The 132,081-nt window shown below is 40.3% G+C and overlaps 8 protein-coding genes and 1 long non-coding RNA gene across 10 annotated transcripts; 6 read left to right on the top strand and 3 right to left on the bottom strand.

Moving 5' to 3' along the window:
- Positions 1-14,069: 14,069 nt before the first annotated feature.
- LOC124265809 (ionotropic receptor 25a-like) lies at positions 14,070-15,086 on the top strand. The gene is made up of 3 exons (XM_046700641.1): positions 14,070-14,144; positions 14,771-14,985; positions 15,068-15,086. The coding sequence occupies exons 1-3, from the start codon at positions 14,094-14,096 to the stop codon at positions 15,084-15,086; spliced, it is 285 nt and encodes a 94-aa protein (XP_046556597.1). The 5' UTR covers positions 14,070-14,093.
- On the top strand, positions 15,040-20,644 carry LOC124265817 (ionotropic receptor 25a-like). Its single transcript, XM_046700651.1, has 3 exons — positions 15,040-15,107; positions 15,917-16,205; positions 19,653-20,644. The coding sequence occupies exons 1-3, from the start codon at positions 15,086-15,088 to the stop codon at positions 19,918-19,920; spliced, it is 579 nt and encodes a 192-aa protein (XP_046556607.1). The 5' UTR covers positions 15,040-15,085; the 3' UTR covers positions 19,921-20,644.
- Positions 20,645-21,187: 543 nt separating this feature from the next.
- LOC124265819 lies at positions 21,188-22,743 on the top strand. The gene is made up of 2 exons (XR_006895555.1): positions 21,188-21,284; positions 21,430-22,743. It is a non-coding gene; the product is annotated as an uncharacterized LOC124265819 (long non-coding RNA).
- Positions 22,744-25,072: 2,329 nt separating this feature from the next.
- On the bottom strand, positions 25,073-44,853 carry LOC124265816 (phosphoribosyl pyrophosphate synthase-associated protein 1-like). Its single transcript, XM_046700650.1, has 9 exons — positions 44,754-44,853; positions 43,901-43,953; positions 39,570-39,636; positions 38,639-38,811; positions 35,275-35,390; positions 33,589-33,805; positions 33,344-33,414; positions 32,720-32,866; positions 25,073-25,609 (listed from the first exon to the last, which is right to left on the bottom strand). The coding sequence occupies exons 1-9, from the start codon at positions 44,837-44,839 to the stop codon at positions 25,451-25,453; spliced, it is 1,089 nt and encodes a 362-aa protein (XP_046556606.1). The 5' UTR covers positions 44,840-44,853; the 3' UTR covers positions 25,073-25,450.
- A 286-nt stretch (positions 44,854-45,139) lies between these two features.
- On the top strand, positions 45,140-50,430 carry LOC124265815 (endonuclease III-like protein 1). Its single transcript, XM_046700649.1, has 4 exons — positions 45,140-45,665; positions 46,114-46,284; positions 48,973-49,238; positions 50,074-50,430. Exons 1-4 carry the CDS (start codon positions 45,231-45,233, stop codon positions 50,411-50,413), a joined length of 1,212 nt encoding a protein of 403 aa, XP_046556605.1. The 5' UTR covers positions 45,140-45,230; the 3' UTR covers positions 50,414-50,430.
- Positions 50,431-58,547: 8,117 nt separating this feature from the next.
- Positions 58,548-72,298, top strand: LOC124265808 (cadherin-related family member 5-like). Its single transcript, XM_046700640.1, has 10 exons — positions 58,548-58,602; positions 64,816-64,872; positions 66,756-66,916; positions 69,141-69,224; positions 69,354-69,461; positions 69,863-69,988; positions 70,289-70,450; positions 70,768-70,852; positions 71,178-71,290; positions 71,633-72,298. Exons 1-10 carry the CDS (start codon positions 58,548-58,550, stop codon positions 72,296-72,298), a joined length of 1,617 nt encoding a protein of 538 aa, XP_046556596.1.
- A 4,921-nt stretch (positions 72,299-77,219) lies between these two features.
- LOC124265806 (cadherin-99C-like) lies at positions 77,220-94,175 on the bottom strand. 2 transcript variants are annotated; one of them, XM_046700637.1, is made up of 12 exons: positions 94,016-94,175; positions 89,598-89,768; positions 87,520-87,585; positions 87,068-87,243; positions 85,130-85,192; positions 84,931-85,020; positions 84,734-84,850; positions 83,195-83,314; positions 82,412-82,555; positions 80,992-81,079; positions 80,793-80,911; positions 77,220-78,002 (listed from the first exon to the last, which is right to left on the bottom strand). In XM_046700637.1, exons 2-12 carry the CDS (start codon positions 89,659-89,661, stop codon positions 77,406-77,408), a joined length of 1,644 nt encoding a protein of 547 aa, XP_046556593.1. In that variant the 5' UTR covers positions 89,662-89,768; positions 94,016-94,175; the 3' UTR covers positions 77,220-77,405. The 2 variants fall into 2 exon arrangements, with proteins under 2 accessions (XP_046556593.1, XP_046556594.1); XM_046700638.1 differs by having other exon boundaries at positions 94,021-94,175.
- A 10,223-nt stretch (positions 94,176-104,398) lies between these two features.
- LOC124265812 lies at positions 104,399-112,535 on the top strand. Its single transcript, XM_046700645.1, has 3 exons — positions 104,399-104,756; positions 108,530-108,667; positions 110,800-112,535. The coding sequence occupies exons 1-3, from the start codon at positions 104,555-104,557 to the stop codon at positions 111,300-111,302; spliced, it is 843 nt and encodes a 280-aa protein (XP_046556601.1). The 5' UTR covers positions 104,399-104,554; the 3' UTR covers positions 111,303-112,535.
- Positions 112,536-117,703: 5,168 nt separating this feature from the next.
- Positions 117,704-122,481, bottom strand: LOC124265814 (cytochrome P450 3A11-like). The gene is made up of 7 exons (XM_046700648.1): positions 122,231-122,481; positions 121,593-121,953; positions 121,178-121,415; positions 120,883-121,010; positions 120,469-120,711; positions 120,049-120,137; positions 117,704-118,596 (listed from the first exon to the last, which is right to left on the bottom strand). The coding sequence occupies exons 1-7, from the start codon at positions 122,281-122,283 to the stop codon at positions 118,188-118,190; spliced, it is 1,521 nt and encodes a 506-aa protein (XP_046556604.1). The 5' UTR covers positions 122,284-122,481; the 3' UTR covers positions 117,704-118,187.
- Between the last annotated feature and the right edge of the window lie 9,600 nt (positions 122,482-132,081).

Here is a 132,081-nt window from a genome sequence, read left to right as displayed (position 1 = left end):
GAAAATAGTTTCATCTCTCTTGGCACTCTCTGCAATATGTCTTGAGACCTAAGATAGACCCCTTGTGTCATTTGCCAAAGTATCAGACGTGATGTGAATAAATGCAAATTTTGGAATAGAAAAATTAAGAGCTTTCTGAAACGTTGTATCTCCGGCAATTGTTGAGTGGTGCAGATGAATCAAAATGTTGAAGTAAGGCTAGATTGAGCCAGGAAAAGTTTAGAGATGTCCCCTAAGAGATTTTAAGATGAAAAGGCTGCTGGGTAGAGATGTTTCAGTTGTGGCAGGCAGTAACAAGGAATTTCTAGAACACCAGAAAGGAACAACCAGTAAACCCATTCTATGGCTGCCCTTACAAGCAAGCTTCAGAAGGGGATCCTGTAGACGAGGAACATGAGAGTCATCTATCATTGCTAGTATCATTGGAAGGCTGGTTTGGTAATGTAACGAAAATCTGAAACCTTCTAGAAGATTTGAGTGTTTGAAACAAGGCAAGAAATTACACGAAGGCATAGTTGTAGAATGGACTGCAATACAGAAAGGGACACTGGTAATGCATCGTCGAGGATACCGACTGATGTAGAACTAGAGAGTTCAGTGTTGATTGTTGAGTGGTCTTGTAGAAATGGCAATAAATATCTCGAATATCTACAAAGATTCCATTGTGTAGCATGAGAATGAAGTGTCGTTGATGGGTAAGGGGCAGGAGATGGTTATTTTTGTATGGATTAGGTATGGTCTTGGTCATAGATTGACAACAGGAATTTACTGAGAATGTAAACATTGGATTTTGCAGGGTAAAGATGAATTTAGCGATAGCATAATAATAGTTTGGAGTCGTTTGCAGAATCTTAAAGGTCCTAGTACTTTTGGGCAAGAAGATTTTGCAATGTGATTGTACAGTCTGTTGTAAGATCTCAGGAGGGATTAGGAGTATAGTGACAATTTATGCTTGGCTAGATCATGGAATACCTAACTTTAGTTCCTCAAGTTGATGTTCTACAACAATAAACATTTAATCTAGTCAATTCGAAATGGTAGTGTCCAATGTTACAAAGGGAGGATTGAATGGACTTAATATTTTCTCTCTAGAGCAAGGAAGTAAATTAGATAAGCGTCATGGTTAGCCTTTACACCTTTCACAGCATTTTTTCAAGCAGTATCAACGACTTTCATGAATGATGACTATATGGGCAGAGTGTTGTTTGAGAATTATTTGAAAGACTAATGTCATGTTTGGTGAGAGGCATTTATGTGTTGCAGGCAAGTATAATAAACGACATGGCTGTAGTTACAGATTTCCAAAATATTATCTTAAGACAAAAGAACCTACAAAACTTAAAATTGCTCTTTTAGAGGCTGAGAGGAGGAAATAAGAGCGACTGAACATCAGGAATGAGCTTCATGATTTGTTGTTGTGTTGCATTAAGTTGAGTAACACTGCTGGTTTTGACAACATTTAAGTACATTTGAAAGTGATTGAGGAGTGGACAGGTCTTCATCACCTAGTGACAGCAGCTCATGAGTAGAGAATCTGATGGAACTAGTGGGAGCTTGACTGGTAGAGTGTGGACCCAGGCTGGCAAAGTGAACTTTAGGAGTTGGCTATTAGATGATTCCATAAATTAAGTCACGTTCAAGATTGGACTTGAACACATGACAGGATGAGCTGAAACAATCCAATGGCAAAAGCAACACCAGACTCTCAGCCACAGACCCTTAGAGAAACAGAAACAATAAAATATCAAGAAAGCAATGATGACCTGGAAGTGCAAAATGTCCTGCAGTAGTATATGCAAATCCTAAGCACTTAGCAAACCTACAGAAACTATGTAACTATACAGAGGGTTAGTCCAAACATTATCTGAGGGAACCAAATGAAATATCTTCAAGAGACTGAGAGGAGAATTGGGGTATGCCTGGAACCCCGTGAGAGATGCAGGGTTCAATTTCCCTTGAGTGCATGCCCAGAATTTGTCTTGCTTGTGCTTATGGAAATGTTTGAGAAAGATAGGCGCTGAGAGTTTGATGAAGGTTCCCAAAGTGGTTTTGGAATATCCAGTCCATTTGACCTGATAGTGTTTCCTACCTCTAATAAGATTTGCAGCGAAGGATCCCATCAATAGGGAATGTTTGAAGCTGATGGATGTCAATATCATGTGTCTAGAGAAGGAGGAGAAGGTGGGTGAAGAAACTGGGGATGTCATGATCAGGCATGTTTGATTGTGAAAGGTACTGGGATTGTGTCATCATCAGGTCCCATCTATTCCGCTGAGGGAGCTGGGGATGGACATGTAGTCTCTGTCTCTCGCTATCAGGAACTTGGGTATTGGGCTGATTTTTCAGTTCTCTCTCAGTGTAAGCTTTCAATCTGTTGGCATGAACGAGGGACTTGTGGACTTTGGCTGTGTGAGAATGCTGTAGTTTGAATGTGTAATTTGGACTAAATCAATGATAGAGAAAGGACCTGCCCATTTTGCTTGACAATTTGCAGAAGAGAGAGCACTGGGGGAACCCCACCGTGAGGTCAGTTAGAGGACCTTGTCCTGCTTGGCTGAGAAGGAAGGGACCTTAGCCTTCAAATCTGTATGCTCTTGTTGATTTTTCCAACTTATCTTCATGTTCTCTTTTGGCTAGGGATTTGGCAAATTTGAGATTTTCAAGACCGTGTTGAGATGTTCTCAGCAGTTTTCCCTGCTGTGGGCTTGGGAGATGGGCTCATGTCTGTGGAAGATGCATTTCCCTACCAAACATGAAGGATAGTGAGGTGTATAATGAGTGGAATGACATGGAGTTGGACACATAGCCATCATGATACAGGGGATGAGATCTGCCCAGTTGGATTGATCACGCTCAACGCACTCGCTCTGAGGGGCTTGCTCCAATGGTGCTGTTCCGTAGGCTCACACATGCCATTAGTCTGGGTGCAATGGCTTGAAGAGGTATAGTGGTGCTTGATTTCAAGGAGGGCTCACAGAAGGCATTGGCGAAACTTTGGCGTGAATTGCGTCCTCTGTCAGAGAGAAGAGTCTGCGAGGTGCTTTTCATCAGGAGTAGTCACTTCAGGTAGAAGAAGTGTAGCAACCTCACTGAAAGCTTCTTGTGCTAGGAAAACCTTCTGTGTCAACCCGTGAGAGGATCAGCAACCAGGAGAACATGCTTGTGGCTGCGCTTGGTTTCAGGGAGGGACCTAAAATGTCAGTGTGAGGAGGGCGGGAGAAAGTGTCTTCTAATTGGCATTGGGACCATTGGGCTGTGGCCAGCATTGACCTTCTACGTTTGGATAAGCTGACAGATATCACGAGATTTGATGTAGTTTTCAATATCTTGATACATGTAGCCAGTAATATTTGCTTCAAGAGGAGTGTGCAGAGTTGAGTCTGCATGAAATAACAGCCACCTACTTTTGAATGCATAGTAAGCATGCAGAAGATCTTCTGCGCATGAGAAGAAGCACAGTGATTGAGTGGCCAGAGAGTTGGGTTTGGGGCCGCATAAGGCTGATTGATAAAGTGGTAGTGGACACCATCACAGATATCAGAATTCTTGAGGCACGACCTCTAAGACCCTTGACCACAAGAGATTCACTGTAGGATTCACAGAATTTCACCTTTCTGAAAAGAAAATCAATAATAAGCCACTGAATCTAGGAACTGTATTGTTTGACATCTATTTGGTCAGCATCTAACTCAGATAGCACTGCAGAGACAGATGGACAAGAAATTTTGTGGTTCATTGACATACACAAAATCAGCAGCTAAGGAGACAGAGAATCGTCAACTTTGGGCATATGCAGAAGCAGCGTGAGCTGTGATGTTTTGTGACAGAGGTAGATGAAGTGCAGAAAGAGCTGAAAGCCTATATTGGCACTCATCGGTAGAGTGTTGTTTGGCATTTTGTGAGTGGGTGGTCTAGTGCACTTTAGGCTTATCAATACAAGAAAGAGAGTCTGCCAGTGAAATAACCATTTGCATGATAACATGAGAGAGGGCAGGGGAGGTGGTATGTCATCAGTGACTGGAAAGGGTGGGGTTCAGGATACTGAGTACGAGAAATAGCATCAGCATTCGCATTAGACTTCCCTGGCCGATTGTATAACTTCAAAATCTTAGCCTTGTAGCACCAGTGACCATCTGCCTAGTCGTCCTGAATCTTCTTTGAATTTATGGAGCCATGTCAAAGCTTTGTGATCTGTGTACACCTCAAATTTCTTTGAGTGCCAAATATATACTCTAAAGTGTCTAATTCCTTCTACCACTGCCAGGCATTCTAAATATGTGACACCCCATTTTCTTTCTGCTGGATGTAAAGATCTGCTCCATAGCATATCACATGTTCACGTCCCTCAGTGTCCTTTTGACCTAAGATGTACCCAATGGAAGTATTTGATGCATCCAGTGGTGAGAATGAATGGATGAGGAGGAATTTGGATAAAGAAAAAGCAAAAGAACTGGAGATGATGTAAGTTTTGCTTGCAAATGTAGTGAAAGAGCCAGTTCAGCTTTGTCCAAACCAAATGAAGGGAGTGTCTTTTTGAGAAGATCATAAAGTGGTGAAGCAATTCCAGAAAAGTTTGGGACAAATTTTCTGTAGTAACTACAGCTAAACCTAAAAAGTGTCTAACATGCATGCATTCTTTGGTTGGGAGAATTTTGTTGACTGCTTCAGTTTTTGGATTGATCTGCTTTAATTCCCTCTTTGTCAAAAGGTGTGCCCTAAATACTGAACTTTGGCAGCAAACTTACACTTACTGGCTTTTGAGTGTAAGTCCAGCTTATTTTGATCTTTTTGGACACACATTTCAAATGGGTCAAATGTTCAGAGAGGGTTTTGGAAAATACAATCACATCATCCACATAAATCAAAGAATGTATTTCCAATTCATTTCTCTTTTAATGCTTCTGATGTTATTGCTTTGGAAGGCCATTGGGGCATTTTAAGCCCAGCGAGAGGGAGGCGATTCCACTCCAATGATACACACCATCAGGATTTGATGAATGCTGATTTGTGTTTCATGTATTCAGAATGGAGGGAATCTTGCTTAGAGAGCCACTGGCTGTTGATCCCGGGACGCTAAGAACAGTTGCTTGACTTTTCTAGCTTGCAGTGTCTGTGACGTCTTCAAACGGAGATGAGAGAGGGAGAGAAAATAGGCTTCGTGACAGCATTCAGAGCGTCTGTAGTCGACAGCAAAACGATAGCCCAGTGTTGTCACGTTTCCACCATAACCACACGGGGAATGCCATTCAGAGAGAAGGAGACTTGGGGAGATGTGTTTGCATCACTTGAACAAATGTCTATTTGTTTGGAACATTCTTTCCTGAATTTCAACACTTTGACGGTGATAGAAGGAAGTCTTACTGCAGTCTAGCATCACCTGTTTCTATTTTGTGTCGATGCAAATGGAGTTGTACCTATTTCAGACCAGTTTTGGGCAGAAAGGCAGATCTTTGAGAATATAAAAGGATAAAGAGAGTTTGTTTTGATCTGAAGAAAGATCAGATTCACTTAGATCAAAAGATATATCAACTGAGAGATTGCGAACTTTAGTTTTGTGATGAATGAGCAGAGAGCCTGAGGTGGCTCCAAGTTGTTTTTGAGGAACATGAGGGGTGGGGTTGAGAAGATATGCGACTGGATGATGATCTAACAGTAGGGTAAGTGATGAGGATGACTTTTGGGGTGATATGATGAAAGAAGCACTGAACTGATGTGACATATTGGATACACACTACTTGATTTGTGATTGAATGAGCGACCTGAGTGTGTGAGAGTTGAATACTTATGATCTGAGGGTATGTGGGATGAATGACTAGAGTACTATACATTGACCTGTGGCGACATGTTGGATGTACAACCTGAGTCTTGGTGTGACTAAGTGACCTTGGCGGGAGTTGGATAAATAGCCCAAGTGTGTGTTGGATGAATGACTGGAGCATGCATTGAATTGTTTTGACATGGTGGATGTAGAGGACCTGAGTGTCTGTGTCAGAAGTGTGTCACAGAACTGACCGGAAGAGGAACTGTCCAATTTCTGAAGTGGTGGTTGCAAGGATTCTTTTTAGTGTTTAAGTGGACATCTTTATCTGTTGGATTCAGCAGTCTCATGTACACACACCCTTTTGGAGTTCCTTACAAGACACCTAGCACCTTGAAGTTTTGTTTTGGACAGTTCAAGGGACAGGTTCAAATAAAAGGATAGCATCTCTTTTGTTTCTAGAGATAAAGAACAGGAACACATCTACCTGGTGTTGGGCAGGAACAACCACTTGATGCTTACACCTAGCAAAACCTGCATGATTCAACCAAAGCAGCAGCAGTTAGTAGACCTTCATGAATGTAAAGACATTTAGTAGAGACAGACTACTGCTTTATTTAGCCTCTAAAAGTCCATGCCGAGGATCAGAGAGAGTGATGAAGAGGAGGAGAGAACATGAAGCGTTTGAGACAGAAGAACATTGCCAACGTTAATTTCAGGAAATGGAGCCTAATACTGAGTGAAGTTCACCTCCTACTCCTGTTATTTGACTAAGATGGGACTTAGATAACTGTTCCCTTGTGTATCCTGCAGCACAATATGAGAGGCATGCTAACCCACGGCTGATAAGATGCTGGTGTCCTCCAAACTAGAGTCTTCACTGGCTATACTATCAGAACCCAAGTGTTCTTGACCAAAAGGGAGCCACTGAAGTGAGACCACTGATTTCTCATGCTTACCTGACCTCAGAAATCTGAGAATCAGGCGCGAGTCCTATTGTGTAGGGTCTTTATTGCGAATAACTGGCACTGAGACAAACTAAAATGGTGTCCTAACTTATTGCAGTATGTACTGACTTTTATTGAGGTATTGGAGCATGCCATGAATTTGAGCAATACATACCACTAGGGAATGACATTTCTGTTGGAGATTTGAGGTGGCACCGGTAGTCGTGGTCGCTTACAAGTGGGATACTGTGTCTGAGATGTGGTACTGTGTTGGCTCTGGAATGCAGATGAGAGGCAGCTACCTAGAGCATGTTCGATGGATGAGCAGTCATGGTGGAGAGGCTGGTTGGGAGGCAGCAGTTGCCTTGCTAGTGACTGTTGTTGGAAGGCTGTGTTCGTCTCTGCTGCTGGAGGTCTGTGGCTGTGGACATCTTGCTGTCCAGCTGCTGCGGCAACACCAGGCTACTGAATCATGTGCGGCAGAGGCCTTGTGGTTATCAGGGTGGCAACCAAATTCGCGAGCTGGTCACACCTTAAGCTGCAATAGTGGCATCACCTGAATTAGCTGTAAAAGGATTTTCAGCCAGATGTTGCCCTGATGCCTTACTTCCTGTAAGGTGGTAGGTTCTTTGTTATGAACAATAATCTGTCATATTCCGAACAGAGACCCATTTGCCATTATCTAACATGGAGTATTAGGAGAGCTGAGGTGTGTCGTGGCAGCAGACTTTGATGCGCATTAGCTACTGACAGTCGTTAGTAAGCAGAGCCATCTGCAGCACACTCACATCAAACAGAAGTTTGGGAGAAAGCGTTAGTCAAATGGCGCCTTTATTAGAGGAGATTATTTCCGATCTCCGTCAGGTAGCGATACCAGAGTTTAGCTTCTGCTCCTTCAAGATAAAAGAAATGGTAACAGTTGGCATTTCCGTTCAGTATTGAAGAATAATAGTTTGAAGAAAGTTTAGAAAGTCCTGCCACCAAATTCTGGTGTTTGCGGTTCGGAGAAACCCCTCCCGAGTTTCACATGTAGCATACTTGCCATGTTGTGGTGGAGTTATTGTTGCTCTTGTTGATGAGTGCCTGTGCGTAGCAGCAGGTGTAGTCCCGAAGTTACTCTTGAGTCGTTAGGATGACGGAGATGGAACACGAGATATGGGTGATGATTGGGAAACCCGAAACGGGACTGACGAGGCTGGTCAGCTTAAAGGACCTTGGCTCTTGGCCTCTCAGCTTCTGTCTGTAGATTACTGGGTGTTGCCCGTTCATCTACAGTTACTTGGATTCTCCACATTTATAATAGCTTTGACCTTATAGTAGCAACTTTTAGGGTTTATATTTGGTCTAGGATAATTATAATACCTAGAATTTGTTGTCAGAGGAATTAAGCTTGGAGACCGCAACTTGCCTTCCAAATAACAAAGAGAAGCATCGATTGGTGGCCAGTCTGTTAGGAGCATTTCATGAGTCAATTATATAAAACATCAGCATTTCAGAAGCTTGGGCCAATTAATACCTAATGAGAAATCATGTGTGAATTAATGATTTGCATAAACCTTACTGACAATATACCTTACAATAGAAGCAATGACCAAGATTAAACGGCGAGTGAGGGGACACTTCATATTATATTGGAAGCATAATACACGTGCTGTGGCGCAGCTGAAAGGTAATAAATGTGGAGGAATGATGGGGTAACTGTTCGGTAAGACACTTAAGTGCATGTGATATCCAATTGCTAAAATAATCTTCATGGAGTCATAGAATATTGGGCGTTATATAGTTTGCTGCATCCAGGCAGAATACAATAGGCTAAGGCAGAATAAATAAAAGCCACACAAATAATATAAATGTTCAGCCTGCTAGCTAGATCATGTAATACATCTGAATATCCAGACTGTTGTGGATTACACTAAAAGATCATATGCCGGACGTGCATGTTGTGAATAAATTATACATATACATACTTGAGCTTTACAGTACTTTGAGGAGCAACGTATGTGAGCAGCAGGATCAGAAACAAAAACAATGTTTATGTGCGCTCAGTAGTTTTGCATGTATACCATATTTTGTAACTTCACTGTATGTACATTGTTTAAACATTGTTGAGTTGAAAGGTAACATGAACATTTGGGGGTTAAAGACATATGATAATCATTTTAGAAATACATTCACTGGTATTCACACTCATTGCAAACACACCAATCAAATATACGGCACGTGCACTAAGAATTGCTTTGCTTCCACAGCCCGATCATATGTAATTGTGATATACTGAACCTATAATAATATATCTTAACGTTACTCCCTTGTACTATAAACTATTTTGATGTAAGATTGTTAGATTTGTTCTACATGGTCATGACACAACTATGATACAGATATTCCTTGTTGTACTTTCAATACTGCCTAGATAAATGATGATATTGGCCTAAACTAACAGTATGGAACGTAATAGAAAACAGAAAATATAGACATATAATTTAGAACACAATGAATAGACTGAACATATTGGCTTACCTTCAAATAACCAAGAAGAAACACATCGATTAGTGGCCCAGTCTTTATTCGGAGCATTTCATATGAGTGAAATACAGAATAAGGCCGTTCTCTCTACCACCAATGCTCTCAGAGTTCGTGATATGGTCCTTGCACGTTCAATGGTCACTTCTTTAAACAATACTTACAAATGCTTGCTAATCTTCACTGCTGACTATCTAAAATCTTAAGATTACCTCGTAGCTTTGAAGACATTGAGAGTGCAGAAATGACCAGAGGTTATCTAACAGTTTTCTCGGAAGCGTGTTATCATAGAGTGATGTGTTTGCTTCTCTCTCCGGACATGTCGTCTTAACAGTTAGCACATAAAGGCTTATCAAGAAAACTTGGGAATGAGACGACGAGCGTATATCGATACTGACAGATTATAGACTTGGGCCGGACCATGCATGTAGTCTTAAAGCAACACATAATGCTAATTATCTTACAACTTGGAAAATGAAGATCAACAATAACTGAGACAGCGTTTAGTATTCTCGTTATTGAATAAAATATACAAAATGTGCTGTTTAGTCCTATTTTATAAAGTCACAATTATTTATATAAGTAAGAGGAAAATATGACGTATTTTAGAACTATGATACTAGCAACGAAAGGGTAAAAGTACAAAAAAAGCATGTCTTTGGCCAACTGTTGTGTAGCCAATAATATATTTAACCATCCTCCAAGGGAGTTAACTGACTACTATATGGAATTGCAGTCTCCATCCCTGCCAAGCTAGTGTATGGTTCGATGGAGCGCCACCACCACGCGGTGGGCTATGCTGGATGCTGTCCTTCTGCGTGCTTCCCAACTGACCAGTCAGAGCCCGTTTAATATCACATGCACTTAGACAATGCCATGGCGGAGGCCAATCAAGACGATCTCATAGATAATCAAGAACGTTATCACAATAAAACAGGCCTTATCTTATCCAAGTGCGTCCAGGATCATTTTGGGCACCATGAATAAAAGCCTGAAAAGATTTGGAAAAATATCTGCCCTGCCAGCTGACAGTACACAAGCTCTGCAAAGTCTGCAATCGACCGAAATCTCCATGAGGGCCGCCATGTATTATTGACGAACCGGATGTCGATGTCATTGCGCGATTTGATTACATTATGCATCTCCACGTTAGTCTAGCCAAAGTGAGACTTCCATTATTCCAGCCTGGTTCGATAATGGTGAAAACCTATCGCCCCTTGCTTCAGGAGAGAAGACAATAAATAGAACACTTGGGTTGGACCGTTTGGCAAACAAATCTAGCTGAGCTGGGAATACTTCAGTTGTATTGATCATGAATTAAACTGAGAACTTTGGTTCAGTTTCATACACCAGCTATTAACTGCAGTATACGGATCTGATAATGAGATCACGTCACGCACCACAGCTTCCCAGTGAATACTTCTGTTGCGTTTGTCTGGAATTTGTTGCGTTCAGTTCGACTGGACGCGTCGCATGTTTATCTGCGTGGTGCCAGGCTCTGCATTTACAGGCAACCATGGACGGCGAAGAGGCGGCTCATTGGTTTCATACGGCTGACGTCATTCAGGAGATGCATGACGTCATAGCTGCTGACGTCGGACCCAGTGTGCCTGCTCCTCATCATGTAATTCCTGCAAATCTCTCTTCGACAGGTCGCTGAACAAGGTAGAAAACCTCAAGTCATAACAAATATCATCCCATAATTAGATATACAAGTTAACACCGTTAATTCTTATCAGACATTTCATGACCATCAATAAACACATATAAATAAACAAATGGCTGAAATAGAACTTACTTTGCATGTTTTCTAGGTTATCGAGAATGACACTCGGGTATTTGGACAAGAAGATGCTCCACTAATGGTGAAGTGAAGTTTACACTGTGTAAATGCACCGGCAACGACACAAAAGCCTCTCTCAGGTCAATAAAACCGATTTTCTTTAATTATTTACATTCTAAAACACGAGACATGTCCACAAGGATGAGACAAAACAATCCCAATGACCCTTTGGTCAATATAGCGGTACCATGAAAGAGTATACTATGTCAGAAAGTAGATAATATATTGTAGGTATACCTGAGCGACTGACATGTAGATATCATAGGACCGTAAGCATTCTGTCATCTTTGTATACAGTTACACTGGAATATACAAGTGGGAACCTGAACCTTATGAATCCGGCATATATAGGTTTTGGAAAACTATCGTGTTAAACATGTTATCATTAATATATGTTTGTGAGTCGATTTTGAAAGGACGTGCTTCAATCAAAAGAATATTTCATGAATAACCCACACGTGAAAGGTTTGTGCGCCCAGCAGGTTCCTAAAAGTGCTATTGTATGACATGAAGGCTTGGCGGATCACCGCCCCTAATGTCGCGATGACCAGGTATAACAAGAACGCTAAGGATTTATGTTTCAGGTTATTATTGATTAGGTCTGGATCCATAATTACGACAGAGAAGGTTTCTCAGTAACCAGATCCTGAAGAAAGAATGACCACTCCGTTTAAAACAACAAAGTCATAATGTATATTGTTGATTCTTTACCGAGTCTATCAACGTGAAACGTCAAGGTACACTTGCTGCTGCCATCCATCAGGACTATGTTTCAGTTTCAGCAGTTTTGAGGGAATGAAAGATGCAAGCACCCGTTGACTAAACTTGTGTTCACGTTTCATTAAACATCAACACTTTCGTGGTCAGAGATCTACCGAGGGGCCAACAATAAGCTGATGCAGGCCTTGTTGACAGACATAATTTGACGAAGGATAGTTCACCTGAAGACTGACTGAGTTTGTTTTCACGCCGCTTTTGGCAATATTCCTTGGCATCAGGGCGGGGGCCATTACCAGGGAAATGGGCTTTTCTGAAGAACGGATGGAATAGAGTCTCTAATATTTTAAGTTTGATGTACGTTGGTTTCACCATGTTTTGATATCGTATGATCTGATATACTTGTATATGGTCACGTTGGCGTGTCTCCTCTGCTACTGCAGGTGGCCACGCGTGGAGTCAAAGCAGTGGGGTGGAGTCGACAGAACAGCTGTTTGTCAATGATGGTGTCAGGGCGTGGTCCTCAGGGTGGCGGCTGTTTGTGGTACGGTTGCAAACGTCTCGAAAATGTTCTGCACTACTACCCTACTCTCACCTGTCGCACATGACCTCATGCACCCAATGATATAGGGTAGTGTATCAGTTTTAGGAGTTCCCGTGACTAACACACCGACGTTCCTGGATAAAGAATACTGAGGAAGATCATCCTCGGTAACCCCTCCACCACAGGCCCTCGTGTCTTTGAAGATTCAAGATTATTATTTTTTTTGTGTTTTGAGATGACCCCCGACTCGAAATGCTGCACAGTACAACACCTTATCACAAGGCCGGACACTTCGGTATACCCCACCCGCTTGCTTTGCCGATCGCTACGCTACCATCGCATGTAATCGATTAAAAGGCTTGTGAACATAATCATGGATGATTGGCCTATCGATCACCTATGATGAAACCTACCAATCGATTGAAACCCGATTTTGACAATTCTTTATTGTTATTTCTGCAAGTCGATTGAAACCCGATTTTGACTCTCAACTAAACGATCTTGACACAAATGGATGACGATATGTCCGCACAAAACGGGATGTGGTCGAAGCAAGCCCTCTGATTGGTCAAACCTTGCAAATCTGCAATTCTTTATAAATTCGCGGGATTTCTTTCTTTCATCGACTGCTTAATGTAAGAATATATTTCGAGCAATGGCTTCTCAAAAGAATGCATAAGTTGTAAATGTCTCCTGAACAAGAATCAACCAACCAGAGGGCTTGCTTTGAGACCACACCCCGTTTGTGCGGACACATCATCATCCATTTGTGTCAAGATCATTTCGTTGAAGTCAAAATCGAGTTTCAATCGACTTGCAGAAATAACAATAAAGAATTGATAGTAGTAATCATGAGTGGGGCTCGATAGGCCAATCATCCATGAATATGTTTACATTACGTTTAAACGATTGCATGATGGTACATAGCGATCAGCAAAGCAGGCGATCAAGGGTGCACCGAAGTGTCCGTATATCATTATGTATTGTACTGTGAGTAGTGGTGGTCCGATTAATTGAAATAATCGAAGATTGGTCGCAGTGACTAAACGACCAAGCAATCGATCATGTTTTCTCATAATCGAACACAAACAATTCTGGAACACTTGTTTTCATTAACAGTATTTTCACTAGGTTGGTTTTGTGTTACATTTCACCAGCACTGAAGCTCGTTCCAAGTCATGATTGAATTTATCTTGAAGAATTTATGTTCCTCCCTACTAGTCACCCTTTAAAGATGTGAAATTTTGCCCAAAAACCCCAAAGAACTACATGTTTTTTTCCTTATTTTTGTGTGCATTAACACATTTCATAAATGACGCTAACCAATTATTTTCGATGATTGATCGGTTGTAATGAACCAATCATCAATTATGAGATTTTAACCAATTCCCACCACTACTATTTAATCCTAGCAAAAACACGAGGGCCTGTGCTCCACCACCCACATATTATGGTCATAGCGTGACCTGCCACACAATAAGTTAATATAAGTGAAAATCTAAACTTCATATATACCCGTCTCTACTTCAAAATGAGTGAAAACAATATAGTGAATGTTGTACGCTACGGTCTTATGAAAGAAAGTATCTAAATACATTTATTTTAATATATGATAATTCATATTTTAAGGAACCTCCGTTTGTAATCCGCAACTCAACGGGAGACTATTCTGGCTACAGCATTGATGTGCTTGATGCCATTTCAAAATAATCGGCTTTACCTACACCGTGAAAGGAATGCTATGACGGTCACTATGGTAACATGGACTCAAACAGCATATGGACCGGCTGCATCAGGAACATCGTTGAAGGGGTATGGTTGTAGTCCTCCGTCAACATTACAATCGTCGGTGAGAAACAGATTGAGAAGAACATGAAGAACTATAACATTGAAGCAATGGTTATGAAATGTTACTACTGATATATTACCGACATTGATAAAAATAATATGACATCATGTGAAGCAAAGGTGTTCCACCTCCACCAAAACCAGATCTGAGATGATTAAAGTTATCAGCAACACATTTCCTAAATGTTACTACATTAAATGTTATAATACGGGGCTAGGCTGTTTGATCATTTACATTTAATACGTAATAACGACAAAAACACTGTCTACCAAAAAGATACTTCCCACCATCTTTTTCAATTTAATTTTTAAATGATCTCACTTACTTTGCTTCCATATTGTTCTATGTCCAGCTTTCGTAATGAAATGAAGAAAAGCAGACATATGCAATTCTTTGATAATTTCGAAATGAAATAGATGTACTGATTAATTCTTCATAGCCTATTGGATACCCTCATGACATTATCGTTACTGCAATCATTCCCTCTGTTCAGTGATTTTAAATTGACGCTGGTAGTTTACAGAGAGTATTGCGACGTGAAAGAATAAAACAAACAAGCATACATTCCACTGGTAAAATATCTCCCTAGGACTCTGACATCATAGCAGGCGCTCTGACAGTGACGGCAGACAGAGAAGACGTGGTGGACTTCACCCTCCCCTACTACGACTTCGCAGGTATACAGATCGTCATGAAGAAACAAAATCGGCAAATCAGTTTGTTCTACTTCGCCGACGTCTTCACTCCTCTGGCCTGGCTGTGTCTGGGCGTGGTCATCGCAGTGACCAGCATCATTCTACTGTTGTTTGACCGCTACACGCCCACTAGGGCGAAGGACTCGACACTGAAGGAAGAGGTGGTCGACAAAAAGGCTTTCGATTTGAAGGAGAGCATCTGGTTCGTGATGGGATCCCTCACCATGTCCGGTTAGTTAGCTGTGGGATACTTGAAGGTCCTGTCCCATTTGTTTCTGCGAATGTATCCCTGTGGATTTGTCTTAACGCCGATGTGAACATAGGGCAGCTTGATTTGAGGGGAAGTCTAAGGTAGTCTTACCACGTTGGTGAAGCCACTCAGAAACCATTCAGTACAAACCGGTTTTATAGTGCACGAACGTCTCAACCAAAGGGATGCAACTCTGTAAAGCCAGTTGATTCTGTCGAGGTATGATAACACATAATCAGTCAGTTCACACACTGTGACCCTCACTTCCTGCTAGTTATCTCTGATGGGGCTGAAGGGGTCGTGGCCATCAGGTATTACGGATGTACAGCGGGTACCTGTTTTTGCATTGAAATCGACCCTGAACAGGATCTCAGTACAAAACTGTTGATCCTGGGCGAGTCCCTTATACATAATAACGAAACGTCTTTCTTTCGGCTTTGCCTGTGTTGTGCGAATCATTCTTTGATCAAATATGATGCACTTGTATTCTAAGAATTTAGTGAGGGTACATTTCAATACACGGAAATGTACCTGGAACACATCTCTAATACCGATACCACAACGGTCCCTGGAACCGGAAGTTACGTACCTGAAGCACCACTTACAGCGAACCCTTCAGAAATACTTGGACTTTTCTATCCAGGTTTATGTCTAGGCTGGGTGGCTGGTTTCAAGATACGAGCAACGTTATAAACACTAGGGCTGGTGGGAGAACAAGGTTTTTGATATTAAAAGGAATGTTAATTGGGTGTCCTGAAGTATATCTGATTGTTTTTCCCTTCCGCTCCAGGGGCAGGTGTTCCTCCTAAAAGCTTTTCCGCACGCCTCCTGGTCGCTGGATTCTGGTTCTTCTCTATCATCATGATGTCCACGTTCACCGCCAACCTGGCCGCTTTCCTCACCGTGTCCCGCATGGGCGTCGCCATCAGCTCCATGACGGAGCTAGCCTCGCAGTCCGACATCAGGTACTCCGTGGTCGCCGATTCCTCAGTGATGACCTACTTTAAGAGAATGGCTGCCATTGAGGAGAGCTTCTACACCATCTGGAAGGACATGAGCATGGGCGGTGGGAACAACAGGTGAATATGTGAACACCAACATCAGAGAATAACCAGTCTCGACCACCCACCGATTGTAACACAAATAGTAAGATAAGAATTGACCAATTGTTTAGAGTGAACGTATTTAACTTTGCTTTGCCCCTAAACCATATCGGGAGGTAAATTCAATCGCCAGCTCACATTCCGTGTTATCCTACTGATACTTTTTGGGTTCAACTTGTTTATTACATGTTCTTATCAGTTTCAGAAAACACGAATAGCCTTATAGGATAAGCATCGGGTTTAATGGGCACTTGTGTCTCTGATTCCACACGGATTATTACGTAACACTCTTTGAACCATTGGTTTTCGCAAGAGTTACTCTGAAAAGGCTGCCACAGTACAAACTCATCTTTTTTCATCTCGTTGGTGACCCCCCTCTAGTTCGTCACTGTGACGGCCTGTCCTATATAGGTCTTCAGGGTGTAGGTCGGACCTACGACCTAGTACGATACCTGTTCTATGTCCTATCTAATAAATTACGTTGATATTCTGCCGTATCCAGTACGCCACGTTTCTGGTCTGTCCTGTCCAGACGTCACTGGTATGCATGGTCTAGTACTGTACGTTGATAGCCTGCCCTACCTAGTGCTTCAGGTTTAAGGTCTGTCCTACGTTGTGCTTTAGGTTGATGGTCTGTCCTACCTAGTGCTTCAGGTTTAAGGTCTGCCCTACCTAGTGCTTCGGGTTTAAGGTCTGTCCTACCTAGTGCTTCAGGTTTAAGGTCTGTCCTACCTAGTGCTTCAGGTTTAAGGTCTGTCCTACCTAGTGCTTCAGGTTTAAGGGCTGTCCTACCTAGTGCTTCAGGTTTAAGATCTGTCTTACCTAGTGCTTCAGGTTTAAGGTCTGTCCTACCTAGTGCTTCAGGTTTAAGGTCTGTCCTACCTAGTGCTTCAGATTTAAGGTCTGTCCTACCTAGTGCTTCAGGTTTAAGGTCTGTCCTACCTAGTGCTTCAGGTTTAAGGTCTGTCCTACCTAGTGCTTCAGGTTTAAGGTCTATCCTACGTTGTGCTTTAGGTTGATGGTCTGTCCTACCTAGCTAGTGCTTCAGGTTTAAAGGTCTGCCCTACCCAGTGCTTTAGGTTGATGGTCTGTCCTACCTAGTGCTTCAGGTTTAAGGTCTGTCCTACCTAGTGCTTCAGGTTTAAGGTCTGTCCTACCTAGTGCTTCAGGTTTAAGGTCTGTCCCTACAGTGCTTCAGGTTTGATGGTCTGTCCTACCTAGTAGTGCTTCAGGTTTAAGGTCTGCCCTACCCAGTGCTTCAGGTTTAAGGTCTGTCCTACCTAGTGCTTCAGGTTTAAGGTCTGTCCTACCTAGTGCTTCAGGTTTAAGGTCTGTCCTACCTAGTGCTTCAGGTTTAAGGTCTATCATACGTTGTGCTTTAGGTGGATGGTCTGTCCTACCTAGTGATTCAGGTTTAAGGTCTGTCCTACCTAGTGCTTCAGGTTTAAGGTCTGTCCTACGTTGTGCTTCAGGTTTAAGGTCTATCCTACGTTGTGCTTTAGGTTGATGGTCTGTCCTACCTAGTGCTTAAGGTTTAAGGTCTGCCCTACCTGGTGCTTCAGGTTTAAGGTCTGTCCTACCTAGTGCTTTAGGTTGATGGTCTGTCCTACCGAGTGCTTCGGGTTTAAGGTCTGTCCTACCTAGTGCTTCAGGTTTAAGGTCTGCCCTACCCAGTGCTTCAGGTTTAAGGTCTGTCCTACCTAGTGCTTCAGGTTTAAGGTCTGTCCTACCTTGTGCTTCAGGTTTAAGGTCTGTCCTACCTAGTGCTTCAGGTTTAAGGTCTGTCCTACGTTGTGCTTGAGGTTGATGGTCTGTCCTACCTAGTGCTTCAGGTTAAAGGTCTGTCCTACGTTGTGCTTCAGGTTGATGGTCTGTCCTACCTAGTGCTTCGGGTTTAAAGTCTGTCCTACCTAGTGCTTCAGGTTTAAGGGCTGTCCTACCTAGTGCTTCAGGTTTAAGGTCTGTCCTACCTAGTGCTTCAGGTTTAAGGTCTGTCCCACCTAGTGCTTCAGGTTTAAGGTCTATCCTACGTTGTGCTTTAGGTTGATGGTCTGTCCTACCAAGTGCTTCAGGTTTAAGGTCTGTCCTACCTAGTGCTTCAGGTTTAAGGTCTGTCCTACCTAGTGCTTCAGGTTTAAGGTCTATCCTACCTAGTGCTTCAGGTTTAAGGTCTGTACTACGTTGTGCTTTAGGTTGATGGTCTGTCCTACCAAGTGCTTCAGGTTTAAGGTCTGTCCTACGTTGTGCTTCAGGTTGATGGTCTATCCTACGTTGTGCTTTAGGTGGATGGTCTGTCCTACCTTGTGCTTCAGGTTTAAGGTCTGTCCTACCTAGTGGTTCAGGTTTAAGGTCTGTCCTACGTTGTGCTTCAGGTTTAAGGTCTATCCTACGTTGTGCTTTAGGTTGATGGTCTGTCCTACCTAGTGCTTAAGGTTTAAGGTCTGTCCTACCTAGTGCTTCAGGTTTAAGGTCTGTCCTACCTAGTGCTTTAGGTTGATGGTCTGTCCTACCTAGTGCTTCAGGTTTAAGGTCTGTCCTACCTAGTGCTTCAGGTTTAAGGTCTGCCCTACCCAGTGCTTCAGGTTTAAGGTCTGTCCTACCTAGTGCTTCAGGTTTAAGGTCTGTCCTACCTTGTGCTTCAGGCTTAAGGTCTGTCTTACCTAGTGCTTCAGGTTTAAGGTCTATCCTACGTTGTGCTTAAGGTTGATGGTCTGTCCTACCTAGTGCTTCAGGTTTAAGGTCTGTCCTACCTAGTGCTTCAGGTTTAAGGTCTGTCCTACCTAGTGCTTCAGGTTTAAGGTCTGCCCTACCTAGTGCTTCAGGTTTAAGGTCTGTCCTACGTTGTGCTTTAGGTTGATGGTCTGTCCTTCCTAGTGCTTCGGGTTTAAGGTCTGTCCTACCTAGTGCTTCAGGTTTAAGGTCTGTCCTACCTAGTGCTTCAGGTTTAAGGTCTGTCCTACCCAGTGCTTCAGGTTTAAGGTCTGTCCTACCTAGTGCTTCTGGTTTAAGGTCTGCCCTACCCAGTGCTTCAGGTTTAAGGGCTGTCCTACCTAGTGCTTCAGGTTTAAGGGCTGTCCTACCTAGTGCTTCAGGTTTAAGGGCTGTCCGACGTTGTGCTTTAGGTTGATGGTTTGTCCTACCTAGTGCTTCAGGTTTAAGGTTTGTCCTACCTGGTGCTTCAGGTTTAAGGTCTATCCTACGTTGTGCTTTAGGTTGATGGTCTGTCCTACCTAGTGCTTCAGGTTTAAGGTCTGTCCTACCTAGTGCTTTAGGTTGATGGTCTGTCCTACCTAGTGCTTCAGGTTTAAGGTCTGTCCTACCTAGTGCTTCAGGTTTAAGGTCTGTCCTACCTAGTGCTTCAGCTTTAAGGTCTGTCCTACCTAGTACTTCACGTTGTTTATGGCATCTCTCATCTCCTTCCAGCTTGGCGGTATGGGACTACCCACTCGGGGATAAGTACGTCAATATCTGGAAGCACATGGAAGGCACTGGACTCTTCAACTCCACCGACCACGCTGTCAACAGTGTGTTGAATGATAACGTCGCCTTCATTACAGATTCGCCAATCATCAAGTACCTCACGTACGGGAACTGTGAATTGGCTGCGGTAGGGGACATGTTCAGCGTGAGGCCCTATGCGTTTGCTCTGAAGGAAAAGTCTGTGTACACCAAGAAAATATCGTCAGCGTAAGGACCTACACTGAATATTCACACTCTGCAAACCAAGTTTTCACAAGCTGCAGAAATTTTATTGATTGTAGAATGACTTTGGCGTCTTTCAAGGGGCATTTTTTAAAAACAGAAACAGTCTGTCTTCCACATGCACTAGGCTGTTGTGTTTCGGCGTTTGAATCAAACATGGCGTTGGAGTGTTTCAGCACCCTTGTTTTTCGCTGTTTTTGACAGCGTTTCATTTCACTCCAACTCAACGAATATTTAATCGGTTGCTTCACTGCATGTTCCAAAATGTCGTTTAAAATGCCCATTTAGCACGGAAACAAATTCATTTACCTTAGAGTATAAATGACCTCACCACGTTTATGTTTACATATGACTATCAAATTTTAGAGTGTTCCCATACTTTTTGTTTGTAGTATATCTTGTCTTCAGAATGCCACATCATACGACTGGGTTTTCCGATATAGAACAATCGCCTATATGTGACATTTCAAATTTGAAAATACGTACATGGTGGCATGTTTGTGACATTACAATGTTGGTGGAGACACCATCGTTATTCAGACAAATACCTCCCCCATTCACCCGGCCCACAGATGACATGTAGCAAAAACTGAGGCGTAGGAAAGTACATTATTCGTCCTACCCAAACGAACATGTTAATGCCACATATTGTATTGTGAAATATACTACCCATCAAAAGTTTAGACTCACCAGTGTAAATGTAGCCACTTACTTCAGTCAACTGTTCAAAACAGATTTTACCAAATATATTCCATACTGTTTAAAGGTACTGTTTACACATGAACTGATGTATTGTAAACCAAATTCGTAACGTTGAAAAGATTATTATCATGAGTTCAATAAATGATGGAACTCAGTGAAAATTGGCGAATTCTTAACAAACCTTTACAGCAAAACACAGCTGTTCACATGCACGATTTTAGCACATGCTCTTTAGCAATTTGATGCATGATCCTCGTGCAATTCATCGACATAAGGTTTGCAGTTGGTTCCCCCAATTAGTGGGGAAATTCATTTTCGATGTAACCATATATACATACATAACATGTAGTGAGTGCTTTAAGCGAATCTAAACTTTTGATGGGTAGTATATATTCGTAAAATATGAAGCGTTATGAAGCTGACATGTTGTTCTTATATATAGCATCCTGGAGCTTCAGAAGAAGCGTCAGCTGGAGCGTTCAAGAGACGCTGGGTGGATGAGGGCAAACTGAACTGTCCAGAGAGCTCCACCGACCAGGGGCCTTGATCTGGAGTCTCACTGGAAGCTTCATTGTGGTGGTTGTTGGTATGCTTTCTGGATTGCTTGTCCTGGTACTGGAGCACTTCTGGAATAGGTTTTCAAAGAGGAAGGTACGTTTTTGGCTTCTTGGTATCGCTTTTGCTGGTTTCAAAATCTTCTTTGTCTTGTTGGGTGTGGTTTTACGCTGCTTCAAACAGAATACTGCCCACTTCAACAAATCTCCCCTGACGCGATGTTTCCTCTCTAATATTTCAGCAATCCCCAATCACACAGGTGAGACCGACTGTCAGTAGCAAGTCGTCCCTAGGGATACCAGGCTCCGGCAACATGGAGGTTACTGTTCTGGGAGCTACCATCCTGAAAGACGAGCTGCACACTAAGCCGGACAGCTAGACATCTTGACATCTTTCGGGCTGCGGCAGTTTGGGGCTCACAGAGCTAGATGCCAAGCATGACTAGTTTGTGCTCACTCCGTTAGTTTGCGGCTCATACATCTAGACATCTTTCGGACTGCTGCAGTTTGGAGCTCACTCACCTGGACGCTGAGTGTGACGTGCCTTTGGTCTTATACAGCTAGACGCCGAGCCTGAATGCTGCAGATAACGAGCCGGTGAATAAACTGGTCACATGATGTGGATTCCCTTGAATAGGGTGTGCTCTCCTACGCAGATCGACACCTGGTCAATACGTTGAACGCATCCTGCATTGTTCCAGTTTGAAGAATATGAACGGTGTTTACAGCTATGCCAGTACTTTCATGTCGGATTCAATCACATTAGGTGAAAACGGTTGTCATGGTCAGTAAATTGTGTTATTCTGCTTCTTGTATGCAAAATGGCTAATTATAGAAATTTTACATTCACACTATGCAAATGCTCAATCCAGTTTTTCATCTTGCAGTATATGTGATACACTATTAATAATTGTGTTTTATCTTCACACGTTATACGGCCTGATAACAATCGGTCGATGATATCAGTGTTCGAAGCCATCTTCAGCTGACGTTCATAAGGTCCCACTGAAACTGTTCTGGCAGGTATTCCACTCGTGTTTCAAATTGGTGACGTTTAAAAATGTCACTAACTCATCAGTCAATTTGTCTTTCGCCCTTATACCCAAGTTCGACGATCGATTTGCACCTCAGAATCGCTGCGGACATCCACCAGAGTTTCATATTCTTTCCACACAATGGAACATGTCAGAATCAGTAAGTTCAGATAACATTCTCTTGTGCCAAAGGAGTAGCATATTGTTGGAGCGGAGATGCATGTTCTTGGTGTATGCAGACAATTAGCAAGTGATAGCCTATCTATCCTCAGGTCATTTTGTCGACCAAATACATAAATATACTATTTGTTTTAGAACAGCTGACTACAGTCTTGGTCAGTGAGATCAATATTAATTACTCATCTATTAATGAAGACCATTCAGGCCGAGGTCTCAAACATCCCCCCTTGTTCAATAATTGTTCATAATTGTGTACACACGGTTTTTGTTTCTGCTTCCAAGTTCGATGTTCACGAATGTATTTCATGCTGCTGTAAATAAATCACTTTGTACTTATCTTCAGCTGCCATACAGCATCTTTCCATTCGATTCTACAGCAGCATGCAATCAATGGACACGACAGACTAGGGAATATATCTACCTTTATTAGGAATTGGTCAGGGCTGGTTCCAGTCAACATGGCCGTATCATGACATATCTACAACAGCCACGCTGGGCCCATGTGTAGGTGATAAAACACACAACATACACAAGATGTTCCACCTCACACTGATACGCTTTAGTTGACCAAAACCGCTTAGGTGACAAAATGTGATCAATGGGTGTTTGATAACCTTTGGACGATAAACACATGCTGACTTACAGAAGGTTCCGAGATACAATGAATGTATACAAGAGCACATATACACAAACAATAAGAAATGCTGAGATTGTAACACTTCATGATAACACCAGCAACAGACCGACGTGGGTTTAACTCTTCTGTGAACAGTATTCCAGTCATATCACCGAGTGTCAGTTTGAATCCAGGAGGAAAGAAGGCGGCGATACAGGTACCGAACCTTGTGAGATCCACGAGCTTAGGTATAGTGCAAACAAACCTTGAAACTATAATTCCAGCAAACCAGGATTCCAGCTGCATCTTCGGACCACTTTCTCCATTACACTCACAGTCAAGTTGTGAAACATCAACTCATCCAAACCATATACAATACTCAGCAAGTTTCAAATATATATGATTGAAAATTTACTTGTGAATCAATGACAACAAAATAACAGACAATTCTAGGATACAAACTACTTCCTGATGTAAGATATGACAAGAAAACATTCAGAAGTACTGTTGCTTAAGACAGTATTACCTACATTAGTCATAGGTTGGGGGCAGCTCCGACTCATTCATACACAACATGTAACATTAAACTGTTTTATGTCAAGTTTTCCTACTGAGTCATATTCAAAAACCTGAATCAAAAACCTAATTTACTGTCAATCATTTGCAAGAAAAGGAAAATATAGGAAGCATTGGTGGAAATCAAACACATTCATTAACCTGTTTTATTTGAATGCATCATACATGTTTTGATTATGAGCTTACCTTGAATATCATTTACCAACTATATCATTGCTACCATCATCCTTTGAATCTAATGAAATTGAATTTGCATAAAAGATCTTTGAGGGAAAACATCTTGTTCCTGCCAACCACCACCTGAAGATGAACTGAAATGCTGGGCATGTTCTAGATAAATGCAGTATGGCTAAGAAGACATTGTTGTACCATGTGGCCTAAATTAGATAACCTGTTGGGTGAGCAGCTGTCACAGACGGGGCAATAACTGATACAGGAGTATGTGTGCACACCGTGTTATATATAGGACAATAACTTGTATATGGATTCCACACACACAGTATTTGAAACATATGCACATTTTAAACATTCAGTGAAGAATCTGTTTTTATGATTCTTCTAGGCGTATGAAACAATTAAAAAGAAAGTCTTGACTATGCCACTTACCTGTCAAAGGGTTGACAAAATCAGAGATGCGGAACATATACAGCAATATTTACCAGCAGACATGCACAAATGAAACAAATTAACAATCTTTAACCATTTCAATATCTGATCACACTGAATCAACAAAATGTCCCAGCTAAAACAACCTACATCACTTGGTAAAGTGCCATCATTAACAGATACTGGGTGTGAGTTTGGTTTAACGCCACTTTGACCAATATTATACTTATATCGATGCATGTAACCTGAATGTGAGAGAAAAGCCTGAAGTGATGCCAGTCTCAGACATTTACCATTCTAATGATGCTAGGAGAATGGCTATGGTGTGGAAAACCTACAAAAATAAAATGTTAAAGAGAGATCTGCACCCACAATCATGGGTCTCTGTGTGTGTCCAAAGGACACAACTCCGTCTTACTAAAATGTTTGCACCATTCTACCACTAACTTGTATGGAAATTATATTCCACTGGCTCAAACTATCACTGGTGTATCACCTATCAAAATACATTATGCAGAAGCATATGAGTGTCAGGTCAGATAAAAAAATATTTCATCATCGTAAGGCTCACTTAAGTGTGGATATCAAAGTCCAAACTAAAAGACAGTCATGTAGAGAAAATAGAGACAATTTACAAACTTTAATTATGAAATGTCATTGACATAAAATATGAATGGTAAATAAATCTGTCATTCAATACAAAATATATTGGTACAAAAACATTTATCAATTCAAAACATATTTCTAACTGATGTTTGGCAATTAAATGACAAAAACGCAAGATCTGAGAATAATTTGAAAACTGTTTTCCATCACACATAGCCCAAATATAAGATAAACTTTCACCTGTTACCACCACAAGAAATGTTTTTGAACTTAATCACAAGAATTAAGGGCACACTTCAATACCCATATAACCATGGTAACACAGCACTCTCAGAAATGATAGCTCCCCCTTGGTATTTTCTGCGTTCTAACCAAGGGATGACCTACATTGTTTTTTCATATCACTGTATTTGCAAAGACCTCTTTTCGTTCCTTATTTCGAAAACTTTTAGGCAGTTTTGTTTCAGGTATTAACACAAACTTAGGAGGAACCTATTGGACTTTTGAACACACAGGGGACATAACTCTAAGACATCATGAAACTTTCTCAAGCATGAGACCATTTTAGCTAACACTGACCTCTGTAGGATACAGAAAGGTCAACACAAGATCATGAATGAAGACATTCCTCATATTCATACACAGTTAATCATCTACACCAATATTTCGGAAGAGGTAGGACATTGACTCTCGGTGGTGAATCCGACGGATGGCCTCGACAAGCATGACGCTGACGTCTACTGTCTTGATTTTGTGACACTGCATCTTCTGGGCTTCATGAGGTACAGTATTTGTCACAACCACCTGGGCAGAGACACAAAAACAGTTGCATCAGGTTGGCTATTGTCCTGGTCAAACTGCCAAGAGAACAGGCTGCTAGGGGGCTGTCTTTCTCATCTATACTATATATTATGCACAAAGTTGGTAAAAAACACATACAAAGCACATCAGTCAATAATTATTTCAAGCACAAACTACCTAAATCACCAAAGTTTATGTATTTCCATCCATGGCCAAAAAACCATCAGTAAGTTTATACACATAGCTCTGTCTGAAGTATAATATATGCATCAGTATATGATGACACTAGGATTGTGAATACTAACATTGTTTCCATAATATAAGATTGGGTAAAACTAGTTGGACTGTAATATCAATGGTTATATTCACAAAAATAACCTCAACTGAACATTTGATCCAACTTCCATGAAATCAAAAACAGGATATGACAAATGGTTCAAAATTTGAAGAAATCAAATCAGACAAACATTGGCCAAGTTTTGTTGCAAGAGTTAGGGTAACCCTTATAACATAAATTAGAAGTGTCATCATTTTACCATGACTTATGTTGTTACTGGTCATTTTCACTTTGTGGTTTTCCTTGTAATTACAGGAACATTTTTAACGTTTTACAAGAAATGTAATTTTTAGAGTAAAATTGATATTTTATACTTATCCTGACTCATGCTTATTGCTTGTCTTCTTCTTCTTGCGAACATAGTGGAACACGTGTATCTCCCAATTGAAGTTCCCTTCAATTAAAAAATCACTAATTAGCACTCACCACGAGTTACCTCCCTTACACAAGCGTGGGAACGAGGGCGCCACCTCAACCCATGTGCCTCACTCTCTCCTCATATACTGAGCCCAACACTTGAATTTCCAGGGAAATCCAAAGTGTTATGTGGGGAAGATGGGAGGGCTTACCTCATGAGTCAGGATAAGTATAAAATATCAATTTTACTCTAAAAATTACATATTTTTCCTTATCCTGACTCATGCTTATTGCTTGTAGAATCCGACGGAAAAGGAGGTGGGAATATATAATACTTTGGATTGTAATAATTAGTGATTTGAACTGTGATGATTGTAATAACCCTATGGGAACTTCATAAAGGCACTGAACTGATGAATTCCTGCTGCTAACTTATCAGCTGCCATATAAAGGTTATTATAATTTACTTATTATGATAAAAGTATATATAACATTAATACAATGCTTAAGACTAATAGACTTAAGCTTGTTAATATGATAGCATAAACTCCTTAGAGTTTGTTAGCTAAAATACTTTTATGATATAAACATAGTACTGAGCTTAAGATATGATTAAACTTAAGCTAAATATATAATAGCAAAACTCCTTAGAGTTTATTAGCTAATATACTTTTATGAAGTAAACATAGTACTAAGCTTAAGATATGAATAAAACTTAAGCTATATATATAATAGCAAAACTTGGTAGAGTTTGTTAGCTAATATATTTTATGATATGAGTATAGTACTGTGCTTAAGATATAATTAACTTAAGCTACCTAAATAGCCAAAAAAACTCCGTAGAGTTTGTTAGCTATTACATTTTATAATGTAACCATAATGCTTAAGATATGATGAAACTTAAGCTAAACATATAATAGCCAAAAACTCTTTAGAGTTTGTTAGCTAATATACTTATATGATATAAACATAGTACTGAGCTTAAGATATGAATAAACTTAAGCTACATATATAATAGCAAAAACTCCGTAGAGTTTGTTAGCTAATACATGTTATAATGTAACCATAATGCTTAAGATATGATGAAACTTAAGCTAAATATATAATAGCCAAAAACTCTTTAGAGTTTGTTAGCTAATATACTTATATGATATAAACATAGTACTGAGCTTAAGATATGAATAAACTTAAGCTACATATATAATAGCAAAAACTCCGTAGAGTTTGTTAGCTAATATATTTTTATGACATGAGTATAGTACTGTGCTTAAGATATAATTAACTTAAGCTACATATATAATAGCAAAAACCCTGTAGAGTTTGTTAGCTAATACATTTTAAATATATATAGCATGTAGCTATTTAGTACTGTTATAAGATAAGTAGAAATCTGTAAGATTGACTTATCTTCTCCGAGGAACTGTCAACTGTTGTGCGAGGACCATGGGACCGAATTGGTGGATACCTGAGACGTCCTTGGTGGTGATATCTCTCAGATAGTGGTTGGCAAACACCATATCGGATCTCCAGAATTAACCCTCCAATATGGTATATCAATAGCACTTGTCGTGTAGAGCAAGTGTAGATGTTAGTGCTCTAATATCATGAGGATTAGAAGCTCTTGGAGGGTCGAGTCCTGCAGTCTTGTAGGCACGTAGTATGACAGTTCTGATCCAAAAGGAGATAGTAGTACGTGAGACTTCAGTCTGCGTAGCTTGTTGATAGAGAAATAAATCTCTTGAATTTTTTCCCTCCTGTTTGGCTCGGTGGAGATATATTTTCAGTGCTCTTACTGGCCATCGTGATAGATTCATTGTATCATGGGGTCCAAGTATATCATCAAAGCGTGTTCATAAACCTCACTTGTGAGGTGTTGGAGCACTATATTCAGATCCCAAGTTGGGCGTGAAACTTCCGTTTTAATCCTCAATCGAAAGCTTCGTAGCAAAGGCGAGTAACTGGGTTTAGGTTAACTTGACGCCCGTTCTCAGTTATGACAGAGCTATTGCTGCAAGATAGGTGGACAAGTTGAGCCTTTTAAAATCTTAGTCTGGCGTAGATAACATAAGTAGTCAGCCACTTGAGGATGAGTAGCATATCTAGCTGTAAATCCTTCCTTTGCAGCATAATTGACAAAACTGTGCCATTTGTCATCATTATAAGTTGCAAGTTGAGTTCACGCAGGGCAAGCTAGACTGCTTTGCGCTCTGGCTGAATAACTTGTATTCAGACCGCATATGATACAATCCATACGTGAAGTTGGAATATTTCTGGCTTTCCGTGCTTGTTTGGTGTCGCGGATGTATTAACAGATTCGAGCACTCTGTAAGATGTAGTATTGGTTGTCCGATTTCTTGAATAAGAGTTGGAAACCACGTTCTCGCTGGTCAGTAGGCCGCGACCAAATTCAGATGGAGGCTCTGCGTTTGACTGATTTTGAGTAAACTTGTGAGATTAACGCTGGTGGCGGAAAAGCGTACGCGTTGAGTCCTTCCCACGATATGCTTAGTGCGTCTGTTGCCAATGCTAGTGGGTCTGGAACTGGCGATACGAATGTTGTCAGTTGTTTGTTGAATCGAGTGGCAAATAGGTCTATTAGTGTAGTTCCTATTTCCTTGATAATTTGAGTGAATATCTCTGTATGGAGCATTCATTTCTGTCGTGATGGTATGTGTGTGTGCGAGAGGCGTCTGCTATCACATTCTTTGCTCCTGGAATGTGATATGCTCTGACATGTATGTTGAGATTGTCGATTAAATCGAACAATTGAAAACATAGAGTCGATAGGTTCGGGGACCTGGTTGAGCTTAGTTTGTTCACATAAAACGCCACTGTCGAATTGACTGTGTGAATCATCCACTGGGTATACTGTAGTAAGTTGCTCCAGTGCATTAAAGGCGTTTATTACTGCTTGCATCTCTAGCAGATTTATGTGTAATTTGCTCTCTTGATTGCTCATAGCCCTGATGCCGTCCTGTTGGCAAGATGGGCTCCCCAACCTTGTAGTGACACATCGTAGAGAAGTGTTATCGATTCCAGCTCTATTAGCGAGAGGCGCCTATTCAAACATTTGATCTCTTGGTCCACCATAGTAGATGAGGTTTGACCTGAACCGGTAAATTGAGCGGTAGAGATTAGATCTAGATGCGAATTGATGATGACTTATAGCGGATGTAATTGTAGTCTGCCTCTGCCTGTCATGTCTTGAGCTGAAGTCGTAACCCCAACAGGCTCTGCCACTGTCGTAGTGGTAGCGAGGAGATAGTAAGGCTTGTGGAAATGACTGTTGGATCTTGATCCATGGTCCTCCGGTACAATTATACGATTCTGCGCCGTTACAAATCAAAACCTAGAATTAGCAGATCTTGCGAAGGTTCTAGGTCCAACTTAAGTAGGTTTACTAACCATCTAGTTGTGTTAGTAGCTTGATGATGAATTCAACTGTAGTCTGAGACGTTATGGATTTGGATCCACTTGTATCCCGTCGTCAAGGTAAATTCGCTGCGAAGTCCTTGACGATGTAGGTGCACAACCAAGGGTGACTGCCATCGTTGAACTTTATGTAAAAAAAACGCCTGACTGCCGTGCCCTCGTCCTTACTTGACAGGGGAGGTCTCTAACCTCAAGAAGGCAGCCCAATCATGAAGGTTCAGATTAGCTGGACTGTAAGGAGGCTTGCTCGTTCACTGATATATTGTTGTCACTTGCAACCTATGTCTTGAACTGTGAACTATGATCGACCTCTGCGTAGGGCGTTGTCCATCTCGGTCCAATCAGAACAAGGCATTTTGATTCTGTAGAGTACCCAGCTGTGATGTCACCGGTGTAGCAGGAAAAGGAACCTTGTATAATATAGTGCCGACGTTGATATTAGAACAATCGTCGGTCTTCCCCGTAGCTTCGAAGTTACCCGAGTGACCACGTGTTTGAGGGTTAATGGTAAGCTTGTAGCGAAACCTCCGGTAGCGAAATACCTCGCTCTGTAATATTAATGCTGGGTAGGTTATTTTCCAGGCTGTCGTGAAAGTAACTTCAGTCTTGAAGATAATTCCGACTTCCTTATATAAGGTTCAATAAACTTGCAAGTTGTCAGCTTGTAGACTGTTAAAGCTGAACTTGTTGTACATATTTCTTCTCAGGAAATCGTTGACGATTATGAGTTTTACTCGCTGTAACAAGGCTGCTGTTCAATTTCGTTACTGAATTGTCTGCAGATCTGCGTAATGGTCGCATGTAGATAATCGTATCGTAGTCCGGGATTGCATACCTAGCAATCTATACGGAAATGTTGATTCCTGTGAAGGTCTACGAAACGTCGTTGATGCCCTTGATGTAGGTAGTCGGCTTGAAGATCCTTAATTAGGCTCTTCATCTGTTGATAAAATAATACAGCGACGTTCTGTGTTGTAAATAGCCTGTGCAATTGTCTTCGCGTAGGCTTGTAGACGGCATATGGCATACAGTTGATAGACAACTCATGCGATGTCTTGAACGGACTGACGAGTGGCTATATATGACGAGTGGCTAGTATATGGAGACCTTGGAGGAGACTTCCTCGGCGAACGCCGGGGACTTCGCGAAGATCTCGAAGTATCCCTTCTAGATCTTCTGGGTGAAGTAGACTTGGAGCCACTTAGCCTTCGCGACCTTTGCGAAAGTATCGAGTCAGAGTCCGATCAATATATGAGCGCTTGCTCCGCGAACGACCTCTGTGTTCTACAGGGTGTGGGCTCGGCGAAGCGCTCCTTCTCCGCGATGTCCCTCGCAACTGGTGAGGCTCTAGCTCCTTCGCGGAGGCGGCCTGGGACTTCCTTAGCGAAGTGTCTAGAGTCCGATCAATATATGAGCGCTTGCTTCGCGAACGACCTCTGTGTTCTACAGGGTGTGGGCTCGGCGAAGCGCTCCTTCTCCGCGATGTCCCTCAATATATGAGCGCTTGCTCCGCGAACGACCTCTGTGTTCTACAGGGTGTGGGCTCGGCAAAGCGCTCCTTCTCCGCGATGTCCCTCGCAACTAGTGAGGCTCTAGCTCCTTCAGCGATGCGAGGCTGGCCTGGGACTTCCTTAGCGAAGTGTTCAGCTACGGGCTGGGTTGCCCTTCGCGGAGGCGCATTTGTGGGCTCTGGGGCCCTACGCGAAGCCAAGGCGGGCTCTGGGGCCCTGTATGACTTATTATGGGTTGGGCTCTGGGGCCCGTGGCTCTGGGGCCTCTGTAAACCGTAACGGTCCTCCATCAGTCTCATGATTTGGTTGACCAGGTCGTCTGAGATGGTCTGCGCTGGCGTTGAGGGTGTCCTCTCTGTGATAGTGACGGGACCCTCAGTTATAATCTCCGGCGTCAGCGTAGGCATCTCTGGTTGCATGTTGATCTGCGCTGAAGTGACGGTAGCCGATACTAGTCACTTCTTATGACGTACATCTGGAATGATAATCGGAATGTCATCATCATATAAACATAATTCTGAATATCAGAAGCAAAGTTTTTTTAGTAGCCTTCGTGGATTTCCCTTTTGACGAAGCTGTAGACCTGGGGGTTCGGAGCGTACGTTGAGACGACGTGGAAGCTCTTCTAGTCTTAGACTGTGATGAAGGAGCGTCCTGGGATGCAGGTAAAGCTTCTAGGATATAGCGGACTGCGTCCCGCTTATCCCCGAAGGTAACCCAGGATATATCTGACTCCGATCTATTAGCCATGACTGAAGATTGTTTCCGAGATTTATCTGCCTTCCGTCTCAAAACGGAACATAAATATTTATCAAAGGCAGAAATTGGTAAATTAATACATAATTTACAGCGAGAAACAATAGAACATGGAGTAATGCAACTAGGGCATTTTAAATGTAGATCGGTAGCGGAATAACGTAGTTTACAACCTGTGCAGATTCTCATTAACGTAAACTGCTGAACAAACACGGCAAACCGTGAATAAAACAGCAGAAACACGACTAATAATCAATGCAAGTTGAATAAGGATACTAGTTACACCTCTAAAAAATGAATATAAGAGGTACTAAACTAAATATAAATAAAGGATATAGTGTGTCGGGAGACACAGGTGCTCTCACGTCCAGCTCACTGGGCGAAGAAGGAGAGAGTGAGGCACATGGGTTGAGGTGGCGCCCTCGTTCCCGAGCTTGTGTAAGGGAGGTAACTCGTGGTGAGTGCTAATTAGTGATTTTTTAATTGAAGGGAACTTCAATTGGGAGATACACGTGTTCCACTATGTTCGCAAGAAGAAGAAGACAAGCAATAAGCATGAGTCAGGATAAGGAAAAATCAAAGATTTTGTCATTCAGTCTGTGACATCCATAACTCTTGACACAGAAATTGACACAAAAATGTGTTGCTATCACATGTATCTAACAAATGATTTATAATCTTTCTCCAGAACAAAAAAACATTTGACATCAAGTGACTAACCTCATCGATACAAGAGTCTTCAATGAGTCTCGGTGCATCTGATGAAAGGAGGCCATGTGTAGCCATAACGTACACTTTGTAAGCTCCTCGTTCCTTGAGAGCCTCAGCTGTCTTCACGAACAACAACACGTCATCTATCATGTCATCCTGCAAACCATAACAGTATGTATCAGCATGGTCACAACTGAGTTGTCTCCCCTCCATAACACACCAACACCTTCAAAACACGTTCCTCACTCAGTAGCATTGTTGCCTCCAGAGTAGCCATTACAACAATCTTAAAATTTGTCCTCTAACTGAAAATGTAGAGACATGTATAAGTGTTTGCTATGTCTTTGGGAATGCTATCACAGTGATGTTTGGAAAGGTCTGAGACCATTTACTATTTTTCTCATGAATTTCCATTTTTGTTACTCAAGAAACTTGGTTTCATACAGCGAACATTATGATACACACCCAAATTCCCATTAACATAAACATCCCTTTTAATGGGGTGAGCAAGATCACTCTAATGTGATACAAAGGGTTTTATCTGGGAATAAATAGGATGTCCCACTTAGATTATGAAGTAACCACTGAGCCGATCCCTAGCCCCATCCCCTCCGAAGACCCCCTAATTCTCACCACAATGATGGCTATCCTGCCGCCGACGTCTCCCACCACGTTCAGGGGCGGCTTCTCTTTCGCTAGTATTGCTGGAACATATATAAAAGTTGACATCCAGAAATATGCAACACAACAAAATCATTATGATTCAGTATATATCTTTCAGTGTTGTAGTCAGACATATAAGCAAATCTCAGACGAGTGCACAAAATCAAAGCTTACATTTCCATCATATCTGATGTAGAAAGGCTGCAAGGTCTTACTTGGCAGAGTCTCTATTCCGAACTCATGGTTTCTTGGGAGCTGTTCGTCCTCCGGCAGGGGAGGGGGAGAGTTCCTCCCATCACATCCCAACTCCTCAATCTTCTCCTCCCCATGGATGACGGCAATACTGAGTCGCAGCCGTTCTGCGTAAGAGGACGCTCGCTTCACTGAGTTGGGGTTCCGGGCAACTATCACAGCATTCCTGTAGTCGGGAATCTGTCAACCCAGGAAAGAAGAACACCTAACCTGGTGTCCTGTACAGTCTCTATTTCCAGTCCATCAGTACCAAAAAGTTACCAGAAAATATTTTTAATCAATATTCTAGCAATGGCACCAAACAAAACAACAAACTGTACCAAGCCATGAATTGAACCAGTGCTATGTTTGACAAGTAACCAAACCAAATGTCCTGAAGTTGGAAGTGAAATCGGTCTGTTCAAACTGATGCAGAAGATACCACAGAAATATATATTTTCAGCATCAATACACAATTTTGACAAAAGTCACATAAACTTAATTTAACTGTCCATGATGACATCTTTCTTTCTTTGTTTCTTTGTTCATTTGTTGTTTGAGAACATCACTGATATAACATCTACAAGATGGTAGCCTGATAATAATCAAGACTAGACCAGACATTCAAGTGATCATTATTGTGAGAAATGATCCAAGGTATCAGGGTATGAATACACATGATCATCCCTGTCACCAATCAACTGAGTAACCTGACACCTGACTTGGTCACCTCTAATGACCGACACAGGTTGCTGGGTAAAATCCAACCTGTATACCTACCATGGCTGACACCTTCAATGTTAATTTCCTAAATTCCTGAAAATTGACAGGGTCATAGTTTGTCCCATCTCTTTGCAATCAGATCTTAGTTCTCACTACTCCTCCACAGAAATCTGACAACATGCTACTATGGGTCACCTCTGAACAACCTTTCATCCCACCAATCAGAGCATTGTGTACCAGATAAGGAAAGTGACAGTTGCCATGTGTTGTCTTGCAACCTCAAAAGCACTATCACCTGGTATCCCAAACGAGAGAACTCTAGAAGATGATTTACTGATCTGGTCCAAATCATATTCTCTCTCTCATCACTGGGATTAACTTTTGAAATGAGAATTTTCATAGTCTGTTTGCAAGACAATCTCATCCATCATTAAGATTTCACATTCTGAATCAAGAACTTCATCAAATATTTTCAAAGTGTAGTCCTGAATGGAAATGGCATTGAAACTAATGCCATATTTTGAATAAGTAATTTTTTTACTTGCCTTAGTTCACTTGCAAGCCATTTCATTGGTTGGTTAAAATTTGCATAATGTTGTTCTGATGTGTGCTGTAATGACATGTCTTCACGTCTTGGTTCAATGAGATTGGTGTGAGAGTGGATTGTGTGCAGTGAGTAAGTGACTATGGTTTTATGCTGAGTTTAGCAATATTCCAGCAATATCAATGGCGGGGGGACACCAGAAATGGGCTTCACACATAGTATCCATGTAGAGAATCAAACAGCAGTCTTTGGCGTGATGAGGGAACGCTTTAACCATTAGGCTACCCCAACACCCCCTGTGCAATCAAATCAACTGTAACCAATCACTATGATAAACCCCTTTTTACCTTTCTGAAATAGTCTTGAATAATCAAAAGCAAGGGTAATATTTTTCTTTACTCACGAACTCCTTAACATAGTCAACGAGGAATGGAGAGGCTCGGAGGTTGTCAACTGGGACGTCAAAGAAGGCCTGGATCTCCTTCTGGTGGAGGTCCATAGTGATGATGTGTGTCAGACCTGATATACAGGATATATATTGTCATACACTGAAACATGATGATGTGTGTCAGACCTGATATACAGGATATATATTGTCATACACTGAAACATGATGATGTGTGTCAGACCTGATATACAGGATATATATTGTCATACACTCAAACATGATGATGTGTGTCAGACCTGATATACAGGATATATATTGTCATACACTGAAACATGATGATGTGTGTCAGACCTGATATACAGGATATATATTGTCATGCACTGAAACATGATGATGTGTGTCAGACCTGATATACAGGATATATATTGTCATACACTCAAACATGATGATGTGTGTCAGACCTGATATACAGGATATATATTGTCATACACTGAAACATGATGTGTGTCAGACCTGATATACAGGATATATATTGTCATACACTGAAACATGATGATGTGTGTCAGACCTGATATACAGGATATATATTGTCATACACTGAAACATGATGATGTGTGTCAGACCTGATATACAGGATATATATTGTCATACACTGAAACATGATGATGTGTGTCAGACCTGATATACAGGATATATATTGTCATACACTGAAACATGATGATGTGTGTCAGACCTGATATACAGGATATATATTGTCATGCACTGAAACATGATGATGTGTGTCAGACCTGATATACAGGATATATATTGTCATGCACTGAAACATGATGATATGTGTCAGACCTGATATACAGGATATATATTGTCATGCACTGAAACATGATGATGTGTGTCAGACCTGATATACAGGATATATATTGTCATACACTGAAACATGATGTGTGTCAGACCTGATATACAGGATATATATTGTCATACACTGAAACATGATGATGTGTGTCAGACCTGATATACAGGATATATATTGTCATACACTGAAACATGATGATGTGTGTAAGACCTGATATACAGGATATATATTGTCATACACTGAAACATGATGATGTGTGTCAGACCTGATATACACCATATATATTGTCATACACTGAAACATGATGATGTGTGTCAGACCTGATATACAGGATATATATTGTCATACACTGAAACATGATGATGTGTGTCAGACCTGATATACAGGATATATATTGTCATACACTGAAACATGATGATGTGTGTCAGACCTGATATACAGGATATATATTGTCATACACTGAAACATGATGATGTGTGTCAGACCTGATATACAGGATATATATTGTCATACACTGAAACATGATGATGTGTGTCAGACCTGATATACAGGATATATATTGTCATACACTCAAACATGATGATATGTGTCAGACCTGATATACAGGATATATATTGTCATGCACTGAAACATGATGATATGTGTCAGACCTGATATACAGGATATATATTGTCATACACTGAAACATGATGATATGTGTCAGACCTGATATACAGGATATATATTGTCATACACTGAAACATGATGATATATGTGTCAGACCTGATATACAGGATATATATTGTCATACACTGAAACATGATGATGTGTCAGACCTGATATACAGGATATATATTGTCATACACTGAAACATGATGATGTGTGTCAGACCTGATATACAGGATATATATTGTCATACACTGAAACATGATGATATGTGTCAGACCTGATATACAGGATATATATTGTCATACACTGAAACATGATGATGTGTGTCAGACCTGATATACAGGATATATATTGTCATACACTGAAACATGATGATGTGTGTCAGACCTGATATACAGGATATATATTGTCATACACTGAAACATGATGATGTGTGTCAGACCTGATATACAGGATATATATTGTCATACACTGAAACATGATGATGTGTGTCAGACCTGATATACAGGATATATATTGTCATACACCGAAACATGATGATATGTGTCAGACCTGATATACAGGATATATATTGTCATACACTCAAACATGATGATGTGTGTCAGACCTGATATACAGGATATATATTGTCATGCACAGACCTGAAACATGATGATATGTGTCAGACCTGATATACAGGATATATATTGTCATACACTGAAACATGATGATATGTGTCAGACCTGATATACAGGATATATATTGTCATACACTGAAACATGATGATGTGTGTCAGACCTGATATACAGGATATATATTGTCATGCACTGAAACATGATGATGTGTGTCAGACCTGATATACAGGATATATATTGTCATACACTGAAACATGATGATATGTGTCAGACCTGATATACAGGATATATATTGTCATACACTGAAACATGATGATGTGTGTCAGACCTGATATACAGGATATATATTGTCATACACTGAAACATGATGATGTGTGTCAGACCTGATATACAGGATATATATTGTCATACACTGAAACATGATGATGTGTGTCAGACCTGATATACAGGATATATATTGTCATACACCGAAACATGATGATGTGTGTCAGACCTGATATACAGGATATATATTGTCATACACTGAAACATGATGATGTGTCAGACCTGATATACAGGATATATATTGTCATACACTGAAACATGATGATGTGTGTCAGACCTGATATACAGGATATATATTGTCATACACTGAAACATGATATGTGTCAGACCTGATATACAGGATATATATTGTCATACACTGAAACATGATGATATGTGTCAGACCTGATATACAGGATATATATTGTCATACACTGAAACATGATGATGTGTGTCAGACCTGATATACAGGATATATATTGTCATACACTGAAACATGATGATGTGTGTCAGACCTGATATACAGGATATATATTGTCATACACTGAAACATGATGATGTGTGTCAGACCTGATATACAGGATATATATTGTCATACACTGAAACATGATGATATGTGTCAGACCTGATATACAGGATATATATTGTCATACACTGAAACATGATGATGTGTGTCAGACCTGATATACAGGATATATATTGTCATACACTGAAACATGATGATATGTGTCAGACCTGATATACAGGATATATATTGTCATACACTGAAACATGATGATATGAGTCAGACATAATTTACAAGATATATCTCCACCACACAAAATAGTGATGATATGAGTTATCCATTACACACAAGATATATATGTAACACTGTGAACAGTATATTTTGAGTCAGGCCTGATATACAGGATATGTCTGTAACACACTGAAAAGTGATGATATAAACAAGGATGTTGATGTGTACCTGATCGGCCCAACATGGTGGCTAACAGCTTGCAGACAATAGAGCCTCTCTTCCTCATCTTACTCTGTTTGGAGTAGGGTAGATACGGTATAACGCCGATGATGTTGCGAGCTGAGCTGGTCTTGCAGGCGTAGGCGAGGATGAGCAGTTCCATGATGTCATTGTTGACATCCCTGCAATCAGAGTGGTGGAGCAGTTATCTTCATTGTTTATAACATGTTTATCCATTTTATCATGTTCATGAATATATCAAGAACCATAGGAATAATCTGTTCGGAGAGGCATTAGACAGAGCTCCAGATAACTTTTTGGGTCATTGAGTTATGTACTCGCTTGTGTTCCATCTCAATTGGGTATCCTAATTTTCCTTTGAGTAACCAAATAAATTCTACCCACCTCACTCAAACTCAATTTGGTATTTTGCCATTTTCCATTAATTGTAAAAATATACTTTGGGAAAAAAATTTGGGATCCCATGAAAGCACAAGTGTTCCTATATTTTTTTCCAGGTTTCTTCACAAGTGTGCCATACAAAGCTTGTGAAGAAATCTGGGGAAAAATTAAGGAACACTTGTCCTTTCATGTGATCCCCTATTATTTTCCCTCAGTATATAATAAAGTTAAATGATATTTATATTGGATCTGCAATATGAGAAATGATAAGAAAGACTGCAAGATGACAAGTTCATGTGTTGAAATAGAACCTCTGAATATACCTGTTATTTTATCTATGCATCAGTACGCAAGCTATGATTCGACATTTTTGTGTGAACGCATGTAAGATCAAATTTATTGAGTATTTACAAAATTTCAAGCGTACTTGTATGCAATAGCCTTAAGAAGAATTGAGTTTTCACATATATATTTGAGTAATTTAAGCAGATACGCAGCTTATCTGTACGTCTACATAACAAGATTAAGGGTGACTTACTTTGTGCCAGTCTGTATGATGTAGACATCCTTCCCTCGCACAGACTCCTTGATCTCTACAGTTGTCTCTGAAGCAGAACACCGGAGCCCAGGTATAGTCATTTCACAACAATAAAGGAGAGAGAGAAAGGGGTTCCTTAGAACTTTAGTCAAGCCTTATCGCTGATCAGTATATATAGGTTTAGGTTGTAATGAAACCCATGGTCCATAGATCTGATCGACGATGACATGAATCGAGTGATCCATTGTGATATCTCTATCTCATCATCATTTATGACAAACAAGAGGTACTAGTTAGGTCTTCAGACGAAAGTCTGGAAGACCTACTGTTTTTACCCGAATTATTATTATTATTAGGTCTTCAGACGAAAGTCTGGAAGACCTACTGTTATTATCCGAATTATTATTATTATTATTTGGACGTTTTTTGTGACAGCTCTCCTGACTTAACCGCTTGGTCGATTTGCATGAAACTTTCAGGGATCATAGCCTGTATGCTGAAATTGATACATAGTCGAAAAAATCCCGTCTTCCGGCTTCCGGTAAGGGTAGATAACCCAAAATGTCGAAATCTTTACACCTGAATAACTCAAAAACTATAAAAGATAAATTGACCAGATTTTCACTCAATGTAGACAACATCATTCCCCAGCGACTCAACGCATAGCGGAAGTTGGCCGTCATGATAGATTTTCCGCAATTTCGAAAAAACTGATTTTTTTGCCGATTTGCACGATTTGACGGTGCCTGTGTTTGAAAATCTTCTTCTCCAGAACGGCATATAGCACAATCGTGTTCGATACGCCGTTAGAAAACCAATACTCTGGACTACTTAGTTTGCTCAAGGCATGTCGATATCTTGAATGGTTTTGGAGTTATCTCCCTTGGAAGTCGGTGAATTTTTTAAGACGCATTTTCATAGGGTTTAAAAAGAGGTCAGAACTCTGCGAAAAATCAGTGGATTCCATTTTCCATAGTATCAAACTGTAGGTAATCGAATGGGACACATTTTTGCTTCACATTATGGTTATGTAAAAATCAATAATTACGTCACCATTACGACAGAAGCACAAGAATGGCGATTTTGCACATTTTCTGCGTTTTGACGGTGCCTGTGTTTAACAATCTTCTTCTCCTGAGCGGCAAATAGTACAATAGTGTTCTATATATCGTTTTAAAGCCCACACTCCGGACTACTTAGTTTGCTCAAGGCATGTCAATATCTTAAATAGTGTCGGAGTTATTACCCTTGGAAGTTGGTCAATTTTGTCAAAACGCATTTTTATAGTGTTGATAAAAATGTCACAGCTCTGACCTAACCTCTAGGACGATTTTCTTGAAACTTTCAGCGATGATAGTCTGTATGCTGAAATTGATACCATGTTGAAAAAATCCCGACTTCCGGCTTCCGGTAAGGGCAGATAAACCAAAATGTCAAAATATTTCAAAATCTTTCACCCTCAATATCTCAAAAACTATAAGAGATAAGTTGACCAAGTTTTCACTCAATGTAGACAACGCCATTATCCATCGGTTCAACGCATAAAATCAGTCGGACAGCAGAAGAAATTTTCCGCAATTTTGGAAAAACTGATTTTTTTGTCGATTTGTCTGTTTTAATGGTGCCTGTGTTTAAAAATCTCCTTCTCCTGAACGGCATATAGTACAATTGTGTTTGATATATCGTTGTAAAGCCCACATTCCGTACTACATAGCCTGTTCAAGGCATGTTGATATCTTGAATAGTTGTTGAGTTATCACCCTCGGAAGTCGGTGAATTTTCTAAGACACATTTTCAAAGGGTTCATAAAAATGTCACAGCTCTGCGATAACACAATGAATTGCGTTTTTTAAGGTACCAAACTGTAGATAATTGAATTGGGAACATTTTGCTTCACATTATTGTCATATAAAATTCAACAATTACGTCACAAACCACGACCATTAGGACTGTTAGCATTTGGTTAGTGGTGAGATAGCTGGTGAGATAGGTGAAGGAAGCCAGTAAAATATAGCAGCGATGCACCGTGAGTGACTTTGCAATGCCCAACGAAATAGTTCCCTCTTTAACAGGCCGTAGCTCCGTTCTTTCTCTTATTATTATTTGTTGCTTAATTTTTGTGACAGCTCTCCTGAGCCTAACCGCTTGGTCGATTTTCATTAATGAAACTTTCAGGGATGATAGCCTGTATGCTGAAATTGATACATAGTCTGAAAAATCCCGACTTCCGGCTTCCGGTAAGGGCAGATGAACCCAAAATGTCGAAATCTTTACACCTGAATAACTCAAAACTATAAGAGATAAATTGACCAAATTTTCACTCAATGTAGACAACATCATTCCCCAGCGACTCAACGCATAGCGGAAGTTCGCCGGCATGATAGATTTTTCGCAATTTTGAAAAAACTGAAATTTTTGCCGATTCCTACGTTTTGACGGTGCCTGTCTTTGAAAATCTTCTTCTCCAGAACGGCATATAGTACAATCGTGTTCGATACACCGTTGGAAAACCTATACTCTGGACTACTTAATTTGTTCAAGGCATGTCGATATCTTGAAGAGTTTTGGAGTTATCGCCCTTGAAAGTCGGTGAATTTTCTAAGACGCATTTTCATAGGGTTAAGAAAAAGGTCTCAACTCTGCGAAAAATCTATGGATTCCATTTTTCATAGTACCAACCTCTAGGAAATTGAATGGGAAACATTTTTGCTTCACATCATGGTTATGTAAAAATCAATAATAACGTCACCATTACGACTCAAAGACAACCTTCGCGATTTCGCAAATTTCCGCACCTTTTTGACGGTGCCTGTGTTTAACAATCTTCTGCTCCTGAACGGCAAATAGTACAATAGTGTTCTATATATCGTTTTAAAGCCCACACTCCGGACTACTTAGGCTGTTCAATGCATGTCGATATCTTAAATAGTGTCAGAGTTATTGTCCTTGGAAGTTGGTCAATTTTTGGCAAAACGCATTTTTATAGGGTTCACAGCTCTGCGAAGACACAATGGATTTTATGTTTAATGGTACCAAACTCTAGACAATAACATGTAGAACAATTTTGCTTCACATTCTTATTATGTAAAAGTCAATAGTTACGCCACAATTACGCCACAAACAGTAAGGGACATTAGGATTTCGCATTTTTTAGCTGGAGGAAGTGTCGTAAAATCTAGCAACACTGCCGACGTCCTGGTTTTCCAGTGCCCACAGAAATGGTTCCTTCTTTTACAGGCCGTAACTCCGCTGTTTTTAGGTGTACATTCAAAAGAATTAGTGTTCTGGAATTGCCAGAATGTGATCTCTCCAGCAGTTTGTTTACCAGCCTCACAGTGAGCAGAATACACTTGACTTTTTTGACCACAACAAAGTCTGCAACAGTTACTAGTAATGTATCTTACGGTATATGCGTCCTATAAAGAGACTACCACTGCAAAGCGTGGTCCACGTGCAAATACGGGAGACGATGTGAATTTCACCGACAGATGAAATTGACAATGACAAGGAGCTGTCAAATCTTTGCTGAAACGTTATTCAATGCCCAAAGAAATACTTGCCCTTGAATTGGCCTTTACATTACATCGGCATTATCCTACCCATACAGCACCGAGAACAAGTTTGCATTAATAAACACTGCAAATACAGAGTCAGAAATGAGTTTTATTTCAAATTTTTGAATGTGTGTTTAACAAATGCATTCTATATACACACATAAATCTATAGTTGTTTCACAAGTGCAGTATATGCATATACGTCTATGCGTCAGATACCTAGGATGGTGGTGATTCCAGAACACTAATCGTTTAAACAGTACACCCATGGACAGCGGCCAGTTAAAGATAGAACTATATCTTCTGTGGGAACTACTTAAAAGCTACATGACCCCGGCTGCATTTCACCGATTCGCTCTCGTGTCAAAAATATGTTCTGCCTGGGTTTTGGACGCTTTCTAGCCCTTCAATACACTTCAAACACCCGGAACTCTGAGTGTTAAAATTGACGGTCCAGCTGGCGTCCAAAGAAAGTGAAGGTACAAGTGAAGGTAGCCACGGAGACCGCCAGTATTGCCCTGGAGTCTAGTTAAGACCGTCAGTATTGCCCGAGAGGAGGCAATCCTAGTTATCTTCCATCAACACAACTGGTACTTGCAGTATATATATACAAGAAGTAACATTAACCTATGATAGATCTATTCAACTACCATATTGACTCGATGAAAGGAATTATATTCCAAGGGTTGCAAACTCTGTGCTCCAGATTATGAAATGTCCATAAACGTGAAATGAAAACATTAATGTTTGCTTATGATCACACTATACAACATATACCTCTGTTGGTCTTGTGGTAGACAGAAGCATCACCCAACCTAGTGCCCAGACGTCTGAAACAGACAAGTAACGTCTAACATTCAAAGTAACCTATATTTGTACTGTAGCAGGTCTTAAGGCTAATGTTTATCCTTTCCATTGTTCATTAGCTCAGGGAACATTTGAAATTTCAGCATGCTAATACTCTAACTGCCAGAATGTTTCTATGCGGAGGTGCTTCATTGATCAGATACTGAGTTTGTTTTACTGAGGTATCTTCTCACAATCACACTTCATGTGAGCATAAAAGCTGTCAGAAAGAACAGAAGAGTATATCATTTGAATTTAGATGGTAAACATTAGTTGTCTCCAAGCAGATACACCTGATTCATTAAACAAGGATCAATGAAAGATGAAATGTGTGCATGCTTATGTAGCAGGGCATGGAGTCATCTCATAGATGACATCTTCACCTTGTTAGCTTGCTGACGGGGTTAACCTCTTTGGTCATGCGGACAAGGCGTCTGACTTTGGATCAGAAAGTTTGAGCTTTGAATCTCTGCACTGGACTCGGAAATATTACACTTATCTAATTTAGGGACAACATATATAATTTCAAATCTTCATTTAGGCGGGTTTAATGGATAATTTCACTCATGGAATGTAGGAGTAAGGCATCTCCTTATGTATATATTAATATATTCCATCAAACGTACAGCCATATCATCCATATCTGCCTCAGGCTGCACAAACCTTGAGGTGCAAGAAGCGCTTCTACAATCCTATCCATGGCTCCAAATTTCAGAACACGCTGACTTTTTTGTGCTTTACAGCTATCATGAAAATAGTAGTCTAAAAGACTTGTCATTCTTACTTTGCAATGGAGTTTGCTAGTTCCGTGTGAGAGTTGCCAGCCACAACAATCATAGGACATTTTGTTCCCGTTGATACAGTACTCATCGCTAACTCCGAGAAAGTCGAATCCAAGTCGTGTTCGCCTTTCTCATGTACACAACACGAAATGTCCTTGACCTTCATCCCCAGTCTATGGGTGTCCTGATGCTCATTTATGTCAAAAATCGTATTTTATTGTGTGATAATCTTCGATTTAATCAAAATATGTTTTCGTATAAAATAATATCTTACAAAATACACCCCAATGGACAAATAATCTAAACAAATAGAAACAAACTACGGTAAAAGTAAACTCCGCGCATCGACGTTTAGGACACAAACTACGCCCATCTAAGTTTAACACGTGTGTGGTAGAGTTTAATGCATCGCGGGAAAAGTCATGTGCTTCCACCAAACTGTAAACATGCATACGAAAATGAGATAGGGCATCTTTCTTATGACAATATTTCTCAAATTTGCATTATCTGGTGGATGTCTTCCCAGACGCACATGTTATATCATGTCGAAATCGTCATATTTTACCCGAGGCAGAAGCAAAACCTCAGATAAGGTGACTAACTCTGAAATAAAAGCTGAAATAGATGTAAACAAATCTGCACACGTTGGACTCAAAAGATTGAACGCGTTTGCATCTAAAAGAAAACATGTAAAGATTGAGTATGAAAGCCATAAAAACACAACTGTCAAGCAGGAAGCAGTTAAGGACGAGACAAAAAGTTACAACAGAGAGGTTCAAGTGAAGCGAGAGAAATGGGAGCCTCCCAAGTGGAGGAATCAGCTGAGCAACATCTATCAGATGAGGAGCAAGAGGAATGCACCCGTGGATACCATGGGCTGTGACGTCATTAGTGACACTCGAGCTTCTCCAGAGGTGATACACTATACTTATATATGTCATGCATTATTATTTTTAAAGTACATGCATGGATAATCAGCAGTAGATAATGATAATAATTGTACACTAATTTTAGTCAATGGCAAGAATAAAATAATAAAACGAATAAATGACAAAGAGAAGAGTTGAAGATAATTGACATTTTATTGACATCAGATATCTAAGTCATTGTCACTTGATTCCTTGCTTTAGACAGGGTTTTATCCAGATCGGTCCAGATATGGGTCTGTAATGTAAGTAAATATCATAATATATATCCTGTTAGGAAAACTATGACAGTTACGTAATGTTAACCAGTACCACTAACATGTGTCAAGGCCCAAGGGACCAGAAGACTCCATAATTTTGAGGGTACTTATAGATGAGGTATGTGAAGGTTCTGCCAAACTGCAATGACACCGCTAACATTTTGCCTGTGTTGTAGGTATTCCGTTACCAAGTACTGTTGTCACTGATGCTGTCGAGTCAAACAAAGGACCAAGTGACATCAGCAGCAATGGCAAAACTGCGCCAACATGGATGCAACATTGACAATATTTTGGGAACATCAGATGATAAACTAGGACAGCTGATCTACCCTGTTGGCTTCTGGAGGGTAATTACAGCTAGGCTTTTTTGTTAGTACTATATCCACAGGGATTCCAAGTTGTTATAGTATTGTGGTATGTTTAACATAAGAGGCCACTTGGATTGGATAGTTGACTTGGTGGGCTGGTTGTTTGTTTGTCATTTCATCCCAATGCATTTGCTGGTGCTCATAATATAGACCACTGGTATGTCTGGTCCTGATTCCATATTGACAGACCTTCATCATACAGATGGAATATTGCTGAGTGATGTGTTTAAGCAGCAAACTAATGAAAAGCACTCAGTATGCAGAGCATCAGATATAGGGCTGGGACGATTCACCGATACATCACGATACATTTAAGTTTGATACAGCTATCATATCGGTGACTGATGTATCGATACAAAAAGATACACAACTTTTTTTCAAAACAGTATTAACTTAGACATGTTAAAGTACGTATTTAGAGGAAAATATGCAAGTATGATAGAGTTACTTGTTTGTTTATTACAATAAGGTTATTGTTACACACAAATACCTTGAAATATATCATTTTAAATCTTAATGCTGTGTCATTCTTTGCAAGGTAAAAGGTGTATGTATCGTTATGATACATATCTGTTATTGCAGGTGAAATATCAGGCGATAAGTGGCACAATGTGAACATGTCCATTCCATCGTGTATCGATGTTATTTACAGGTCATCTGTTAAAACCTTGCAGGGACTGTTTGATAGACTTCCAGCAGGCACTGCAGGTCAATGTAAGTGGCAGAAAAGTGATTATGTCCGTCCATCTGTGTATTTGACAGTCTAAGTAAACTTAGGCTCAGTATTATTCGTTACACTGCTATACTGAGTCTAACAAAACTTTATAGAAGGTCGCGTCAGCTAACCTTTTGGACTGACCAATGAGAACACAGCTTACCAAATCGCGAAAGTTAACATTCGCACATACCGTTTGAACCTTTACCTCAAAACCTCGATCGCTTCAGAGTGATACACGCAATGAGTAAAAAGTCGCTGAAAATAGCGTTTTTGTCAATATTCAAGAATGTCATCTTGCAAAAATGTAAGCAAATAGTAACCAAGTCATTAGAAACCCATTAGCATATATACTGCAGGTCAAATATATGTGTTTTATGCGGATTTTCAGTGTCAGCGACCAAGGAAGAGAAAATTCAAAAAACGTTTTGTAAGTCTCGCCAAACCCTAACAGGTAGTCGGTGTCTGATTGGTTAAATCCGTGCAGCCGTCTCGCGTTTGATTGGACGGTCATAGGTCGCTCAAAGGTTAGCTGACACGCGACCTTCTATAAGGTTTTGTTAGACTCAGTATAGCAATGTAACGAAAATTACTGAGCCTAAGTTTACTAAGACTGGTGTATTTGACTGGTTATGTGTCATTGTTATACTTTGTCATACATTGTCATGAAAAATTGACCCCAGCACAACACAGCTAAATAAAACATTAATGTATTAGTTTTGTTTGTCTGTTTGTTGTTTAATGCTACACTCAGCAATATTCCAGATATATGGAAACAGTCTGTAAGTAACCCGGTCTGGACCAGACAGTCCAGTGATCAACATCATGAGCATCAATCTACGCAGTTGGGATAAGATTGGATGTGGCAATCGAGCCTGACCACCAGATTAATGTTTTTGAACAAGTTACTTATGGAATCGCCCATCGAGATTGTAGATTACCTTTGGTACCCAGTAACTTTATTATCGTTAGAAGTCAACTGAAATGATTGAGAGGTACAGAATTGCAATTGATTATTTATTGACAATCTTGATATATTATTGACATAATTCAATGTACTGTTTGTTTTGCAGTATAGATCAATAAAATCCTGATTTTAATGAGACTGAACTCCAGATTAGATTTTTCTTGTGATTTGGCCCAGGTTGATTAAGTAAGTCACTGTGCCTACAAACAAGGATCGGTGGACCAAATATTGAAAATGGTTTGCCTGTTTCTGGGATGATAATATATCAGTAGTGGTTTCAATATAGTGACAGTTTGGGCTGACATCAGCTTTATATAACGAACATACAACTTTAATGATAACAAATTCTTGTTTATTGCATAGAGCTACGTTTTGTCCTTTGATTCTACATAAAAGGTCTACAGACAAGAAGTTGTTATCCATAAAGTGGTATGCTTTGTCATTGGCTCACCAACTTCTAGCGTGCCAATCAAACAGTTTTGCATGATTAATACTGCTGTTAAGACCACAGGTCCTCGTGTCTTTGTGAGGATTAAAGATTTTGAAAAAATGTATTTGAGATGACCCCGGCTCAAAATGCTTCACAGTACAATAAATCATGACAAGGACGGACACATCGATGTAACCCACCTGCCTGCTTTGCCGATCGCTACGCTACCACCACATGCAATCGATTAAAACTTAATGTAAACATATTCATGGATGATTGGCCTATCGATCACCACTGATGACACCTACCAATTCATTATTGTTATTTCTGCAAGTCGATTGAAAGCCGATTTTGACCCTCAACCTAACAATCTGGTCACTAATGGATGATAGCAGGCGGGTGGGTACACCGAAGTGTCCTTCATGATTTATTTGTACTGTGTAGCATTTTGTGTCCGGAGTCATCTAAAAAAAATAAATCTTTAATCCTCGCAAAGACACGAGGGCTTGTGTTTAAGACTGGTATCAAAATATTAATGTTTGTTCATGTATGCAGAGAAAGGTTGAGTACATCAAGAGGACATCAGAGATCCTGAAGACACAGTATGAGAAGGACATCCCAGGATCTGTGCAGGACTTGTGTAAACTGCCGGGGGTTGGTCCCAAGATGGCTCATCTTGTCATGAAGTGTGCATGGAATGTCATGTCAGGGATCGGGGTGGATACACACGTTCATCGCATCACCAACCGTCTTCACTGGTTCAAGAAACCCACCAAACAGCCTGAACAGACTCGGATAGCACTGGAGGAGTGGCTGCCTAGGTAAGATCAGAGTTATCTCCCCTAAGTGCGAGCAGCTTCATGGAAGATTACATCATGGTATTTTCTGTTTGTCCATCAGCAGAGATGCCAGCCCATACGATTTTATCGTATTCGTTATGAAATAACAACACAGAATACGCTACAATAGCAGTAAAAATATACGAATTTTTAAAAATAATACATTAAATTAAATTATCAAATACCATACATACTATACACAATAAATTTCAACCACATTTTATTCAGTATCAAGAGATATATGTGGATACATATATACTGATTTCGGTGAGTACAATGTTAATATCAAGGTCTTAGACTATATATTTACATTTTTTATTCAATACGAAAATCCTTTGTAAACGTTAATACTAATTTTGGCCCCAAAATACTAATTTTTGCATCAGTGTTTGGCCAAAATACTAATTGGGCTAAATTAGGGTTGGCATCTCTGCATCAGTCATAAACATTATACTTTTGCTACTGCAACTATATTTTAACATGTTAACTCCATCACTAAAGCCTGGTCTTATGCCTATTCTGATACTGATAGAAACTTGACATGCAGCCTCCTTATATTGATGGCATTGATATGTTTTAGATGTTCCAGTCCACTTTTCTCTATGGCCAGCTTTGAAATCTGTATGATCTATACAATGTAATGAATGTAATGAAATTTTCTAATTGTGCACTTGACTATGCTGAACTTTACTAGGGCACTACACTAGTTATGTTTGACATTTTGTTTATGAACATTCTCTTAATTCTCTTGAAATGTTATATTTCAAAACTAAGTTGTTGGTTTTTCATATGACTGACTTTAGTTCTTTCTACCCAGGGAACACTGGCATGAGATCAACCATCTACTGGTGGGTTTTGGCCAACAAACATGCCTGCCTGTTGGACCCAAGTGCCATCAGTGTCTCAACCAAAACATATGTCCTTCAGCTGCAAGGTCAAATGTCAAACAAAAAGGCAAGGTAAAGATTGAACATGAGTCCCTCAAAGAGGAGAGTGCTCTCTCACCTGAGGAAGATGTCGATTTGCGAGACATTAAGTGTGAAGTTGACACATCTTGTACTGAAGATGAACACCTGTCATCCATTGAAGAAACAGTAAGGTCAAGGTCGTCGCGAGGACGCCATGTGGTGATAAAGCAGGAGCCAGATGATGTTTAGTGCTACATTGAGAGTTATCTAATGGAGTTAAGTTTTAACCAAAGATTCTTGTACATAGCATGTCATACTCATAGTCCATGTGCCCATGTACATGTGTATGCGGCCAGGGTAGACAAGGCTGTAATGTTAGTGACTCAGTTGATGGCTTCTAGTGAGTGTCAGGCATACAATATTCACAATTCATCAACAATATCAGTGTATTGAAATAAAAAGAAAGAATTATTGAAAAAAAAGAATTGTTCAGTTTGTGTACAAGAGTATCAAATAATTTCAGTAGTGTGAACTGCTTTAATATACAGTCAAACACTTATGTGTCACACTTATGCTTGTCTCAAAGTATAAAGCTTGATCCCTGCATATTCCTTACATAGTCATCCGCTGGCAGTTATGTTGAACCTCGGATAGCTTCAAGTATTTTCACAGGCCCTTGCAACTTCCACAAAATGGTGTTTGACTGTGTGTTGATTTTCTCACAATTACAGATTCTAGATAGGGACTGATTTCCTTGGAAATCCAAATCAGATAAGACTACATGGGTGCCTCCAACACCACAATCATCATTACTCAAGTTTGTTGATTGTGTCAGGAATGGTCAAAGCTACACCAGACAAACCAGTTGTTGATACAGTGAGGGACGTCCAACATGGTGAGAGTATGATGACAGGCACAAGGTCAGGTAATGGGTTGGACTCTGATTCGACGATGAATCTCTCAACAAGCTGATGTTACAGTGAACCAGTTCTAATTGAGAAGACATGTGCCTGATAGAAGCCAAGGATGTTGGTTGACTGATTGAGCTGTCAAGGGATATAGTTACTAAGACAACAGTTAACTAAGAACAGAAGAAAATGATAACAATGAGTCACAAGCATTTGGCAAATAAATGCCATGGTCACTCCAACGAATACAGTTCCTCATGGAGACTGAATCAAGCGTGCAAATGGCCTTCCAAGATGTATCCATCCACACCACATGATGGTCTCCGCACCTCCATCTACGGGAAACCCACCCACACTGGCCTGTATATCCACTACAACAACTGCCATCATCCCCAGATCAAACAAGCTATCAGCGCTACCCTTACCTGCAGAGCCATAGTGCTAGGCCAACCTGAAACGTCAACAAGGAGATATACCACCTCAAGACCACCTTCACCTACCTGAACGGTCACCAATGCCATCATCCAAAACGGCAAACCCAGAACCAAATCAACCTCATCACCAATAAGAGTCACCATCCCTTGTGAAGAACACATCAGCCACTAGATTGTGTCTCCTAGATTGTATCTCCTAGATTGTGTCTCCTCAAGAAGACTGCCATCATGGACGGTCACATTCAGTAGCAACTTAACCGCGAAAACACAGAGAGACAGCTGTCAAAATATCGTTTCAATGGTTTGTGATGGATTGAGATGACGATGAGATCTGAAGTGTCAGGATGTTCGAAGGTTGAGAGAGAGGTGGTGGCAAGGTAATGATGTGTACTGTTATTTCATCTCTACAGGGGACCTTGCGAATGGACAAACGACATGTTGAGTTCTCATGACCTTGACGTTGGCAGTTTCCGTGTCGTGTCTTCATCCTGGACATCTGTCCATTGCTGTTCTGATACAGTACTCCTTTATGAAACAGAAGAGTTCAAGCCGAAACTTTGGTTCATTTACATGAAATGATAAACGTTGATTAATAGTGACGGAACGTATCCATTATGTAAGGTGGATATTGTGTGAAGGTTATCCTAACTTAAGTTCAAGTTTACTGTCTGAATAAACTGGTATTATAATAGCCCATTCTGTGTCGACAAACAGCATTTTGAAATATGCAACCAATTCATTTAAAATACCCTTCACAATTGTTGCTTTCACACTCTGAGATGACAGATGACCGTGTAAGATGGCGGAATTATACTCGCAAGAGTTAACAATAAACACTATTATGTACTATTTCAACCAACTGAACTCATATCGGATGTTAATATACTGAGAATGAATCGTGGCGCGACATCTACAGCATCTATTGACTCACACAGTGAACTTCGAGTCATTTGGCAGGACAGCTCAGCCTTTGCCTAAGTAAAGGCTAGCATGCTACAACAATTCAGTTTAAACAAACTGATTCTCGCATTTTACGTTTCTGTTTTTACTCAACATGTGTCTGTAATATGTATAGCACAGCTGTTGATGTTGGCACTATCGCCTGGAATCAGTGATGTTGTGATATTAAAAAAGACGGATTCCTGTTCCAAAGCTCCTCTTCCTGTTGTGGATGATCGAAAACAATTCACCAAAGAAGTGAACATCGCCGAAAGTTCATTATCGTTTTTGAAACAAATGTTTTAGAACATTTGTGCCTTCCGTATTTAGAAGGAAAAACTTAAAAACGTCAATACCCACCATTTTTATCACACCGTTGTGTTTGTTTTAGCGACCTGGTAAACAGCAATAAGGAAATATAAATATTTTATTCCCGCCTTATTTCTGTTTGCCATCGATTACCTATCGGAGGTGATTATAGAACCAAGCGTCTCAGGTGTTCTGGCGACTAGACGTAGCCCAAGAAACACGTACACTACGCCAGTCTTCCACTCTTCAATGAGGGCGGAATTGAGCGTTTAAAGGCTGACAAACAACCGACCAAGTATTGAACGTTGACGTGAGACACATTAAAAACATCCAAGCCGGCGTTTCTCAGACGTTGATTTATTTGTATCACAAGAAAGCGTGACACGTGCAGTATGAGGAACTGCATTTAGTAGCAGAATTTGGGGCTTTGGGCGGCGTCCCCTACAGCTGATCTTCTACATTTCATGTTTCTGTGTGGATTTTTGTACGCTCTAACATAGGTCAGCATGTCTGTTGATATAATACACATTGTAATGGGAAGAATGTGTATTACAGTTTAACAACACGTCATCTTTAGCCCCAATTCACCATTCATCTGTAACACATCCTTGAGTTAGCAGTCATCATGTCCTGTATTGGTCAGCGAGGCTTCTGAAGTCTTGCACATCCCGTACGACACGAGATGTTGTCTTTGGGTAACACAGCCAGGTAACATGCATCCTTGGATCTGGCTCAGCGAGGACGTCTCCCACATGTGTGAATGATACCTCGTCGGAGCCATGAGAACAACGTCGTGGCGTGCACAAACAAGCGTCTGCACCGACGTCGTTCCACATTCCGAGCGGCATGTTATTACTGTTTGTATAATACCGACGTTATAAGAGCGCACTCTCCAAACATGGCATTTGAGGACCAGCAATTCAATCCACATAATTTCGTGTATGAGACTAGACAAGTATCCCGGAAGTGCAGTCAACTTGTTAAATAATCTTTTCATATCCGACATGAACCATTCCTGGCCATTTTCTGTTTCTCATGGGAAGTCTCGGGCGAAGTTTCATCCTGTATATATGATGCATTGAGGTTATGCACTGGGCTCCTTCAACAGGACGTTATGTCGTACTACAGGTAGTGATAATTAGAGGTTACCGGAAGTCCAGCCTGCTTAAACATACGTTATACTGATATTGATATGTTAGCATGAACCCAGGCAGAGTCCGATACCAGTATATCCACCATCACAGTCTGGTTGCAGTATATGGTATTTACGAAAACACTTACCATGTCTGTTGTCTGATAGAACTCATGTAAAGTCTCCATGTCTCATTCTCAAGCACACAAAGGAATACTATTGCTTTAAAGTTTGTGATCTCAGTTGTGAATATTATTGTTTAAAACGTAATAACCATAGATGTACCATTTTGACGAAACTGAAAGCTCAGCTCACCTGAAGTTTACTGAGAAAACAATGTCAAATGATTGACTACCTCACAATTTACATTAAAGTTGAATTCGGTATGGGACAGTTGGGCAAAATTTGGCATTCCCATGGGCACCAGTTGTGCGTCTCCTGCTCAGACCAGTTTCTTCAGTCAATATGTCTGCTGGGTTTGGGAATTTAGCTTCATTTACAAGTGTCTTGATGATCGGCTGTCATGGAATAAACGTCAGGCATCGAATTCTCTTCCGCGTATTTAACAGTAGAGCTTGAAATACATACAGCAGCGAAGCCACGTCAACTGTTTCATATCTAGATCTACGAATAACTATTCAGAGTGACGAAAAACCAACAGATCTAGCGTTGGGTATCCACACACTCTTTGAGCTTGCTCTTTCCATGTGGTACGACACTCGGTAAAACGTTGCTTGTTAGGGTTAAAACATCCCAAACCTTATGTTAGTAAAGTAGACAAGCAGAGGGCATTTCCAGGTAAGACGCATCAGTGCCATAAATGATGTCTGACGCAGTTCCCTATTTAGACTTGAACCATGCTGCCCTGTTTCTCAGGTGAGATGACCCGTGAAGATCAAGGGTAGTCTTCAGCAACCCATGCTTGCCACAAAGGCGACTATGCTTGTCGTAAGAGGCGAATAACGGGATCGGGTGGTCAGGCTGGCTGACTTGGTTGACACATGTCATCGGTTCCCAATTGCGCAGATCGATGCTCATGCTGTTGATCACTGGATTGTCTGGTCCAGACTCGATTATTTACAGACCGCCGCCATATAGCTGGAATATTGCCGAGTGCAGCGTAAAACTAAACTCACTCACTCAGTCACTCTCAGGTGAGATGACTGTGTTGAGCAAGGTGATAAACTCAGCATTTTGCCAGTACCAGGTATCGTTACTATTTGATGAGGATTCATTAATACATGTTTTCAGTCGGAATAATACAATGGTTTCGTTATGTTTAATAAAATCAATCATATCAGTTAACAACAATTCTCTCTGGACACCGTGTGAATGGTGGCTGCTAAGTAAACGAAAGTGCACAAAGTGCTTACCCGCTTCACGTGGTTTTAATAAATTTCAATGATCAATACAAATCACTTTCCCGGCGATGGATTTCATAAAGCGGGTAATCGAGACTGGTTATTCTCTGGCGTTGACGTTTCATAATTCATTGCTGTGCTCATGCCACATTTGTTTGGAAACCCAGTGTTATAATACAGTAGATGCTGGAGTGTTAATCGTGCATCCACCTTGTGTGCATGAAACCAGCAGCCCATTAAGTTGACATCACTGAAGATGTCCACAGGCATGCACCATGTATCGTGCCCGACTTACCTCGCGTGCCGGCCTCGTGTAGTGATCAAACAGAGACCGCTCCTGTATGAGTATCTGAGACTCACAGTCACACATTCTCCACATGGTCGCCAGTGTTGACTCCACGAGAAGTCCCCTACTAACACATATACACGTTGTCTGAAGAAGAAACACGTAATGGTTCAGTTTAAACAAGGGCAGCGTTGTCCGCCTGTATTTTGTTTCTCCACGTCGCTGTAGGTGATTTGTGTAGTTGTAATAATTCCATGTATAATGGATTTGTGTTTGTTGACATTTTCATAGTTCCGTGTTTTGATCATATTTGTTCGATATTTAACGCATAATCGTGTAGGAAAAGACTTGCTGTAGGAAATGAATTATTACCTGCTCACAGACGTTATGTATGACGTGCTAGATTATATGAAAACACGTATCACAATAGAGGATGTGTTTTAGTTTGCTGTATACAACAATGTAGATTTTTGGTGATCTGTTGTTTATTGTGACGTTTAAGAAAGCTATCCATACATCCTCCTGAAATCACGGTGTTGAGGGAGCCAAGTGTACATCAATCAGTCAGTTTATTGCATGAAGGCCATAGGCCCATATACCAAATAGATATGTATAATATGTACAACATATACAACATATGATACACACGTTACATTGAATCTCTTCTCAATACAAGCGCGTGATAAATAAATAGTGCTACCTTATATTGTAATAGGGATGCTTTATTATTGAATACAGTTTCGTAGTATTAATATTTGATTGTAGCCATTGTAGAAAATACATTTGCCTTAAATCATTATATAAAGGACAAAGCAATAAAAAGTGTAATTCATTCTCTAAAGTATTACAAAATGGACAGAACCTTTTTTACAATTTATGAATATCTTCCTTGATTGATGGATATATGGTTTAGGCCAAGTCTCAGGAGTCTGAAAACATTACGGAGATTTTTATTACGTAAGTTGTAGTTAAAGGCTATCCTTTAATGTCAAACCATTCGCGTTCCTTTTGAAAAGATGTCCACAAGAACACCGAGACTGTTTGAACACGAAACATAGGTAAAATACTTTATTTACGTGCCACGCTTAAGCTAAAGGTTCAGTAACATACATGAGATGTGGAACAATATGATTGTGAATGATTATCAAGCACTGTATATCTAATGAAATGTTTGTGTTACATTTGATTTCATTGACGTTTTACCTTACATTACAAATATCATATGTCTGTTCCAGTAAGGCCTTAGTCAACCATGATATATTACATGTATAAGAATGCTACTATTGAAAGCCTAGTGATTGAAGCTTTCACTCGTAGTCGGTTTCGGTTCCCCATATGGGTACAATGTATGAAGTCAGTCCTGGTGTCCTCCGCCGCGATATTGCTAAAGGGCGGCGTAAAACTATGCTCATTCATTCACTCGCTTCACTTCACACTACTGACCCGCAACGAAGCCTCACCACCCAATCCTCTAAGGAAACTCTTGGGACCAGCATAGTGTGGAGGACATAATTCCCCAGGGGAAACAGATTCTGACCCTCGGAGAAATGTTGGGAATGTTTCTGTTGCCAATATAACGAATGTCTTGAAGTCCAATTTTAATCACACTGTTTATAATACGAGCGGAAATGTTTACCAGACGTGAGAAATCTGTTGCAAGAAATAAAACATTAAGTCATCAGTTAAAATGTTTACATTCACACGCCCATCTGCAGAAAGATCTTTTCAAAGTGATGTTTCAATAAGCCTGCAATAGCTTACCCACTATGCCGTCGACAAACTTAAAACAAGCACAATTTGGCAGAAAAATAGTAAAAACTATGCTATTCGCTGTTCAAACATCTTTTGAACAATATCTGCGTCTATATTAAGCTATGAACAATCAGAAAATCCTCTGGCTTGGCGTGATTTAGAATTTTAAAAACACCATTAGAAGCATCTGCATTTTAGCACTGAACACTTGGCAGTAATGTGTTCTGTATACAATTTCTTTCCACCAAAACAAACAGTGCACATCCTAGAAGGCCGATCATTAACCTTCAATTAAGGCTTGCAAACACCATAGCAAAACAGTTGCCAACGACCGGTCAGTATACCACGTTCCCATACATTCGGCCTAATGACAATGGACGGGGGCTGGACCTTCTGGCTGTTTATTCTTCTTTTCTCACAGTTCTGTTTATTGAAGAAGACCACTTCCTCCATGTGAGGACCTAAAAGTCAAGATCATTCAAATTTATATGTCTAATGAAGAAACAACACTAGTAATCGGAATATTTATTCTTTTGGGCGTTTATTCCTCAATCATCCGTTGATCGCCAATATCCTATTTTAATGCTGGTGTCCAATGTTGATGATGAGATTTTCTTCTTACACATAAAGACAATGGGGCGCTTTTGCGGCCATCGTCAGTGTATATTTGTACATGCGAGAATTGTCAACTTGGCAAGCACCTGCCGATGGGAGGTATTTACCGTCTCCAAGCTGCTAGGCAAATTCTCCGATAGACTATGGGAGTGGCTTGTGGTTGGAGAGGATCTCAGATGGCACTGTTATTGTTTTAATGTATTGGCGAAGACTCCCGGCATGCACCATTCAGTGCTTGTCGTCCTTATAGCATGGGCCCAAGTCTCTTCTTAGCACCGCATCCGGGTCACGTGGGGCTAAAGGGTTTGCGGTGTGACGTCACGCAAACAAACCGCCGTATAAAGTAGCACTGGTGTTTTGATGTGCACATTCATAAGAGATCCCTTCCACGCGGTGTGCATAACATCCTTTAACACCTTATCAGCAGCATTCTGAACCAAGTGACGGGGGAACTCTCATACGAAGAATTCTAGGCGTGGTGATCTTGCCATCTCAGGACATACTTTAAGGACATAAACCCCACGCTGCCGCAGTCTCTGGACGTTTAAAGAATAACGCAGCGGATTATCTGGACAACTGACCACAGATCTTGCTTCTCCGACCAGCCTAACGTCAGGTCCCATTCCGTACCTGAGTTTGACAGCGTCATGGCCGTCAGCTGTGTCGTTCTCGTCCTAATGACGGTACTTCTTCCTACAACAGGTAAGTGCACCGCCCGTGTGTTAAATATATCGTTACATGCTCATTTGGTTTTCACAAAATAACCATTTACAAAGAAGTAGACGTTACATGAACCTATAAACAACGTAGTAATGGGTGTGTCCTATCCAGTAAATTTGCTGTTGAACTGTATGTTTCTTGCCGAAAAATGTATTGCACAGTATGTAGGGTTATGAACTGTATGTTTCTTGCCATTTGCACAGTATGTAGGAGTTGCCATTCGAAACGGTAATATCTGAAATTGGATATTTGATTCACCTAGATATAAATATTATATGAATATAGAGTAAGGCCACAGGTCATGTATACCCCACATCATGATCAATTCTAAAGATATTCCCAGAGTTGATATATGACTCAAAATAATTCAGCATAGCAAAACTATTCTTGAAAGCATCATTCATGAAAGTTGTTTCACCCATGTATATATATCAGAAACGTAAAAGGTTCCACCGTTGAAATGTGATATCTTCTTAGACATTAAACTCAACCTGGAACCAGAAGGGCAGAGGTAGCATGTGTTTAACTTTGTATATATATGATTATATTTCAATGGAAAATTTGAATATTTATTGAAAAAAGTCTGTTCGTGACTGGAAACTGTAATTTTTAAAAGGATATTTTGTTACGTATTAACTCTCCCGGCAGAGCCGGATCGTGAACACAGTTTGTCATTGTTGACAGTGACAATAGGTCGTGCGTTGAAGTGTTGGAAATTATCTCATACTTTTTTCATTGCATTTCTTGTGACTGACCTTCGATGTTTACATAATCGCCAAATGTGACTGCTCTAAGATGAGCAATGCTACGTACACATAGCTTAGGATTGTTCATGAACACACGGTGACTTGTAGGAAGATGCAGACAGAGTTAGATTCTGCAGCAGTGTTACCACAGTTTGACTTATAACATTCTGTTGACAACATTCATACACACTGCGTTTCGGAATAGCTACTTAAAACTCTTAACTCGCAGCAGTTAAAACAAACAGATGTATCTACCCTAGTGAAAGGTTAAAACAACAGTTACTACATTTATCTGTCCAGAATAGTTTATTGTTTTTAATTGTGTTCTGGATATTATAATTCACATATTTGATTTTCTAAGTGGCACGCTCTTATTGAATTAATGAAACCGAAATCGATTAATGAATTAGATGTTCTTAATGTTATGATGGTAACGTTTGGTAACAGTTATTTGGTTGTAATGCTTAATGTTACCATTTAATCATATGACCATTTACAGGTATTTAGCTGTATGTATGTAACATGTTCATATTTCCTATAGAAACATTGGAGTTCGGGATATATCAAAATAGAACGAAATTTACCGATGATTCATTTGTCGGCTTTGTAAATTAATCATTTTGGCTTGTGGCAAAAAGAGAACAATTCGCTGACTAATATTGTTTTTATTTGCTGTCTGCCCTAATGTCTGGGCGACACTTAAAATAAAAGCGCCCAAATCTTTCCCATATTCATAAGAATTTTCTGTTTTGTGCAGTGTCGATTGTATCATTCTGACCTTGTCACTATCATTTAGTTATGATACACAGTGTTCGGGAATGGGTGATGTTTTTCTGCCCCACTAGCCGCACCCGTCAGATAAAAAAATATATGCATGATTCAAAACTGTATGTATGGATCCATTTTAACAATGCTAACAACTATGTACTACTGATGCCAATTCTTCTGTGCTAGATATTCAGACTTATCCACGAAAACCAACCGCATGTAATTTGCATACTGGACATGCATTAAGAAGAAAATGGTAGAGACTTCTTTCCTATGAAAAGATCTATGTGATCTCCATGATCAACATGGCCACTAAACAACCACCCATCCCAGTAACCCGTTCTTGTATCTACGTAGCGTATACATATGTGCAATACGTACACGTCGTTGTATTTAAACTCCATCACAAGCTAGAGTGTTGAGAATAACCAGCATGTCATGAAGGAATCATGTCATATGTAGGAAACTGAATTTCATTAAGAAAGTAAGATATAATAATAGAAGTTGTTATCCATAAACAATCTTACTTTCTTATTAGTCACCAACTTCTAAATGCCAATCAAACTGAATTTCATTGACGCCAAATTTTAAAAATGTCTTGGAACAAATGCAGAGAAGTGTGTATCCAGAAAGACACATGACTGCTTCACTAGCAGGATGTCAGTCATTAGTAACAAATACACGTTGAGGTGACACGTCCTTTCCTGTGTAACTGGCAGTAATGAACAACTGAAAGCTCCAGATACGCCAAGATGTAATACAAACGTACCGAGCCTGGTGATCTATAGTAATATGAAAGAACCGCATGGTCCTTAACTGATTTTGAGAAGTATGGCCGTAAACCTGACCTGTCGCAGCATGCCAGAATATTGACTATAGTAAAGTGAAAGAAACAATGGTCTTTAACGTTGTTGAGGAGCATAAACTCAATTACGAATACAACAATCAAATTGTATGATTGTTGAAAAGTCTGTCCTGAAACTGATGCTTCCATCTTGTTGGGATTATGGTCTGATACACCCCGAATCTATTGAAAGAAGGCTTTTATGGAACTAAACTTTCCCCATTTCGTGCCTGAAGTAAATATTACCATGTGTGCGGGCTGATAAATCATGTGCCAAGTCAAAAATATTTCTGTTTCCTTTTGTCACTTCCCTACGATGGCGCCTAAATCACCGGCTTTCCTACCTCGAGATATGCATTGCTGTAATTCATAATGCACACATAACACGCATATATATAGCATCTGGGTTGTTTATTCATTGATGACCTTCATCCGATGTATGAAATAATGTTTATAGTTTCCAAACTTAGCCTTCACAAGCGCTTTGATCATGTCAAATTGGACAGGTCACACAGTGATATGATCTTAACTCAAACAGCGAGTATATCGCATTACAAATAAAGGGCACGACCATATCAAATACAGAGATTTTATATCGATTATGTCTGTAACGCTGATTACTATACCAAAGTTCCTTGTTTGATTCCCGAGTTGTCTCCCCTACCACCGACAGTGGATCAAACGTTGTTTGTTCGGAGCTTGCTTTTGGTTTTCGCGCAATTCGCCACAAAACGTCTCCAAATGTGGCTGCATTTTTCGATCAATTTACAAAGCCAACATTGAAACGTGGAAACTATTTGTATCAGTATTTACACTTCGTTGAGTTTGATTGTTCCAAGGTCTTCAATTGTGTATGCCTTATCAAACTATCTTAAAATACAAACATGGAACATTCTTGATGATTTCAACACGTAAACGATTTCATTTCATCTTCGATTTTCTACGGTGTAATCAGAGAGGTGAAGGCTGTGTTCCAACATCCGTTTGGCAGCACTGGACTGCGCTGAAAAATATCCTCGTCATCAACATGTATGCTAGACATTGCGCCGGCCATTGCACAAAGAGATTACTCATATCGAACGCAAACATAATTTTTTAAGTGTACATTTTTTAGCTATCGGATCTTGTTTGTCTTCCGTCATTGTTTATGCTGAGCCAGTGTAGGGGCGGTATTGGTGACGTCATAAGTACCTGTCATAGTTCTAGGATAGTTTTGTGTCAAGTTTTGGCAGTTGATATTCAGCCAGTTTTGTTTTTTTATAAATATTTACCCCTATGCTTCATCATTTGGCGTTAGACTTTCGGCTTGTATGATGAATGTCTCTTAGCAAACTGACAGCAAATAGGAAGGAAGTTTCAATCTGGATCGCGAAGTTTGAGTGTAGGTTATGATAGAATGTGTATTGTTTCCTCTGAAGGAACAAACTAAACCCAAGGATTTTTACCAAAACTAAACATTGCACCGAAACGAAACATTTGTTAATAGACACAGTGACAAATTCCAAATATATATAAACGACCGCATACATGGCTCATCATGATATGTATGTAAGCATTTACACCATAGGCCGTTACAGCTCACACCGAAATGTGTGGACACACTGACTGCTGATGTTTAAGTCTACTTTGCCAGCTACAACTAGCCTATGTACTATAAACACATTTCAATGCAAAACTCCCCTATGATATTCAATATCACGAACCACAACACAGCTGAAAACCCTGGCGTTTTTACCTTTCATGTGTAACCCTTCAGTTTTGATCAATTACCCATTGAAATAGAAAGTATTGTGTGGACTAGAAGTTGTCAGTATTGCATCACTATTATCATATTAAAAAGACATATGGTCACCAGTTATTTTTATTGCTTGCAACTTCTAGAATGCCTCTCAAACGGTATATTCAATGCTGATGTGTCAAACCAATGAATGATTAAAGGAATAAATAACAGTGCACTCCAGGGCTCAAGTCTTTTTGAAGGCTAAATTGAAAGTAAAATGAACCAGTTAAATAGCAATGTGTGCATGCATTGTTTCTATCCTCCCAGCCCTAGCCAACAGTAATCCCCTGTGAAACACGTGACAAGCGCAACATCAGAGAATATCGGCAGCGACGGGGACTACAGTTCTTACCCCATGGATAAGCACCATGATGTCTGTATTTGTTTCTAATATACTAGTGTTGTGCATCTGTTTCTACCAATGCGCCTTGAAGTCCATGTTAACCAGCGGTCATTGCCAGTCCGGGGAAGACGCTGACGTGGCCAACGTAGACGGCAGTATGATGCTAATTCCTTCATCGCACACATGAAAGGATCAGAATCACTCTAAAATTGGTTTCAGCCATCAAGTAAAGAACATGGAATCCTTATAAACCTTCAGTGTAATGTTCGTCCAACTGCTAAGTGCTACCAAATACATTCCTTGCCGTTCAAGGGGATAGAGACACCTAGGCCACCTGTATCTCCACACTGTTCCTCTGTGTGAAACAGGGTCTCGTATAGTACAGGTATGACGTGTTTCACCTTAGTAGAATGATCTGATCAAATCTGGACATGAATATACATCTAAGATGCGATTGGACTCAGTATTTGGTATCAGTATTTTCGTTTCGGAAAAGGGCAAATATTTACGAACTATTAGATCGTTTCTTTTTGGAGAAGTGTGTTCATGATTAGTTTATCTTTTCTCTGATTTATTGGTGAAATTAAGAATAAATATTAAGTTATGATGTTATAGAAATGTGCACGCGTCGTTGTCCTGCCATGACTGAAACCTGCCACTGACGGCATGAGACCCAGTGTGATGATCGACCGAATGTAATGTCCATCAAATCATTGATACACCAACATAGGTACTGTACACTTGACGTAAATGTATGCTACAATGATCAAATAGTTTCTAGAATAACTGTATTTAAGCAATTTCTTGATAAATTGTTTATAAAATATATGACTGTAGTTTTAACAACTAGCTCTTCCACCAGGTGTATGTACTTGGTGTTGATACGATTACGTAAGGGGTCGGTGTAAGGTCATCTGAAGGAAGTGATAATCCAGGTGGATGGCGTGTTGTATGTACAAGTTTACCTGGGACATGTAGATGTGAACAGGAATCAGTATGTGCCTGGTTAGCTCATGATGATAGCAGTTGTTGTGTCGAGTATATATATTCAAGATTATCTGACGTCCTAATATAGACAGCAGTAAAAAACGTTACGCGACAGCTTGTTCATGGCGGTTGACGTGATTGTATAACATGATAGTGATAAACACTTTGGATAAACAATATATCAATTGTCAATCAATCAATCAATCAATCAATATATCAATAATTAAGTGATCCTAGACATATAGAAAGTCAAGGGTATTTAGGGCTAGGAATCGGATGTTCTTTCATAGGAATGTTGTCCCAAATCGGTCACTCTGACGGTGATTGTAACCGTTATTTTACGCTACGGCATTCACGTGTTGTACCGAATCCCTGACTCCAGATGTACACTTGACATAGTGTTGCCACGTTCCACGGCCAAGTACAAACCGCTTGTTCAAAGGTTCAAGTTCTCGTAATTTCTTTACACGACTTGCTAATTGTGTGAACAGACTGGCCACTGACGACCATTGTGCACCACAGTGCCAACAGACCACGGTGACTACATTGCAACACCGTTGGACGGTCAACACACTCTGATTGTCCGGTCGTTGACTTGCTGTGGGTAATTCTAAAACAAAGACCCAAGTCATAGCATGTTTACAGCGCCCTCAAGCAGGCACGTGGACAAACATGTCTGCCACGTCATGTTTGGCGAAACTTACTACAAACGTAATGTCTCTTTCAGAATCAGCATGTGCAGTGAACTCTACCATCCTATCCTTCAACGAGGAGGTCCCAACAGGTAAGATAATGTGGATTAGTTGGCTAACGTGGTTCCAGACTACACGTGGTTTGGAGTTGAAATGCTTAGTCTGACGCCATTGCATCAGTAGCACAAATGACCACGTGAGGTGTGTGAGCTGGAGTGTATGTTAATGAGATGTTTGTTAAGAAGGATGGAGGTGTGTCGGTCATGCTTTGTTTTGGTATGCGTGGTTCTGTCAACTGTTTATTTTGTGTTTTTGTAAATGTCAAGTCGGCTGAGGTAGACTTGGAGTTTCCAGCTGAACCAACGTCCATCATGTCAACAGAAAAGACACGTGTAATTATGAAAAAACAACAAAGTATATTTGCTTCAAACTGTCCAAATAATGTGACAAATATTCTAAGAAATATATACAAATACCACACCTCTGTATTTCTTTTAAAAATCCTGTAATGTTTTGTTTGTGCTATTTAACGTTTACTGTTCCTTTTAAACAACACCTTTTATGTCCCTGTATTCAGTAGTGTCATTGCCCACCTTGGATTGATTAAACTTGTTACTGTTCTTTGAAATATGCAAAAATGAATGATCGAAATGATATTTCTTGACCAGTTCAGTGACCGCTTACACAGATGGTCATTTTATGGCAACATACCTCCTGGAGGTAGTGTCGTCGATTGCACAATATTTTACCGACAACGGCCAGAGTTGGGGTTGAAACGTTTAATGCACTGTTCATTTTAATTCGTCAATACTAAGATTTATTATGTTATCAATTTACCAATTTCTAAGTTGCAGTTGAATGCATATTTCGAAATTAAAAATCTTTCCAAATTTAAAGCCTTTCAGGACGACCCACGTCTGTTTCCAGTTCTCCCGTTAAATAATATTTGCATTAACATGCAACTTCTTGAAACAATATTGAAATCGAGGAGTCTTCTTGAATCAGCGTTACCGCCCCGGGTGTTGAATTTCCACAAGGAACACCAAACACACAACACTCGCCCAGCCTGACCACTAACGCTGCCCTGGTACCTGCAATGTCAATTGTTTGGCCCTCAGCCACTCCACGCCTCTCCTCAGATGACCACTATCCAAAGTTGACGCACATCTTGACCCTCTTCTCACAATCCAGCCAGCAATACAGGTCTAATCTTCACCAGACCCTCCCTCTCCCCCTCTCGTAAACCGCCCCAATGTTGTCTTAAGGCCAGGTGATGGCTGGCTTAGTACTGCTGCCAGTCGTTGTGCTGATGTTTATCCTTTAGCTTTACGGATCTATTTAGAATCCCCGATTTTCCCCGATTGATTATTATTCTGGTTCTCGTTTGACAAACGTATGTCAGGGCCGAAACTATCGTGCATTTGTATTAAAACATTGGAATAAGATCGCCTCACCCCCAAGGTGGCTTTGTGGAATCGGGACCCTGGCGTGTCTCTGAATGCTAACTCCCCTGGCGTGTTTCTGTTTGAGAGGGCGTAGGTAGGATGGCCCAGTTGTGTCCCGATTTTCTGTGTAGGTTTAAATCAGTTAGCTTTCACGATCCGTTGGTCGTGAGTTCGAATCCCAGACAGTTACGGTCTTGGGTCTGTCACTACAAAATCCGTGGCTGAGGACAAGGAATTAAACGTGTACGACATGACTCACTTTTAGTTTACCAAATATTGCAGAAATCCTGGTCCAATTGGTTTAAACGACAACCATCAATCTTTCATTCCTGCATGCCATTACCACAGAGCGCGGATGTGTACAATTACCTGCACTCATCTCAACCCTTGCTTCATACTTGACATACCATTCGAAATCCGATCGACATGCGCCCAACCGACTACCATGCGCGAATCACAAGACGTTTGTTAATGGATATATCAGAGCAGAGTGTCCTTGACATTGCATCCTCCGTGCATCTCTTCCCTAGGGACGCTGATCATGCAGATTATCCGAGAGGACGGGGAGAAATGGGCGTTCCGGGAGGACGGACCGGAGGGGTACATCGGACTCACCACTGACCCCCGGACAGTCATCTTTACGTTCCTCAAGTCCCCGGATTTGGAAGAAATCAACAATGGGACTTCAACGGTAGGACATTTGCAGAAGACCTACACCACACTCAAAGAATATTATTTACTGATGTGATGCCTGTCAAGATCCTAATGGTTATTTGTATATAAAGGACCCCCATTATCCATGAATAATGAAAAACAATAAATAAGAAAGTTGCCTATTGTTCGTGTTGCTTGGGAAAACATCACGGTGTTTGATAAATGAATCTCGCCGAAAACTGGCGTGTTAACAGATGTGCCTTACTGAACTGGTAGTAATGTTATGTGAATCCGTGTTATACAATGCTTCTCACACACTCATTGTCGTCTGTTCACGATTCATCAATTACTGTTTCAGTCATCCCGACGCAATTCTCTCCCTTTCACACTGGAGTGCATGTTCAAAGGCTGGAAGCATGTTGTGAGTACATATATGACGTCATCAACACGAATACTTGAAATAACATTTTTTTATCTATACTGTAGAAATAAAATCAGTTCCCTTCCCAAGGTGTTTTGGAGAGGTATTTATGAAAAGATCATTTTATCACGTAAACGTGTGAATGGTGTGCGCATAGGGTCGAGCACATAGTTGTCATATTTCTGTTCTCATGTTCAGCTACCTATAGACCGAGGATATTCGAAGACTACTGTAATAAGCCGACGCACAAAACCATCACGCGTGTTTTAGTAATTCATTACGTCGTGTTCCAGCTATTTGTTGTTTCCCTGTATTGTGTGACATACGTCATCAACTCTATTCGAAACGATATGGATAAGAAGCATATCACATACATTTAATCGAAGAGAAATCATATTGTGTTATGAAACTGGTGATATTTTTGAAGTCATGAATTTATTCTGATGGCATGGGTGTTTCTGCCTTCCTGCGAGTGAATGGTTTGTACTGACTGTTTTGACGCGATAGATGTTAGATAGAGTGTGCTTGTCATCACTGACATGGTCACCCCAGCGTTCGGGTACACGTTTGAATTACCATTTGAGGGAGCTAGGTTTCAAAACCACTTGGGGAGATGTGTGTGTTATGTTATACAGTTGTGAATGTAGGTTGGGTCTGTCGGGAGATGTTGACGAACAGCCAATTGTGTAGCTGGCCTCGTGCTGATTGACGGGATATGAATGCGCTGAAATGGAAGAGACACCACCACCACCACCCCCCATCTGGCCTGACAATTCTTGAAACAATCATGCAGCACCATAGCAGAATAGATTCTACTTATATATAGCGCTGTGCTTATCTCACGACACAATAGTTAGTCTCTCTCTCTCACACACACACACACACACACACGCACGCACACGCACACACACACACTCATGCACGGGATATCAGAGAGGGTTAGGTGTAGTCATTGTACCAAACTGCTACACAAGGTAATATCTTTTCATATTCCTCCCAATGGACCATCTTAAAGGGAAGCTATCCCTATTTCTAGGTTGTGTCTAAATGTTGAAACTGTGGCCTTGTGAAATCAGGGTAAACTGCTATACTGAAATACACTAGTAATTGAAACATCCAAGGTGGTGCCGAGTGGCAACACAAATTGTTTGGACTGTCAGTTTGCCTGACCCTAGCGGCCCGAACGTATATAGGCGATACAACGTGTGAGGACTGAACATGTCAAAGTGTCACCTCGGGGGGTTCAAGCACTGAACCTGCAAGTCAGTAGCAGAGGGTTGACGATCATATCGGGACGTCATCGGTGTGTACAGCCAAATAAATATACTTTTGTTTCTCATCATATTTCGAAATAGAAACAAATGATACGTGACTCGACTCCTCAACTACTTAAGTCTGAACTCTGTAGTGTACCAATATGTACAAGGATGTAAAACAAACAGCTTGGCCCGATTTGCCAAAAAACCTGACCACATTGTCAGTCGTTCTCACAAGACAAATTAAAATGTTCAAGTGCAGAATTGCGCCTGACATACCCAAACTGGGAAACAAGAACAAAACTAGTGTATGTATATATGTAGTTGCATGGAGATACTTTAAGGGGTCTAACCTTTTTCATATATGAAATCGTATCATCAAGTTATTATGAAACTTCCATTCAAAATGTTCAGCCGGAAGCTGTAAAGGGTTGTTTTGCACAGACATGAATTCATATATATATATATATTCATCTTGGTAACATTATTTGTACCATTCGTATCATTAATCAGTGTATTGCTTGCAATGTTCTGTCTATATATATTGCTTTCTGTGAGACTTAACACAAGCGGTGAACTTTCAGTTTAAGCAAGAGATTGTCATCTTAGACATCAACGATAATGACCCTTACTTCAAAGGAGGCCCCTTCGTCACTGAAATGAACGAGGTACGTTTGACAATCTATTCCTTCCATATTGAAACAAATTCTAGTGAACCTACATGTCATATAAATAACGAGGTCACAGCAAGTGTCAATCCTGACAGCCTTAATTATGACTATGGCTCCTGTCTGCAGATGACGTCCATTGGCAGCAGCGTCTTCAACCTTAGAGGCAAAGCTTTTGACCCCGACATCACGGGGATGGTCTCAGCGTTTAAGATCCTGCCGTATTTCGACAGCAGGGTAAGGATAAACCTAGATGTGGAGATGTCTGTAAAGTCATCCTCTAAATGATTTCTAATATACCATTAAATATATTGAAGCTATCATGTTGCATATCATATGTCCAGAATGGCATGAACATATTGTCAGCGTTCTGTGACCAAGGCAGTGGCTTACGCATGTTGACCGTCGGAAACGTCGTAATATGACCCTGAATATCCCTGTGCTTGAATCAGTGGAATGAGGTCTTCTTTAAATTCAGGACACTTATATTTTGTAGATGCTTGTAGTATTACATTATGCATGATTTGTTTTGTCAAAATACATTCTCCCCATTCGCAGCTTTCATCTTACGATTGTTGAGTGACATTAATGCTTCATGTGAAACCCTGTCTCTAACCTATGTGGGATTTCCTATGCAGGTTGACGGGAGCAAGGTCTTCACAATGTCCAAGTCTGGTCAGGAAGTAATCCTTCAGAGGAAGCTTGACTTCGACGTCATGGAGGACGCCGAGACTGCTTACTACATGCTCAACATCTCCGTCCAGGTCAGTGCTCCATCTTCATCAGTAATCCGTGGTTGCGATTAAATGAGAAGCAAAACTATTTTCAAGGTCATGAAATCTTTCTTAACATAAAAGACATTTTGGTATACATATGTACTCTTGAAACGTGTGTGTTTTTCCTTATCTCGCACGGTCGCGCTTTGGGTTTGTTTCCAAAGCTTTTATTTTTAGCCGACATTGTTCTGGAAACCAGGATAATAGTACATGAACCTGGAAATGTTATTGATCCCTCCACCTCGTGATGTTGCCTGACCTATTACATTGTGTGTCTTCTCCCCTCAGGATGACGGCTACCCTCGACCCCGTGTGGCGTTCACGTCGCTGAAGGTGTTTATAGTTGACGCTGATGACCAAGGTCCCGCCTTTTTGTATGAAAACTGCCCTCTGGTGGACGGGTACTGTGCCACGCCCTCGTATGAAGCCATCATGGAGTCGTCCTTTCAGGTAGAAAATGACCTCCGCCCAAAGAGTGAAAAACAGAACAGTCTCGCAACTTATCGGTAGATACCTATTACGTACTGACGTGACGTTTAGCAAATATGTTTCTGTGTGTAAAACTCTAATCAAACCTATTTTTTCAATATTTTCGGAAGTTACGTATCGTTATCTGACAAAAATAGTGATTCCCGGTGCCATGTCATCAGACTGATCAGCGATCTTCGCTTCGAATGTAACTATGGTCCAGTACGCTAGATTTTGTTATTAGTTGAGATCACGTCTGGTATTCAGTATTCAACTAAGTTGATTTGTGTTTTCCTCAGGGCGAGTTGAGCATCTGGCCGGGGCAGATCCATGCACGTGACCGAGACTCCCTTAACAACACCATCGCCTACTCCATCATCAAGGGTAAGCCGCGACCTGCAGGTCCAATATCTGGCATGTCGGAGTGTATATCACATACACGCAGCACCTGGCTGCCTTCAGTGTGTCATGTGTATGGATGTTGATAGATACACACTAACAAGCCCACCGATTAATGATTTATATGAAACAACGTTTCAATGCGAATTAGCACGGTTTATCATCTATTATGTAGACCGATGCTCACGATATCTATCACTGGGTTGTATGGCCTGGACTCGATTATAGACCACCACCTTATATCTAGATTATGCTGATTACAACAAAGAAAACGTTGAAAGTGTTATATTATGATTTTTCTTGCCTTTAGTGAAACCCCCAACGTATGAGAAGCATTTTACCATAGACCAGTCAGAGGGTAAGCTGCAGGTGACTAAGCCCGTCCACCGACCCAACATAGATACGCTGCATATAGTCATCAAGGTAAGGGGCAGTTCTACGTCAAAACGTACTTCACTGTAACACTTTGTGTGTTCCAGTCAACATCTTGCAATTGACGCATAGGGTTTTGTCGCTTCTGGGTAAAGATCAGTAACTCAGACGTCATGTCAACGCTTATGTCAACATATCCATGTGATCGTAATACTCAAATAGCAAACAACATATCAGATCTTTCATCGAACTGGAAAGAAGCATCTTAAATGAAGTACTAATGCTTATAAAGCCGTGAGCTTATTTTGTACCACAGGTAATATAATCAAAACCAAAATGTCCGTATGCTACAGGAGCACATGGTCACCCACTTCAATATGTTTGTTGCTGCAGGCTGAAGAATCCTCTGAGAATAGGCGCTTTCTGACAGCCACGCTCAGGATTCAGCTCCGCGCAAGAGGCAACTTCTTCAGCAACTACCACCCCGACCTTCGCGACATCCCCATCAATCAGAAATTCTCATCCGATGACGTCGACATCACAGCGGGAACGAAGATCCCCTTCTCCATCTTCATGTCAACCGTCGGTGTGTTCCTTGTCATCATGTGTGGCATGCTGATCATCTTCGTGAAATTCGCCCGCGGTAAACCCAGCCAGGACTCGCCCCGATCCTGTGTACCTCAAGCCCGGAAGGTCTCCAGTGACTCCACCTCCAACATGTCCTACAACTCCACCGACACAGCGACGTGCGTCATGTTCTCCTCTCCTGAGGACGACCGTGACTCCACCACCAGCAGGAACTCCTCCATAGAACTCGACTTTGACGACGCCATCTCCTTCGCTATGCCCAAGTCAGATGCACACGTGTCCTCTGTTTCATTCACATCCCAGGAATGCGGAAACTACAGCCCCAACAACCCCAAAAGCAGCCTCAAGGACACCACAGCCGTCAGTCGCTTTCGCAAAAGGGTCAACGAGCTTTTTTCTTTTCAAAAATGCCGAAAAACCAAGCAGAAATCTAGAGTCCGGTTCGACATTCGGAACGTGTCGAACTTTTGATACCGTGTCCCCAGCCAGATTCTACTTTCGACCCGTCGATCTTTCCTACTTTAAAAGTGATCCTGAATCCAGACAGCATAGTAAGTCTCCAATCTACATGTACATAGAGTGTTGAACGTGCAGGCTGGAGTGTAAGTCTCCAATCTACATGTACATAGAGAGTTGAAAGTGCAGGCTGGAGTGTAAGATGTGTTCTTCAGAGAAGGAGCACAGGTGAGACTTCAGAGACACGAGGACTCCTTGAACGGAATACTCCACGGTGTGTACCAACACCACCTCGTGATAGCGTGATGGCTCCGTCCTTGAGTATTGCGATACTCATCATAATGAATGTCGGTCTGATGACGTCATTGATGTCGTGATGCTGTGACTACCTCATACCAAACGAACCGCATCAACACATCATACAAAGTATGCGTCATTAATAATTCACGAAAGTTGTGATTTATTTATGAAATTGTCATTAAATACATCTTAAGATAAGTTATTTTTTAAGCTAATTATATGTACTTTCGGTGCGTTTTTTCTCCTGTTAGGCTTAAGATAATATACTTTGTGCCGCCAGTATTAGGTCATTTGGTGTAAAGAATAGTCTAGTCTGATTCTGTGTTCTACACACCATACGGTGGTTCATGAATTGAATATACAATAGTTAATGGTGTGTATATGTGCATATTGTGTGTTTTATTTACTTACTTTTATAATGTATTGTTACCTGGTGTACATAACAGTTAAGGTGCCGATTTCATCCCTGTATGTGTATCATATATAAACCTTCCCATTCCCTGTAGTTCATCCCTGTATGTGTATCATATATAAACCTTCCCATTCCCTGTAGTTCATCCCTCAAATCGCACGTGCCGGTTATCTTCATATGAGACAGCTCATCTCCTCTGTATATCACAGTTCAACTCCGATTACTGCATTTAATCTCTGTATAACAGTGTCCATTGTTGTACACCACATTACGTCTCTCTACAACGATCCATCTCTGTGTGCCACAGCCCATCTCTGTATACTTAAGTCTAACCCTTTATACCACTGCCCATCTCTCTATGCAACCGTATATCTCTGTATACCAACGCCCATCTCTATATACCAATGTCTATCTCTGTATCCCAAAGTCTAACTCTTTATACCACTACCCATCTCTCTATGCAACCATATATCTCTGTATACCAACGCCCATCTCTATATACCAAGGTCCATCTCTGTATCCCAAAGTCTAACCCTTTATACCACTGCCCATCTCTCTATACCAATGTCCATCTCTATATACCAAGGTCCATCTCGGTATCCCAAAGTCTAACCCTTTATACCACTGCCCATCTCTCTATACCAACGTCCATCTCCCTATACCAATGTCCATCTCCCTATACCAATGTCCCTCACTGTATACCAAGACATCTTCATTAACCCCATTCAGTTCTCTTCATCTCTGTATACCACACCTAATCATTGTATATCACATTTAATTTCTGTATACAGCTGTGTATTTCTAAATACAATAGTCGGGTTGTTTTATACCACACACCAGATCCACATACCACAGTCATTATATCATACGTGATTGGTAATTATCGCAGTTTATATCTGTAAACCTGTTTTCATTTCTATATGCCTCATTCATTGAAATACATCCCACGTTCACATCTCAACCACACCTCATCTTTGTATAATACACCCCACTTCCACATATATACTAGTCGCTCTATGTATACCGAAGTCCGTATGTATATACCACAGTCCAACTTCCTGTACCACATTAGCTGATATACATACCACAGCCCATCTCTGTATACCAAAGTCTAACCCTTTATACCACAGCCCATTTCTATATAACACAACCAATCTCTATATACCACAGCCCATCTCTGTATACCAGAGTCTAACCCTTTATACCACAGCCTATTTCTATATAACACAACCAATCTCTATATACCACAGCCCATCTCTGTATACCAGAGTCTAACCCTTTATACCACAGCCTATTTCTATATAACACAACCAATCTCTATATACCACAGCCCATCTCTTGATATGACAGTCCATAGCATATCTACATCCCCTAATTCATGTATGTCCACCCCAGTCCTGTATAACCCAGCTCATTCTGAATCCCAAAGTTCATTTCCAAATCCCCAAAGTCCACATACCACAGTTCATCTGTGAAAAACCCAGGACATTTTTATGTACCCCGTCATTGGTGTACAGTCCAAGACTCATATCTATATCACACTTCATTCCATATATGTACCCCCATTCACTTCTGTACATACCATCACACTTCAGCTCTGTATAACATAGCTGCTCCTTGTACTCCTGTCATGTCTGTACAACACATTTCATTTCTATATATGCTGAGGGGAAACATAAGGGATCACATGAAAGCAAAAGGATGCCTTTATTTTTTCCAAGGTTTCTTCACAAGCTTTGTATCGCACAGCTTGTGAAGAAACCTGTAACAACGTAACGGAACACTTTCATGTGACCCCTTATTTTATTCCCTTAGTATATATTTTAACTTCCATATCTCTCACTTACATTGCTATATAACCTATGTTATTTTTATCGATAATACAGTTCACTTCTGTGAAGGCACGTACATTTCTATGCAGAGGAAACCATGATCATCACAGTATACCACAGTGCATGTATGTCTCTATATGGCATCTCTTCATTTCTTGTATATCCCAGTACATAGCGCAGTCCATTTCTATAACCCACACATCATCTCATTCATTCAATATACCACAGCTCATACCTCCCGTCTCCGCTGTATGCCACACTCAAACTGTGCACACAATATATTTATATAACAGCCATGCAGTATTTCATCCGCTTTTGCTTTCATATATATATTCCTAAAAGCTATAAGCCCCCTAACACTATATAGGTATCGTTATAGCAAGATCGCTCCAAATGAAGCAATCTGTGGAGTACTGATGTTCAGTATAAGAGGAGGGGATGATATTGGTTTTGTACATACCTCTATTTATACATTGCATTCTAATATATGTTTTGTGCAGTTGACATTGAAATAAATACAAATGAATTGTACAGTGTGTTTGTTGTTCCATATACCGTATTGAAGCTACCTGGTCTGTTCGATTCTCTCGGGGACAGGCATGAACTGTGAAATGCACTAGTCGAATATGTTTAAGTGGTTTACCTGAGTCAAACTTCAGTCCCTCTCTTATCAGTAATAGCCTATCACCTGGAAAGGTGTGCATCACTGTACCGGACAATCCCGCCGTCCCTCTTCAGTGCAGACAATCTGATTTCTCTGTGACGTCAACTGATTGTTGACGTAATCGCTATGTGATGTCAATAGCTTAGGGGACACAATAGGCTGTGACGTTGCTCCATTGTCGCCGTCAGTTCGAACCGTAATTCGAACCCGTATTGATACTTTTCTGCAAATTTACACAGAGAACAGTGGTGCCTCACCTGCCTCGGCGGCCTATGTACACTTTAGTGGTAAACCATCAACAACTAATATTTTGTTGTCATTTATTGTGTTACATAAGTTACAATAAGATCACAAAAAATATTCACAGCATATGTTTCTAAAATACATAATCTAATTATTGACACACAAAATGCTTACATATAAGCATACTGTTTAAGACATACTCTATCTTCGATTCTGGCCAGTTTAAATCTCATGAACGTTGTTGAATCATGTATATATTTGAAACATATTTGCGTTGATTGCATCAGATTAAGCAGTTAAAGAGAAAAACGTCTCCTAGAAATATCCATATACATGATATTCTCGCAGAGCCTTTAACGGTGTATAGTGTGTTTAAGAAAACAAGAAAGCACAGTTACCTCCCTTGAAAGGCCGATCTGTTAGCTGTCTGGGGAGTACAAATTTCATCTCTGGTTGATAAAATTTGTAACACTAATGCTATCACGCACATTAGGTTAAATTCCTTTTCACTTACATTGTTTTCACTTATATACATCATTTCATGGTAAACGCATGTTAAGAACTCTAAACAAAATGGACTAGAACTACATAGGTGTAAATTCCTGACACAGGACGGAGGTCACGTCAGCTTGTACGGTATAATGCCTGCTAGGTGTGTATAAATATAATGCTATTTTCCTTTGTATCACAGATCGCATGTGTGTATAAGTTACCAAACAACATCTATTTACAGGAGCATATATATATGTATAAAATGCTGACTTCACTGCATATTTTCTGAAAAGAGGCATTTCAACATTTACAAAATATCACAAACACTGATCAACTAGATCTGAGATTCAGACGAACGTCTTTGGACGGGATGAAAATTGACGGAAGCATTTTACTTGATAATTAGGGCTCCTTGCCTCTAGGCAGGAGACCTATTGTAATCGTTCGGATTTTTATTATTATTATTTATTATTATTCCGCCGATTTTTGTACCAAACATAACTCCTAAACCAATGCTCCGAATCGCTTACAAAAATCACACAGATGCGCACCGAGGTGTAGATATTCCCTTAAAAGGCTCTTGGCCCAATAGCAAAGGGGAGATAATTCAAAATTACTTCCAAAATTTCAACGTTTGACAGCAAATATCTCAAGAACTAATTGTTCCAACACTTCCAAATTTCTTGTACAGATGCACAATCGAATCCCCAACAATTTTGCCTGGACGGGTCAAGTCGCTAAAACCTACCGTTTGGCAGTTATTTTTGTTTTCAGTTTTGGCCATGTTTTTCAGCACTTTTCTGAGTAGTTTGCTCCCAAAATGTGCAAATTCTGCACAAAAAGTGCCAGTATGGTAGATGATGTCCTGGTGATTCCAGAACACTAATTGTTTTGACCCAAGAACAACTGAGATACAGCCTTTTAAAGAGGGAACTATTTCTTCACCGGAACTTCTTAAAAGTACATGACCCCCGTGACCCCGGCTGTATTTGGAAGATCCGCTCGCCTTTCAAAACACGTGTTCTGGCTCCGTTTTGGACGATGATATCTAGCCCTCAGATACAATAGATAGAAAGTAAAGCCAAGGAGACCTCTTCGTTGCCTGCAACTATATTATTAAAATTATCACTGTTACAATCCTTCCTGGAGTGGTTCAGGTGACGTCATCTGGGGAATTTATTAGTAGTCATTGTCAACTGTTATCCAGTATTTAGGGTCGGTCTTCTCCCTGCTGCGAGAAGATTGCTTAATACGAGTCTTCTTCTTTGAGAAGAACTCCGCATCTGCACTGCCCTCGAACTCCTGTGTTCCATCAAACTCCTCACTCGCCCTCTCCTTCTTCCGCTTCCTTCTGCGTTTCTTCTTCTCACTTCCGGTTCCGGTTCCGGTTCCCATGTCCTTTAAGGCAGGTAACGCGTTCCCTCTTCCTGTGTTGGGCAGTGCTTCCAGCTGGGCCGTGGTCATCTTCGGCCATTGTTCCTTCCCGTCCATAGATAAGTCGTCTACGTCCGTGATGTTCTCGCTGACGGACGGGGAGACCGATGGACTCATTGGGCGCTTGTGTTTCTTGATGTAGATAACCACGCCAAGGAATGCCGCCGCCATCATGAAGACGATGACCCCAAGCACTATAAGAACGACCGTCAAAGTGTTGTTGTCTTCGTCCCGTGAAGCTCCAGTCTTTGCTGTAGTACTTACTGTGGAAGTTGATCTTCCCAGAATGTTCACCTGGAATGTGGTGGTTGTCGCCCGTCGCTGGTCAGAAACCTCCTGTGCCTGGCATGGGACACATTAACTAGAATGTTTAACATAATCGTTGACTCACAAATCAACGGACAATAATTCGGATTAATGAAGTAATGTATTTTGATGTGCCAGTAGGAAACAACAGAATGAACGTTACGTATTTTCCACGTAATTTTCCACGTAATTAAACTAAGACATTTCATACAGTGGAAAAGATACACATTTCAGACAGTGGAAAAGATGTGTTCCAAAGATCGACGAGAGCTTAGAGGGCGCGAACAACAAATATCTGGCTACGATCATAGCGAGAGTTCCGTACATTACATAACGATGCAGTACTAAATAGCTGAACTGACTGAAATGGACTTGTCATTAGTCGATATTTCTTATCCATTATCTACTTGTGTCATCCAGTTACTGATATGTATCTTGTGAAAGTTTCTTTACAGGCTTCTACGATGGCATATATGGGTGAAATGCAGTAAACAGATCTTAGTAATTGTTCTACTTAAGAGGAAATGCATGTTTGAGGAGTTTTGTTTTGCATTGTCCATTGGCATGATTTTGTTTATATTCCGGGAATAGCTGTATCCCTCTGTGGCCACTAATCTCAAGGGTATATATCAATTCGTTTATATAACGAAAACAGTAAAGGGCTCAAGACACACCCTTGGCGTAGTCCAATGGACGATTCAAATAACTCTGTGAAAGAATCATTAGACTTTACTGTATGTTTAACTCTTTCGTAAATAGCCCGTAAAGCATTCAAAATGTTTCCTGATAACCCTATCTTATTTAGTAATATAAGTAAACGTTTTCTATTAATAGAGTCAAATGCTTTACGGAAATCTGTTAATGCAACATAGAATCTACTTTTCCGTTTAGATAAATGTTTTTTGGATAAGAGCATTTAATACAAAAATATTGTCTGTTGTTGAGTAACCTACCCGAAAACCTGCCTGTTCTTCTCATATTTTTACAAACTGTTTTACCCATGACGTCAATCTCTGATTGAGAATCGATGTATATATGTTTCCAAGCACACTCATTAAAGTTATTCCCCTATAGTTGTCAGGATTCATTCTATCACCAGATTTATAAATAGTTAGTATTATACCCATTGACCACTGTTGTGGAAACAACCCATTCTTGAATATATGATTAAATAACCTTAGCAAATAGAGGATAATATGTTGTTTTCCTTCTTTGGGAAATTCACCTATCACCTGGTCGTGTCCATCAGCCTTACCTCCCTTGAGTCTATCTATTGCTTTGTTTATCTCACGCTCTGTGATAACAACATTAAAACCTGCCGTTATCTCACGAGTTTCTTCGTGATATATACCCTTGAGATTAGTGGTCACAGAGGGATACAGCTATTCCCGGAATATAAAGAACTTCTCATTTTACTTTTTGCGGATGATATATTACTCTTTTCAGATACAGTTATTGGTCTACAAAGACACCTCGATACGTTGAATGCTTATTGCATAAAATGGAAATTGCAAGTTAACTTACAAAAAACTAATATTATCGTGTTTAGAAAACATGGTGGTCCACAAAAATGTGAAAAATGGTACTTTGGTAATGATTTAGTTAAAATAGTTCCACAATATAAATATCTTGGGGTTTTGTTTACATATAATCTAAGCATGCAAAACTTTGTCCAAAGTGTTTGTATTAAGGGTAAAGCTGCACTATATGAGGTACTGAGGTCAATGAAATCGCTAGGCAATCTGTCCTATGAGTTGTACTTTAAAATAAGATAAAACCTATGTGTATGTACGGCGCAGAATTGTGGGGATATCAAAAGGTTGAAGTCTTAGAACGAATACAAACAACAGCCTGTAAAAGATTCTTAGGAGCACCGAGTAATACACCAAATGTAATGGCTACTGGTTAATGTGGCAGATTCCAAAGTTATGTAGAAACATTTATTAGATCATTACTACACATGACAGATAATAGACTTCCCAAAAAAGCTTATAATATGATATTTTGCTTAGATATACAAAAAAAAAGCTGGGAATCATTTATTAGAGAATCATTATTTAAGCTTGGGCTCGGATACGCATGGGTATATCAAGAAGTTTAAAATTATTTTTGAACGAGATAAAGATGAGACTTAAAGATGTTTCTGTACAAGAGTGGCATTCAAGTCATAACTGAAAGTACTAGATACAACAATTATTCTTTATATAAACACAATATTTTCCCAGATAAATATGTAACAAATTTCCAACTTTCAAATCTGAGACGATGCTTAGCTTTACTAGAACTGGAGGCGCCCAATTACAGATAGATATCGGACGTAGAAATAATATCCCAAAAGAAGATAGGATTTGTAAATTTTGCAACTTAAATGTAAAAAAAGATGAATTCCATGTTATTTTAAAATATACATTGTATAATGAAATTAGACAACAATATATTCCGCAGAAATACATTAAGGATTGTAATTTTGTAATGTTTTGCATACTTACATCTGATAGTAATAACGAAACTGTGTGGAACTTATGTAAATTTTGTAAACACGCCATTTCTATAAGATATGAAAATATGAAACACAAAATGTAAAACATAAATGCCAAATATGTTAAATTTCCATTACCAATGTATTTATGTGTGACATTATGTTTATTTGTATGTGGGCCTGACACCGCGAATACACTAAACTGAATTGAATTGAATGATTTTGTTTCTAATAACAAGTGTAGGTTTAGCTAGATTCATAAACTAACCATCGCAATGTATTTTGCGTAAAAACAAAATGCGTTTACTATATTAAATGGTTTGGAACTGTCTAGCCTTGAAGCTCACCTCAAGAAACAGGCCTATCTGAGCTTCGGTCGCAGCGACAGTCGACAAGGATTTGGTTATGTTCACGTCGCCAGTCTTGTTATTCTGGCTGAAGTAGTCATCGTACCCATATGGATTAGCTGAAACACAGCAATAACGTTTCAATGTTTTCAAACGACAGCTGGAGGTATATCAAGTTAATGTTGGAATCTGTACTTACTTCCCTTTATCTGGTAGGATATGCTGTAGTTGAGTGTATCCCTGTCTCGAGCCATGATCTTGTTTGGGGAGATGTTCTCTATCTGACCCTGCAACAGGAGCAACACGAATCATTAACAGACTCGTCTGTGTTATAATTCATCATTCCTTGTCCGATGAACATTTCGAAGCCGACGTTGTTGTTGTTTTTATTACATCGCCCTACTTTCGCTAGTTACCGTGGAACACGTGTCATTCCAAGTCCCATAACTAACCATACTGTGTTCTCAGTTCCCATTATACCCAGTGAGGTAAGATCTTCATTCAAAGAGGATGAGATTCCATTTGAATGATGCATGCTGCATGTAACAATCAATGCCTTATCAATGCAATGGAGGGTTGAAAAACACACACATCAAAACTATAAAACCCTTTCTAAATTCATAACAGGTATCTTAGTCGATTGCACGATTTGCGCAATATCATGAGCTTGATGTGTAGGTATCACAATCACATGGGGACGACACCAGGTGTCAGCGGAAACAAACACATGCAAAGTCAGGGCAATTGCTCACCGGACAATTCACGGGGACACATGGTTCGAATCCAAATAGGGAACTGTATCGGACAATAGTTTTGTCACTGATGCATTATGTTTGGAAATGTCTACCATAAGCAATGTCAACCTTTTAAAAACTTTACCGAAGGTTAGAATGTCGTAACATTCATCAAACAGTTTGGGGGCTTGAGTCAAATAACGCAAATAGGAATCTCGGGGATGGTTGTGAAATGTAGGCACCAACTGCTGCTTGTCATACAGTCATGTGTAGAGGGTTTTGTCACTCTGAATCTTTATGCATACATTTAAATGTGAAACAGATGAAGCGGTTACATTGATCTCTGCCATGTTTAGTTCAAGTTGGCAGTTGGCTATTTGACAGTGATTGAAGTTCAGGATCATCTGTATAACCAAGATTTATATTAAAATTCTTGGCCAAAACTATTTTTCTCTATTTTGACAATCCAAGCAAAAATTCTGATTCATATGCACATAGAAGCTGATCACAGGAACACAATTGACACTCATGTTCTTGTCTATCCTACCACACATTTTACAGGGCTATTCATGCAAAGACAACTAGGTGTTACCAAACACCCCTAATCGCCCGCAGATGCCGTGGCACTGCAAGCCTGGCAGCGTAGAAAACCGGGAGTGACAACCACCCATCTATTCCAGACCTAGCTACAATACCGACCACAAACCAGTACACAATTGCGCAGATGTCCATCACTAGATTGTCTACTTGAGATACGATTATTTACTGACCGCCGTCATACAACTAGAACTTCACTGTGTGCGGCATTAAACATCAAACAAACATGTGGTCAACGAGAACGAGTTGTAACCAGCCATCGCTATACCCTTCCAGTTATTAGCTTACCACAAACATGTCGGTGACGTAGGCTGTGTACGAGGTGTAACACGTCCCCGGTGTGCACTTCTCGTTGTAAAACTCCGGATCCTGGTCGTCAGCATCATTGATGTTGACTGTCATAGTTGTTAGGGATTCCCGTTTACCAATGTCCTGGGGTAACAATATCACAGCAGCATGTGTTACTGGGGGGTATCATGGTATGACTGTCATAGTTGTTAGGGATTCCCGTTTACCAATGTCCTGGGGTAACAATATCACAGCAGCATGCGTTACTGGGGGGTATCATGGTATGACTGTCATAGTTGTTAGGGATTCCCGTTTACCAATGTCCTGGGGTAACAATATCACAGCAGCATGCGTTACTGGGGGGTATCATGGTATGACTGTCATAGTTGTTAGGGATTCCCGTTTACCAATGTCCTGGGGTAACAATATCACAGCAGCATGCGTTACTGGAGGGCATCATGGTATGACTGGCATGTCTATGTAACGTGGAACCATAGTTAACACTGCTAAGAACATTATTAAGCAAAGGCGTGTCCAGGGAGGAAAGCCCAAAATGATGCAGGTGTTGTGAAAGAGCACGAGCATGACGCTGAAACACCTTGGAAAACAGGACAAAAACACGAAACACAATACAACTTACAAAACAGAGCTTGGGATGACATGACATGGCACGACATGTAATGGCATGACACGAACGACATGACATGACACATCCGCCAACACAGGTAAGTAATCCACCCTATAGCCTTTTAAGAAAGAAGAGTACACGACCATAAAGCTCACCTGAACGGACACGTTCAGCACGTAGTGTTTGATGGCCATCGCTTCAAAGTCAATATTTTTTGCGACACCGATCTCTCCTGTCTGTGTCTGGGTGATCGTGAAGTGAAACCTCCCATCTAACTGAAACAAGATGAAAAGGTTTTTTAGCTCAGTCACCCACTGATTTGTCCTTATCACTGTAACGTATGATCTTATCGTACGACATAGGTTGTAACAGTGGTATATCACATAAAATGTTGAAACAAGAACGTGCAGATTGAACAGAATTTGGACTTTTTAGAAGAGCGAATTCATATCGGACCTATATTTCTGTTGAAGTGAGGTTGTAGGCAATTTTCATCTGGGTTGAAGTAAAATAAGTATGGACCTTACGTTTTCGTTAAAATACTGTCGTATATCAGACTTACATCTGGGTTGCAGCAAGGGTTAATATGAATTTACACCTGGGTATAGGCAAAATGAGATAAAGGAGTTGATGCGGGTTGTTTGGAGTTAGAAATAGTATAGGACTTAGTAACAACGATTTATTGTTAGGGGTGATGTATGTAGTTACATATCGGTTTAAGTAAGGTTAATGTGAGGCTTTCATTGGGGTAAGGTCGGTGATGGTATTTTTTAAGTAAGAATTGATAAAGGACATCCTGTTATTTTGTAGGTTAAAGTATCAATTGGTATGGGACTTACATCTGGGTTGTAGTAGGAGTGGATATTGGTATGGGACTTACATCTGGGTTGTAGTAGGAGTGGATATTGGTATGGGACTTACCTCTGGGTTGTAGTAGGAGTGGATATTGGTATTGGACTTACATCTGGGTTGTAGTAGGAGTGGATATTGGTATGGGACTTACATCTGGGTTGTAGTAGGAGTGGATATTGGTATGGGACTTACATCTGGGTTGTGGTAGGAGTGGATATTGGTATGGGACTTACATCTGGGTTGTAGTAGGAGTGGATATTGGTATGGGACTTACCTCTGGGTTGTAGTAGGAGTGGATATTGGTATTGGACTTACATCTGGGTTGGAGTGGATATTGGTATGGGACTTACATCTGGGTTGTGGTAGGAGTGGATATTGGTATGGGACTTACATCTGGGTTGTTGTAGGAGTGGATATTGGTATGGGACTTACATCTGGGTTGTAGTAGGAGTGGATATTGGTATGGGACTTACCTCTGGGTTGTAGTAGGAGTGGATATTGGTATTGGACTTACATCTGGGTTGTAGTAGGAGTGGATATTGGTATGGGACTTACATCTGGGTTGTAGTAGGAGTGGATATTGGTATGGGACTTACATCTGGGTTGTAGTAGGAGTGGATATTGGTATTGGACTTACATCTGGGTTGTGGTAGGAGTGGATATTGGTATGGGACTTACCTCTGGGTTGTAGTAGGAGTGGATATTGGTATTGGTCTTACCTCTGGGTTGTGGTAGGAGTGGATATTGGTATGGGACTTACATCTGGGTTGTAGTAGGAGTGGATATTGGTATGGGACTTACATCTGGGTTGTGGTAGGAGTGGATATTGGTATTGGACTTACATCTGGGTTGTAGTAGGAGTGGATATTGAAGCCATATATCTCCTCTTGGTTTGGGTTGACGTCCCTGTCATGGGCGTGGTCCTTCAACTTGAAAACCACGGTGTTCAGAGCAGTGTTCTGCGGAGACAAAATGAGGTCTGTTATATCAACCAGTCTGACATGAACACAGTCTACCCTATATAGACTATTTACAATACCTCGGTCACGTTGATGGTGAATGGGGCATTGATGAACTCCGGGTCGAACTCGTTGACTGGTGTGACGATAACGAACCTCTCCAACGTACCCTTGAAAAACCATAATATCACTCTGTCAGTTTCTCAAATACCATTGTAAGACACTAAAATTGAAATAGCGCTTGAAATGTAACCTTACTGAGTTGATGACAATACTTACCCCCACTGGAGAACCGTTGTCCGTACATTGAAAGGAAAACGTGACAAACACAAGTTGTTCACCCTGAAATATAAAGAGAGCTTCACGGGTAATACCCTGTACTGACGCAATGCTTTAGTTTGTCCTGCTAAAGATATGTAATTTTATTGTTTTCTATATATACACCTCGTCAAAAGTATTTGAAAGTCAAAGTAGAAATATAAGTTTCGCTTTTTTACACTACACGTACATATGTAATATACGACCCCATCTGTGAACATAATATCACAAACACACCCTGTTCCGAGCTGCATGTGCATGCATGCAAGTTCCGGGTGTCGGTTTGCTATAAATGCAGTATGCACATACCTCCTTTTGGCGTATGTTATGTTGGCAGACACAGCTAAAATTTGATTGTAGGCATAAATTAAGCTTTATTTTGATCAACCGGTGAAATGCCCAAGCGTCCAGTGACTCTGAACCAAAGATGGCAAATTATTGGTATGTACCAGACTCGTATGTCATGTCGTGCTATTGGAGCACAACTGAACATTAATCACACTGTTATCAGCAGGCTGATACGTAAGCATACCGCTACCGGTGAAGTGAAGGATGCACCGAGGACATCCCAGAAAAACCAATGACAGGGAAGATCGTGTTCTCGTACGCCATGCCAGACGAAGCCCAATGTCTACTTGTACACAGCTGCGACATGGATGGCATCCATACAACAGAGAGTCCATCAGCACCATCAGACGGCAACTAAATTCTGCAGGATTGAGAGCAAGCCGACCAATCAGACGTCCACTCCTCACAAATCAGCACCGCCATGCCCGTTTAGCCTGGTGCCAAGCACGTGCTCGCTGGAACCTGAGGACATGGAGAAGGATCCATTGGTCCGAGGAAAGCCAATTTTTGCTGCATCATGCAGACGGGAGGCTGAAAGGCACAGAGTATGATCAGAGGAACATTTAAACTGAAGTTCCGTTTGGGGGTGGATCCGTCATGGTGTGGGGTTTTGTTCCTATGACTGTATACGTGACCTCATCACAGTTCCCGGGGCATTGAATGGACAGAGGTACCAGTACTTGATCATGGACGATGCTGTAGTGCCTCATTTCGATAACCATGCTCTCGCCACTCGTCCAGTCTTCGTGGACGATAATGCCAGACCACATCGTGCTCGAGCTGTTGTTCAGCATCTCCAACACAACGCCATTGAGACACTACCATGGCCAGCCAGACGTCAAGATATGAATCCTATTGAGCATTTGTGGAACATTTTGGGACGTAGGGTGAGAGCAAGGGATCCTCCAGTTCAAAACCTTCAGGAATTGACCCATGATGAGTGATGAGCGGCAGCAGATCCTCCCCCAAGAGAATCAGACGTCTGGAGACCAGCATGAGACGACGTATAGAAAATGTTATCAAATGCGAGGCGGTTACACCAGATACTGAGTTAGCCAGTCATTGTGGACCTTACTAGTGTGTTCGACATTAATGAAATGTTAACTGTGTTTTGTGTCTGTTGTAACGACCCCGACAGCCATACTTATTTCACCTTATTTTACGGTGATTTTAGTGAACTTTGGTTTGCTACAATTAAACCTTCAATAAGTGCTCAAATTCGGTCTTGTGTTGTCAATTTTCTGACTGAACGCTCACATGAGGCCAACTAAACATTTCAATGTGCTTTCCTAAGCACCATTTTTATGAGGTTGTAGATCCAGTTTTACTTAGTGAAAAAAGTGGGTGGTGCGATATTTATGACGAGGTGCATATATGATGTTGAAAAATGTTTGACTTCCCTTCCTATATTTTACATTTATAGCAAACAATGATGACGTATACACGGTACACATTTGGCACATATTTGGCACTCAGTGCTCTTACTAGGTCAGTAGAAGAAGCAAACCATTTGGTAAAGAGAAAGCGAGTCTGCGCTTCGTGACTATGTACCCATTTCTCGTATATTGCCTCCAAGTCCAGCGTTTTGTTGATGGCTAAGGTGGTGAAGGTGTTGTTGCTGTTCAGGCTGAAATATGGCGTCAACTCGGTGTTGATGCTGACAGGTTCACGTACTGTGAATGTCCATTTGGCTGTTGGTGGGGTACTGATGCTGAATATCACATGACCTGTGGTACAGAAAATCATACATCGCGCTTACGAAATCTTCATTCTGAAAGATATTTTTGTATACATGATTAATAGCGATAAAACGCATTTCATAGTCAAAACATTTCCCTTTAAAGGTTAACTAGTTACAATTATCAAAATCATGAAATAAATATTGAATATTTCAGACAGATCAACAGAAGAATACATCCCGAGTTATACCTAAATATGTCTATACATTAGTGAGGTATGTTCTTAGGTTAACCTTCGGGGGTTTATTTAATTTAAGAATCTACCTGGCACGTCTGTCTCTAGCACCTGCACATTCTGTGGAGGCAGGACGCTACAGGAATATGCAACTTCTGGAATAACAGGAAGTACATGGAGATGACCACTTTTACATTTGGCATTCGGAATCAGACAACTAATGACAGGAGTTATATGTTGCTATTGAGTAAACCACAAATATATATCGATAAATATGTGTTATATACAGTAAGCATAAGATGAGATTAGTTCCGAATTCAAGATAGACAAGATTTTCTTTCTGCACGAGAAGAGTCTCATCATACCTGTTTTCCCGGACATCCAGACTCCAAGGGCATTGTAAGTGTGTTGAATTCTTACAAGCTACCGGTAGGGTAGGACGTGATTACCCTTTTCACGAACATCTTGTGTCATCGGTGATCTCCAGTGATCCATTCATACATTTTTCACAGCTATTGTCCTTTTACACCAAACGAAATTTGTTTCCGAGGATAGGTAAGACTGATTATACGCCTGCACTGACATTTCTTATATTACATATATAGCATAACTTCTAGGTGTAAATGGTCGTTAACACGATTAGCTAGCTGTTCAGTCTGGCGTGTTGGGACATGCCACACATACAGTTTCTCTACTCTGGACAACCACTAAACACACCTTTAGCAGTAATCATACATTGACACAAAGTGTAAATAGTTGTGTCAACGTTTGTAACAAAACAATGTCATCTACACCCACCCGGTCCTTATACAGTTGCAATCGTAGAGTATATATATTGAGGACAGGATATATATTGATGTAAATAAACCTTTGTTTCTGTAAAAAATATTATAACAGGGGTATAGAAATTTCACGATAACTCCAGAATACAATATGTCCCTTATGAAGACGCATAACGTTCTGAAGCGTGTCATTGTTCCTCCTATCGATAACTTTCAAACAAATCCGCAACATTCTAAATTCGAAACTGTTTACATAAATATTGACTATAGGTGAGGTTAGGTGAAATTGGGTTTAACGTCGTGCTTGAGAATATTTCGCTCATATGACGACGTGCATGCGTGTGTATGTGTATGTGCGGCTGCTTGTACTAGCCCAGACTTAAGCTGGTTTTATAGTGCTAGCTCACTGAGATACCATGCCGATGTGAAGCATGAATACCCCACTTAGACACATTATACATATTTTACGGAGCCGACCAGTCCTTGTTGTACCCATTAATGCCGAGCGCCAGGCAGGGACCAAAAAGTACCATATTTTAACGTCTTTTGGTATGACGCGGTCGAGGATCGAACCCGCCACCTTCCGCTCTCCGGGCGGACGCTCTAACCACTACACCACGGAGGCGGCCAGTATTGACTATAGATGTGATTACTTACGAACAAAGTTTTTCTGAGATACGATCTCTTGACGAGACGCGACTGGTGTAACAACGCTGTATACCACAAACCCTGCACTAGGGCCTCGTCAACACGGATGGTACACTGCATTATTCAGTTATATATTTGTACTTTTAGTTCTTTTTCGCAGTATTCACATTTCATATTCAATCTCTCATTACCATTCTTTATTATACATTTCAGATGACAGCGTACTTCAAACAGTCGATGGATTCTGTAGTGGATATATGGCCTCGAAAGTTGGCCACTTAACTAACCTTCAGACACATAAGATGGATGGATGGATGAGTGAGTCGATGGCTGGGTTTACATAAATAGGTACCTAGGTTGAAATATATTTAAACAGATAGGTACTAGATAGCTGAACAATAACATACTATTTATATCACCAATAGTAACCGAGCTGTATACCTTATCTAATTACACATCGTACCCGTACATCGCACATATCCTGAAATACCATTCAGCTCATGTTTGAAGTAGTATAGACTTGGAACCATTCATTACATTTGAATAATAAAACAGTTACAAAAACTAAATCACACAAATAATCACAGTCAGCATTGAAAAAAATCCAGTCCTATTCTGATCCAAAAAATATCAAGTGAACATTTCTATAATGATCTATGAGAATTACTTCCATAGCGGTTCGGTGGGTACCTTACAGTGACACATATTAAAATATGACCTTATAGTCGCCGGCATACCTGTAATCGTTGCTGCATAAAGAAAAACACACATCCAAAGACGTATCCGGTTTTTAAATGCCATTTTGTGAGGGTAGGAATCCAGTATCCAAACTTTCAGTCACATCATGCAGTAGTTTATCGCCCCAAGATGGCGTCCTCCATGTAAGTCCGGCGAAGTCACGTCAGATCCTGAGGTCAAAGAGAAACAACTGCCAAAGTTCGTGCTTCAAGCCCTCACCATAAATCAGCCATATATGTGTCGAAACAGGTAGCCCCCATTTGTTTCCATGTAACGACACTCCAGTGTTGTGACTGCAGATATCGTGGCGGCAGAGGTTAACTGCGACACTTTTCTATACCCAGATAACATACAGCGCTGGAAATTAATTACGTACTTGCGATCAGCATGATAAGACGCAAAATTAAGTCTGTTAATTAGAAATTAAACGTTATATTATACTGATGTTTATTTATTTGTAATCCTTTCAAAACACACCAATAAAGATTATAATTATGCATAATGACGACGCATTACCCTGTTTATGTTGTATATATGCATATGCACACATACCGCGCTGTAGGAATTGTTTAATTTGTTTTTATACGTCAAACTGAATAAATTGTCATATATTCATATGTGTTTATTACATTTATGTCAATGTATCACATATAAAAAACGAAAGGTTTTGATAATCAGTTGACAGGTCAAGATAAAGAACAGTGCTTCCCGCCCGCAGCGACATGGAGACATATCTCCAGACAGGAATGCAATGACGTAGCCAAAGTAAACAGTGGATTATATGCAGCCTGAAATAATCTGATAACGTTATGCATTTGAATTGACGAAATTATATGACTCATGTTGATATTCCTGTTGTAATGCGACATAAACACTGACTCCATGAAACTATTTTGTGTGCTAAATAGGCTGTGGGTTCGTTTACTTTATAAGAAATAATTTCCTTATGTAGTTTCTACCAGAAAACAGTTTTCTTGTACCTGCATCAGCTGGAGGACTGAAGAGACAACACGTGGCCATCACCAATTGTTACAAGCAATACACAAGATGGTATCCAAACAGTTTGGTTTTTGTTGTAAATTGCATAAGTAAATGATTGGTAAAATGTTAAATGTGTGTGTTTTACTGTTTCCATGTTTTCCCAACGTCTAAAGCGATATAAAAGATGTTCACGTACATGGTGAAACAATTATTGTGTTCATTAGGCTTTGTGATTTACATAGACCAGTGGCAATACAGAGATTCTTGGACTGATCACTAATTCAGTATAGTGGTGGGCGGAGATACGATTCATTTTATATAAGGCCATATCAATGTTCTAATTTCTTAAGTTTTTCTATTGTGAGATTGAACGGTAACGTTGTTAAAGTTAAAACAATTTGCCTGAAGCCAAGTCACTGAGTCTGAGCACATGCTCCCCCGTTTCAGTCTGGTCCTACAACAATCATGAGGTACTGTGCAAGATATGAGCTGGATTCCCAACAGGGGTATTTGACAGTCGTCATTGATATAAATATCTATACCTCCACTTCAATAGGGCATAATACCTGAGCAAATTCCCTGCAAATCGTCAAACAGCGATATATATAGTTAGATAGAGTTTGCAAAAGGATCCCAACTCTTCTTGTAGACAAAATACATCCCCTCATAGTTTAATTGGAATTTATAGTAACCATGACCTTCAAATATTTATTCAGCAATATTTTGGGCATCCCGTTTATCCATGCAATCTAAGTTACAATCTTCATCAAATACGATGGAAGTACCGTCCATACCTTTAACAAAGCCCAACAGAAGAGTAACCGTGACATTGAGCTGACATAGAACTCAAACAAGCGAGGCGACATCAGCCATGTACAGATTCAATAAGGACGTCTGTGATCAAAGAGGAGGGATAAGAGAAAACAACATGCATCACAATCATGTCTGAATGCTTGACACATTTATTTCCAGTCCCGTAAACAATATCTGTTTATTTGACTTAATCCGGCATCGCTTTACCTACGCGTCATGCTCTGGGACTGAGGTCAGTTTTAATGTCGACTGAATGTCCCGTGTCAACACTACACATCTGGCCTGGCTCTCAAGCACTCTCCCGTGAAATTTATTGCATTCTTCATAAGAGTATACCATTCTTTGAAATGAGAGATCGGGCATGTTATTATGAACGCCCCATCAGTCGTGTAACAGTGGTGTTTGGCCTGTTGCCGTGAAATTATAGAACGTGAAACTTCCTCCATCCTGAAGAAACAGCGGTTCTTCAAATCTCCCTTTCTCTGACATTATGAGAAACAATAATTATGGTGGAAAAACAAGGAAACTGGTGTCAAGGAGTTTGATTATGTGTCTGTTTGTATACCCCATCCAACATTTCTCCAGATATGTGACGTCCACCTGTAAATAATCAAAGCTGAAAAAGACAATGCAGTAATTTCAACTATGCCTGAAACTCGAGTTACGATGACGTGCAGTTCAACAAGTATCCTAGCTTGATCTCCGGGTCCATCAAGTCGTCTCTTACCATCAGGGCAGGTTGTTCGATCGGGGTACACTCTACCCCGGCCATATTATGAATCTTTTACACTATTCAAGTCTCATTCGTTGACATAAGTGGTGTACATGAAAAAATATCATTTGCAGTGATGTGAATTAGGACATTTTAGACTTTAGTAGAGTATACGAAGACACGCTGTTATGGTGTATTTGAAGACCAAATTACAGATTTTGACGTTGATTAATGAGACTACAAATTTGAGGTTGGATACTTTGAGACTGATATACTATATATCATCTGATGCATTGTTTTGATTTGTTTTGTTTGTAAACAGCAACTGACTGACTGCCAATAGAACTCCAGTAGCAGATCCATCAGTGATGACATTTCATTTAGACGTTGGGCATTGTGATGCAGTTTTGTTGACGTGATTCTATCATTAGAGATTTATCGCCTTGATCTCACTGAATCTCCCATAGTCTTGGATGATACAGCATTATATTCCCCTGCGTTATCATTATGTTTGAATTTATCTTCTAGTAGTATTTACAGAAGAGGATAACTTACCGAACTGACGAGATTAATGACAAACCCAGGTCATCTGTCCCTGGTTACGTGATAACGACCATAGTAATGACGTGTCCTTGACGTGACTAATACGTGTACCCTGGATAAAACATTGGGACTACACTATGTTATGTGTTCTCATCCTGACAGAGCTGGAATATGTCTGGAAATGTTCTTGAAATGGCATCATTCTCAGCTTGGATTTTTTAAGTATTATAGTTCCAGACTAATTCACACCTACGATTTTATAGCATATCGTTGTTCTTACTTAATAAGTTGATATTAAATGCAAATGTCTCCATCATAATTAGTAAATGTCAGTCTATATATTTACTGCACAAACACACACACTCCGTTCTCTGACCCTGCTAATCGGTTGTACTTGACGTGACTAGCATAGACTCGTGTGGATAAACCCTAATATATGGTGGTAAGAGATAGCGCCACATTCTGGAAACCCTGGCTGGTTACTCGGTGGTAGTAATGTATTCAGCCACACAACTAGAGTCTAGTGTTGAGGCAAGTTGTTCTCTGTTGTGAGATATCATTACGGAAATATGCAGTTGCCTTAGTTTCAGTCTCTAAATTGCAAAGAGTGCTGGTATTTAATGAACACAAGGCGTATAATCCTTCCAGAGATGACTTCCTTATTAAAGAAAATGAGATAAAAATACTCATAGGTGACCCTATAAAGACTGAATTTAAACTCTTAAATATTAAAACTGTATTGAAATGTATGGTCTATATCCATAGATTAATGTTGATAAAACTTATTTAAGAATGGAAGACATCTAACAATGGCAACATTGTCCCTGTGTCCGAGCATCAGCTTGTTCAGTGTAGACACTGGAGACAGAACACCTTGATGCTCGCTGTCTATTAATGCCCCTCATGTTGTGTGAATGTGTTGGGTACACACGTTGGGCTATATGTATCAACAAATCGGGGGTTCGCGGACTGGGGTATTGCAGGACAAATAACAGATTTCGCGGATTATGCGTCAAAGTTACATCAATAAAATATTTTCCACTGTCTTTTGTGACGCTTGTCTTGATGACAATTACAGAACTTCTACATTCTTACAGGGAATGGTAGCTTCAGACATACAGCGCATTGTTAAAGCGTTCACATAGGATCACATTCATAACTAGACCGTTTTCATGTTTTCGTGCTGCTGCTCACTTTATTGCTGCAACGTTCAGAGAGTATTTACCTCGTGTAAACAATGCATAACACTTCCAGCCAGAGACGTGCACTAGGTTGTAGATGACGATGACAATGTGAATATTGGTACACCGACAGAACCGATTTAGCATGGACAATATATAACATGGTTCAATCAACCAAACATCTTACCTTACATCAGTGTCCTGTATTCCTTCAAATGTTACGTCGTGTTATCATGGACACGTATATATGTCACAGAATACCTCCGTAATCTAAAGTCTCAGTCGTTATTGGCCAGTTTCTTGTTCGGTCGAAGTGCCCAACCTATCGATCGGTTTCGCTGATGTTTCGTACTACAGTGAAACAGCAATACCGTGAAGCTTGTTATTAATATCCTGACTCGTGATATGGGGCTATGAAATATCTCCTGATATGCTGATGTGTTCGGTAAAGGTTCAAAAACAAGTATTATATTATATGTAGTTGATAATTGTGACAATATGTTTGCAAACACACACTCACTCACTCACACGCTCGCACACTCACACACTCACTCACTCACTCGCACTATCACTCAATCACTCAACAACTCAATTACTCAGTCAAGCACTGGTAACAACGCTCAAAATTTACACACCGCGTACAGAACCAACATGCACTTAAAATGTAAAGTGTAAATAAACGTGTATAATGATAAATATAGCGGTCTAAGCGCTGTAAATACATGTTTAAACTCGAAAAGGTACGGTTTTGGTATCGTAATATACCTCCGCATACATGTTTGAAAGATCATGTTTGTGTTGAAAATCAAATTAACTTCCATAGTTACAAGACAGGTGGTATACCGAAACTTGTTTATATTTAGAAAGAGTTTTACCAGCCAAGTTTAAACCCTATATTCAAAAGTAGCAATAACCAATAAACGTTTCCCCTGAACAAACAGAAAAGGGTCATTTGTAATTTGTATTGTAAGTACTGCGACATTACCGCGGGGTAGACGTTAGCCTACAGTTCTGTTTTTTTAAGGATACCGAGTCACGCTATATTAGATGTGTTTTATAGCGGTGTGGGAACCTGTAGACTATAGGCCGGCGTGGTCGGCCTATTAACATCTCCACACAATCGTGTACTTTGCCATATGGTTTTGATCCTCTATATATAATGTGGCTAGTGGCCCAAGTACTTTTATTACATCACGTTGGTTTTATTCTCCAAAACGTATAATTTGCTGCGTGTTACTGAACATAAGGGAGGTACTTGTCCCTGTTCTCTATCTCGGGTTATCGTTATCTTCAAAGCCTATAACTATTGTATACACAGTTCTCAAGGCGGGATATTAGCCTAATCTGTATATCAATGATAGATTTACACAATAACCGGAACAAACGGGTCCGGACAAAACAAACACTGTCTTAGATATATTTACGTGTTGTTTTCTTCAAAGTATAGGGGTATTGTCACAATCGTTTCTAACGTAAAAGAAATAAAGCAGGTGAAACCAGTTTCCTGTATGTATCCTACACAGTGATGAAACCTTAGTTAACGATACATTTTGTTCTGTGTATGTCAAGGCAATTTAAACACACCATCCATGAGTACATTATCAGTAGTGTTGGATTTTAATATCTGAATATACGTACATTGTAAAGTAAGGTCAGTTGCAAACTATTGAAATCTGTATCATTCAATTTAAAAATCCATCGAGATTATAATTATCACACATGACAGCGACTGATGAATTTAAACGCCAGGTCGAATATCCTCCGGAACAAATTTCACAGGGCGTACATGGCCCATTGAAATTAGTGATGACACATGGTGAAACAGGGAAAGCACTGAAATGAATAGTTATTATATTCTGGTAAACAGGAACATCATTATACTTAGGAATGTAAACTACTGCGGCACAAATAAACGACATACAACATTCGCATCTCTCTCTCTCTCTCTCTCTCTCTCTCTCTCTCTCTCTCTCTCTCTCTCTCTCTCTCTCTCTCTCTCTCTCTCTCTCTCTCTCTCTCTCTCTCTCTCTCTCTCTCTCTCTCTCTCTCTCTCTCTCTTGTATTGTCCCAAAAGGAGAATGATATAGCACAGATTACCTCGGTAATCTAAACTCACAGTCATTATTGCACAGTTGCAGACTTGGTCCAGAAAAATAATCTATCGATCAGTGTTGTCGATATCCCGTACTATAGTTAAACAACGACATCTGGAAGCCCGGGCTGGAAAACGACAAGCACATGTAATAAATATCCTGACTTCTTTATGAGGTTGCGTAATATATCCTGACATGATCAAGTTGTTTTTTGATAAATGGCTGTAAATCCCGATGTTTAGTTAGTTACACCTTGGTGTAATTTTTTTCCTCAAAATCACTGACTGTTTAAAGCGAACTTAGATCGCGGACAGACTTGAATACAGTGTGCTGTTGGTATTGCTGTGTTTATGAATTGTATATATAACCATGTGCTTGTGGGTTGCTGTGTAGGTCGAAGCTTGTGAATCCCTTTGAGGTTGGGTATTGTGGGCCAATGTTCTGGTACTCTGATATGTCAGTGTAGCAGTGTTCTGGTGTTCTGATATGTCAGTGTGCCAATGTTCTGGTAATCTGATGTGCCAATGTTCTGGTGCTCTGATATGTCAGTGGGCCAATGTTCTGGTGCTCTGATATGTCAGTTGGCCAATGTTCTGGTGCTCTGATGTGCAAATGTTCTGGTGGTCTGATGTGCCAATGTTCTGGTGTGTCAGTGTGACAATGTTCTGGAGTGTCAATGAGCCTATACGACAGCGTGCTAATGTTCTGGTTTTCTGTTGTGCCAATGTACTGGTGTGTCAGTGAGCATCTGTGTCTCTCTGCTAATGTTTTGGAATTCTGGTTTGCCAGTGTGCATTTGTGTCTCTCTGCTAATGTTTTGGAATTCTGGTGTGCCAGTGAGCATTTGTGTCTCTCTGCCAAAGTTTTGGAATTCTGGTGTGCCAGTGAGCATTTGTGTCTCTCTGCCAAAGTTTTGGAATTCTGGTGTGCCGTGTCTCTCTGCCAATGTTTTGGAATTCTGGTGTGCCTGTGTGCATTAAGTCGGTGCCAATGTTTTGGTGTGCCAGAGTGTCTACAGTCTCTGTTACTTGGTGACGTTGCACATTATCTGACCTGCACGTCTCTCGTAGACGAGTGGTTCTAATTAAACTTTTGTAAGTTGTTGTAATGTCCCGAAGATCATACATTCTGAGTAATCCGTTCAGTTGGTGTTACAGTCCAGGTTCGTGGTTTTGGTGTACAGACGCCCTTGTTTCGTTATTTCAGCAGATGTTTAGAGATATTCGTTGTGAATGACAGACTTTATATGAGGTGAATCTAGAATACCCCTGGAAGCAGAACCCTATTTAGTTTCTTCTATAAATGATAATTCATATCGCGGTATTGATTTTGAAAGTGATTGAGTGAGTGAGTGAGTTAAAGTTTATAGTCACAGTAGCAGTATTTCAGCCATTAATTAAATTTTGAAAGCAAAAGGGTATTTCAAATGTGAATACCCAAACGTCTTTTTGCACCTATAGATACAAGGACGTTCATCATTTCACACATACTGGGCCATCTACTGATACGTAGATGGCCTTTTAGCGGTATGTACCTTATTTATATATTTTGTATATCGCCAGACTTTCGTCACTACAGCCTGTCAACCTAACTTTTGGGACTGCATTTTTTACAAAAATCTTTTTCGTTATTCGTTTCAGTGTAAAAGTGTTTACTATGGATTTTGAGTCGTTTGTAAACCTCGAGGGAACATCTCAACACTCAAAACAATACTTATTCAGTCATCTCCAGAGAGTCCCGCCTCGAAATCCGACTGGTCAGTCCGTATCCGAATCTAACTTGATTCACACGAGTTACCCTGAGTCCATCTTTAACCCAGACTTACACAATGCTGCCAAAGATTTGCTGTTATTTTGGAAAATTCTGAATTTACAATGCGTTTGACGTCCTTCAACTTAAAAGTTGTATTTTGTTCGGCAACTTTTTCTTTCAAATTTCACCATATCAACTAGTAGGGTTTAGGCCACAATGGTAAGGGGGTAGGCGTAACGCATGGCCATGTGCCTTCAGGAGAGAATGTGTGCTACAATCATCTTATAAAGTTTTGGTTTGGTTGCCTTCTCAGGATACTGCAGATCATGCTTCGGCAGCCATGAAACTATTACTGTTTTCCTGGAAGCGAAGGTTGGTGTTTTCTGGCAGATCAGGTAGCAGCTGTTCTGTTACATACCCCGTGACGACAGTGTTCATTTCTGTGTGATAGTCTATACCATCTCTTGACTTTGACCTGAACACAAGGTCACATCCAGGTTAAAAAACCTAAATGCGATCCCGCATGAACAATTATAAGTCTTTCCACTTTCCCTGGTGGTAGTTTTCTGTTCTGGTGAGTGAGTGAGTGAGTAAGTAAGTGAGTTTTGGTTTTTCGCCGCGTTTAGCATTATTCCGGCGAGCGACTCAGAAATGAGCTTCACACATTGTACCCATGTGGGGAATCGAACCCGGGTCTTCGGCGTGACGAGCGAACGCTTTAACCACTCGGCTTCCCCACCGCTCCTTTTCTGTTCGGGCCAGAATCAGAGTGCTGCTACTGGTATGCTGGTGTGTGATTAGCATTAATCCATGTTTCATCGAGGTATATTAATTCATAACCTCCTGCTCGTTTTACTGCATTTGTACGTAAATAGTTTGTTCTCATTTGTACAAAGTCAGATTTTTACAAAGTGACAGTGTTGTACTGGATACACGCTTGTATCCGAACCCAAACTTCACAAATAGTGTACATGCCTTGTATCCTCAGAGGGAGATATCATTTTCGTCCTGAAGAATCTTCTCAAGTTTTCGTGAAACCACATGTTCATTTCTTTGATGGAATCGTCTTATTATATCTCTCACCACTCTGAGATCAAAAGTATACAACACATTTGAACTTCTGGGTTTTGAGACGGACCCCAGGTTCTTCGGATCCATTGATGAACTCTCAGGGGAGATAATCCTGTACAATGTTGTACGTAGTATGTTCAAGGCCTTCAACGTTCTGTTTGTAAATGGTTTTATTGAGAACAAGGGAACACCCCTTTCAGCTTCCTTACTGAAAAACGCATAAACGCTTTTAATCATGGTCTTTGCGTCGTGGGACAACATATTTCACGTGCCTGTCCTGGGTCAGTGATTGTGATTTGCACACGATGACACAAGAGTAAATCTGACCCGAGGTCATGCGCGTGAAACACCTGTCAGACATTATATCACTTGAATGAGTTGATCAAAACAATCGCGAGAAAATAATGACAGTTATATTGGTAATTTTTTAATAGGCGATCACCGTGCCATTAAAATAGGTTCCTGTTAAGTCACTGAGAAACATGAAGGTACATTGAAACGAATAACGAAAAAGATATTTGCAAAAACAAATGCAGTCCCAAAAGTTAGGTTGACAGACTACAATTGCCGACATGAGTTGAAATCGTTAATGCTTATATATAAGGCTTCTGCTGGTTAAAAGAATAATGAATTGTGTGTCCATTCTCCTTCGATGTGCAATGTCTTTCAATCATTTGCTACCATCCACTGCAAAAACGTTGCACCTGGGAGTGTAGAGTTTGATACACTAACTCATTATTAGCATCACCATCAATGTCATCAGTTTCAGGAATATGCTCGGCATCTATACGTGTGTGTAAGCTGTACAAAGTTTGTCTTTTCTAAACACCTTGTATGTCTGTTGGTTTGACAGGTGTGTTTCTCAAAATTCAAACCGGGCTCCTTCGTTATGTCAACTAAAACAGACTAGATTCCTAAAAAGGACCTCTGTGGACATTATTACGGTGGTGGTGAAATGGGATTGAACATCGAGTCAATGCTAGTCATCGACTGAGCGAGCGATGGGAGCATGGTTTTACAACATTCCAATATTCAAGCAATATCACTGTGGAAATGGGCTTCACACATTGTACACATGTGGGGAACTAGTCGAACCTGGGTGTTCGGCGTGAAGACGCATTAACCATTAGGCTACCCCACCACCCCTGTTGATTAGTTTCATGATGGAGTATCAGTATATTGACAGTATAGGAATATTTCTGCATCTGAATCGGAATTTCTGCTAACCACCATGATTGGCAAAATCAAACGAGGTAATTTGGCCAAGAAGTTTAACTTAAGCTTCAGGTATTGATGATCGATAATCTTTCTTTAGCAATCTAATAGCCAATTCCCTTCCACTGATTTAACCACATGAGCTTCAAATTAAGGAGACAAGTGAGATCGCCTCAACTGTTTCATATTTGGATCTATTTATGAAGATTCAGCGTCACAAAAAGTTCTTCACAAGGCTGTATGACAAACGGGATGACTTCAACTTTCCTATAGTCAACTTGCCTTTCATGTCGAGCAATATTCCAACAGCGCCAACCTTTGGTGTTTCCTTTTCAACCTTTGAGGTACAATCGGGCGTGTTCTTGTTCGATGTAATTCCTTATTTTGACTTATACCACACCTTCCCGAATTATTTCACGTGAACAATGAATAGTGGATGCTACTGGCGGGGCAGGATACGAACATGTGATATCATCACTTTTTTATAGTGATTCATAAATACTGTGTCATCTATCTAACGTTGGCAATCACTAGACTGTCTTGTCCAGACTCAGTCTTTACATACCGCGTTGTAGAGCTGTAATACTGGTGAGCAAGCATGATATAGTCAGAATTGTACAATCGACATTTAGCAGAGATTTCCTATGGATGTGGAAATGGGTTTGTCGTTTCTGTTCCCACCAGAATGAAAACAAAATTCTATTCACCATTAAAACATAGATATGAATTCTAACCATATACAATTACTTTCATTTCCAATGACGTGCAGTGCTTATGATCACACGTGTTGTAAATTGTGTTCCATACATATTGATTTGCAAAACTGATGTGATATTTGAATAACTCAGTTAAGATGAAAATACATCAGTACTGTATTGATATGTCATTAAATTAACAGTCTAACAACGAATAATACTGAGCCTAAGTTTACTTAGACTGTTTAAATCAAGTTTAGGAATCATATGACGTGTATTGTCTGATGGCTTGAGCGAAATCGCCTTTACTTTACACTTGTGCTTTTTCACAAAAGGCGTGGCGAATATGCACAAATGTTAAGGATTGTGTCACATAGTGGGATACAAGCACGGAAATCGTGCGTGTGTAACTGCATTTGTTTGTGACTGCGTGCCTGTGCGTGCTCCACGTGTTAGAGAAACGTCTCTGCCTGTTGAATATGTTATCACCTTACAATTGTCTCCCTTGGACTGGAACTGATAAATAGGAGAATTTATTCACAGTATAATTACATGTCTAAATGTACTGCAACACAATATAATGGAACAGATTCCGTGGAAATGTAGGTGTTTAGAAAAACTTCCCCATACTTCAGAATATGTTGGACTATAAGCATCTAACGTCCTTTTACGAGTGTTTCTCTAAATCATCATATAAATACTCTACAAAAGACCCAGGACTGTTATGGTGTTATATGACAGTGTAATACATTATAGAACAGTGTTGTAATTTCCTTGTTAATGTTAACAGTCAGAGGTTAGCATTAGTGTGCAAGTTAGAGTCAATCGCTTTTGAAGTCAAGAGTAATCATGAAACTTCAAGAACAGCATTGATTAATCTGGGTAAGTCTAGAACATTCAGGAAGGTGTGTAAGATTATATAAAGGGACATGCTAATGCCTCTACCGTCTCACATTAAATCAAGATAAGTGTATGTATGAAGATTATATTTTTTTCCGGGCTATTTGAAGCTTGACCACATATGCTGCTATGTGATTATTATCATTGTATTTATTGCTACTACCACCGCAATCTTCTTTATACTGACACGGTAAATCTAGTACCAATGAATTTTGTTATTATAAAGGTATTGTGTGACGCCCTTTCAATTTCTTTGCAGATATTTGTATTGATTTCAAAACCCTTTAATTACGCACGACAATTGTTAATTACAAAACGTATCTTGTTCTGACTTTCACTAATCCAAGCAGAAATTGTTATACATATCCATAAAGGAATACGTCCGCGAAATATTGGGTATGGCCAAATTCCATTGGGATATCTACTTATTGTCCAAATGTCTTGCCCCCAAATTTTACAGAGTCGTTATCAAAAGTCCATCATTTTAGATCTGGACATTTGCTTTCATGTTTGGACAAACTGTCGTGAACCCTTCATTATGGATATGTGACTGTATCTCTGATCACCATGTTTTGTAACAAAAGCTTCAAGGAATGAGATTATATCAAAACATATACTTTACCTTATGAACGGGCCAGCAAGCCAATGAAATTGGTTGCTTGTCATGTTACATGTATATTGCTGATGTATTGGTTGTGTCATTCCTCAACAGAAACCTTCAGGTCATTGCCATTCTTCGTACTGAGAACATCCATGTCATTTCCATTCTTCGCACAGAAACTTGCAGGTCATTGTCATTCTTCGTACTGAGAACGTCTATGTCATTTCCATTCTTCGCACAGAAACTTGCAGGTCATTGTCATTCTTTTAACAGAGAACATGCATGTCAATGCCATACTCTGAACACAGAACCTTCAGGTCATTGCCATTCTTCGTGCAGAGAATTTTAGTTCACCGTTTTTCTAAGGAAACCTTTCATATGTTTTCATACAATGTTACTTTATTATCAATTTATAAAAAACAACACAATTGCATATCATACTTAACACTGCTCCTACCATTTAATGTTTTATTCTTTTGTTTACTGGTGTAATCCATTTCTATCACACACACGGTAACAACGTTTAATGGCCACGAGTAAACGACGGCAGGCTCACAGCTGTTTTGTTCTCTTATAAATAACATACACTGTGATATGTTGTCAGTATGGTGTGAAATAAGGCTCTCTTTCTCTCCAACATGGCATGGTTTCATCGTTTTCGTAATACACGTCTAACAGCAGTATACCCTAGAATCAGGATGATCGAAAGAAGCCTACATTTTGCTCCATTTCAAATGTTTACAAAGGCATTCGTGCATGATTATTGAATTTGAACATTGTCATTTGCGTGTTCGAACTGATATATTTCTCTGATATTGTTCGAAACAGTTCGATAGACGTGTTAGACAATACACCTCCGGTTATTAACGACAAAAAGTAGCTTGCATAATGCAACTTGACATTTATATTTTATCGATTTCGAACCAAAAACAAATATTGTTATATCGTGGCTGTATTGACAAAGAGGACTACATGCTGGCGGTTGAATGTGTCTCCTCCAGTCTGTGTGCGAGTTGGCTGGCAACTGACGGTCGATGGTTCAGGCTGCTGGTGAATAGAACGTATTGTCACATAAACAGCAACAGAGAACCCTTAGGCTGTGTGTCTCTGGGTATGTGGTACACAATACTGAGACGTATGTCGAAGGAACATTTCAGTTTCACTTCCTTTCCTCATTTGAAAAGCCATGGTAGTCAAAGAGAACCCACTGTGTCATTCGAAACACTTGAAGGCTATACTTGGTGTCACCCCTACGGATAATGTTTGATTAAAATGTAATTCACTCATGCCCTCCATTCCTCATTCATCTATTCACACACTCTCTCACTCGCGCAGAGAAAGAGATCATTTCCTGAAGTAATTAGACATTCAAATACGTGTTGTAGTTAGATGATAACCCTCTTATTTGATTTCACCTCATGGGTATAATGTTAGACTAATGCTTAGTCTCTGAATATATATAAGTTTGATAGTAGCAAACAAGCGTATTTAAATTGAAAATGAGCCCCAGGGAGACAAGAGATTCAGAACCTGAGGAAATCTAGACTTGCTTTATTTAGGGCTTTAGCACTGCAGAGAGGTCTAAGCAGTAGGGAAAATGTTGTTGTTCGGGGACTGTGAGACAGACTAGTATAATGTATGTAGCCTCCCAGAGCCCCATCCGCTGATGCTAATGGAATACTGTTTCAAGTAACGAAATGTCTCACTCACTCACTCACTCACTCAGCTTCTACATTACGAGCAGGCTATACTCCAGTTTATTATCTGACAAAATTATGACGATTTTCTAAATGTTTCAAATGCATGTGGCTATTTCTGTGGACTATTCTATTTTACGATAAATGATTCCGTTTCTGATAGTAATGCATTGATTTACTTTCAGCCACATTAAATGCAAGTCATCATTAGGAAACAATAGGGTCACCATAATAGGATAACCATGTCTGAAGGAAATCAATATCGGGTATCGACCAATTTGTAATCTGCTCATTGCAAATACATTGCCAGAAGCCGCAGAGCGACTCTGCTCCTGAAAGTATATTTTTCCTTCAAAGTTGAGTCTTTCTTCATCGAGGCAAGATACCGTTAACACAATATGTATCATGTAAACTATAAAAATGTTCAGGTCAAAAGATAGGTTATCATGCAAATTATGTCACGCTGAAAATGTTGTTTCTTTACTGAACCCTGTAGCTAGGCGATGTCGGACGGCAATATCCGGAAAACTCGAGAAGGCAGCCCTCCACCATCCATTCCATCTCGTGCCAACTGTACTCATGTACACGGAGCGAGATGAGAAGGCAGGTTCCTCTGTAGACGGTTGGTCTTCCTATTGCAGGCAGACTGCAGCAGCCTCATCCCACCCGGCACTGACAGTCATGGAGTGATACCGGGGTGGAATGGCTGGATTCTCGGAACAATCAGGGTGGTGTAAGTTCTCCCTGCTGTGTCTAGTTCTGGGACTGATCAGTCTGGTGTTCGGTGTTGGATACCCTGAGTGGGTGTTATTTTCTGACGACCTAACATTTCAAGCCGGACTATGGCAAACCTGCGCTGAGGGGCTGGAGAGATGTCAAGTGTATGCTATTGGAGAACAAGAAAGTGAGTTCTTCATAATAAGTGTGATTGGTTTACTTTAAAAACGAGCACCTGGCATTAAACCATATGTGTTTTATGTTATGCATAGATGACTTGAAACCCATGTCATAGTGGTATACTTAGATGTTAGAATGAACATTCAGATGACAGGCATACGTGATTACTTTGTAATTTTCACATTTGTAAAGAAAGTAACATATTCAGTAAGCATCCATAATACAATTTGAGAAATTATCCAAATTTACATGTACACGTTACTAGTATATAATTTCATTTAGAGTAGCCATAAACGCGGCACATTATCTAACTAGAAGGTAGCTACCATCTTAGCACAACAGAATATGTATGATGAACTATAATTGAAGCAAAACAGAACACATCATTATCACAGTAAAACACAATATATCATTGAGAGGGGCTATTATCACAGTAAAACACAATATATCATTGAGAGGGGCTATTATCACAGAAAACACAATATATCATTGAGAGGGGCTATTATCACAGAAAACACAATATATCATTGAGAGGGGCTATTATCACAGTAAAACACAATAAATATATCATCGAAAGGCGCTATCATCACAGTTAAACACAATATATATATCATTGAAAGGCGCTATCATCACAGTTAAACACAATCAATATATCATCGAAAGGCGCTATCATCACAGTAAAACACAATCAATATATCATCGAAAGGCGCTATCATCACAGTTAACTCAATCAATATTCCATTTAGTCGCTATCATCACAGTAAAACACAATCAATATATCATCGAAAGGCGCTATCATCACAGTAAAACACAATCAATATATCATCGAAAGGCGCTATCATCACAGTTAAACACAATCAATATATCATTGAAAGGCGCTATCATCACAGTTAAACACAATCAATATATCAGTGAAAGGCGCTATCATCACAGTTAAACACAATCAATATATCATTGAAAGGCGCTATCATCACAGTAAAACAATCTATATATCATTGAAAGGAACTACCATCCTAGTAAAACACAATATATCATTGAGAGGATCTATCATTAAAGCAAAAAACAATATATCATTGAGAGGGGCTATTATCATAGTAAAACACAATTTATATATCAATGAAATGAACTAACGTTTCTTCTATACGTCCTCGTTGATGAATTTGCGAAATACTTCGAAATAGAACTGATTGACCCAATGAGACTTTACGGGAATGTTTGTTACTATATCAAGAACTGATAGTCCTGGAAAATAGGACATTGAGGTGAAAGCGTCCGTTGAACACCATGATCGAACATGTTGACCCGACTCCCGTCACTGAACACCTTCATGATCGAACACGTTGACCCGACTCCCGTCGTCACTGAATACCTTCATGATCGAACACGTTGACTCGACCCCCGTCACTGAATACCTTCATGATCGAACACGTTGACCCGACTCCCGTCACTGAATACCTTCATGATCGAACACGTTGACCCGACTCCCGTCACTGAATACCTTCATGATCGAACACGTTGACCCGACTCCCGTCACTGAATACCTTCATGATCGAACACGTTGACCCGACTCCCGTCACTGAATACCTTCATGATCGAACACGTTGACCCGACTCCCGTCACTGAATACCTTCATGATCGAACACGTTGACCCGACTCCGTCACTGAATACCTTCATGATCGAACACGTTGACCCGACTCCCGTCACTGAAACCTTCATGATCGAACACGTTGACCCGACTCCCGTCACTGAATACCTTCATGATCGAACACGTTGACCCGACCCCGTCACTGAACACCTTCAACACGTTTACCCGATCGAACACGTTGACCCGACTCCCGTCACTGAACACCTTCATGATCGAACACGTTGACCCGACTCCCGTCACTGAATACCTTCATGATCGAACACGTTGACCCGACCCCGTCACTGAATACCTTCATGATCGAACACGTTGACCCGACTCCCGTCACTGAATACCTTCATGATCGAACACGTTGACCCGACTCCCGTCACTGAATACCTTCATGATCGAACACGTTGACCCGACTCCCGTCACTGAATACCTTCATGATCGAACACGTTGACCCGACTCCCGTCACTGAATACCTTCATGATCGAACACGTTGACCCGACTCCCGTCACTGAATACCTTCATGATCGAACACGTTGACCCGACTCCCGTCACTGAATACCTTCATGATCGAACACGTTGACCCGACCCCGTCACTGAATACCTTCATGATCGAACACGTTGACCCGACTCCCGTCACTGAATACCTTCATGATCGAACACGTTGACCCGACTCCCGTCACTGAATACCTTCATGATCGAACACGTTGACCCGACCCCGTCACTGAACACCTTCATAATCGAACACGTTGACCTGACGACTCCGTCACTGAATACCTTCATGATCGAACACGTTGACCCGACTCCCGTCACTGAACACCTTCATGATCGAACACGTTGACCCGACTCCCGTCACTGAATACCTTCATGATCGAACACGTTGACCCGACTCCCGTCACTGAACACCTTCATGATCGAACACGTTGACCCGACTCCCGTCACTGAACACCTTCATGATCGAACACGTTGACCCGACTCCCGTTACTGAATAACTTCTGGTCTAACACGTTGAACCGATTCCCGTTATTGAATAACTTCTGGTCCAACACGTTGACCCGACTCCCGTCACTGAACACCTTCATACTGATCTAACACGTTGACCCGACTCCCGTCACTGAATACCTTCATGATCGAACACGTTGACCCGACTCCGTTCGTGATTGAACACGTTGATCGAACACGACCCGACCCGTCACTGAATACCTTCATCATCGAACATTGAACACGTTTGAATACCCCGACTACCGTCACTGAATACCTTCATGATCGAACACGTTGACCCGACTCCCGTCACTGAACACCTTCATGATCTAACACGTTGACCCTGACACCTTCGTCACTGAACACCTCCCGTCACTGAATACCTACCTGGTCTAACACGTTGACCCGACTCCCGTCACTGAACACCTTCATGATCATATACAATATATTAGACTCCTGTAGCTGGATCTTTGACCAAGGTTGGGATCAGTAGCCTTTCACGCTGTAGTTTCCGGTGCCTAGGTTGGCCCCATAGGCATGCCGGAAGACTCTGATTCTGTGTTCGAATTCAAGATTCCCCTGTTTGTGTTTCTAGTATTGTCAGCATCTGATCTATGCTCGGTGGTTCTATCTAGGCTGATGCAACTTGAGATAACTACAATGCTGTTCAAGCGAAATTCACTCACTCACCTATACAATGTGTAACCCCGTTACGACTGACGTAAGTGCAGGTAACCCTTGCTTGTTCGAAGCGTGGCCAGCATCGATGACTTTGTTGGTCATGTGTCATCGTTCCCTAAGGAACGGAATCACTGGTTTCTCTTGTCCAGAGATACAATCTATTATCAACGAGTGTTGAGTGATTGATATCTGTAGACACGAGGGTGAAATTCAGCATCAAACAAAATTATAACGTTGAATTTCCTGATTGTATATTCTGAGCATACTGCCATTAGTTACTGGCACTATGTCTAATATGACGGTCATTCCACATTTCCTCGTCAAAAAACATTACTAGGAGATATAGTGTCTCACACAAGCGATATCTCCTGTGGAACACAGTTTTGGATGATAAAGTGTCATAAGGACAGCGGGTGAACGAAATTTTATGTTTTATCCTCTATTTCAGTTATGATGTTTTGACACAAGATGTTTTTCATGTTTGCAGTCTGGTTCGATGCTGTGAGGGGGATCGAGGTCCTGGCATGTATCCTCTACTTCATCACAGTGTGCATGTTTTTAAAGCAAATCTGCTCGTCAAGTTATGTTGATGGAAAGAATGTCATCATATTGTCATTCTTCACAGGTAGGCAATTTTTAATAACATACCTTACCGAATACCACGAAATAGCTGTATTCTTTATTACATAACCGCCTGAATATTCGGGTATGGATTTGGCTCACTGATTTAGTCGATGCATGTTATCGTATCCCAGTTGCGTAGATCGATGCTCATCATGTCAATCACTGGATTGTCTTGTCAAGATTCGATCAATTACAGACCGATGTTCCTTGCTGTCATCATGCTATTTGACATGAGTAGGGCCGAATGAACTGACTTTTATAGCGTCACACTTTAACATGGATACTGCACTAAAACACAGTAACAGATTTCAAGCCAACCAGTCCTGGTGGGCGCTAGCCAGGATGACGTAATGCAGCAGCCAACGCCCATCCACGCTCAGGACAGATGCTCTTAGATTATCATAGATCGACCATCTATTTAAGATGAAAGTAATGTTGACGCCTGAAAAACAGGATTTGACGACGTCATAAACATCACTAGGCTGAAAAGATGATTTGCAAACCTACAGTCAAAACACAACTGTCATATCCGTATTGAAATGTATCGAAAAACATATATTGTTTGTTTCATTTTAAAGCCCCATCAGAGACAGTGTGTACTTCACATTAGGCATTCAAGTGCCCTTCCTGATTCAGTGTTAAGGGTGTGGCCTTGCAACCAGTGCTGAAGGTCCTGAGTGCTCACTCAGGTAGTTCATTATCCCCGCCAACATAATACAGGTGAAACACACATTAAGTGCGACTGGCCCAGTGTGTGAAATCCACCTGCAGTATGTGTTGAATAAATAACAGAACTAATTAGGTAGTGATCATTGCTTACTTCATTCCCTGTATTTCTATAGAGACCCGGGTATGGAGACACAGCTGTATACGTCTTTAATGTCCGGAAACCTCTTACTCCTTCAGACAGCACAGTCTGATTAAGCGAAACGCAGGTGGCGTACAAAGATATACAGATGTATCGCTAACCGCATTAAGGAAAGGAAAATAGAATGAATTGATTAAAAGTTGACAAGGCCTTTCCTCGCCCACATATGTGCAGTTATATAGACATGACGCACATCAGTTTGAAAAAAGACACATTTATGGATAATATATCAATAAAACGTACTATTTATGAATATAAATAAAACTAATACAATAAATGTTATCAATAATAATACTATATATTACAACACTGTATTGATTATTGTTTTCGGATATAATTAGGAGTTGTCACATATTTTTTCTTTTATTCTCTGCAAGAATATTGTCGCACTTGTTCTATGGGGCCTGATAATCGGTATTGAACGTCGAATGAAGTAAATGCAGTGTGATACAAGCATACATTTCCAGTGTAATACAGAACATGTATCCAAAGTCAATATTCATAAATAGAGGAATACAGTTTATCCTCTGAAGATCGTTGTTCAAAGGACAGGACCACCAGTAGTGTATCTACTGGAACATTCTTTGAGAGGCATTTAAAAGTTGGAGCAGTAAGGAAGGATAACTGTTGTTCATCTATATCTTGCTATCCTTCCTCATTTAGATACACCTCTAACCGTTTTAACCGATAATAAGTAGATCAGATTTAAGCTGATATGTGAAAAGCCGACGCTATTTATAATTCTGACGTTATCTGATTGTCTTTATAAGAGCAATGTGAAGCTATCTCTTGACCACAGGATGTCGCTGGACTCATACTACAGACGTGAAAGGTCGTTCATTATATTAATGAATAATGTAGCATCCCCGTGGAGGTATAGCACTTTATGTTATTTACTGCAATGTTCAACAATCACACATTCGTTCGCTGAAAGTTGGAAAACTTTTGCCCATTCCGTTTGACCTTTTATAACAATAAAAAAAGTTTAAAAACAAAGGTAGTTGCGCAGAATCATAACAAACTCTTATTTTAATACTCAAACCTGAGGAGTTATGACAACATGTTTCCGAGAAATAATTACATTTTCCTTAAGTTCGTCCTTTGGAATTACCATTCATCTCGTAAGGACAAATTGAATAACACATATGATAGGTACGGGTAAAATAGCGTTTCATATGTGCGGCCTTTTTTTAATATGTTTGGCATCAAATTGGATTGTCACATTTTAGGCTATTGTCTGTCTACCCGCTTCTGTTTGTCCCCAGGATTGCTGTCTATTGTTGGGGCAATCGTGTACACAACACAGATCAACCTGAGCATCTACACAAAGTTATCTCTGAGTTTCTGGTTCACCCTTCTTGGAGCCGGAGCGGCTCTATTGGCCGGTTTCTTCCTCTCCATCAATCGTCGGGGCTACAGAGGAAGCATCATCACTCCTATGCCCCCTCAGAACAGGGGGGTCGTCAAGCCGGTGAACATGGGAGTAACGGTAGTCCAACAGTCAACCGCTGTTGGGGGACCAATGCTACCAGCTTATTCTGCCGGGTATAACGTCACACATGGAATGCAACCGGGTTATCCCCCTTCGGAAGGCTATGGGCAGCGATTTCAAGGTCAGCCCTCGGCCCCTCCTCCGTACAGCGTCTCTAATGACAACGCCTATATCCCGGGTCAGATTGAGGGGATTGGGGCGTGGCCGACTGGGAACCAGGGTCTTATTCCCGCGGGAGGCCATACCACTGCTACCCTAAATCCGCCTATTAAGTAACAACTCTGGTGTCTTAGCGTAATGACAAAGGTATGACCTGCTCAAATTGACTTGTTTCATTTGAAAGCACTGTCCTCTGTATATGTGACTATAGAATTTGTATATTAAACCATGACTATTTAAAACTAACCAAGAGGTTATATTTTAATAAAATGAGGTAAGAAACCTTTCTGTAATTTCGGCGGTTGCAAACCCTTAACGCAATTGTTTAAACTTTATAAATGCGTTTCTTGTTTGGATCAGCCAACTGTGTGAAACCCATTGTTGATATCAGCCGTTATTGCATGGCTGAGATATTGCTACAATATATATTATATAAAGTATAACAGGCTCCATCTTTTCGATCAATATTAATTTCAAGTACTATTGTTTTGTTCAATAAACTTAAGTTCTGTTTATGACGTTAGACGTACATCATGTAAGGCAATTTGTTTCAAATTACATGTACTTGCTTTTACTAACACAAAGTCCAAACATTTCTCATGTTCTGGAATATTTTATATGATATCAGAAGTAAGCCAACTCTTGGCAATATATCTAATTTTACACTTTTCTGACCAAACTGTTATGAAGTCTTTTTCATTCTTCCTGGTCTCCTAGTGACGGGTTTTAACCTATCCATGAACTCAGAGAGTTCCCCACCCCAGTACCCAACCGATCCCTGGGGTAGGAAAACCAATGTTAGGGGGTCATGGTGGAGAACCATTACACCCTGGAGGTTAGAGGTTCAGTGAGGTGCAGTGAATTGCCTTAAACTGTCTGTAAGTCAGGCAATAGAAACAAGACTGGTCAATTGGTCACTGCTGTTGATTTGATGTTGTTAAGTGACGTTGTTCAAGTCAGATATTATGCAGTGCTCAAGGTACATTTCTTGCATGTGTGTTTAATGTACATTCTAGCTTTAGTTGCGTTCTGTTCCATTCACATACTGGATATACTTATGCATACATACATGGTGTTTATATGTTATTTAATCAATTTCTGGTTATGTATTCATGAAATATCACTAGCTGCTGTTCTGCAATGATGGACATCCTACTATCGTGTGATACAGATGTGACCATCATGTGCTCTCGTCATCTGATCATGTGATCACGGCATCACGTCATCTCTTCGTCCATTAATCAGCTCTCATATTTGTGTCCGATACAAACACACCCTGTGATAGTGGCTTTTCCACGTCTTTTACGTCACAGGGGCGTGTCACGCTTAGAAACAGCATTAGAAAGACATACAGTGAAGCCTTGTTAATCCGGACGGTTGCGTTTCTCAGTAAATTCGTCCGGATTGCGAATCGTCCGGACTACTGAATCAAGACCCCGACACGAATCTGGATAAAACAAATAAGCATTTAATGTAAAGCCTAATTCATCACATCAATAATTTTACCGAGTGTCATCCGCATGTTGACCCGACGTGTCTGATCACGTCCTTCCTCAGCACAGGTGAGGTAATGTCTAACAAGCGATCTATTGTAGTATGCCTTGAATGTCCTAATTATTCCTGCATCCATCGGTTGAATATGAGACATTTGGTCACATTTCGCAAAGTTAGCGAAGGTATGATGCAGCATTGTCGTAAAAGCAAAATCCTTTTAGTCCCGTGACCGGTACTCAAAGTACATTAACCAATCAGAAAACAGCTAACTTGCCATCCACGCGTAAGGGTACGGTATCTTCAGTCGGGAGCTTTTTATGTCTAATTAAAACAACAACCCAGTTGGCCAGTTAATTAAGTAAATATCGCCGGGAGGTGTTGTTACGGTTCGTGAACACGACTTACAGCGTCCGGACTGTGAAGCAATTTACTGTTTATTTTACTGATTGGTGACAGCTACTTACCGTCCGGTTCCGGAAACCGAATTTCCGGATTATCGAGGCAAATTATATAGGCATAGATGAAATCGCCCGGGAGGCGAGACATATAACTAACGGGGCTTCAATACGTGACTGTGAACCCTGGCATATATAAATGGCATTCAATGAAACTGTTTCTAAATATTCTTTAATAACAAAACACTGTGAATGGCATAGAATGGCATTCAATGAAACGAAATATTCTTTAATAAACACGTGTAGAATAGAGTTGTGTTATCCTCATTTCATTATCATGTTTCAGAACTAGTATATGTGGTTTTAGTGTCTAACTATGCTCCCTGAAGCGAGAGACGACGCCTGTCAAGGAAGTCATGTGAGAACATGACACATGGCCAGGACGATTACCCCACCTTGGACGTTGAGCACGCCATTTACGTATGTTGTCAATATGGCGATTTAAACGGGGCGTCATGGTGATAAGAGGATTGTGGAAAGTTTGGCATCGCTTTCGTGGAGCCTGGTTTCAAAGCAATCGTTCCTGTAATATTGCTATTGACCTGGGACGCCCTGAACGAAGTCAATCGTCAACATTGTGGGTTTATCGGTACCTCTTCCAAGGTCTGCTAATCACAGACTGGAACACTGAACGCTACACGCTGATTTCTACCAATGTAAATAGCCCGCTTAAGACACGCCACCGCTAAATCACAAGTAGACAATAACATGTAGTAATGAAATCAGATAAATCATAACTGTACGGTTAGCATAATCGATAAGAAAGATGGAAATAATAGCCCACACATATCAATTGACCTTCAAAAAAGTACGGAATGACCCCCTTCACATGTGTGTGGCACTACTTTGTGCTGCACGGTCAAACTATCGGATGTGTTTTGGTGTTTACAGACCTGAACGCTTGGCACAGCATATGTGTCGTCAGCATTGATCTTGGTTGTAGTACTTGGAATTGACATTTATATTTCATTATCCCGGACTTTGTTTAAGAGTATAAACGTGACGCCATTATACCAGGTGTCAATATCGGAACTAGTCTTGCGGAAGTCGTAAACCTTATGTAGAATTTGGGGTTGCTTTTGTCTTCTATTTAAGTGTTAAACTGATATAAGAAGATGTCCGAACAACATACGGAGGGTCACCGGTGACATACAGAAGATTCCTGCTGATTTCAGCGTTGCAGAAACATTTTCTCGCTTGCTCCAGCTGACTGAAGGCACACCAGAGCGTCATCCATCAAAACAAGCATAGCAGAAAGTATCGTTCAGACTTCATTATAGGCCTACAATTGTCTCAGCACCATGATCGCCTTGTGGACCTGATCCAAGATCGCCTTGTGGACCTGATCCAAGATCGCCTTGTGGACCTGATCCAAGCTTTGTTAATAGTGACAGTAACTCCTTCAGGTCCAACACGCATCTACACTGTTGTGTCGAGGTTGAAGGGACCAACTCAAATACGTCCAGTAATAATCTACACTGTTGTGTCGAGGTTGAAGGGACCAACTCAAATACGTCCAGTAATAATCTACACTGTTGTGTCGAGGTTGAAGGACCAACTCAAATACGTCCAGTAATAATCTACACTGTTGTGCCGAGGTTGAAGGACCAACTCAAATACGTCCAGTAATAATCTACACTGTTGTGTCGAGGCTGAAGAACCAACTCAACTCAAATACGTCCAGTAATAATCTACACTGTTGTGTCGAGGTTGAAGGACCAACTCAAATACGTCCAGTAATAATCTACACTGTTCCGAGGTTGAAGGACCAACTCAAATACGTCCAGTAATAATCGAGGTTGAAGGACCAACTCAAATACGTCCAGTAATAATCTACACTGTTGTGTCGAGGTTGAAGGGACCAACTCAAATACGTCCAGTAATAATCTACACTGTTGTGTCGAGGTTGAAGGACCAACTCAAATACGTCCAGTAATAATCTACACTGTTGTGTCGAGGTTGAAGGACCAACTCAAATACGTCCAGTAATAATACTGTTGTGTCGAGGTTGAAGGGATAATCTACAGTAATAATCTGTTGTGTCGAGGTTGAAGGACCAACTCAAATACGTCCAGTAATAATCTACACTGTTGTGTCGAGGTTGAAGGACCAACTCAAATACGTCCAGTAATAATCTACACTGTTGTGTCGAGGTTGAAGGACCAACTCAAATACGTCCAGTAATAATCTACACTGTTGTGTCGAGGTTGAAGGACCAACTCAAATACGTCCAGTAATAATCTACACTGTTGTGTCGAGGTTGAAGGACCAACTCAAATACGTCCAGTAATAATCTACACTGTTGTGTCGAGGTTGAAGGACCAACTCAAATACGTCCAGTAATAATCTACACTGTTGTGTCGAGGTTGAAGGACCAACTCAAATACGTCCAGTAATAATCTACACTGTTGTGTCGAGGTTGAAGGACCTACTCAAATACGTCCAGTTAATCGAGGTTCGACACAAACGAAAAATGAATTTGTCATCGATTTACCGATTGGCATGGAAATTGAACAACGGGAAATATATGCGACAAATAACAACGAGAAAATAATACATTGGGCTTTGGTCATGATCACATTACCCAAAACATTGTCCATCACCAACTTAAGCCGTGTAAGGCGACTAGGCGGTGTTGCTGTAATGTTTATGTTATTAATGATGTGTCCACTCGAGTATTGATGGAACAGCTCCCAATAGAGCGCGTGATATGTTTTAGATGGGAAACTAATGCGGAATGAGGATCGATAATGACCTGAAATAGGGGCATTGTCCTGAAGATAAGCGACGTCCGGAACCATGTGTGAAGAATAGTTGTAATGGACAGACATCATTTGGCGATAAATCTATTTATAAATGCCGGGATAATGAAATAGTTTAGTGTAAATCACAACTGGGGCTAGGTTTTCACAAACTGTTCAGTGTGAGCGGTACAAAGCACTCTCAGTCCATCAAGAGGAGTGTAGCCGCTAATTTTGGACATTAAAGTTTTTATGGATAACCAATTCTTTATTCTGTTTAACTCAAAACAGCCCCGAAACGTCATAAGAAAAACATTTTTATCCGTAAAACGTTTGATGTGTTCAATTTTTTCCAGATTATCATTCCATCAAAGAAAATGCTAAAATAAAAAAATCTGACAGACTGATGGGCATTTATAGATAGTTCATATTTCTTCCAAGCAGGTACCTGTAGGTTAGGCGCACAATCACCTGAATGACTTTATCCTCTGTATAAACCATAATCAAATATGACTAATGATGCCTTACGTTTTCATCTGAAGTCGATCTTTACAGAACACACGGTATGGCATGCTGGCTATTTCTGGATGCTGAGGGCGACATAAATAGACCCATGAAGACGTTAAGCTGTATCCCATCGATTGCACCTACGTCCCATACAAACTATTTTCTGAAGCCTTGTGGTGCTGAATGCAAATATAGTCGACTGTGCTCACTAATGCCCGACATCCACTGAAATCATTCGCTACACATGTATATAAGGGCAAACTCGATAATTGTAATGAAAGATAAATTTGCGGGGATTATGCTCTGTACATACATATCATACCTTTGTTGTTTCTTCAAGCTAGATCGGTGCTAACATATATACAGTATACAGTCAGAAGATACGTCATGTTTACATTACATCCATAATTATTGATTTCAAATATTGATTTGGAATATATTGCAGAAGACTGAATTTGCAGATATCAATGTCGTATATTGTCGATGGTGTCGATGATGGTGTTACCGACGTTGACATAAAGGAGTTGCGTTATTGATTGAGTCACTGCATTAGTCGTGCTTCATGGACTGGAACTGCTAGCACATCCTCCAGCTCATGAGGTAATGATAAATACTTTATCAAATATAGAATGGAAATAATCCATTTGAGAGACGACACAATACAAATGAATTAATGCTTTGTGAGAACGAGAAGAGGTGTGCTTTGTGCCAGACAATTGCCTGTCGCCCCTTGGAGATACAACGTTTTCCTGTACGATGTTAGGCAACATACAAACACGAAAACACCTTTTTGGCAAATTGTGAGAATGGCAGGTGCTATCGGTGGCTTTCAGTTTTCTGATTTTCAGTGATCCATTTGTATACTTTTACCATTATTTCACTTTTTACGCCCAATGGAATCTGTTATGGCAGATACTGTTTCTTGTTTTCTAGTGTTGACAACTTGTCTTTACATTGTAGTCTGAGGAAGCTGATGATGAGACACTAAATGATACAGGGGACCAGTCCACATTTGAGGTAAACCCGTAGACGGTTACCAATTGGATAAGACACGCTAGGTCGGGTATGGTTTAGTCAAGTCAAGACACATGAAAGGAGCTCAGTGAGAGCTTGTAATTCTCCCACATACGTTACTTTTTTTAATGAGATGTATAACACCTACACCTAAATGTAAGTTCGGCGTCTGCGAGGCACGAAGAAGGCCTCGTCCGACATATCGATAGCGTATTCTCCCATACAACAACCTACAAGTTCTGTCGACATATCATGTCTCATAGATCGCGTAGCAGAGTATGACTATCATTACAAACAGACTAAAGGTTATACACACAAATTATTTATTTATTTTATCGAGGCTAATATCAAACATAAAAGATAAACATTGAGGTATAGCATTAAGTATATGTAGGAACTGTTCTTGGCTGACACACATGACATTCACATCATTGACCGCTGACTTTCACCTGCCAGTGATCAGACTTTACATAAAGCTGCATATATACATAACATGTATACATGCTGCACATAAAAACGTTCTGTCTTGATCAGATGTTCGTGATCTGTTTAAAGCAGATCTACTTGTTTATGCAGCGTTAGCACTATAGGTGTGAAACTTCAGTTTCCTCTCAGGTCAAGGTCGGACGGTCCTTCCAAGGCTGATGTTGTAGACGGACTTCTTTGGACGGGCGTCGAGACTGGCCTTCCAGATGGGACTCCCTGACTGGCCTCTGAGAGTGCTTAGTGCATAAGTCACGTGGGCATGACTTTCATTACATCTTTGGTCATTTAAAGGATCATCATGAGCCTCAACCGCGTCTTCTGTTTCCAGCGTCACATGACTTCCTCATCAGTTTGACCTTCACCTCCTCCTTAGGAACAATGGCACCCCGGGCTTCTAACTGAAGGTTAAGTTTTGTGTCTTCTGCTTTCTGTATGGTAAACTTTTGTAATATTTTGGCCATCGTAATCTTAGCTTCTAGGATGGCGAACCTCATTCCAATACAAGCACGTGGCCCCGCCCCAAAGGGAAGGAAGGTATATCCAGCTGCAGCACTCTTCTTTTCATTGGAGAATCTTTCCGGGTCAAAAGTTTCCGGACTTTCCCAGAATTCCTCGTCATGGTGGAGAGCCCATACGTTGGCATGGATGTTCATACCAGCAGGGATGGTGACGCCATTGTACGTTTTCGTTTCAGCTGCCCTTCTTGTCACAATCCTGAAAAGAAACAGGATAATAAATTTAATAGATTATTAAGTACTACGTTCTGTTCTTTGTTCAAATTATACATAACTCTATGAGTGAATGGGTATGTATTCCAAGTCGTATGGGCAATATGTCATCATTTAAGTCCGTAGATATACATGTTACTCGATACCACGCCTGTTAGCCGTTAATACGAAATATGAAAATAACGTTTAATGACACAACCGTACTGACATCGTTACTGTGTGATTACATAGTGAATGTTAGAAAGTTAATCACAATTATAACTTATATTACATCTTTTGTTTTCCCACAATGCTATCAAAAATGTAGGAAATCGTGAATATTAGGGGTGTCACAATTCAGTCTCACTTCGATTCGATACGATTATCGATTCAAGTCGTTCGATTCGATTAATTTCAATTCGATTCACCGAAGCTGAGGACAAAGTCACGTTTGTTGTAATATCGGTTTAATTTGGCAAACTTTGGAAAATTGGCACAATGCACAATTAGTACACTGTAGAGACAAGTTGTCAACAAATACTCACTGAACATGTGATCATGAAATTAAGTTTCAGTCACGAACTCTGGTGTCAAGCGTTCATTTGACTGTAATGTCACTGTAAGTCATTTGGAATGACCGTGTTCTGTACAAGGGATTTTCACTTGAAAGACATGCCCTCAGGGCACTTACAATGTCTCCGGCAGTGGAGAATACCCTCTCACTGGCCACACTTGTAGCAGCGAATTTTCAACATAATTTCTTACGATTTCAGGTGAAATAAACTCTCAGTATTAGAAAGTAAGTACTTTATGAATCGAATCGAAATGGATGCATTGGAAATCGAGATCGAATCGTACATCTATCGATTCGAATTTCGATGAACCGAACCGAATCGTGACACCTCTAGTGAATATGAATAATTAATTCCTATTAGAACAATTAGATAGGCGTTGACGAAAAAAGTTAATGCCTGTGAAACATAACGCCAAAATGTATTCGATAGCTTTCACGTGTCGCGCACGTGTGTAGAGCGTCAGTCGTAGTTTACACGTTTACAAGGAAGATCGATAATTGTCTGTAAGCCATTATTTCTGTCAATCATATTGATTCTGCTTATCGTACAGTTCAGATTAAATAGATTTCAATCATTGTTAGCGTTTTAGAAGTATGCAGTGTCCAAAACGATCAGTGTTTCAGAACCTTTGATTAGCAGACTATAGAACAGGTACCAAGAAACCACAAGCATGACGAACGTGTTGGGATGCATATATTCCACGAAGAGGGAACAGATGTTAGATAAATCATTGCGGTATTAGGCACTATTATTCAAAAAAGCTAACATTGAAAATTCGCATCTCATCCCTTTCGGCCAGAAACATACTGTCTCTTTCATTTTTGGAAATGATAGTTCCCCTTTTTTAAGAGTATATGGTACGCCATATGATGTGCTGTACTTACAATGAGGCAGTTGGGTAGAGGCGACAGACTTCATCGAACACCTTATCGAAGTAATTCAGGTTCTGAACGGAGTCATATGTGATGTCACGCTGAAATGAATGAGATACAAACTATAACACACTGTAACACCCGAATATTTAGCACAACACCTAACGATTAGAAATTACTTTTTAATTTTCGTGTATTCAGCTAAGAACAAGACAGTACGGAATAATTGCAAAATACACTTGAATGATAGGGTAGCATAGTGGCTAAGGCGTTCGCTCGTCAAGCCAAATGCCCGAGTTCGACTCCCCACATGGAGACAATGTGAGATTTCAATTTCTGGTGACCAATAGAATATTACTAAAGCAGCGTGAAACTACCTTCACTCACTCGCATAATAATTAAAACCAAGTGTAACATATTATCTCAGCCTACCTGTCCCACTTTCTTTTCGATCTCTGAGGTGAGTTTCTTATGCACGTCCGGGTGTACAGCGAGTATGTGACTGAAGAAAGCCAATACTGTGCTGGTGGTTTCGTATCCCGCCAGAAGGAAGGTCATACTCTGCGCCACCACCTCTCTGTCAGTCATTGCCTTCTTCAGGGGATCCTTCTCGTTACCTCGGGCCTTCTCGGGAAACAACATCATCTGGACCAGGTCCACTATGCTACTGTTTTCCTGAAAAAATAAGACATTTAGATATATTAATGTGGCCAGATTAACATTCAGTGATCATTGGTATGATGCATTGCTTACTGGAATTACTAGTGACGTCAGTGTTTGGATACATCCTTTGGTAGTATCATCCGAAAGATGTTGGGGTGTGAGATTAGTTTCATGAAGACGTACCCCCATTTCTTTTCTGATGGTTATGACTTCCTTCATCTGCTCGCGCAGCCAGACTACGGGATTCATACCAAAGATGACCACGAGGTTCTTGAGGAAGAACACCACGTAAGAGAGGAAAGGAAGAAACACTGCAAGACACAAAACACAAGGTTAAGTACATGGTTTGGAATGCACCGTATTTCACAATTTATAAAACCAATAATATTATATTTTAACTATATTTATATTAAATTTAGAATAGTGTTCTCTTTTGTCATTAGGAAGATACTCAAAACTTAACTAGTGGAGTACTTACTGACTAAGGGGAGGATGAGAGTCTTGGACAGAGTGTTGAACAAAGTCCTGATGTTGTTGAGGAAAGGGTCGTTGGGGTCGGTCTGGGCATCTGTGCGGAGGCCGAAAGCGCACCTGCCGATGACGTCAAGGGTCAGACATTGGAAGGTACTGTAGATATCAAAGGAGTCCCCGGATGCTGCCTTCTTTTCCAAGTTGTCAATCAGAATGTCAGCAGTGTCCGTTATGATTGAAAACATCTGTAGCAAACAGAACAGAGATGAGAATAAGAATTTAGCTGTATACATTAGTTTTTTAATAAAGATCATGTTCATGTTCATATGTTCTTCACTATGCGAATTTAACAACATTTGTATGAACATATATCATAAAATGTTTTAAACGTTTTGCATTACGATGAAATCTATCATGCTCACCTGCTTCATTTTCCCAGAGCTGAATGCAGGTGTCAACAGGTTCCTACTCCGTTTCCATTGCTGACCGTTCTCCAGGAACAGCCCAAGACTCTTCCGGGGTGCCAGGGGGAATTGTTTACGGCATTGAAAGTTCTTGAAATCCTTCACCAGAATTTGTTTGAGAAGGTCAGGGTCACTAACGGACATGACAGGAGTGTAGCCCTCAAAGTAACCAAAGATTCGTCCGTATTTCTTACTCCAGTCAACGGTTGCTTGAAACTGGCCTTTCTTCATGATTTCCATCAGATTGCCAGAGATGATTGAAGGTTCCGGCCCAGGGATTCCTAGACGCTTGAACACGCTGAAATGGCGCTTCAGATGCCTTCAGAAAAAGAAGATCATGATTATATTTCAGATTTAAATATCAGATTTAAAAATAGAGAGTTACAAACTAAACTGAAATGAATTTCAAAACAATCTTAGCTCTTATGATTATTATTTCTCACACGCTTCGTACATCCATATTGATTATAAAAATATGTTCTCATAAAATAATAAATATATCATTTCTGCTAAAATACAAATAGACTAAGACAACTGGGAATATGTCATCATACATATACCATCTATAACTATGTTACAAGAGACGTTTGGCTTACCAGAGGAATCCAGCAAGGAGGACCACAAGGGTGAGTACTATCTCAATGAGCATCTTGTATAACGTCTGGTAGAACACAGGTTGTCGTGTGGCGAGATCCGGGGATGCTGGGCCTTATATACTGTCCCCGTATCCTTTCCCTAGTGTGAATACAGGAAGAGGGAGGAGTCTAAATGCCTATTCTTAGGTTTGCTCTCTACTGGAGAGGCCTCGGTTATCACAATGATAAGATATTGTCCTAAAACTGGTAAGCTTCAGACAAAATTAGACACCCTCAAACCAAGAATATTTACGACGAACCCTTTGTTATCGATTCAGATAATACCAGCTTATATCTGTTCTATCAGAAGTAGGGTAGCGCTAAATACAGCCTCAATGGTCTATTTATGGAAAAGTTTTATATTTTAATCGATAATTAAGTAAATCGGTAAAATTATGTGAGTACTAACAACGTTGTAACAAAAGTGTTTGTGTGTCAGTTGTGTCTGAAGAGGCACTTATGACAAGAGACCTAAACGTGAAAACATACCACTCAAGCCACTCTGTTCAAGACAGGTAAATTGTGTATATACAAGTTTCCTAGATCACGGTAACCCCGCTAGGGGCAAATCAAGCAATAAGTGTGGGCGACAATTCTCAATCCCTGGTATCTTATCGAGAACAAAATAGCCCGGGTCTTGCGTTCACTCAGGCTTCTTGGCTACACTTATATAACCTTATATATGTTACAAAAAATACAGAACATTAGATATATATTTTTCCCAACGATCTAAGTTACCTCCTATAAAAATATTGCTTCCCCCTAAGAATAATCATTAGATTATTTGAAGATGTAAACAGAGTCCGAGTCTATATGACACTGGAGACAATCATTTACGTTAAGTTTTTCAAGCATATTCGTGTCCGATCCCTTTCTCACCACATTGTATTCTATCTCGCCTTATTTGTTTACATCGAACTTTATGACACACATGTCTTAAATTTAATTACTTAATTAAATGTTTGTATTTTTTTGTGATTTGTTTTTTATATGATTGTTGGTAAACATTAACGTGCACTGGTAACGCCTTTTAATGTTTGAGATATTGAAAGATACAATAATGAAGACCGGAATTGGATCAATTGCAGTATATTGATGTTTTTGTAAAACTGTCATGTATGGAAATGTGTACACGCCCACACGCCCACACGCCCCCTCACTATTAGCTTGGACTAGCAGTAGCTTTGTATTCAGAGTATGACGCAAACAGCTATCAAATAATAGCAGTGCAGACAATGCTCTACAATGATTCCTCGATGTCATATGCATAATTATGTGCGTGATATTGAACTCATTCTAATAAGTGTGTCACAGAGTTATTGAAATAAATTGAACTGTATTAAATACATATTGCCGGCCTTAAATATTTTATAGTCCAACTCGGGCAATAAAAACCCATTGTGAAGTTTATATTCAGGTGTACTTAAATCTAGATTAAACCTGTATCTTCGACAATGTACGTCATCGTCAATCTATTACACCTGTCCTTGTGTGTCCAAGGATTAGAATTGATTATAATGAGTTAGAAATTAATTATGCATGAGACTGCTACAATGTAAATGAGTTACAGTTATACCGTTCTATCTAACAGTTTTATCTACCTAGTATACGTTACGCTTTCAACAAGCAAATGTGCAAAGCCATCGGCGATACCATCCTGTACATTTAGATGCATGTTACGAAATAATGTACGTGTTGAAGAGACCTTTATTTCAAACAATAGTACACCTTGATGAATGCAGATATGTTAAAGAAGAAAGGACCCTTTTGGAAACAAGTATACTTGTTTCAGTTAAGAGTGAGTGTGTGAGTGAGTATAGTTTTACGCCGCTTTTAGCAATATTCCAGCAATATGACGGCGGGGGACACCAGAAATTGGCTTCACACATTGTACCCATGTGGGGAATCGAATCCGGGTCTTCGGTGTGACGAGTGGACTCTTTAACCACTAGGCTACCCTACCGCCCCTTTCAGTTAAGAAGGAAACAAACCTTTTGTATGGAATTTATCAGATGTATCCATATGTGAACTCGATGCCGCTTACTTGTACTACAAAGGTGATCAGGTGATTGCTCATATAGTTAAATATTCTTACGTAGTCTCTCTACATGTACTCCTACTTCTGTATAGCATTAACTGAGGAGATTAAACTTACACTTTGACATGTCAACTGTGCTGAATAGAGTCATTCAGATATCTCGCCCTTGTTTCTTGAATATTGAACTGTTAGTGAAGATTAAGTAGCGTATAGAACTTTAACGTTCAGACAGGAATAGAGAAGACAACAGTGGTAATTTGATATCCTTAGGAAAGTATAAACTGACATAAAAAAAACCTTATTCCTGTGGTCTCTGTGGTTCTCTGTTCTTGATCACACTAATGACAGTGGTACAATTAGTGATGTAGTGTGCTTTACACAGTCCTGATAGTGGTACAACTACTGATACAGAATGTAACTGTCGCAATACTGACAGTGGTACAACTATTGAGGAATGGTGTAACTATCGCAATACTGACAGTGGTATAACTATAGTCGAATTGTGTAACTGTCGCAATACTGACAGTGGTACAACTATTGAGGAATGGTGTAACTGTCGCAATACTGACAGTGGTACAACTATTGAGGAATGGTGTAACTGTCGCAATACTGACAGTGGTATAACTATTGAGGAATGGTGTAACTATCGCAATACTGACAGTGGTATAACTATTGAGGAATGGTGTAACTGTCGCAATACTGACAGTGGTATAACTATAGAGGAATGGTGTAACTGTCGCAATACTGACAGTGATACAACTATTGAGGAATTGTGAAACTGTCGCAATACTGATAGTGGTACAATTAGTGAGGAATGGTGTAACTATCGCAATACTGACAGTGGTATAACTATTGAGGAATTGTGTAACTGTCGCAATACTGACAGTGGTATAACTATTGAGGAATGGTGTAACTATCGCAATACTGACAGTGGTATAACTATAGTCGAATTGTGTAACTGTCGCAATACTGACAGTGGTATAACTATTGAGGAATGGTGTAACTATCGCAATACTGACAGTGGTATAACTATAGAGGAATGGTGTAACTGTCGCAATACTGATAGTGATACAACTATTGAGGAATTGTGAAACTGTCGCAATAGTGATAGTGGTACAATTAGTGAGGAATTGTGTAACTATCGCAATACTGACAGTGGTATAACTATTGAGGAATTGTGTAACTGTCGCAATACTGACAGTGGTACAACTATTGAGGAATGGTGTAACTATCGCAATACTGACAGTGGTATAACTATAGTCGAATTGTGTAACTGTCGCAATACTGACAGTGGTACAACTATTGAGGAATTGTGTAACTATCGCAATACTGATAGTGGTACAACTATTGAGGAATGGTGTAACTATCGCAATACTGACAGTGGTATAGCGGGCAACTATTGAGGAATGGTGGTAATTTATCACGCATTGAGGAATGGTGTAACTATACCGACAGTGGTACAACTATTGAGGAATTGTGTAACTATCGCAATATACTGGATTGAGGTGGTAACTGTCGCAAACTGACATACAACTATTGAGGAATTGTGTAACTGTCGTAATACTGATAGTGGTACAACTATTGAGGAATTGTGTAACTGTCGCAATACTAAACAGTGGTACAACTATTGAAGAATGGTGTAACTATCGCAATACTGACAGTGGTATAACTATTGAGGAATGGTGTAACTATCGCAATACTGACAGTGGTACAACTATTGAGGAATGGTGTAACTGTCGCAATACTGATAGTGATACAACTATTGAGGAATTGTGAAACTGTCGCAATACTGATAGTGGTACAATTAGTGAGGAATGGTGTAACTATCGCAATACTGACAGTGGTACAACTATTGAGGAATGGTGTAACTGTCGCAATACTGACAGTGGTACAACTATTGAGGAATGGTGTAACTGTCGCAATACTGACAGTGGTACAACTATTGAGGAATGGTGTAACTGTCACAATACTGATAGTGGTACAACTATTGAGGAATGGTGTAACTATCGCAATACTGACAGTGGTACGACTATTGAGGAATGGTGTAACTGTCGCAATACTAAATAGTGGTACAACTATTGAGGAATGGTGTAACTGTCGCAATACTGATAGTGGTACAACTATTGAGGAATGGTTTTACTGTTGATAGTGGCACAAATACTGATAGTACTACAACTAGTGGAATGGTGTAACTATCGAGGAATGACAGTGGTACAACTATAGAGGAATGGTGTAACTATCGCAATACTGACAGTGGTACAACTATTGAGGAATGGTGTAACTGTCGCAATACTGATAGTGGTACAACTATTGAGGAATGGTGTAACTATCGCAATACTGACAGTGGTACAACTATAGTGGAATTGTGTAACTGTCGCAATACTGATAGTGGTACAACTATTGAGGAATTGTGTAACTATCGCAATACTGACAGTGGTACAACTATTGAGGAATGTGTAACTATCGCAATACTGATAGTGGTACAACTATTGAGGAATTGTGTAACTATCGCAATACTGACAGTGGTACAACTATTGAGGAATTGTGTAACTATCGTAATACTGACAGTGGTACAGCTATTGTTACAGTGTGTGGCTAGCGTAATACTGACAGTGGTACAACTATTGATAAAGTGTGTATTTACCACAGTGCCGACAGTGGTGCCGACAGTGTGCATACTAGGGTCTACAGTATTTTTCTGTGTATCTTAATTGTTTCACTATGTGGTCATTCTCGTCTTTGATCTTCTTTAGTGACACATCTTTATATATGTTATCTTTTACTGTAACTCTTTTTGTCCTTTTGTTTTGTCGTCTGTGTCAGTTCAAGGGTAGTTTATAGACACTTGTGTGTGTGAATCAGCGTTCACACTGACACTTCCATTTCACGACCAGAGCTTGAATCATAGCTCAACGGTTCAAAAGTGGCGGGAGATAGCGCGAGTCGTATTCGGTATTTGAGGTAGCCAGAATGTATTTCTGTAACAGGGTCAACAAGATGATAATGATGAGAGATCCAAGTGTCAACAACCCAGCCTGTAAAGACAGATGCAAGAGGAAAAGGAGTCAAGCAATTATTTATTGACATTAAATCAAACTGCACACATTTATATATACATTAGATTAACGTGTATATTCTACAAATATATTACACATATTAATGAGATGCTACTGTCTTGTTTTAAATTATAAGTGCTGTTAATTTGAAGAGTTCAGTTTGTAACACATGATCAGTATGTAACATATGCTATATTTGGGAAGTCGCGGTGGCTGAGCGGGTTAGGCGGCTGACTTTGTGTGCTGGCGATTAGGTGCCTGACTCTGAGGGTGTGGGTTCGAATCCTGGATGGGACTCAACCCAACAAAAGTACTAGAATCTGTACTTTACTAAGAAAGTGTAATCCCATATGTAATATAACATATGTTACATTTGATCACTTTCTAAATGACATTGTGTAATCACGTGATCAGTATATTTCAGAATGGGGACCACCGCCCTTCCAACTGCCCCAGATTATGTATTATTTGACTCCTCCAGTCAATAAACATTCTACAGTTTAAATCAAAATTTAATTATGAGTTGTCTGTCTTCGGATCGAAGCGCCTTTCTCGCAGGGTCTTCTCATTTACCCACCACCTATTGTTCTAGGTGGGCAAATCACTGAAGCGGAATGATCCTCTTGACAATAGATATCTCTGAAATTTTGATCCGTGTGAAATAAGGCATTAACTGTGGTACATAGCTCATCTACTCATGTCCTCTTTTTTTTCAGAAAGCACAAGTCTGTTGTTTCTTGGGCATTTACAGGATTCTGTCAGCGCAGGTTGCTTTCTCCGTGCGTCATGCATGAAAACCTTGGAACCACACACTAGGGATTGCTAGACGTCACGGGTTGTAGTGTTACTGGGTGGTCAGGTCGAAACTCAGTCAGCAATAAGGGACAATTTAGATCCTGTACTGACTTAGTTCTGGTGTTACCCAGCTACACTTACTGGCTTGGGTTTATATTTTATACCCATTATTTCTAGTAATCCGTGGGTAACCAATTTTCAAGTTACATCACATTATGCTCAAACCTAACAACTCACCAACTGACTATGCCATTTCACGAAATCTCTATTAGCATTTTCTTAGCTGGGCGTCTGACCAGAGAAGTCACAAAAGATTTTAAGCGAAACCAGCGACAGTTTAATTCATAATGTCAGCTCCATTAAAGTGGAGAAATATCTATATATAACCACTGGTTCCATTAACAGTACAATACACCTTTACACCATCCTAGACAGATCGAAGTATTCCAAGGTCAGTGCCGCATTTCTTACAGCCACCATTTCAATAGACCGGAAACACGGCTCATTCATGGACATGGCATTCAGGACACGTGACCTACTCGGGATTGTGGCACGAATGGTGCATGTAATACAATATTAGCTGCATAAAAATGTCGTCAATAATTCGCTTATTATTGTTGGCGTCGTATATTGCCTGCAGGTGTTACAGACCAAGCACCCTGGGAGTGGTAAGAAAGCCGTGATGATTAATTGATAAGTGATGTTGTGTATGAGGCAATTACTTTAAGTCCGTTGAAACATTAATATACCATGTCTCGTCGTCATGTAAAACTCTTTACAATGTTCAAGTCAGTGTAAGGGCGTATTTAGAGTAGAAAAACAAATAATGAACTCGTATCCCTCGTGGTTGTAATCAATTCATCCATGTCCCATTGATGGCTCGGTTGTGCATGGGAAGGTAGGTTGTAATCTTGGAGGTCAAGGTCAAAGCGATGTTCCAAGGTTTGCCGTCGTCAGTCAGTCTGGAGCAGTTGAAGTTGTTGTTTTTGTGTTAAACAATGCCGGATTCATCAATACTGCAATTATGTGACGCCTTTTGAACATAATCCAGTGTGAATTTGACACACCATAGGTTGATATTATGATCAACGACCGATCCCATCGAAACATGTTGCTGCAATAACAATCATACCACTGAGCCTACTGCCCTAATATTCGCCTCTTATGGCAAGGTTGGGTTACGCGGAACCAAGTCGAACCCGGAATCGCCAAGGGATGTAATTTATAAGATTCTTACATCATGAAATGTGGTAAACATGGGTGAGGGTGGCATGCAATCCTGGTGATACAAAAACGGAATATAACAGGATGGGATCCTGTATTGCAGAAATCCGATATGTATTTGTTGTAGTGTTTTATTCAAGGATCTGTGCCTGCACACGTTATCCATGCTGAAGTCGACAAAAGTCACGTACACCAGAGAATGATTCTGATGTGAATAGTACTAACATTGTTGACGAAATAAGCATGACCTGATTTCGTATTTCTTATCAAAAGTAATGAATTTGCACGATGATATGAAAGAAAGAGAAATTGTCATATTTCCACGACCACAGGCGTCAGTTGAGAGAGATGCTAGTAGAGAAATGTAAAGAGGTCGCCTATCTCTCGCATAAATCACATGAACGACTATCTCGTGAAGAGGAACCCAAATCTGACTTACTGCAACTGAGAAATGATTTAAAGCATAAAACCTTGAAATCTAAACCTTCGCGAATCTGAAACAAGTACCATCACATCAATTGATCATGACAGGCGACCATGTAACTGTATATGATGCTTACATCATCAAATGTGCTAAACATAGGCGAGCGTGTTATGCAACCCTGAACATATTCTTACACATCAATTTATCCAAAACTGGCACAATGACATTATTTCTAGTCCTAAGGGTATACACTATCAGCACCTAAAGCCATTTCCCAATTTTGATGTATATCTCCTCCTTCCAAAAGGCACTTCTTTACCATTATTGAGATTTAGAACATGTAACCATAGTTTACCTATTGAGACGGGCCGCTGGTATAATATTCCAAGGGACGAGAAAACGTGTCAACTATGCACTTCTAAAAGCATCGCAGATGAATACCACTATATTTTTCATTGCAAAGCATTAGATACTTTGAGGAAAGAATATTTACCCTCCCACCTAACCTCTTTTCCCAATGAAACAAAGTTCACGAAAATATTATCTGTAAAAACATCTCGAGACATAGTAAATCTATCAAAATATATCCTACATCTATCATCTCTTGTCAGAAAAAAATGTTAATATGTTGTTTACTGCCATCTTGAATTTGTATTTGTATTTGTATATATGTTTACAATATATGCTCTTGTACCACCACGGTGGTTTATGAGAATAAAGAATTGAATTGAATTGATGATACAAAACAGGGTAAAACGGGGTGGGGTCCTGTATATGACAGCCGAAGCTGTCGCTGTAACTGAATTTTAGTAAATGTTCACTGTGCTGTCTTTATACTTTGGCTAGATAATAAATCCACAGAAGACCCCACCCCCTACAAGATCACTAAGAAAAGATCCAATAGCCAAATTGGAAAGTCCACTCCAAGAACTTCAGTATAACAGAGAGGTAATTGAAACTAGTCGTCCAAAAAGTCGATTTTCAGTTATAAAATGAATACTAGTACCCCAGAGACCTGACGTGTATTCTCCGGGAGTTATATATTACATAACTGAAGACAACAACGAAAAGTTAGTGCAGAATATTACGATATGTGTGTGTAACTGATCGTTGACATGCGTGTAGCAAGCCATTTTTTCCTGTAACTTATCTATACATGTTTGCCTGTACATGAAATATGGAAAATAAAAAAAAAAAAAAAAAAAAATTTCGTGTAAGCCCGATTGGTTGCAAAGCTTTATACTTAGATATATTGAGGGCTTGCCCAACCTTTTTAGCAACAATCATGTGTAAGCCCGGGCTTTTTCTATAATGGTAGCTACGGCCCTGGTTGAGATCAAGCTGAACGTGATTTGATATTTCTCGTCAATACTTTGTTTATGCATTTTATTACCACTTTCATTTTAGTTTTGTACAAGTCACTGCCCTCAAGATAACCCGTTCGAAAAAACACAGTGATAGTGGACCGATGGCTACAAAAATAGATTATGTTATTTTGGATGTTATCAGCACATCCTCCCACCCTCTATATCCATCGCCATGTGACTCTCACCCATTGTTCCTTGATAAAGGGGGATACAGTGTGTAATTATAGTGATCCGGTGCTATATCGAGCTTGTCCCGTGATAAGACGCTCCGCTGGAGGAGTGCTCCCCCAACGTGAGGTTACTGATCGGAGAACACTCCCTTGATCCTGTTGAAATCGTGGTGTTACTGGTCTGAATACACAACTTCGTCTGATTGATAAATTTGTGAGGCTTCTTCCTTGTTGAGAAGTAGAGACTTCACTTTAAGATGGGGAATAGTTCCTACCACCGTACCCACTTACGACCTGCAACGTTGTGGGTTTGTCTTCCTGAGTAACCACCACCGTACCCACTTACGACCTGCATCGTTGTGGGTTTGTCTTCCTGGGTTGCCACAACCATACCCGCTTACGACCTGCATCGTTGTGGGTTTGTCTTCCTGAGTTACCACCACCGTACCCACTTACGACCTGCATCGTTGTGGGTTTGTCTTCCTGGGTTACCACCACCGTACCCACTTACGACCTGCATCGTTGTGGGTTTGTCTTCCTGAGTTACCACCACCGTACCCACTTACGACCTGCATAGTTGTGGGTTTGTCTTCCTTAGTTTCTACCACCGTACCCGCTTACGACCTGCAACATTGTGGGTGGTTTGTCTTCCTGAGTTGCCACCACCATACCAGCTTACTACCTGCATCGTTGTGGGTTTGTCTTCCTGAGTTACCACCACCGTACCCCCTTACGACC

This window comes from Haliotis rubra, unplaced genomic scaffold (assembly GCF_003918875.1).
Source record: "Haliotis rubra isolate DU_JTF1 unplaced genomic scaffold, ASM391887v1 Scf997, whole genome shotgun sequence".
NCBI classification, from domain to species: domain Eukaryota; kingdom Metazoa; phylum Mollusca; class Gastropoda; order Lepetellida; family Haliotidae; genus Haliotis; species Haliotis rubra.
This window is presented reverse-complemented; position numbering and strand designations above follow the sequence as displayed.

Coding starts and splice junctions, on each gene's coding strand:
- LOC124265809 (XM_046700641.1), top strand. CDS start 14,094: ATGGACTCAAACAGCATATGGACCGGCTGCATCAGGAACATCGTTGAA. Junction 14,145..14,770: donor TCAGGAACATCGTTGAAGGG/GTATGGTTGTAG, acceptor ATATCTCCCTAG/GACTCTGACATCATAGCAGG.
- LOC124265817 (XM_046700651.1), top strand. CDS start 15,086: ATGGGATCCCTCACCATGTCCG. Junction 15,108..15,916: donor GGGATCCCTCACCATGTCCG/GTTAGTTAGCTG, acceptor CTTCCGCTCCAG/GGGCAGGTGTTCCTCCTAAA. Junction 16,206..19,652: donor ATGGGCGGTGGGAACAACAG/GTGAATATGTGA, acceptor ATCTCCTTCCAG/CTTGGCGGTATGGGACTACC.
- LOC124265816 (XM_046700650.1), bottom strand. CDS start 44,839: ATGAGTACTGTATCAACGGGAACAAAATGTCCTATGATTGTTGTGGCT. Junction 35,391..38,638: donor CACCATGTTGGGCCGATCAG/GTACACATCAAC, acceptor CCTGTATATCAG/GTCTGACACACATCATCACT. Junction 25,610..32,719: donor AAGACTCTTGTATCGATGAG/GTTAGTCACTTG, acceptor GTCTCTGCCCAG/GTGGTTGTGACAAATACTGT.
- LOC124265815 (XM_046700649.1), top strand. CDS start 45,231: ATGACAATATTTCTCAAATTTGCATTATCTGGTGGATGTCTTCCCAGA. Junction 45,666..46,113: donor ACACTCGAGCTTCTCCAGAG/GTGATACACTAT, acceptor CCTGTGTTGTAG/GTATTCCGTTACCAAGTACT. Junction 49,239..50,073: donor CTGGAGGAGTGGCTGCCTAG/GTAAGATCAGAG, acceptor CTTTCTACCCAG/GGAACACTGGCATGAGATCA.
- LOC124265808 (XM_046700640.1), top strand. CDS start 58,548: ATGGCCGTCAGCTGTGTCGTTCTCGTCCTAATGACGGTACTTCTTCCT. Junction 66,917..69,140: donor TCAACAATGGGACTTCAACG/GTAGGACATTTG, acceptor GTGAACTTTCAG/TTTAAGCAAGAGATTGTCAT. Junction 69,462..69,862: donor TGCCGTATTTCGACAGCAGG/GTAAGGATAAAC, acceptor TTTCCTATGCAG/GTTGACGGGAGCAAGGTCTT.
- LOC124265806 (XM_046700637.1), bottom strand. CDS start 89,661: ATGGCATTTAAAAACCGGATACGTCTTTGGATGTGTGTTTTTCTTTAT. Junction 87,244..87,519: donor GCTAGAGACAGACGTGCCAG/GTAGATTCTTAA, acceptor TCTGTACCACAG/GTCATGTGATATTCAGCATC. Junction 82,556..83,194: donor TGCTGAACGTGTCCGTTCAG/GTGAGCTTTATG, acceptor TTGTTACCCCAG/GACATTGGTAAACGGGAATC.
- LOC124265812 (XM_046700645.1), top strand. CDS start 104,555: ATGGCTGGATTCTCGGAACAATCAGGGTGGTGTAAGTTCTCCCTGCTG. Junction 104,757..108,529: donor TGCTATTGGAGAACAAGAAA/GTGAGTTCTTCA, acceptor TCATGTTTGCAG/TCTGGTTCGATGCTGTGAGG. Junction 108,668..110,799: donor CATATTGTCATTCTTCACAG/GTAGGCAATTTT, acceptor GTTTGTCCCCAG/GATTGCTGTCTATTGTTGGG.
- LOC124265814 (XM_046700648.1), bottom strand. CDS start 122,283: ATGCTCATTGAGATAGTACTCACCCTTGTGGTCCTCCTTGCTGGATTC. Junction 121,011..121,177: donor TCTCATCCTCCCCTTAGTCA/GTAAGTACTCCA, acceptor TGTGTCTTGCAG/TGTTTCTTCCTTTCCTCTCT. Junction 118,597..120,048: donor CTCTACCCAACTGCCTCATT/GTAAGTACAGCA, acceptor GTTTCTTTTCAG/GATTGTGACAAGAAGGGCAG.